Source organism: Neolamprologus brichardi, chromosome 23, assembly GCF_056152115.1.
Source record: "Neolamprologus brichardi isolate AB-2024 chromosome 23, ASM5615211v1, whole genome shotgun sequence".
NCBI classification, from domain to species: Eukaryota; Metazoa; Chordata; class Actinopteri; order Cichliformes; family Cichlidae; genus Neolamprologus; species Neolamprologus brichardi.
Genome location: NC_142125.1, coordinates 42,456,556 through 42,583,971, shown reverse-complemented (window position 1 = coordinate 42,583,971; position 127,416 = coordinate 42,456,556). Strand labels below are relative to the sequence as shown.

At 41.4% G+C, this 127,416-nt stretch overlaps 2 protein-coding genes across 2 annotated transcripts; both read right to left on the bottom strand.

The window, feature by feature from the left end:
- Positions 1-19,207: 19,207 nt before the first annotated feature.
- Positions 19,208-90,498, bottom strand: LOC118455093 (muscarinic acetylcholine receptor M4-like). Its single transcript, XM_087836067.1, has 7 exons — positions 89,997-90,498; positions 51,245-51,843; positions 48,364-48,518; positions 47,783-47,978; positions 47,597-47,686; positions 29,251-29,517; positions 19,208-27,838 (listed from the first exon to the last, which is right to left on the bottom strand). Exons 1-7 carry the CDS (start codon positions 90,049-90,051, stop codon positions 27,593-27,595), a joined length of 1,608 nt encoding a protein of 535 aa, XP_087692193.1. The 5' UTR covers positions 90,052-90,498; the 3' UTR covers positions 19,208-27,592.
- On the bottom strand, positions 58,477-60,212 carry LOC148096508 (uncharacterized). Its single transcript, XM_087836240.1, has one exon. It carries the CDS (start codon positions 60,210-60,212, stop codon positions 59,517-59,519), a length of 696 nt encoding a protein of 231 aa, XP_087692366.1. The 3' UTR covers positions 58,477-59,516.
- Positions 90,499-127,416: the final 36,918 nt, after the last annotated feature.

Here is a 127,416-nt window from a genome sequence, read left to right as displayed (position 1 = left end):
GCTGATAATTGGTAGAGACTGGAGAGGAGCTCTGGAGGGGATTTTAAGAGAAGACTTCTGGCACTGAGGGCAGCTTTTACAGAACAGTGTCACATCCGAGCGCACTCCAGGCCAATGAAAATATTTTCTAATGCGGGCCATGGTTTTGTGCTTTCCCAAGTGGCCAGCCCATGGAATGGAGTGTCCCAAGGAGAGCACCACCTTCTGGACTACTCTAGGCACCACCAACTGCAATGCTGAACCCTGCTGACGATACAAAATGCCATCTTTCAGCAGAAACTCCACCTTGCTGTTCAAATCTTGCTTCGTTCCTTGGTTCCTCTCTGCAGCTTTCTGGAACAGAGATGTTAGAGATGGATCGTCATGTTGCATTTCAATAATATTAACAGGGATTTCAAAACCCAAAGGTAACTCAGGCTCTGTGCTAGGAGCTACTCGAACAGCAGTATGTAGAAACTTCTCTTGCCTTCTCTGTCCACGTGACTTACGAGACTTCCCGGGTGCAGTCTCTATGTCCGCATCATAGAAGGGCAAGGCACAGAGTGGGTGTAAGGGCTCCTCTTTCTTCTTAGCTTGAGCTCTTGTTACTGCAACATTGCATGTATGACTAGGATTCAGCAAGTCAAACAACACAGGCAGATCTCGACCCAGCACTACTGGAAATGGCAGATTCTCTGCAACACCAATATTTAGAATATACGTTTGTCCCTGTACCTTGATGTACAGATCTGCTGTCGGATATGACCTCTCATCTCCATGAATGCAGCGAACAGGGATTGTCTCCACATTATTAACTTTATTTGCAGGAACAAAGTCTCGGTGCACAAGAGTCTGAGTACTTCCTGAGTCAACCAGGGCCTTTAATGGTTTCCCATCAACCTCAACTAAGGTCATTTTGAAACCATTCTCAAACTCCACCTTAGGCTCCACACTTTGTCGGGGCACAAAACACATCTGAGTTATTTTTGTAGAATTCTTCGGGCACATAGGTTTTGTATGGCCCTCCATCCCACACAAATAACAAATCACAGTCTTAGGTGGGGGTCTTGACGGCATATTGACAGGCTGGCTCTTTGGATGTTTACTCACCCCTGCTTTCTGGTAGTGAGGGACAGATTTTGGAATATCTCTCATTTTCCATGCTGTGTGGCTCCATGGCTGTCCTTTTCTCCGTGCTGCCACAAACACATCAGCCAGCTCTGCAGCCGCCACTGCAGAGTTTGGATTGCGTTCTTTAATCCATATCTGTAACTCAGGAGACAGCATTCTCAAGTATTGCTCTAAAATTAATATTTCACCAACCTCATGCACCGTTTTTCCTTTTGGCTTTATCCATTTCTCATATAACTCTTTCAATCTTGCATATAGTTCCTTTGGATTCTCATCAGATTTTACCTCCAGCGAACGGAATCTCAGTCTATATGTCTCAGGATTAATGTCATATTTTTGAAGAATAGCTGCTTTAACTTTGTCATAGTCTAGAGAGTCATCCATATCCATATGAACATACGCACCTCTTGCTTTGCCAGTGAGTAAAGGAATCAGATGAAAAACCCAGTCCATTTTTTTCCACCGGCAAACTACAGCCATGCGTTCAAATGTTGTTAAAAAATGTTCAATATCATCCTCCTCTGTCAATTTTTCCAGCCTGGGTTCATAAAAGCGAGACTGACCTGATTGAGGATGTATTTGCTCATTACTGGAGCCAGCACCAGGAGGATCCTCCTCTTCAAAGGACTCTACCTCTGGTTGTTCAGGTTCCTCCATTTGAGGCTCAGAGACCTCCATCTGAGGCTCAGGGACCGGGGAGGTACGAGCTTGCACTTCTACCTGCAACAGCTGAAACTGATGTTGTAGTGCTCTAAAGCGCTGTTCCTGGCGGGTGAACTCCTCCCTTCTTCTTTCTTCCTGGGCCTCCTGCTGACCCATATGAGAACGAAGGATGGAAATCAGTTCTGACATTGTCGGCTCCTTACCTTGGCTCTCAGTACTATCCACCCCTCCAGAGGCTCCATTTTCCTCTTCTCCTTCTACTTGCTCTACCACTCCAACTGGCTGGTTTTGACAATCTCCTTTTGCTCCTCTGCCACTCCTTCCCATTCTGTGCATGGCTTGATAAGTGAAGAGGGGGAAAAAATGAGAAAAAAAAATCCTGTGCCTTCAACTGCTGATCCCACTCCTGACACCACTTGTGATGGACCGAGCAGTGAAGGAAAAATAAGGCACAGGTTGACGTCCAAAAAAATGATTTTTTATTTAACCCAAAAGAACATAATTAGTTAAATCATGACAAAAGAATCAAAATCTTGGGCCCATAAAAGAGGTCAAAATAACAAAACTCTACTCAAAGTACTGATAACTCAAACAAACTGACCTAACTTAACAAGACAAAGGGGAAACTTAAATAGTGGCTGATCAGCCCACAAAAACAGAAAAGGGGTAAAATACACAAAACCTAACTAAACCAAACATAATAAACTCCAATTCCCCCCCATGGTCCCGAATTATGGCATGAACCAATTTGTATTGTTCCTTTAAAACTCGCTCCGCCCCTTTTCCACCTCTTGGCTCCTCAATCAAGGGACTGGAGCAGCTGCAACTAAGGTAACTTGGAAAACAAAAGATTAATCATACATAACAGTGTAAACTAAAATGTGCGCACTTATTTTAGAATACAGTGTCATGTGGATATGTGAATTAACTTTAAACAAAAACCAGTTATTTATTATCCTGTAAACTAATACCTATATTTAAAGAAAGACAAATGTGAATGTTATGTTACTTATAAGCCTCTACAGACATGGTGGGTATTACCACTGTGGGGCTGTAGTTGCAGCCATCACAGGGTGAAAGGACATCCCTTGTGGTGCTACTGATCACCTTGTAAGACGCACAGTGTTGAAGATGCACATCTTGTGGTTTCTCCATCAGGTATTCAATAAAACAGGACATGAGAGAGCCATCCACTTGCATCGCTGTCAGCTTTTCATCCAGGGGGTCAGCCTTGCCAGATCTGGCCTGGGTCGGAGCTGATCTACGATGACCCTTTCCACAGTCTTTACTTGGGGCAATCGTGGCTCAAGAGTTGGCAGTTTGTCTTGTAATCGGAAGGTTGTCGGTTCGAGCCCAGCTCCGACAGTCTCAGTCGTTGTGTCCTTGGGCAAGACACTTCACCCGTTGCCCACTGGTGGTGGCCAGAGGGCCCGGTGGCGCCAGTGTCCGGCAGCCTCGCCTCTGTCAGTGCGCCCCAGGGCAGCTGTGTGTGAATGTGTGTGTGGATGACTGAATGTAGTGCAGAGCGCTTTGGGGTCCTTAGGGACTAATTAAAAGTGCTATACAGTTACAGGCCATTTACAATGTGGGAAGTCAGTGCAATAGGTCTGTAATCGTGGAAGCCACTGGAACAAAGCACCTTTGGTACAGGAATGAGGCATGAGGTCTTCCACGGCATTGAGACAGTTTATTATCAGACCTACCAGGTGTGGGGTTAGCAGAGCGAGGAACATAGACAGTCACCAAGACCACATGGGTAAATTCATTGGGCAAATAATACAGCTCCAACAGTTCACAGTTCAATATCTTTGATAGAGATGTGAGCAGGTTTACACCACTGGTTGTTAAGAACGGCAAGCTGCACTCCTTTCTGCTTACTACTCATTGAGCTCTCTTTCATCAAGTTTTCTGAGCAGGTTTGTTTATACCTCATCATTTCAACTGCTGTAGCAAAATAATTTTTTTTACAGCAGTTGAACAATGGTGGAGTCGCTGTAGCTCAGGTGGTATAGCAGGTCACCTACTAATCGGAAGGTTGATGGTTCTGCTCAGAGTCTGCGTGCAAAATATCCTCGGGCAAGATATTAACTCCAAGCTGCTCTCCGATGCATCCATCAAAGTATGACTGTGTGTGAATATCAGATAGAAAGAACATAGAAAAAAGTGCTTGTGCCAGTTGGTGAATGTAAAGTACTTTTAGTGCTCAGAGTAAAAAAAGCACTATAAAGGAACCAGTCCATTTATCATTGACCAAATATGAGATAAACCATTTCTAATATCAGCATGGAACTGTGAACGGGATATACCTCTGTGTTACGGTGCAGTAGCATACACTCCACCTCCTAATTCAATTCAGTTTTATTCACAAAGCGCCAAATCACAACACTTGCCTAAAGGGCCTCAGTGGATCTTACCGCCTGGATCACCTCAGATGTCTGGGGCTCAGACTAGGATAGTAAAGAAACCTATTTGAAAATTGTTGACTTACTTCCTTGTGTTCTTACACACACACACACTGCACCTGCTAAGTGAACTTGTACATAACCTATTGAACTTTTATTCTGCCTGGCATTCTTGAGTCTGTTCTGAAAAACCTTACAGAAGGTTTAATAGTGTAATTAGAGGCTTGTGAAAAGTAGAACACTGTGCAGTCAGCACAAAAATAAACATTTGTTCTGAAATCTCGACCAAGATTGTTAGTATGGAAAATAAACAGAAGTGGTCCTAGAAATGGTTTCAAAGCTTAAAGTTCATTCTGCACAACAGATCATTTTGAAGGCATCCAACAGCTTTTGTTTTTTGACAACACTACTCAGACAAGTCTTTGTTTAAATATTGTGTGATCCAGCCTTTGGCCACTTAAGTAGTGTTGCAGAGCATACATAAAACCGCTCATCGCTTACAAGCCTGCTGTGTCTATTTTTGTTGTTTTTATTTTTGGAGGCTCACTGAAGGTCACTACATGTTGTGAGTTGATAGGATATCTTAAAGTCCAAGGTTAAGGTGGCCATCAGGAGCTAATCTATCCTAATAGGCTACATAACTAACTTTGAAAAGCATGAAACAAATTGGATGGATGTCACCTCCTCATACTTTGTCAAGAAAATAAAATGGTTAAGGTCCAACAATAAGCTATTGTTATTATTATTATTCCTATTATTATTATGGGGCTACTTTCCTTTATAAATAGTTCTGTTGCCACTAATACCAAATAATGAAGTTCTCTGCTGAGAGTGATAATAGCAAAGATAAGGCGGGGCCAAGTGGAGCACAAGACTGTAGAGATGACAATCAGGGTGCCATGTTTTATTTGCACAGCACATTTTACACAGCCCTACATTACTACAGAAGGTAAATGATCAAATAATAGTTTAGAATTTCTGTGACAATAATAGATAATAGTATCTATGACCATCTTATCTTATATCTCTGCTGTGACTTTCTGACTTTTTTGTGCTATTCTGTACAGATGAATTTGATGGTGATAGAAGGGGGAAATAGTAAGGGACACAGACTGTGAGCAGTGAAACAAAAGCAGCCCAGCAGAAGATCCCTGAGCAACAGACAGATGTTAGTTATACTGAGGAGACTATGGAACTTGTCAACAATAAAAGTTACAGGAAAGTGAGAATGAAGTGTTATTTCATTTATCTCACAAATAAAGTGGGCTTTATAAAACCCCCACACTGAAAGTTGGCTCACTGTAGCTCTGTTTTCACTTGCCACTTTCCAGAACTAATAATCTGGTCATGGGGCTGTAAATGTTTGAAACAAGAGTCAATCCAAAAAAATAATAATAATTAAATAAAAAGGTTCTACCAAATTAGGCAAGAAGAATCATGAAATAAAATAATTAACTTTCAAAATAAAGATATTTAAAGATCAGGATATGCCAGATTAAAGTTTAGGAGCTTTATGCACCTCTGACACTTTCACTGGATTAGAAATAAACTAATGATTTATCACAGAATGATCAGTAGGCAGCATGGATAATTCTTATGAATAGGGATGCAACGATACCAATTTTTTCAAACCGATACGATACCGATACTTGGATCTGAGTACTTGCCGATACCGAGTACAAAAACCGATACTTCTACCACACACACAAATGCAATGAATTAGAAGACAGGTTTTATTTTATTCTCTGCCGATAAAAAAATAATATCTTAATAAAAATGACCACAAAAAAATTTCAAGTGAAAAATAAGCACTTCTCTTAAATTATTGCAGAGTCTCCACATTGTAATTTAACAAAATATCACTGAACTATTTTCATCGCTTTTCCAAAACCCGAGTTAAAGTTGGCTGTTCCACACTGCTGACATTTTGTTTAGCCTAGCTACAGCAGCCTCCAGTTTCTCTTTTTTATCTGGAGCTGCCAGTCTCACTCGTCTAACCCTGTGCCTGTTTAGCGCGGGATGTCCCCCTAGTGGCCAATCTAAAAAACTACAACAAAAATGACAATCCACCCTCTGATTAATGAAATAAGTTAGTATCGGTTCGTGGTATCGGTTAACTTTTACGAGTTAACCGATACCACATTTTACAGTATCGGTCCCGATACCCGATACCAGTATCGGTATCGGTGCATCCCTACTTATGAATAGTATTAAAAGCTTTAAAAGAAACTGGTGCAACGTAACGCTTGTTAAAAAAAAACAACACTATCTGGTTCATGAGAAATTTCTTGATAATGCATTGGTTTTATGTTAAGCAAAGGATTTAATAGCCTTCCGAAATAATTTAAAAATAAGAATGATAATTTTATTAACATTGTTTGACGTTTTGGTAAAGAAAATATCAGCTGACATGAGCCTTGCTCTCCTTTGGCCCATGCTGTATTATCTTCATTGCATGCAGTCAGGAGTGAACTATGTCAAAGGTCAATCAAGGGTCTCTGTTAGTACATGACTTAATAATTGATCAACAAATCAATTTACTCTGCCTTACAGAAACCTGGTTGCAGCAGGATGATTATGTTAGTTTAAATGAATCAACACCCCCGAGTCATTCTAACTACCAGAAACCTCGAAGCACAGGCCGAGGGGGAGGTGTGGCAGCAATTTTTCACACCAGCCTATTAATCAACCAAAGACCCAGACAGACTTTTAATTCAGTTGAAAGCCTGATGCTTAACCTCGTCCACCCCAGCTGTAAAACTCAGAAACCAGTCTTATTGAGTTACGTGGTGAGGTATTGGCTGCGTCGTAAGAAAGCTCTGAACCCCAGCTGATAATATAATGAAAATTAAATTCTGAAACAACTCCTACTATGATACCACTCGATGTTGGGAGCACTCTAACTAAACTGGAAAAGATTTAAAGTAAATGTGGGACGAAATATGGCATCCAGTCAAAAAAAGTGTATTGTGCAGTTGCGCCTAGCAACTGTCGCTATTGGAGAAGCTAGCTCTGCCAGACCTGTTAACCAAGAAGAAGGTCGGAAGAAGCGATATAGAGGGCCTGTTTGCTGAGATTGCTAAGATCGGAGTGACGCTGAACGGGGTTGCAGCTGATGTGACGTTGATTAAAAACTGACACTACAGAACTTAAAAATTCTGTAGCTGCAATCCAAACGAGGCGGACAGAAGCTGAAAGTCGTATCTCAGAGGACCAGGTCTTGGCTAAAGATAATGCCAAGCTAATTAACAAAGTTTATCAACTATGTGCCCAGATTGATGATCAAGAAAACAGGGCTTGTCGAAAGAACCTTAGACTGGTCGGATTAAAAGAAGGAAGACAGGCCGGCGCGATCTATCTGATTATGTACAGAAGATACTCTCAGGTGGTTTGGGACTGACTGGAGGTGAATATGAGATCGAACGATGGGTGGAGGCGGGACTGAAACGCCTGACTGAGCTTGGGGGATCACACCAGTGGAGCATAGTGACTGGGCTACGCCCGTGGTGCCTGTCAACAAGAAAGATGGCTCAGTGAGACTCTGTGGCGATTTCAAGGTCACTCTCAATTCACAGCTCTGTGTGGATAAGTACCCACTTCCACGCATCGAGGACCTGTTTGCTTCTCTAGCAGGGGGTCAGCATTCAGTAAGCTGGACTTAGCAAATGCCTATCTACAGATGGAGGTAGAAGAGGAGTCTAAGAAGCTGCTGACTGTTTCGACTCAAAAAGGGCTGTTCTGTTTCATTCATTTACCTTTTGGAGTGGCGTCGTCACCTGCGTTGTTTCAGAAGGCTATGGATTAAGCGTTTCTCAGCCTGCCATACAACCATTGTTATCTGGATGACATCCTCGTCTGTGGTCCTGACAAACAGACAACCCTTGAGGCAGTTTTGAGCAGGCTGGAGTATGGCCTGCATTTCAAACAGAAGAAGTGCCTGTTCTTCCAGGAGTCAGTGGAATACCTGGGCCACATTATTGATGTGGCAGGGTTACACAAATCACCAGAAAAGGTGCGTGCTGTTATGGAAGCTCCAGCACCAGCTGATGTCAGCCAGTTACATTCTTTTCTGGGAATGCTCAACTATTTTGGACCTTTCATACTTGATTTAGCTACGGTCCTGAAGCTGCTGAATGAGCTGCTCAGTAAAGAGAAGACATGGCAGTGGACATTAGCCTGTGAGTCAGCTTTCCAGAAAGCTAAAGAACGTCTGGCCTCACCAGAAATACTCACCCACTACAATTCTGAACTGCTCACTCTCTGCTTGCCGTGTGACGCTTCACCATATGGAGTTGGAGCCCTGCTCTCACGTCATGTCTGATGGCCAAGAACGGCTAATTGCTTATGCTTCACGGACTCTCAGCAAAGCAGAATGAAACTATGCTCAGATCGAGAGGGAGGGGTTGGTGATAATTTTTGGAGTGTGCAAGTTTCACCAGTATCTCCACTGTCACGGTCCTCAGTCTGTGGACTCAGTGTTTTTCTGTTTGTATTAGTTATCCTTGATTTCATGATGTGTTTTGATTCTCTTGGTTTTGATTTCTGTCTCTAGTAGTCCTAGCTCCTTAGTTCTGTTAGGACAAGGACAAGTGGATGCATAGTGTCATACTGGAAAAGACTGGGCCAGTGTCATACAAGGTGAATGTGGGAGCACAAGGAGTGTGGAAACATCATGTGGATCAGATGCTGAGCCAGTATCTCAGCAGGTTGCAGTGGATCCTCCGACAAGCTCTCAAATGTCACCAGTCCACAGTGGTAGTGACACCATGCTTCACCCTTGTACATCCCCACAGAAAGAGACTGTTGAACAAGTTCTGGGAATACCTCCAGAAACACCCCAGTCTGTTAAACCACCACCGTCTGACTGCACACAGGTTACAGAGGAGACGTTACCCAGTGAGAGTCACTAAGCTGCCCACTCGTTATCGTGATGGGTGAGTATATTGAAGTAGTTCTGTGAGAATGTTGGGTTCAGAGACATTATTCTCAATTTAATACAGAAAGCAACATGAGTTCCGGTTTTCATGAATGTTGTAAAAACCAAAAAAGAAGAAGAAAGAATAAGAAAAATAAAGAAAAAAAAGTAACACTTTAGTTAAGGGAAATGTTTCTGTGCATGGTGCCACAGTCGCATAGCTTAGTGGGGAGGAGATGTTACCAAAATATATGGTGTGCTATACAAGCTATCGCCAGTAGTGGGCACCACGCCCCGTTATATGTGTGTGTGTAATTTCTGTGTTATGTTAATAAAGAGAAGAAGTCGAAATATAAACAAACTACCGTGTGTATCAGTCTGACTATAAGCCCTAATTAGTGTGCCGACACCATAGGAGGGAATATAACAGAAATACATTTAAATTACTCTTTGTAAGAATTTTTTTTTCTCTGAAGATTTTCTCAGGGTCTGCGATTACGTCAAATCGAAATGATAGATTACACTATTGTGCAACAACACTCAGTCCAAAAACATAGATTGAGACGTCATACAGGTCAGCAGATTGGTGCCCGAAGGGAGTTTGTTGTGATCGATGAGAGTCACTTTGGTCACAAACGAAAGGTACATTTTTGTGGCTGTAATTTTATATTACATCTGTACATTTATCAACCTTTCATAGTATCTTTTAGTCATTTGTGTTCTTATTTTTTGTTTCTGCATCAGTAGGGGAGAGGAAGATAAAACATCGAGGGAAAACAAGACCTACCTTGGAACTTTTGGAGAAAAGATCTTGAAGACATCTTGTTCCTGTGATTACCCTTCATGTCTGGATTGGTTCCTCAGTGATAAGTGATGAATGGCGGGTCTATCGTGCACAAATTTAGGGTATGAACACCATACTGTTAACCACAGCAGGTGGCATGTTGACCATCGTACAGGTGCCCATACCCAACATCTGGAGAGAGCCTGGAGGCCTTACAAGGAGCAAATCTGGAGAGTTGGGGTAACAGACTATTCTTGTAAAAAATTATAGTAAATCTAGTAAAAATTCTAGTACTAGTCAAATCACCTTACAGTTATTGAGTGGAACGAGTGGCTCGCAAAAAAGCACAATAATGGTACATTGGGGAGACTGATATATGACATTTCCAAAAAATACAGATAATTATAAAAGTTAATGTTGCTACTGCTATTTTTTTCACCTTTTTTGAAAATGTTATTTGAACACTTCATGTAAAGAGCTACAGGTCATATAGTTTGCATCCAGCCGTGTTCTGTATTAGTTCAAATATTGGCTGATAGTTTATGACACTGTTTTCATTTTTGTATTTGTGTGACCAATTTGTAAGCATTGTTCTGATGTTTTTGTGATTGGCATCTTTAAAATACAGTGCGTTCTGGATCTACCCTGTGTGTTGTCATTTGTTTTTTGTTACAATATATTTTAGAAACTTTCACATCTATAAATAGGTTGTAAGGTAGGTAGCGAATGGTTTGTAACTTCATAAAGTTTATCAAGGTATTTATGAGTATTTATACATAATCTATCGAAAAAAAAGATTTGGCAGCCTTTAAGTGACAGTTATAAATGTATTGTAAGACATCTGTTAAGATATAGCAGCTGACTGATGTAACCCTGATATTCAGTATTTATAAAAAATCTAGTATGAAACTAGTTTGTGTGGTACATGTAGAGTTTATAGTATTATATAGGGTATGTTAACCATCTACTTACCTTTTACCAATGATTTTGTATACCATTGAACATCTTGAAATGACTGGTTTGTAACTGATGCAGAGTAGCATTTATAAATGATTAATCAATGAGTTTTAGAAAATGAAAACATGATTAATAAAAAATGTTGTACATTAGCTTAATCATCATGAATAAAGTGTTTATAGCAGTGCTTGTAAACTATTAACTGATTATGAGAAACACTTTGTAGATACTGTACAGATAATTAAGTAATCATTAACTAATGCTTAGTAGTGTGCACTTATTATAAAGTGTTACCTGTTGGGGCTTTATAAGAAAGCCAGAACATCTTACTACTCATCACTGATTGACGGCTGACAAACAGTCAGAGCTCTGTTGAGCCAACCATTCCTTCAACGTTAACTAGTAATGACTTCATGAACTTCTTCACAAATAAAATTCTAACCATTAGAGAAAAAATTACTCAAAATCATCTCTTTTTCTCCAATTGATCTTTCTGAGTTAACTTCAATAATTACTTCCTCCAAACCATCACTGTGTCTTTTATTTACAATGTGGCACCAAGTGAGAATATAGTTAAATTAAGACTTCAGAAGTTATTCGTCATGTTGAATGACCAGCGGATAAACTCTCAGGTTGGTAATAAATGTATTACATGTATAAGAACAAGCGTCATGTTAACAAATGATAGCCGTACAGTAACTTTTATGCTTATTGTAGCTGTTAGCTAAAAACGCTAATTTAGCGTAGTTTGCCCTGAATTCAGCTTTGACAAACAAATTTGATCGACTCTTTCTAGTAGAATTCCAAAGTTGTCATCTTGGACCCTCTCAGAATACCCCCTCTGTATGCTTGCAGAGACCCCTACAGTAGGGAAACATGCAAAACAGTGTCCAAACCTTTGTGTTTTAGCTTTATTTATGTCTGTATTTATGTCAAAGCTGAATCCAGGGCAAACTACGCTAAATTAGCGTTTTCAGCTAACAGCTAATATAAGCATAAAAGTTATGGCTACCACCTCCACCTCCTCCCCCTCTATCTGAACCGGCAGTGGACCTGCTCTGGACCTCCCGAAGTCCACAACCAGTTCCTTGGTCTTTGAGGTGTTGAGTTGCAGGTGGTTTGTGTGACTCCATGTGACGAAGTTCCTCACCAGACTTCTGTACTCCTCTTCCTGATTATCCCAGATACACCCCATAATGGCCGTGTCATCTGCAAACCTATGAATGTGGCATAATTCAGAGTTGTAGCAGAAGTCAGAGGTGTACAGGGTGAAGAGAAGAGGAGACAGCACAGTTCCCTGTGGTGCTCCTGTGCTGCTGACCACAGTGTCTGACGTGATGTCCTTCAGCCTGACGTACTGTGACCTGTCGGTGAGGTAGTCGGAGATCCAAGCGACCAGGCAGGGGTCCACCTCCATCCTGTTTAGTTTTTCCTGAAGCAGACAGGGCCGATGGTATTAAAGGCACCGAAAAAGTCAAGAAACAGGATCCTGACTGTGCTCATTACTATGAGCATGAGCTGGCACACCAGAGACTAGGATCTGGATATGAAACAATCTTAGTAATAAAAGATGAGCAATCTAGAGCATTCAGATAATAAGGAGATTCATTTATGTTTTATAATTTAGAGATTTATTTTAGTCATTATATACCTCAGATTCATCTACCAACAAGTCTGAGGTAGAATTCGTTTTAATGAAAAGTCCCTCTGTGGATGTTGACTTGGGTACTAAGTTGGAATGAGACCTCTCAAACACAGAAATAACATCAGTAATCAGAGACATGCACAGTGGAAAATTGCTGCTTTCAGGCAGAATTTTTCAAAATATTTTCAGGTCTACTCTTTCTTTTGTTGCTGTCTGTGTTTGTAAAATCGCCCACTGCAAAAATGATTCCCTCATCTGTTATTTCTCCGTTGCCTAAAAAGGATACGGACCCTCTTGAATGCCCTGTTTCTCTTCTGAACACAGATGTCAAAATCCTTGCAAAGGTGTTGGCACGTCATCTAGAAACGGTGGCTCTCCTGACCAAACACTTTTCATAAAAAGCTGTTACTTGTTTTCCACTATTAGGCCTCTCTTTAACATATTATACAACCTACCCCCATCCACTGGTGTGAACTGTGAGTGGCACTTTTACTCTAACCTGAAAAAGCGTTTGATCGGGTAGAGTGGGACTGCGTATTAAGTACGTATTTAAGTTTGATCCGAAATTTGAAATCCTAAATTATTTCCAACTACAATGGAGTATGAGACAGGGATTTATTTGCCATTGCAATTGAGCCACTTGCAATAGACAGCTCCGTTATTAAAGGAAGCATGCAGATCACATGTTGTTTTATATCAGACCCTTGTGTGAGCGCCCCGAAATTGTTGATTATTCTTTTGAAATTTGGAGAAATATCGGGTTATAAAGTTAATATTCAGAAAAGTGAGTGAATGCCCATCTCTGCATACGAAGGACATATTGTATCTAACCTTTTCAAGATTAGCCATGGAAAATGAAAATATGTAGGTACAAGGGTAGCTTTATAAGGCCAATTATCAGCATCTGCTGTCAAGGCTAAAGCAAGATTTGGATCACTGGAATGGAATTTATTGAGCTTTATTTATTACTGTTTAATGCCCAGCATCAAATTGTATAGGTCACATGTTTGTAGTGAATGTCCTCTGAAGACTAATTGTTCACGAGCTGAGAAACACAGGCCTACATCTCGATTTTTCAAAAAGCATATTCAAATATTAACAACAATCATCTGAAATAAAAAAGTGCTGATGACCTTGCATCTGTTCAACTTGCCTATTTATACACATGGTCATGATAAGATAAGATGACTCTGTATTGTAATTGCCAGGGTTTTAATAGTTTTGCAATTTTCATTAGTTTTTATTTTTATTTAGTTTTGACTTCAGATTTTCAATTTTATATCAGTTTTAATTAGTTTTTACCAATTGTTTGCTAGTTTAGTTTAGTTTTTATTTTTTTGAAAATCCTTAGTTTCAGTTTAGTTTTGATTAGTTTCAGTTATAGTTTTAGTCGTGTTTGCAATAATTAAGTGTAACAAAATCCCAGTTTCATCATATCAGTCATTCTGCTTATCCTTGGGTATGTTGCTATTCCAGCTACCATACTGCACCCTGGACAGGTCGCCTGTCTGTCGCAGGGCTAACACGCAGAGACAGACAACTCACATTCCCACCTATGGGTTCTTTACATAAATAAATAAAGGCAGATGAACAACCATTGATACCAGGCAACTATAAAACGTATATCTTGGCCCCAATGAGACGATTAACTCTCGCAGCACCGGGTGTTCGTACTTTTGGTTCAAGTGAATTGATAAACTTTTTGAAGGTAATTGACTCACACAGTTGTGTAGATATCCCCGTCCTGTTGTCTCATCACGCTGCCTTGCCTGGGGTTAGCTTCTGTTTTCTGGGGATGAGGGTTGAGTGTGCTCCCTTACCTTCTCAAGCTAAGCTAGGTTAGCCTTCTTGTGTGAGCTTTTCAAGTGCACTTTAAGGTTTGTGGGATTTTTTTTCCCTTTAGAAATGTCCCTCATAATTTGTCTGTTTCCACTACAAGACACTTGCTTTATCCAAAACACAGTCATATTCAAAGTAATCCCAAATTGGACTCTGGCTCCCGACTTTTCCTGACATGATTCTGCGCGTGGACGGAGCAGCAACACAGACGACTCGACTAACGTGCTGCCACCTGCTGGCATAATGAGACACAGCAAGAAAAAAATCTGGAAACTAAACTTCATTTTCACCCTTGACTCTTGTATGACACGCACACATCAATGAAAACTAAACACATTTTTGCTATAAATTCAGTTAATTTTAGTTAGTTTTGTGAACACTCATTCCAGTTTTAGTTAGTTTTCCTTTTTTTGTTTTTATTTTTATTTCCATTAACGAAAATGTTTTTTCACTTCTAGTTTTTGTTATTTCGTTAGTTTTCGTTAACGATAATAACCTTGGTAATTGCACAGTCATACCTAGTATACCAGTGAAATGAATGGAATGGTCCCCTGTCCATAGTCGTCACTGCTTTCCTTACTAACGCATTAAATGAGTTATTAACAGCTTTTTCAAACTTCAGTACATCACACATTTTGACCAAGGATGGTTAGCAAGAGGAAACTCATGTGTTTCAATTGGTTTACTTGCTAATGCTATGACAGCTGTCTGGTATGACAGAGAGAGAGAGATCGCTTTTATTTTGGTACGTTTTAATTAATGTTGGTTTTGGATGATGTAACACCACTTCCCTGATGTATATACACAACCAGAAAATACCATGGCACAGTTTTAACCTATAGCTACCCTTGAAATGGAGCTGAAGTGGAGCTGACCACGTGGTACCTAATGCACTCAATGGCAGTGCAAGTGTAGCAGTTCAGGGTTTTTGGCTAAAAAGGCTTTGTTTGTGGTTTTTCCCTGAATGGTGTATCCCTCCTTTCCCCCTCAGGTGACACTCCTGTCTCTTTGGTGTCAGTGCACAGCTGGCTCCATGCAGCAAAAAGGAAAAGCTGGGGAGAAGTACTGCCCAGCCCCAGTGAGTCTTCTCTGGATCTTAAGTTTCTCTTTATGATGAAAAGTATTTATTTATATAGTTTTACATTTTGTAATTGTGATGTTTTTCTACAGTTTTGCTTCTTTCCGCCTGAGGATTTACTGTCAACTTTGGTGATGGCTTTGATGAACCTAAGAGCTTAGCTGTCTCTGCTTCATAACGTTTTAATAAAATCCTCTTTTATTTTGTTTGCTTTTTTCAATCCACAGCCCGGATTCATTTTTGATAAATCATGGTTTAGATTGAAAAAACAAACAAACAAACAAACAAAGCTTTTTCAGTATTGTTAAGATCTTTTGTTGGGGCGTTCTCCGCCGATATAAATGTTGTCATCAGTGGTTGAGTGACAGGCTTTCTTTGTTTTCTTTTGTTTTTTGTGACACTGCAATTATTCTGTGAGACACAACACTAATATACTAGATCACACCTGTCATCTTTCAAGGCATTGACATAAAAGAAAGATAATACGAGTCGACTTTTCGTGACTGTCATAACTTGTAGGGTCTACCTTACAATAAAAAGTAACTTGAGGTGATTGTTGTTGTTATTTAGTGCTGCAAAAATAAAATGGTGAAAACATTTACATACAACTAAAGCCTCAGGGAGGACGTTTTAAAATCAGCCATTAAACAGTAGCAATAAGTCCAACAGTAAGATGATGTTCCACTGCTTATATTGCTCTCATTTCTAGACCAATGAGCACATCAGAAGCCCATATGCATCAGTTTTCTCCTTAGTATTAGTGTCTGTGACCACTAAATAAAATCATCTTTGTTTTATACTTTTGTTGTCCATAAACACAAGAAGTAGCAGAAAAATAAAAGCCGTACAGTTTCAGTGTGTCCCCGAATGTTTACATGCTTTATGATGATCTGTAAATGTTAAATGACTTTATGGGTAACAATCAACTTTATGTCCACTGGATTCACTGTTTTCCTTCTGTTAACAACCTGCTCCTCCCGATCTAGGTCAGCTCTCATGTTCTGATCTCTGTGCTCCATTTCATTGAAATCAGCACTGGAATAAATTATGTGTGCAGTTTTATATGTGTGTTGCCATGGCTACAGTTTGACGTTGGCATTTTAGTGCCAGTGGGAGGGGCTAGTGCTTGTCTCCATCCTAGATGCTTGCTTAAAATGGAGGAAAGAAAATTGCATTAAAATATCACATTGCCGTTTACGCATGTAGGAAAAATGACACGTTTGTAACATCTTTGTTTTCTCTGTCTCTGATTTCTTTTTCGTCATTACAGCATATAAGTTGTTTTTCTCAGCGCAGTAATGCAGGATTTTGCAGGATTTTGCAGGATTTTGCACAACTAGTTTGGATCAGTGATTTTCCATTGTTCAATAAGAAATGACATTATGATTGCATCAGTGTTTTTAGTCAGACAACGTTTGCAAATGTTCTTTGACTAATGTTCTTCCACCTGTGTGTGTGTGTGTGCCTGTTTAGACATCTTTGTGGGGACCACAAAAAATTGGAAGTTTACTATTCCCATGGGGATCAAAAGGTCCCCACAAGTCTGAAGGCAATTTTAAGACTCAAAATTTAGTTTTAGTGTCAGGTTGACAGTTGGGTTATGGTAATGGTTAGGCATACATTTTTGATGGTTAGGGTAAAAGTAAGCGACTAGGAAAAGCATTATGTCAATGAGATGTCCCCACAAGGATATGAATACACACCTGTGTGTGTGTGTGTGTGTGTGTGTGTGTGTGTGTGTGTTTTCTAGTCTGGAGGAACACTTGAAACAAACAAACAAACTGCACACACCTCACACACAAACTGATGGATTCCACTTTTCTCTCTTTTTCCTTCTCACAACGAGCTTCACCTCAGACACATAAGACAAGCTTTTCCACACCAAATGTTTATTTGCATTACAGTTCTGTATCAGCACAAATTCTTTTCCACATATATTACAGTACATTAAAAAAAAATCAATCCCAACTGTGTTTTTTGCCCAATGTTACTCGACTGCTTTGAAAATGATATGGCTGTTTAAATAGAGTTGTACATGAAAAAGCAGTAAGAGAAATTACACACAGCCATAAAGCATTGTGCAGACAAAGGTTTTCCCATCACCACTAGAAACCAAGGTAACCAAAGTACTGTACATACATGTTCAATGTGCCATTACATTATGAAGTGCTTTCATGTTCAGGAACACATACTTACCTGGTACCAATTACAAAAGGAAATACATTTCTATAGGTTCAAAGGATTTCAAAAACCAAAAAGGCAAAAGTAGGTCACTGTAGCAGTGCAAGAACGCAAAACGTTTACACGTAAAAACATCCAGATTAACAGATGGAAGTAGCACGAGAACATGATGAGACTAGCCAACCATGGTGACAGTCTGTCCTTCTCTACTGTAAAAGCTGGTTGCTTGATTGTCTCTTGAATCTCAGGCAAAGAGGTGAAGTGAAAAATCAGAGAGAACCAACTACCTGACGCAGCACAATCTTTCAAAAAGATGTTTCTGTATCTGGTTTAAGCTCACCGGGAGAAAAACGTCATTACTGGAAACACAGTGTGACTCATGGTCAGTCCCATCGTCCCTTTAAGAGTCATTATGTTAACAGTGTTTTTGGGAACACAGTTTAGCTGCAGACATAGACGATATAAACGATGGACATGGCATCAACATCTCAGCTTCCTGGCTGTAAATACTTTCATGATGACATCATCATGGGTTCCAGGTGACAGTGAAAAACACAAGAAACTCCGCTGGTAAATTATGTTCAGAGACTCACAAGACTGTGAGCATCACAGTCAAACACAGCCCTCGCCCATCATGTCCAGTTTCAACACGCCAGCATCAGTGTTGCCACATCCATCTTTTATACTGTTTGTAGACTGAAAGCATGTACAGTACATACACAGATGGTTACCAGCACAAAGGAAACATCATACTAAGAGTTTGCACCTTGGTGTTTACTTTGCTTTGGCGTTTATATTACATGCCCAGCTAAAAACGTAACACTGGCTGTCTCAATGCAGGTGTGTATTTATTCATGTATCTATTTTTATTACATTAAAAAACAAATGTATTTGTTGATCTTCAAAATGATCGAATGTCTGCTGTCACTTAACTGATGCCACAGAGTAGAAGTTTTATAGCATTAATTTAACAGAGATAGGACAACAATTCACAATGCCCATATAGATTACATAGGTACATGCTCTGTACATTAGGAGCTAAATACAATTAATATATTTTAACATTAAGATCATGTCTCTTTGGAATGATTCAGTATGTGAGTACGTTGTGTATTTACAGCAATGCACTGTTTTATTGTAGTCACCTTTTACTACGTTTGTATTATATAGTACATTTATATGTTATTTGTATGTATATATGTAGATCTCTGAAATGTGTGAATTTAAACAAAGTATTACATGAAGTTGTTTAGCCTTCAGGTAGTTGTAGTTACATTGTACAGGATTGTTCGTGAAGTGTAAAACAGAGAATATGATCTTTAACTGTCACGGCACAATTTTTCTGTCTTGTTTGGGAAAAAATGCTTTTGGTGAATTTTTTTAATTCAGAGGAAAGAAACAGTCACTACACAAGAACTCAGTCATGAAGTTAAACTTGGACATCTGAGACAGGCCACACGGGGCTACTACCTGAGTCTTTCTTTGGCTATTTATTGGCTAATGGCTGATAAACTAAAGTCATTACAAAGCATTTGACTGCAGATCAGATCAGATGGACAGCTAAGGTGAAAGTACAGACAGCACGAACTGTGAACACACACAAAGTTCCTTTTATCCTCACTGTGGTTACCTCATTTCTTTATATGGGGTAAACTGTTTTCACAAATGCAACTCTGAACTGTCCTGGACACTAAACAGCTTCTCTGATTGGTTCATATATATATATATTTATTAGGGGTGCAACAATACTTGTATCGATATTGAACCGTTCGATACAGTGCTTTCGGTTCGGTACGCATATGTATCGAACAATACAACATTTTTAATTTATTTTATCAACTTTTCTTCTGACGATGCTGTCTGTGTTGAGCGCTCAGTGGATCTGCGCTCGACAGTGCAGCCTAGGTGGAGTAGTTGAACGCAGATTCACTGAGCGCAGCGCAAGCTAGCAAGACAGAAGCTAAGCTCGTTGCAACATGGCAAATTGAACCTCCCCCACCCTCATTCAGATCTGGCGTTTGGAACTATTTTGGTTTTCATGTGACGTATGACCCTGAAGGTAAGCGCGTCATGGACTAAAGTAAAACAGTATGTTGGATGTGCCAGCAATGCTCAATTACATTGGTGGGAACTAGTGCGTTAGCGCAGTTAGCTCGTTAACGTGTTGGCCGTCCAGCCCCACGCACGGGGCGATCCGCGGTAGCTCGTTAACGGAGATTTGCCGTGTTGTGGCGTTAACGTCATTTCAGATTAACGCTGACAGCACTAGTGGGAACACAACGAATATGACTGCACATTTACTCCGACATCATCCTCGTGCAAAGACAAGTGGAAGCAGACAAAAACAACAAGCACGCATGCTACAAACTTTACCCGAGTCATTTAGACAGCTGTTAGCACATGATTCTCCTTATGGGGACCTGATATGTTTAATATGCTGCTGAGAATATAGCCCAGAAGAAGCGTATAGTATAGCTTTTATTTTGGAAAGAGACATTTCTGTGTAATAAACTCTCTTTTCCAAAGATGAGTGATTTCTCCACCAGATAGATTTATTTTATTACTTTGTTGTTTCAGCAACATTAAATTTAAAAACTGTACTTTTGAGTTAAAATATATATTTATAATTTTAATAAATGACAAATTAAAAAAGCATGAACATTTTTTTTGTATCGAAAAAATATCGAACTGTGAATTTTGTGTATCGTTGCACCACTAATATATATATATATGGATAGATAGATAGATATATATTGCAGTCACCTGGATGGAGAAATGGAGAAATACCTGACAGGAGATATAGGAGATGGCATAAACAGGGTAAATATGATTAAAGACAAATGGCTGAGTTGTATTTTTGAGTTGTATTTATGGCCACAACAAAAGCATTTCACTAAATAAGGTCAATGTTTGGCACTATTATAGCCTAGTTTTGTCATTTAGGTTGTCATAAAGGATGCTCAGTGAAGCAGTCAGGCTTTCAGTATAACTCCACTGTAGATATGTCAGATAACCACCCTCAGTCCTTTATGCCAGTACTTTCTGCAGGTGAGTTGTCCTTGCCAACTATTTGAATAATTATCTTTTCGGCGTTCTCTCTCCCTGCTCCGCTTCTGTGTCAGAACTCTTATGTTTTCATAACATATAAAATACAGACTCTATGCAGTCCAGTGAAAATCAAAGTACACCGTTACTGCTACTGTATGAATTAACACTGGTGCTAAACGTAGCTCTACAAGCTATTGAATCATTGTGGGTGTACTTAGGTTTGCATACAGCTGCATAGATTTATGACTGCACATTGTATCGCCAATTTGCTGAAGAGTGGATTAAAAAAACACCCCCAGAGGCCAAGATTTATTAAAGGGCAAAATGTCATGAAGCTCCAAGCATGGCGAAAGAGTTCTGCACGTGATCTACTAACAATATGATCATTTATAAACACAAAAGCAGCCGTGTCATTCACCATAAAGTGAAGCACAAACAACGAATAACAAACAAATAAAAAACAACACAGCTGATGAAGAAATGGGTAATACAACTGCCAATGAAGTAATACTCTTTAAGAGCAGGTTTTATGCTAGTGTTTCGCTGTGGGAACAGCATGCCCGTTCAGAGAGGCACCTGCAGGAAATCATTATTTGATATAAGGGGAAGTCTTCTGTTAGAAATCGCAGGGGATTGTGTGGCCTGTGTGTTATACCTAACCTGTACAATGCATAGAAAAACACAACGTATTTATTTACTGTCACATCCTGTCCCGTCCCCCCCCCTGTGCCCGGAGAAGCTGATGATAGACACAAAGCAAGTCTGAAGACAGTTTGTTATATCTATAAAATCATGTTCATGAACACAGAAAGTTGTGCTTTGATTTATGAAAGCAAAAACGTACAAAGCAGAAGACTGTGGGGGTGTAAATAAATCTAATTCAATTTCTTATTCTTTCTTCATGCTTTTGTATAGTGCCAGTTAACAACAACAGTTGTCTCAACGCGCTGTACAACAATAGTCCACCAATTAAAAAATCTGTCATGAGCATGCACAAGTAGGAAGGAAAACCTCCATTTTAACAGGAAGAGACCACTGGCAGAAACAAGGGCAGGGAGAAGGAACCATGTACTGGAGGATTGGAGAGGAGAGGAGAGAGACAAATGCATCAGAAGTGAGTGGAGAAGAAATGCCTGGTGTGTCATGGGAGCCTGAAACTAAAGCCATTCTTGAGGAATGGTGGATGATCTGCTGATCTTAGCTGGTTCCACAGGAAAGCGGCCTGAAAACTGAAGGCTCTGCCTCCCATTCTACTTTTAGAAACTTTAGAAGCTACAAGTAAATCGTCAGTCTGAGAGCAAAGTGCTCTCTGGGGATAATATATCTGCTTCCTCTTCCTGTACTGAGAAAACACAGCATTGCTTTCCACTTTTATGCTGATGACTGTCAGATCTATGTCCCTCTAAAGAAAAAATGCAGATACTTCACACAGCCATTACTTCAGTGTCTCGATGACATTAAGGCTTCGTTGTCTGTTAACTGTTAAATTCAATGATAAAAAGACCGAGGTGATGGTTTTTGGTAGCCCCACTGAGACCCCCAATGTGTATGTAGATTCCCTGGCCCAGTATGTTAAGCCAGCTGTCACAAACCTGGGGGTCAAAGTGGACTGTGATCTGAAGTTTGATAATCAGATTTAGGCAGTGGTGAAATCTAGCTGCTTTCAGCTCAGGCAGTTGCAAAAATAAAGCCAATTCTTTCACGGTAGCACTTTGAGACAGTGATCCACGCCTTTGTTAGACTCAGCTGGATTACTGTAATGCACTTTATATTGGGGTCAGCACATCGTATATTAGTCATCTACAGAGGGTGCAAAGTGCCGCAGCTCGTCTTTTAACTGGCACTCAAATGTTTGAGCACATTTCCCCTGTTTTAGCTTCACTTCACTGGCTGCCCATTTCTTTTAGGATTCATTTTAAAATTCTTTGATTTACTTTTAAAGCCCTCCATGGCCTCGCCCCATCGTATCTCTCTGAGCTGCTACAGCCTCATACACCCACCCGCTCTCTCAGGTCAGCTGATAAGCTGCTCGTGCATGTACCCAGGACTTAGAGGAGATCGTGCTTTTGCTGTAGCAGCTCCAAAACTGTGGAACGAGCTTCCTTTAGAGACGGGCCTCTTCTTTACCTGTTTTTAAGTCACTCTTGAAAACCCACCTCTTTACCCTGACCTTTGGCACCACGTGAGATGTTGGTTTTTATTTTTTAGTTTGATTTTTTAGTTGTTTTTAGTTAATTCGATGCTGTTTTATCTTGTTGTCTTTTTGTTAATATAGGGCTGTTTTAAATTTGATGTATTATGTGTTTTATTTATTTATCTTTGCTGTTTTCTCGTATTCTGTTGTTTTTAACTCATTTTCTGTACAGCACTTTGGTCCTGTGCTGGCTATGTTAAAGTGCTTTATAAATAAAATTGGATTGGAATATGACTCAGTTGAGTCAAGCTAATTATTCAAGCTAATTCACTGTCTGTAAGGAGGATTTCTAAATTTAAATACTGTATTTAAAATAAAGAGAAGCCAACACGGGAGAAAACACAACACTATTTACCATTTAAATGAACTGTGTTGATTTAAGGACAAATCTAAGCCCTGCAGAACACCGGCCCTTGAGGCCTGGAGGCTTCCCCTCCCTGAACCTGCCTTTGGCCTGGAGCACATTTTACTGGCAAAACCTGATATCAACCATACACAACAGAAATTTACTGGATACAAAAGATAATAAAAGTATCAACCACTTGTACAAGAAGGAGCAAAGCAAGGGCAACCGTTAACTTATAAAAGGCAAATGTACACTTTAGCCTCGTGTATGGTGGCAAAGCAAACTTGTTGTGACCTAACGTTTACAAAGCTGCACCTTGATTCAAAGTGATAGCACTTTTTTTTACTGTATATCAAATTATACCCAGTTTGCAAACACTATCTTTCTGGTCTTTTATTTTCAGATAGTTGATAGAGGTCTTTGGGATTTCATTATGTGTACTGTGGGTGCTCCTGTTGACTGATGTTCACTGAGTTTTCTCAACCAGAACTTACTGGTTGATGACTATATAACAATTTTTGGTGCTATTGAATGGCTTCTGTGGTGACCATGCTGAGGCTACGATGGGCATTTGGCATGCAGACTGGAGCAGACTGGGATCAAACCACTTTACTACTTGTGGAGTTTGATATGAGAAAGCAGAGTCCCTCTTTGTCCCCGGGTCATTAATGCTTTGTCATGATTTTCTTTTTATCCCCATATGAGCCATTTTTCTTGTTTCCCTTTATCACCACTAGGGGGTTGTATTTCATTTTATGTACTGGTTATGGTTATTTAAGGTGAAGGGCAGTGTTGGGAGGGTTACTTTTAAAATGTATCCCATTTGTCATAAGTTACTCAAGGAGAGTAACGTATTCTGAATACTTTGGATTACTTACAGTAATCTAATGTCAGTTGGTCTAATGTCTGACAGGTTCCTGAGCTAAGCTAAGCTGACACAGCCACATTATAAAAAGACACCCAAGTCCTTCTGAGCCAACAAGGATTTCATGCAGCTGCCTGAGCAGTCATTGATTTCTCAGATGGGATAAAGACATTTGAATCAGGCCGAGTCTTACAAACCTAAACCTAAAAATCCCTCTTCATTTTTGAAAACTCACTAACAAACACCTTTAAGACTCACAAGTAAAACCCACTGTGAAATATCACAAACACATAAGTGTTACTACATTAAATAGAGTTAAAATGTATCCTAATACTGTGGTGATAAATGGCAGAGGTAACATCCTTTCTTTTGATGAATTGTTGTGCTTCAGCCTGTGTTTCTTATTTTGTCTCCAGCATGAGAATTAGGGTTGGGAGACCAGGACTAAATCAGGGAATGAGTCCCTCTGTTCTCCTCCTATCATGCCCTACTTTTCTTCCACAAGCTCAGGATTGCTTTCCCTAATACTCTTTTCCCCGTTTCTACCAGTCTCTCATTTTCATTTCCTCATATCCATGTCATATGTCTCTTCTCTCTCCTCTCTCAACCTGCACTCCTTTTTATCTCTCCTACACTGTTATTTCAGCCATCTGCACATTGCACTGCCTTGTTTTACCTCTGTGTGTGTGAATGGGTGAATGACTGAATGTAGTGTAAAACACTTTGGGGTCCTTAGGGACTAAGTAAAGCGCTATACAAATGTAGGCCATTTATCATTCACCTCTCAGTCGAACTGCTAAGCTGGCAAGATTTTTAGAAATTCACAAATAGTTCTGTGAAGTGTTCATTCCTAAGAAGCTGTATGTGATGACTTGTAGACACAAGACAAATCTGCAAAGCTGCAGGTCAATGTGAAGCTTTTTGCTCCATAATATGGAAAATCATTAGGGGTTCTCACAGAACAAATCCTCAATCTGAACAAACTAACTGAAATAAAGTGAATAAAATGTCTAAGGACATGACCAGGTAAAGTGGTGATTCTAATCTGGCCATGGGTGTAGATACAAGTACATGTACACTGGAGAGGACTAATGTCAATTAGTCTTCTGACTGGCAGACTGAAGCTGTAGCCAAGGTGCTGCAGCGAGAGTACTGACAGGGACTGGAAAGAAAGAGTGAAGTTCTCTTTATTGGCTCCATGATAAATCCAGAGCACTTCGCTCTCAGACTGTTGACTAACTTGTTGTTCCTGGATAAAGGAAGTATTGGAGGCAGAGCCTTCAGTTTTCAGGCCCCTCTTCTGTGGAACCAGCTTCCAGTTTGGATTCAGGAGACAGACACTATCTCTACTTTCAAGATTAGGCTTAAGACTTTATCCATATCTACGGTGAAGAATGCACCATTATTTTTATCTCAGATACACGAACTGAAATCAGCTGATCATAGCGGGATCAGTAGGCAGGCAGACTAACCATTCCAAGGAATTGGACTACTAGGAACCTATTCTTGATTCCCATCCCTAGCAGTCGATCATCACGTCTCAGAAATGTAGCAGGAGAAGGAGGAAGTCTGTAGTGTTGCAGAATGTGGCATGGTGGAATAACTGAGCGAATCTCCCACTAAACATTGGGTTGGCATGTTTGTTATTTTAATAATTGCATGCTTTGGTGTTTTTGTTTTGTGTGAGATGTGGGCCACACCCGTGTAGGAGTGGTGATTCTACTCTAGTCCAGCTGCAAGCTATTTGGAGTTGAGTACAGGGAGCCGTTGATAAAGCAGAGAGAAAACAGGAAGGAGGAGTTGTTTTTTTGTAGGACACAGTTGCAGCAGGGAAGCCAGTTGACACTGAAGACTCCAGTATGAGAAGTGCACATTTTAAAGGAAAATAGTTTTAACCTGGTCTGGAAGATTTTGCTTTTTAAATAGCAAATGGGGTGATATGATATACTACCTTATCACCCTATTAGAGCACTTCGCTCCCGCTCTGCAGGCCTACTTGTTGTTCCTAGCGTATTTAAAAGTAGAATGGGAGGCAGAGCCTTCAGTTTTCAGGCCCCTCTTCTGTGGAACCAGCTTCCAGTTTGGATTCAGGAGACAGACACTATCTCTACTTTCAAGATTAGGCTTCAAACTTTCCTTTTTGCTAAAGCATATAGTTAGGGCTGGACCAGGTGACCCTGAATCCTCCCTTAGTTATGCTGCTGGGGGATTCCCATGATGCACTGGGAGTTTCTACTTCACTCACCCGTATCATTCACTATGTGTTTACTCTGTCACTCTATATTTAATCATCAGTTATTATTACTCTGTCTCTCTTTCACAGCACGCCACTGTCACATAGCTCCAGCTGGCAGATGGCCGTCCCCTCCTGAGCCTCGTTCTGATGGAGGTTTATTCCTGTTTATTCAAGGAAGTTTTTCCTTCTCGCTGTTGCAAAGTGCTCGGTCACAGAGGGTCATCTGATTGTCTAGATTTCTCTGTATTATCATAGAGTTTACTTTACCTTCCAATATAAAGCACCTTGAGGTGATTGTTGCTGTCATTTGGTGCTATATAAACAAAGCTGCATTGAATTGCATCATTGTTTAGTATTAAATTATCAGTGTGAGTCTGGAAGCTATTTCTGGATTCCAGTAGTTTATTGAGCAGACATCTTTCATATCTGAACGACGTCTGGTGTTTTGGTGCATCTTAGTTTAAGCAGGTTGGTATGTTAAGTAAAACTCTGTTTTATGCTGTATGAACAAACTGTTGTTGCTAATCTCCTGTTGCCTCCATTTAAAAGGCACCGTCCAATGAATCTCTGGTATTCATTTGTTTAATCAGTCTTGGTTACTGGCAATAATAACAGTATGTCTTCCTACCTATTCTTCTTTTCTCCATCCATCTGATATTTTGTGTTGTTGTGACTGTTGCTGTGTAACATCCCAGACTGATAGCAGAGTTAATAACACAGCCAGTAGCCAACTGCTCGTGCCATGTCAGGGACTCAGAACTGACAGTAGGTTGAGCTCAAACTCTAGAGAATAGAGTCTAGTTTAACATTGCTTTCTTAGATATGTTAATGCATCAAGAGATCCACCCGTCTATTTATACATCTAGCTATACATACATACATACATACATACATACATACATATGCACATAAACACAGCACATATCAGGCAAAGCCACTTTCTCGGCCACGTTCTCATGCATCACCACACAGATCCAATCACTGACCTCTCCTTTTATAGCATCTACATCTTCATTTGAAATTAATTTCTGTGTTAGTGAAACCAAATTTCTACTCACAGTGCAATTTTGGGTAGCTTGACAGGTAAAAGAATAAAAGAATCTCTGGTTTACACTCACGCTTTGCTTGGACTGTATGAATAGGGAGCACTCATTCATTTGTAGAATAAATACATTTGCTAATCGACTCCAAGTTTCCGGTCTCTTCAGAAGGCACCCATCACCCAGTTCTGCTATTCTTCATTCAGCTCCTTCATTTTTCTTTCACGCAACTTCTTGAAATGATTTACAGCTTTGCCTTCCATCCTATCTCAAATCTCCTCCTTCTATCTTATCTCGTTCCAATATTTTTATATTGGCATAGCAACAGGTTCTTGAAAGTCTTTTTAAATGTGGCATTGCACAGTGCATAACAAGCTGGGTTGATAGTAGAGTTGACATAACACAGCCAGTAGCCAATTGCCCACACTGTATCAGGGACACAGGACTGGCAGAAGGTTGAGATCAACACCATCACATTATACGGTGTCCATGTGATGATGAAAGCCAGCAGGATGGCAAAGATAGTCTTGGTTACCTATAAATGATGGAAGAAAGGAGAGATGAAGAATAAATAAACGTCCAAAAAGTCCAAAGATAGATAATCTGTGAACTCTGTCAGCTCTTTGTTTCTCACACGCTGCAGTGAGATGACCGTCACATAACTCACAGAAGAGCTGACCATGTTAACTATGCATAATATGTATTATGTAAAAAATGACAGTGCCAAACCTTTTAGTTTGAGCTACGTTAAAAACATATCCAAACGTGCTAAATTGCTCTGCACCCCAATTAATATTTGCACACACAGGAAAACAGCCGCTCAATTTCAGCTTGAGATAAAACATATCTGCTCTCTGTGTCTCGGGTAATCTCAAGGGTGAGACAGCATTAAAGCAACTTAAAGCTGAGATCCCAAAAGGTTGATTCTGTTCATCTGGACGTAGCGTTTCCAGTGAAAATGCTACGTCCAGATGAACAGAATCAACCTTTTGGGATTTCCTTACCTGGATGATTGAGCGTGCACCAGGACATTAAAGCTGAGATAATAATGACATCTGCTTAACAACTCTTCCTATGACTGTTAGAACCACTGACTTACATACACTGGGTTTTAGCTTGAAACAAAGTGAGTGAGGGTCTTCCTGTCATATTTTATTTATTCTCCAAGACTTCTATTCTTTATGGAGCCCCTCAGGGGCAAAGGTTTTGCGAGATCTCGCAAAACAAACTCGGGATCTTGCAAATTAGCCGCATTCTTCAGCCTTCGACCTCCCGTTAGCTCGAAGCTAACGGGAGGTCGAGACCTATTACAGCCGGGAGGAACACCGCTTTCCCGGCACATCGTGCCTTGACCTCCCGGTCGGCTTCGAACCGGCGTCTGAAGAATGCGGCTAAAACTTTTGCGAGATCTCACAAAAGTTTTGCAAGATCCCAAGTTTGTTTTGCGAGATCCAAAAAAAAAAAAAAAAAAAAAAAAAAAAAAATCCGAGATTCCAAGTTTGTTTTGCGAGATCTCGCAAAACAAACTTGGAATCTCGCAAAAGTTTTGCAACATCTCGCAAAACAAACTCGGGATCTCGCAAAAGTTTTGCGACATCTCGCAAAACAAACTCGGGATCTTGCAAATTAGCTGCATTCTCCCTCTGCCTCCCGTTAGCTCGAAGCTAACGGGAGGTCGAGACCTATTACAGCCAGGAGGAACACCGCTTTCCCGGCACATCATGCCTCGACCTCCCGGTCGGCTTCGAACCGGCGTCCGAAGAATGCGGCTAAAACTTTTGCGAGATCTTGCAAAAGTCCGTCTTAACTTTTTTTTCTCCCATGTCCCCTGCGGGGCTCCGTAATTCTTTGCTTGTGCAGAGGCTGAGTCCGATACTCAAAGCTAAATAACGAGTTCCTCTATTATTTCCATTATATGTCTTAAACTTATGTCGTGTATTAACCTACTTTCTTTTCTCTGGCAGCCATCTGTCTTTTCCTTCTCACTTGGCTTCTAGCAATGCTTGCAAATTTTCTTGCCACAGTCCGAGGACGGCTGATTGGGATTGAATGCCTCTCGGCTCCGTCTACAGGTGGAACGATCTCTAAAGCTGTGATGCATTCATCCCCAGACTGCTTTGTCACAATCTTTATCTTGGACCACCTTGAAGAGGGATTCATCTTGTGGATGGCAGAATTGGTTGTTGTCGGTACCGGAGTGGGGTTTTCTAGCACCTGTAACAAAATAGAGTACTGTTAGGACATTTCATAGCAGGTTTGACCTGTGACTTGCACAGTATCCTGTCTTCCTCCCCTTAACCCCAACCAGTTGAGGCAAATGGCTTCCCCTCCCTGAACCTGCCTTTGGTGGAGATTTCCTTCTGTTAAAAGGGAGTTATTCAATATTTAAATGTTGATTGTATTATGTAAGGTTCCCCGGCAGCTGCAGCCCAACAATGATAATAGTCCAGTGTCACCTGATAGATGCCAAAACAAAAAGCTACATCAAAAAGTAACGTTTTAAAATTTAAAAATGAACTGTTTCACCCATATTCATAAGGAAAGCAATATAATAACAACCACAACTTGAAACAAAAGTTCAAAGTCCTGGCAAAATCAGTACAATTCCAGTTAACGCAGTTCATTAATAAGAGGAAAAAAAGAAATCCACTCCAGATTTGGGGAATGACCTGTCCATTCCAGTCTAGCTCACACAACAAAAAATACTCCACTCCGGGTTTTCCAATGAATCCTGTGACTTTTCATGACATGGTGTCAGAAGTAGTCAATAGGGATAGGAATCGGTAAGAATTTAGCGATTCCCATTCCATTATCAATATAACTTGATTTGATTCCTTATCGATTCTTATTGGCTCCACTTTGAGAGTCACCACCATGTCTAAGCAGCATATCAGGACATTACATTCATGCAAAGTAATTACATGCTGTGTGGTCTAATGCGTGTGCATTTTAGAGGTATTTCCCCTCTTTTTTGTGTTCAGTGTCGGGGTCATTACTTAAAAGTAAAGTAAAAAAGTTATTACCCATATTACACAGAACACTTTTCCTAAAAGTAACGCAGTATTTTATTGCATATTGTCTTTGAATGTCTTTGAATAAAGACATTCATTATTTTACTCATTACGTTACCTTCATGTTACTCTGCAAAATGATCTTTAAAACACTGTCTCATAATGGCCATTTAACAATATAAAGCTACAGCCCCACACACCAACACAAATCCCTATTCCAGTGAGGACACGTGTCATCTTTGTCTTAGTATTTATGAAAACAAAGCTGACAACACAAAGCAAAGATGAAAACCAGCGCAAGCAATCATTGCAGTGATTCTACCGTAGAAACATGAACAGGTAGAAATAGAAGCTGCAGCCTGACTGCTCATCAGTTTGTTACAGGCTGGCTTCACCACAAACGATGGCTCACTTTACCACTCTATAAGAGCAATGTCAGCATTTACTGAGCTTTAACATCACTCTGGGGTTCTTGGCTACCTTAGCGTTAGCATGCTGTTTTGCAAAGAGCCGAAGTTGTGTTAACATTATAACGCAGTTGTTTATGTCCTGGAGCAGTCGTCACGTTGCCATCTCACTCTCCATCCCTTTGTGCATTAATGATAAAAGTAATGTCCATATCTATGGTGAAGAATGCACCATTATTTTTACTTCCGACACACGAACTGAAATCAGTTGATCTTAGTGAGAGGGCAAGAACCGATAAGCGGGATCAGTAGGCAGGCAGACTAACCATTCCAAGGAACTGGACTACTAGGAACCTATTCTTGATTCCCATCCCCAGCAGTCGATCATCACGTCTCAGAAATGTAGCAGGAGAAGGAGGAAGTCTGTAGTGTTGTAGAATATGGCATGGTGGAATAACTGAGAGAATCCCCCACTAAACATTGGGTTGGCATTTTTGTCATTTTAATAATTGCATGCTTTGGTGTTTTTGTTTTGTGTGAGATGTGGGCCACACCCGTGTAGGAGTAGTGATTCTACTCTAGTCCAGCTGCAAGCTATTTGGAGTTGAGTACAGGGAGCCGTTGATTGGTAATGATTTGAGCCCTTCTCTATAAAGGAGAGAGAAAACAGGAAGTTGTTTTTTTGTAGGACACAGTTGCAGCAGGGAAGCCAGTTGACACTGAAGACTCCAGTATGAGAAGTGCACATTTTAAAGGAAAATAGTTTTAACTTGGCCTAGAAGATTTTGCTTTTTAAATAGCAAATGGGGTGATATGATATAGTACCATATCACCCTATTGGAGCACTTCACTCTCACACTGCAGGCCTACTTGTTGTTCTTAGAGTATTTAACCCTTTAAGACCTACCATAGAACCAAATGCGCCAGAGCTTACTTTATATTTTTACATGCTGTAGTGCCATTTTTGAGAGAATTTCAAGTTGCTATACATTAATACAACTGTTATAGCCCAATTTTTAACAATGTGTATGCATTAAGTCCATAGTAACTACATAAATTGCAAAAAATTGAGATACAAAAAAATTGAAAATTGTTTTTGTTTTGTTTTTTTTTACATATATTTCTACTTAGAGATATTTAAAAGGTTTATCCCTCAGAACTTTAAATACAAAAAAGTTGCAAAAAATCGTTTCCAACCACAGGAAATTTATTTTGAGTGTCTTCATAGTTTTATTTTTCAGATACACCAATTTTTATATACTGCAGGAAAAACGAAAAACAATCCTATGATGCAAATTTGCAAAGAAAACAGCATGTGCATCAAAATAAACTATTTAAAGCAGTGAAATTTGAGTTCTAAGCATCCTAGAAACTATTCAGAGAAGCATAAACTCAAACATGACTTTTAAAAACACCAGTATAGGCTTACAAGGCCTACAAGTGAAAGAACTACATTTTCCGCGAAAATGACGTCACTTCCGGTTTCGGGCAGGTAATGGCGGACATGCGATAGTTCGCCCTGACGTCTGTTTCAGTGTTATGTGTTATGAAGAGCTGATTGGATCGGCAAAGTGTGTTTCTGGAATATTATGCTTTTGTTCCTGCAAGCACTTTTTATGCAATTTTTGCAAAGCTATATGTGGAAAGAAACCGTGACCGAGGACAAGCTGATGGCATAAGATGTAAGTACAACTTCTCTGGTTTCATATGCAAAAAAAATCATTGCGCTAGCTCAGGTGGTTCTGGTTCTACGGGGATTTAAAAATAGTTAAGCAAAACGGAGCATGGCCGCTCTGACCGGCTTTAAAGGGTTAAAAGTAGAGATGGACCGATCCGATATTACGTATCGGTATCGGTCCGATACTGACCTAAATTACTGGATCGGATATTGGAGAGAAATAAAAAATGTAATCCGATCCATTAAATATCAAAAAAGCACCTCACAAAACTTGCGACATGGCGTAACTCGGCTCATAACCGTAGCACGTCGGAGCAGTGTGGTCACGTGATAGAGCGGCTGTGTGTATTTGTAGCCTAGCTAGCAAACATTTCATCTCCGAGGAAGTTATCTCAGAGAGAAGTAAAGCAAGTGTGTAAGTTCATCTCTGAATGTTTGTAAAGCATTCCCGCGTTAAGCTTAACAACCAATATATGGAGCGACTGCCTCTCTCTCTCTCTCTCTCTCCTGTTGCTACTTCAATCGTGAAACTGCTTAATGATCAGCTGATCGGCTTTTCTGTCGTGAGTCCGTCTCTCTTGTTTGTTTTTGGCCCACTTTGCACCAGAAAGAGGAAACCAGCGGCTGAACAACAGCAGCACTATTAAGCTTGATAAGCTGTTGTTAGAATTTATTTAATATTACTTTCTACACCAGGATCTTTTTCTATGCAGCTGACGGCTGGTAACTGTGCAGGGGCGGATCTAGCAAAGTTTAGCCAGGGGGGCCGATAGGGCATGAACAGGCAAAAGGGGGCACAAAGACATACTTTTCTTTCTTATTCTCATTTAAAATATCTAGCTTTTAATTATTTAATAATTATCTGAATCTTACACCCAAAGTTTTAATCTGATGTAAAATGTATAGAAGTCCATTACTGTATATAGTAACTGTTAAGTCTAATATACCCTAGTACGTTTTAGTAGTAGTACTTTTTCCTTTGGGAAGGTACCATCTGTGCAGTCTGCAATTCTGTTGAAGAAAGATGTTGAATCTATTTAATTATTCTTGAAAAATAATTTTTTTCTGTGAATTTTTTTCCCCCTGCATCAAATTAAAGTTGATTACATTGATTAAGCATCACGAGGAAGAGGGGGGTTCCCTATTTTCTTTTGCTGGGAGTTTACAACCCTATTAGTTAGGTTGCTTAATATTTCTGCTAAGTACTCTTTAAAATACCAGAATAGGGAGGATGGGGTAGGTTTAACTTTATTAGATTGATCAGTGTTGCTGATCTATGAAATATTTTGGGTGCAGTGTGTTTTTTTTTACATACAGGTATAACAGAATAGCTTTAGTGTTGTTTTTTAACTTGAGTATGAACTTATACAAAAAGCAGCAAGATATTAAAAAAAAAGTTTTACTGATTAAAAAACACACTATATCGGATTCATATCAGTATCGGCAGATATCCAAATTTATGATATCGGTATCGGTATCGGACATAAAAAAGTGGTATCGTGCCATCTCTAGTTAAAAGTAGAATGGGAGGCAGAGCCTTCAGTTTTCAGGCCCCTCTTCTGTGGAACCAGCTTCCAGTTTGGATTCGGGAGACAGACACTATCTCTACTTTCAAGATTAGGCTTCAAACTTTCCTTTTTGCTAAAGCATATAGTTAGGGCTGGACCAGGTGACCCTGAATCCTCCCTTAGTTATGCTGCAATAGGTGTAGGCTGCCGGGGATTCCCATGATGCATTGAGTTTTTCCTTTCCAGTCACCTTTCTCACTCACTATGTATTAACAGACCTCTCTGCATTGAATCATATCTGTTATTAACCTCTGTCTCTCTTCCACAGCATGTCTTTATCCTGTCTTCCTTCTCTCACCCCAACCAATCACAGCAGATGGCCCCGCCCCTCCCTGAGCCTGGTTCTGCCGGAGGTTTCTTCCTGTTAAAAGGGAGTTTTTCCTTCCCACTGTCGCCAAAGTGCTTGCTCATACGGCGTCATATGATTGTTGGGTTTTTCTCTGTATCTATTGTACAATATAAAGCACCTTGAGGTGACTTTTGTTGTGATTTGGCACTATATAAATAAAATTGAATTGAATTGAATTGAATTGAATTTCTGGACTTTTCTGAATGCATTGAAGAGAATGGAAATCTCTACATTGAAGTTTACCAGAAGCCCACACACCAGGACCAATACCTACTCTTTGCCTCCCACAAGATGCATGGAGAGAAGTTCAGACACCAACTAAGGAGGATCAGAAGGACAAATGAAACAATATTGTCATCCCCTATGTAGCAGGTTTGTTAGAGAAACTCTGCTTCTCCAAGCATGACATCCCAGTGTACTTCAGACCCAGCCACACACTGAGACAAAAACTGGTTCAACCTCTACACTGGAGAAGCCAAACAGCCACTTCATAAATGCAAGGCACAACATAGAAGAGCCACCTCGACGGGACAAGACTCTGCTGTCCATCTGCATCTAACGTAAAAGGTCACTCTTTCGAGGATACCAATGTTCACATTTTGGACAGAGAAGACAGATGGTTTGGAAGGGAGTGAAAGAAGCCATCTATCTCTCCTGCCCTTAACTTCCCTGCTTAGCTTCTTATGTCCTTGTCTTGTCTTGTGTTTTTACTTTTCCCTGGAACACTCTCTCACAGTCTGTTCTCTAAAACCTAAAAGAGGAATTATGGATTGGATCAACTGGTCCCTAAATGCAATTGACACCCCTTAATGAGAAGTCTGGGCTTGGGTGAGCCTGAGTGCTGAAGATATCTACCTATTCGGAACCATGGTAACAGGGTTCTGGCTGATCGGAGCTGGCTTGGCCCTGACTTATCGAAGAATTAAGAAAGCAGAACCGGCTGTTCAAACCCCCACAAGGCTGCCCGCTGGGATTGGAACGATGGGAGAGGCGTGAGTTTCTCAAAATGGGCTCATTGAGTCAGCACGGATAAGATCTTGGAGAGGCTACGGCTGCTGTGAACACTCAGAATAAGATCTCTGACTGCAGACCGGATACATCTCGGAAGGGCTAGCTCGGAATAACATCTCTGGGCGCAAATTGGATGACATCTCGGGGAGGCACACTGCCGTGAGTTCTCAGAATCGGCTCCTTGAGCACAAGAAATGACAACATCACAGAACGCAAGTATGGCGAAGCTCGCGGCTCTCCAACAGGAGATTGAGAGACCAGTGTTGGACTGTAGAACTGCTTTGAAATTCATATGAACTGTTCGCACTAAAGTAAAAAGCACCATCACTTCATGCGGATACCCTTTGGCGCCAGCTGCAAGGCCGGAGCTGAACAACAACACCCTGATAACGACTGTGTTGAGTCTGTTCCTTCCCATTCCATGCAAGGCCACCTGGGTTGGCTGGAAGACTGTTTACTTAGCCTGGCAGGGCGAAGGACACTGTCTCAGCTGAACTCTTGACACACATACACTGGTATGCACACACTGATCCCCCCCCCCCCCCCCCCCTCCCTTTCCAAATGCCTTCAATGCTTGTGCCCTACCGGGGAAGATGGCAGTTGACTGGACCAGCGCAGACATAACCCTAATTTCCTTCGGCATTAATAAAGTATTCTGATTCTGATTCTATATCCACTGTAAACGACCATCTTTGAACAGAGGGAATAGCTTACGACACCAACTGTCTGCCATCTATAATCCAGTTTTGAGATCCCAGACGCCTTAATGCCCACTCACACCCTGGACTATTTGCCCTCGCTAAATCACATGAAACCCCGAAACCCTGGCTGATTGTGACCTACACCTGTTTTCGCACCTTGGCTCGTGTGATTAGGTAGAGGATCATTAAGGGGTCCATGTTCTCTTAGGGACACTCCCAATAGGACTTCAATCTGGGACTCTCCACCAATTACTCTTAGAAATGAAGAAGCTTCTCAGATGAGAGGTGAAATCTCTTCAAGGAAACTCAAAGAAGTCCAGACGCTTTTCTTTCCAAGCTCCTTAGACTACGACGACCTGGATGACTGAGAATCTTCACAGACATATATTTTCAATCCTTGATGCCTCCAGTGGGTTTTGGCAAATACTGCTCAATGTTAAGAGCAGGAAGCTAACGCCATTCATCACGCTAGTGAGTCGCTTCTGCTTTTAAAGATTGCCCTTTGGGATGACGTCTGCTCCAGAAATATTCCAACGGCAGATTAGCACCCTTCTCAAGGGTTATGCCGGTACTGTGGTGGTAATGAATGACATCTTAGTGTTTGGAAAGGAAAAAGCAGAACATGATCACAACCGTAAGGCAGTGCTGCAGACCATCAGGCATTCTGGGCTGAAATTAATCCAAGATAAGTCCAAGATTGGAAAATCCAAGATCAAATGTTAAAGACACGTCATTGCGAAAGATGGTATCAAAACTCATCCAGAAAAACTGTGTCACTGAAATGCCCCGCCCCTCAAATGTCTCTGAGCTTCGTCAGATGATATGAATGATAAACTGTCCGGGAAAATTCCTCCCAGACTTCTTCACCGCCATGCACCAAAGCTACAATTTGCTCAAAGTAGTTGTGGATTATTACTCACGCGACATCTTGATTGCACCTCCATTACAAGCCAGCAATGATTGACTGCTTGAAAAGCCTGTTTGTGTGCCATTGTCTGTGATGAGCTCAAACGCTATCCCCAACCTCACATATTATCTCAGCAAAAACTGTTCAGTAAGACGTACAACATTGGTCACACAACTTCCAGTCCCCATTATATGCAAGCTAATGGTGCAACAGACAGAGGCATTGCTATGGGGAGGAGGATTCTTCGGCAGCAGGACCCCAACTGGCTCTCATACGCTACCGCGCCACGCCCATCACAGCAACTGGCCTACGTCCTGCATAACTAATGAGTGGCTGACAAATAAGGACAACAGTTCTCGTTCTAGCACAGCAGCTGCAACCTCATTATATTCATTACACTAAGGTACAACAAAAGGATCTACAGGCGAAAGGAAATCATTGTATCTTCTACAACAGATGCCATTCTACACATCACTTGTCAGAGCTACGCCCTGGTCAACTTGTGAAACTGGATGGTTAGAAGGGTTAAAAGACACCTGCAAAAAACATTGCCAAAGCTCCATAGCCTGGATCATACTTTGTACAGAGGGTTTGCTCACTTGCAGAAACTGGAGACAGGAGGTCTCACTGTCTCTCAATCAGACTCCAGAGTCTCGGGCCTGTTTGGTGTTTCACCCGACACCCTGCCTGCAAGGGTCCACCTGTATTGGAGGCCCTGCCAACCAGCTGTGAGAGAACCTTGGACAGAGAAATCAGCTTGCTATGGGGAAACAGCTTTACCCTTTAGGTGTGTGGAAGTATAGAAAATGCTTTATTTAGAGTTAATGGGGAAATTGTGGTCAATTTTGATTTGTTTGGTATTCATGCTTGGATAATTGGAAAATATATGTGTACTGTTGATCACATTTTGACCACATGTTAATTTGTGGCCCCTGTTCCAGGCTTGGCACACAGTCTGGAAGACTGAGGAGACAAACTGAATCCCACGATTGGACAAGATGTATTTAGGCAGGCCCCAGCAAGTGAAGATTTCTCTCACTAGAATCTGGGAAATCATTCAGGCATCTCAGGAAGTGGAAGCGCTGCTGGACTTTTTTGGTGATGGAGGTGGTGTTGGTGGTCCAGGTGAGGTCGTTTGAGATGTGAACTCCCAAGAACTTGATGCTGTTAACAGTATTTAACCACCTTTCTGAGAATACGCTCTTCTTTTGGGATACGGACTCCTTCTGACATTTCTTTGGAGGTGGAGGAACACCAAAGTAATTGCTTAAAGGAGCTTCTTCGACATCTTTAAGAGTTCTAAAAAAATGTCTGTCCTCCTCCAGAAAATCTTATGTACGCAAACGCGTGCTGCAACTTCTTATCGCGCATGTGCACCTGCGGACCACTTATGTGCACCCCTGTGTATAGAGTTTGCAGGATGCAAAGCGACCTTCAATAACAACTACTTCCGCTGCTAATAAGAAATGACATAATTCGACCTGTGGCTTTGAATAAAAAAATTAAATAACAAAATTGCCGTGCTGAGTAGAGAATTTCTTGCCTTCTTAATGAGGTTGGGACCATCAGTTGTGCAGAAGTCAGGTTGGTGCACGGCTGACAGGCCTATTAGACAACTGTTAGAATTCATATTATGACAAGAACCAATCAGCTAAGTAAAGAGAAACAACAGCCCATCAATACTTTAAGAACTGAAGGTCAGTCAGTCTGGAAAATTGCAAAACTTTGAATGTGTCCCCGAGTGCAGGAGGAGGTGTAAGGGTGTGGGGGTGCTTTGGTGGTGACGCTGTTGGGGAGTTATTTAAAACTGAAGACACACTGAACCAGCATGGCTACTACAGCATCCTGCAGCGACATGCATCCCATCTGTTTGCGTTTAGTTGGACCATCATTTATTTTTTCAAACAGCACAATGATGCCAAACACACCTCCAGGCTGTGTAAGGGCTATTTGACCAAGAAGGAGAGTGATGGAGTGCTGCACCAGACAGCCTGGCCTCCACAGTCACCTGACCTAAACCCAAAGGAGATGGTTTGGGATGAGATGGACCACAGAGTGATGGCAAAAGGGCCAACAAATGCTCAGCATCTCTGAACTCCTTCAAAACTGTTGGAAAAATATTTCCAACTCGATAAGCAAGTGTCTGCTGTAGTGAGATCTAGCTTCCACCAACTGCGCCTTATCTCTAAGGCTAAGCATTATGTTCCGCATGAGGACCTGGAGAAGCTTATTCACGCTTTTGTGACCTCCAGGTTGGATTATTGTAACTCCTTGTACTACGGTCTTCCCTCTTCTCTTCTTCTTAGACTGCAAACAGTCCAAAATGCAGCAGCCCGCCTCTTGACTGGTACCAGGAAATTTTGCCCTATTACTCCTGTTCTAGCTGGCTTGCATTGGCTGCCCATAAAGTACCGTTTTCAATTTCAAATATTACTCCTTACACTCAAAACTATTAATAAATTAGCGCCAAGTTATCTTAGTGAACTTCTCAAACCACATACTCCTGCTAGAACACTCAGATCTGCCACTCAGCTACTTCTGACCCAGATCTCGGCTGAAGTCTCGGGGTGACCGTGCGTTTGCTCTGGCTGCCCCGGTACTGTGGAATAACCTTCCTCTCGACCTCCGCGCATCTGATTCCATTACACTGTTCAAATCATGACTAAAAACCCACTTATTCAATCTTGCCTTTCCCTCTAGTTAATATTTCTTTTATGATTTTATATCATGCACTTTTATGCTCATTTAAATTCTTGTTTGCTCTGTACCTGTTGCTTTCCTGTGTATCAGTGACAGTTACCTGCTTGCATACTTAGTACTTGCTTTGGTCCTATTTCTATTATCCTCCTCCTATTCTCTATCTTACTTGTTAAGCACCTTGGCATACCCTTGGTTTTTAAGTGTGCTTTATAAATAAAGTTTATTATTATTATTATTATTATTATTATTATCAGCAAGAATGCCAAGAGTTAAGAAAGCAGTAATGAAAGCAGAGGGTGGATATTTATGACGCGCCTTGAGGCGACTTTTGTTGTGATTTGGCGCTATATAAATAAAATTGAATTTTGAAGATTCTGACATTTAAAAAAAAAAACAACACGTTTTATTTCACAATTTTTGTTCACTACATAATTCTATATGTGTTCATTCATAATTTTGATGCCTTCAATGAGAATCTACAATGTAAACATTCATTAAAATAAAAATAAATAAAAATAAAAATAAATAAAAATAAATGAGAAGGTGTGTCCAAACCTTTGACTGGTTTTGTATACAAAAATCAATAATCAAGTGTTATTGATGAACACATTTCCTAGTGTGTTTCAGATTGTCCATAAAAACACTTGATGCCCAAGAACAGATGTCAACACGTCCTATTTAAATAAATATAAATATAAAGTATCAAGAGTAATGTGTTCATAGTGTCATTTTCACTTAGCCTCCATCTCACCCTTCTGCTCTCATACTCTTGCCCATTTCCTGGTTGACTCCATGTACTTAAACGACATCACTACTTCTGCTCCACTGTTATACCTCCCGCTCCTTCACACACATGTATTCTGTCTTTCATTCCTCAATATACCTGCTGTGAATCCTTTCCAGTTCTTTCTAGCCAACCGCCTACACTGCATGACAAAATGCAATGCAGGCAACTGGCTAGAATGTGGTCCCAGAAAGTACAGGGTAATTATGGTGTTACACGGTGAAATATTGTTTGTTTTTCTGAAAATTCACCATGAAATAACCCAGTAAAATGACTTACGCTGCACTTAAATTTACTTACAGTCTAATTTTTTAATTGTTTCCTGTAAAAAAAGAAAAAACATGAAATTGCACATAATTACAGAGTACATGTGCCTTAGTCACAGCTCTTACAGTGAAACATTTCACTGTTTTGCAGGTGCTGCAGGTGACTCCATAATATGACCGGCACCCCAGAAGGTACAGGGTACTTACAGTGGATTTGTTTCACTGTTTGCTGCAAAAACCTGACTTGTTGCTCACAATTACAGACATAGTTGCACCTTGTTGCCCTTACATTGCATGTAATTAAAGGGTACATGCACCCTGGAAAATACAGGGTGTTTACAGTCTCATTGTTTACTTGTTTCCTTCTTCATGAGACAATCTGTGTATTTTTAAATATTATTGAGTGACCTCCTAAGTTTACATTGATTAAAATTACCATGAAAACTTGGCGGCGCCTGGTGCGATGCATTAAAAACGTTGCATCGTCTCCAGTATGGTCCGAGTGGCAGCTTCCGCATTGGTCCTTGGCCCTGGGCCAGTTACACAACAGTAACAATGCACTGTGAAAATTCTCTTAGTAAGTGAAGCAAACGCAGGGAGAGTGAAAAGTTCAACATCAGGAGAGAACAGGGATTTCTTCACCACCTTGTTACTCAACTAATTCTCATTACTCTAAAGACAGAGACCCCTGCCGAGGGCAGAAGTTCTCCAAAACCACTGATTTCCAAGTGTAAGTCCCGCTGCTGGAGCCAAGTCTCCTCAGAGTGATGAGGCAGGCATTTCTGTACTCAACAATGCCACCTTTATTACGTAAAGCCTCTGTTGCACTTCTCATCTGCCCCTCTGATTTAGTTCTCCAGCACTTGTTAACCATGGAAAAATTACATCAAAGGATTTTGCTGAGTAAGGGTCCCTGAGCTGCATGTTGCTGACATCAGGGTCCTGAAAGAACAAAAGGGACTCTCGACTGTATCGAAGAATAGTCGAGAGTCCAGATGTCCAAGACTGACAGAGGAAAATTAAAAACTAAAATGAGCCATAGTGACTCAACATCGACAGTCGTGAAACAAATGACTAACAAACATACACACTGCTGCTGCTGTATGACGCCATTGTCCAGTGCCACGTAGTAACCCTTGGCTTGGCTTTAAACATTTAGAGTGAGCACTGAAGAGTCAGAGGACACAGCCAATGTTTGGTACTGTCATGAAATCAATATCCTTAGTATCCTTATTTTCTTATTATATTGTTTTATGTACTTTAATAATGAAGGCTTGTAGAGCAAGGCCACTTTTGACTCACAAACTAAGTGCTCAGCCAGACTAAAAAACAGGAAGTTTTAGTGCACAGGCATATTAATAGATAAAGACACAAAAAAGGAACTTTCCATATAAGCAAGGTTTGAAACTGTGTGACGTCTGAAGTACAGAAATAATATAAGACACACGTTGAGCTAAAAATGTTAGAGCTCTTGCAACTGGCGTTTGGGCTGTGCAGGGGTCTCTCTCTTCCAGAAGATGATTGAATAAAAGAAATATAAATGTTTTAACACACTATGAGTCGGTTTTCTCTGTTCGATCACGGGGACAAAAGAATCGGGGTTAATAGTACCACGAGCACAGCTTTTTGCAACCAACCTGCACCAACTGTGCACTTGTTTTGACATCTTCTTCTGGTTTTCCAAATAAGTGAAGACTTATCCTGGCAACTATCAGGAAATTAAGAAATTAATTACTTATTATTAATTAATTACTTATAATATTAAAATGTATTAAAGACATTGCACCACCCATGTTCTCATCCTGTGTAAACTGCCCTTTAATGCAGCAGTCACAATGACTATGTTACTAAAATATTATCTTCCAACAGTTCTGACACATCGTTCAACTGCACAGACTTTTTCCACCATTAAAGGAGGACAATTATCTGTCATAGTATAATACAATGACATAATATCATACAGTGGGTAAAGTAAGTATTGAAGTATTGAGCACATAACCAATTAGTAAATACATTTCTAAAGGTGTTTTTGGCATCAATTTCTCACCAGATGTTGGTAACAACCGATTCAATCGATACATGCAAAGAAATCAAACCATCCATATCCCAAAGTTAATTTATGTGTAATACTGCAAAATGACACCCGGGAAAATGTATTGAGCACATGAAGAAAAGAAGGCACAAAAAGGATGAAAAGTCATTAAACCAGGTAAAAATCTGTCAATAATTAGAAAGTAATCCTGCCACTTATTGCAAATTAAGATTAGCTGGCTCAGTCAGTGATGGCCTATAAAAATGTGTCTCATTACAAAGGTGACAGAAAAGAAAAATTTCACGATGCTCACAAATTTCAGAAGCTCTTTCAAGACATTTGCAAGCTTATCGTTAAAACGTTTTAACCCCAACGGGACCCGACATGACTCCGTGGGTGTTTTTGCCTTTTTTATTTTGGCACAATCAGTTTTTACTGTAGCACAACGGTGCTCTCCTCTCTCTGGCTGCTCCTGGAATAGAGAAGGCTGTGACAAACCAGCCCCCCTGATACCACACCCTGAATCTGCTGCTCCCCTCCTCCACCAACCACACCCCACCACAAACATATTTATGGCATTGGTTACAGAAGAATTTCTAAAGTACCATTTCTAAGGTACTACTGAAGGTACCCGTGAGTACTAGTGGGGCCATAGTCCTGAAGTGTAAAGAACATTTCATCAAAAACTGACCACAAAGTTTTGGACAGAGGAGTAAAAAGAATGATCAGAAAACTTGTCCAAGAGCCAAGCACCACTTGTGGAGAGCTATGAAAAGACCTGGAATCAGCAGGTATGACTGTTTCAGAGAAAACAATAAGCAGCCACGGCCTTTATGCATGCCAAACACTCAACACTTCATTGCTGGAAAAACCCCCAAGTTGAAGCGTGTTTGAAGTTTGCAGAACATTTTGACAAGCCTGTGAAATACTGGTAGATTTCTTTGCATGTATGGATTATTTGGATGGGTTTTTACTGATATCTTGAGAGAATTTGATGACAATAGTATCTTTAAGAAATTAACTTCATGCATAAGTTCAATTAGGAAGCTCTGTAATCACACAACTGTCTGCTTCCCAGGTATTTGGTGGCTCATCTAAACTCACATCCACTCTCCCAGACTGTCAAGCTCATTGTGACATCACTGGTCTATCTATCTGCCCACCTTTTTGAGGCCTATCAGCCTTCACTCCACTCTACTTTAAATCTCATCAAATCTCATTGCTCATCTGTCCTTGCACACAGCTTCATGCAGAGTAACATGCATTCATGTTCATCCAAGCCTCCATCTTCATCTCCAGTCCGCACCTGGGTCCATATCTCTCCATATACGGTCTGCTACACAGACTGTGACAGACAGGACTTATACTAACTCATAATAAAATGGATAATCAAACACACGGTGATTGAAAAGGAGAGAGAGGGAGAAATGCTCAGTGCATCATGGGAAGTCTATTGCAGCATAACTGAGGGTCACCTGGTCCAGCCCTAACTATATGCTTTATCAAAAAGTAATGTTTTGAGCCTAATCTTAAGAGTAGAGAGGACGTCTGTCTCCAGACTTCCAGCTGGTGGCTGCTTCCACAGAAGAGTCTCTGAGTCTAACAGACACACTGATGTTTGGAGGAAGTAATTACTGAAGTTATCTCAAAAAGATCAATTGGAGAAAAAGTCTCTAGATGAATATCGATGGTACTGAAAGTATTGGACATAATGGTTATGTCATGGTCCCGTGTCTCTCCGGCCGGCTCACGTTGGGCTTCGGTGTTGTTTTTGTTTTTCTCCCTCCCTCTCGCTCTCCCTCTCTTTCCCTCATTGTCCTCTGTCTGCCTGGGCGGAGCTAATTACTGGGCTCCTGCTTTTGGCCTACGCGCCTGCGTTGATGGTCCGCACCTGCCACTGATTAGTTCCTGTTTTCCCAGGCCAGCTATTTAAGGTTGTGGCTCAGAGCAGCTCATCGCTGGAACGTTGAACGCCCGGTGTTCATGAAGCCCCAGCTAGTCTACAAGTTGTCTTTGTAATTGCTTCTGTGCAGGTTCCCTGGACCTGTTCCCGTTTCCTTCCCTGGATCGCCGTGTGGCTGTATGGACTAGAGTGTGAGAGCAGAAGGCGTGAGTGGCAGAAGAGGAGTGAGTGCAGACTGAGGAGAGTGTCACAGAGGACAGAGTGGACGAGCTATCACTGAAGATTCGTGTGTTTGGATTTCCTTCCCCCCCTGGAGCTCGGATCCCCGCCTGTCACTTGTAAATTTATTATACAAAAGACAGGCTAAGATTATAAGATTATAATAAATTTGTGAAGTAATTCATGAAGTCATTACTTCATGTCATCAAGGTTAAAGTTCTTCTTCCATACGAGACTCACTCATCCATGTCTCACAGGCCTTGCTTTGTGTTTTGTTGTGCAGTCCTGTTGGAACAGGATGGGGTCATTACTAAACTGCTCCCACACAATTGCTTAAGAACTCCTTTCACTAGAACTAAGAGGCCGAGTCCAAGTACTTAGAAACGGTGCTTGCTGTCAGACAAGCACAGTTCCCCGGTCAACTGCCAAACCCAGACTCGTCCACTGGACAGAGAAGCATGATTCATCACTGCAGAGAACACGTCTGCGCTGCTCTAGAGTCCAGTGGAGACGTACGTTACACAACTGCACTCAATGCTTTGCAGTGTGCCTGGTGACGTAAGGCTTAGATGCAACTCCACGCAGCTCTGTACACCAGGGGTCGACAACCTTTCTGTTGATGAGTGCCATGTTTCCTCAGAAGTCAATGTGCCATGTCAACCATTGCATTGACAATAAATGTGATAATGCTCAACAGTTTCAGACTATAATGAACAACTTAACAGCAAAGGAACTTTAAAAGAGAAAATGCAAAAGCTGTTTAAGGTCTCATCACAACAATGTTTGAAAAAATAAACTGGGGCAATGTGACATGTTTGTTAATACAGAGACACACATGTTAATGTGATCCTGGTCTCCCACTCAGAGACACAGGTCTGCGAGTGTCCAGCATTCAGACCTGAGGACTCATGTGAGAGAAAACCTGCTCACACAGACATGTAGAGCCAAACACTGTCAATAAGGCCTCTGCAATGTTCTGAAGACAGTTAAACTTGTCAGGTAGTGACGTCCAGCAGGTGAAAATGCAGCTCCATGAACACACACGGCTGTGGATTCCAGCTGTGTTGGTTGTTCATTTGGATGTATCCGTGTATTTCCGTGGTGCTGATGCTGCGCTGAGCGGAAAGCTCCTGAAGCTTTTGAAGAGTCGGAATGTGGAAATTTCAACATCGCTTGAAAAAACTGCCAACAACGTCCTTCTCACTGGTAGGCTAAGTGATTTTTAGCCAATTACAAGTTGAATCTGGGAGTTGGGGTTGTTAGCTAAGAGACCGGCATTATGCTAATTTGCAATGTGCACTGGTGGCTTGGCCTTAGATACTTGCCTTTTAATGCACCCTCTCAAATTAATTCACTGCGTGTTGTGCCATCAGTTAACCCTTCGCGTGCCAGTTGTGTCATGAGTGCCCAGGGTTGCCGACCCCTACTCTACGCACTGTTCTTGAGATAATCTGAAGGTCTACAGGGACTGACTCTGCAGAAAACTGCCAACCTCTATGCACTATGCACCTAAGCATCCGCTCTCTGATTTTACATGACCTACAACTTGCTGTTCTTCTCAATGCCTTCTTGTCACGTCCGGTGTGGCAGACGTGTGGAATAGGAGATAGGACCCAAAAGGCTCTGGTGCAGATGAGTATTTATTTACAAAAGAAAATACAACAGCAATGGCGCGGGTGAAGGTGTAACAGAAAACCTAAACTGGGCAAACTAACAAAACAAACCAGAAACGTAGATGCAGGGAGGTTCGGGGAAATACATACGGAGAGACCGAGGGGAAACAACACAGACGAACCAGCACGAGGACGAGGTAACACACCCTATAAATACACAGGCAGGAATCAGGGGATGGGAAACAGAAGGGGAACACACCTGGAAGACATCACAGCTGACGAGGCAGGGGAAACGTAAACAGAACACACTGACATAAGACACAGACTTTCACAATAAAACAGGAACTTACACATGAAAGGACACAAACTAAGAAACGTGGACTAGATACAGAACACACGGGCAGAACAGAGTAAACACTAAACAGGAAGAACAAAACCAACAATCACACAAATAGAAAACACAAAACGCTGGGTCAAAAGGACCCAGGACCATGACACTTCCACTTTGTGATAATGGGGGTGGCTGTAGCTCAGGTGGTAGAGCAAGTCACCTACTAACTGGAAGGTGTCAGGATTTGTGTGTGGATGCGAAGAAGTGACCCAAACGCAGGACTCGTGGATAGTGATGAACAGAAGATGAATGAACACTGACTGGCTGGATAACTGAGAGCACACACGGGAAAGATGACATCAATGACACGAGGTGAACAGAAGGAAACTGAAGACTTAAATACTCTGAGTGATGACGACGATTGGAGACCAGTGAGTACACAGCTGAAAAAAGTGCTTGTGCGAATGGGTGAATGAGGCACTTTGAGTGCTCAGAGTAGAAAAGCGCTTTATAAGAACCAGTCCATTTACCATAATTTTACCATAATAATACCACTAAAAGTCAACTGTGGAATATTTAGTAGTGAGGAAATTTCGTGACCAGGCACAGGTGGCATCCCATAATGGTAGCATGCTGGAATTCACCGAGCTCCACCGAGCTCCAATCAAGGCTATGATTGGAACAATTCAATGGTTTGGATAAGTCAGTGAATACTGTTGGCAATGATAGCAAAGCTGTTCAGTCTTTTCACTTAATTTCTCTATGGAAATATGTATTTAAATGAAAGCAGTTGTATACATTGTAGACACAGACCTCAGATGTTATTTGGTTGTTGGAATTGTCCTTTGGTTCTCTGGGGGGAATAAAAGCTGTGGAGGAATCATTGGAGCTCTCTTTTTCTTCCTAGATCGATCAGACAGATAAACACAGCCATGAAGTTTTCAACTGCTTACATGTTGAAGCCATAAGCACTCGCTTCAAAGATTTAGTAGATGGTACCTGTGCGAGTCTCGGCTGTGCCAGAGGCTGAGGCTCAGCAGCTTTGGATTCATCCACTTTTCCATTCTTCACAGCATCCAGTGCAGTGGTGGTCGAGTCCAGACTGAGTTTTGGAGTTGAGTGGGGACTGGCATGAGGACTGGTCTCATTGTTGTTGTTCTGCTTCAACAGGTGGCTGTTCATCAGGCAGGGAGTTCTGGGAAAACGACACGTACAGTAACTGTTGTATTAAACAGGAATTTAAGAATGAATTGGTTCAAAATCTATATAAATGTGATAAACATGATACATAGATAAGTTTGACATAAATGTCTACCACTTTGTCTACATTATAAAATCCAGAATGCTTCATTATAGATGTATTTATTGTTAATACCCTCGGTTTATTTTCCATGTTCTAGATACTATCAAATTTTAGTTAAGAGCAGTTATATATATAAAAAAAACCAATGATACTAGCAACCTGCAAAATTTATTTAAAAAAAAACTTTCTCCATCTTGTGGCTTGCATTTTTGTTGCTCGTCTGAAAGTAATTTGCGAGATATGCAAATGAAATAATTAGATTCCTTTGATGTCTTACTTCATTCCCTTCTTGTCTTTCTTCTCCGGTTTGTGTTTGGAGACCCTGCTCCTTGAGGCCAGGGAGATATGGATGTATAGCACTGTCATGATAATGACAGGGAGATAAAATGCTGCTATTGCTGTTCCAAATGTCACTGCAGGATTAGAGAGGAACTGCAGGAAGGAAAGAAAGGAAAACTGTTACATAAAGCAAGTTTCTTTTAATGTACGGTCAATATTTTACTACATTTACAGATACAATATACATCATGATACCAGAACTTTGATTATTGTTGTGTTTGTAAACTCACAAAATTAGTTATAGCGACTCCATTAAAGTTAATCACAGGTAAACATTTAAGAGCTGAGGGAAAAACCACGTTAGTGTAACAATAAGAATCCTACTTGAGGTTGACTGAAAACAGATAACACTGTTTATAAACTCCAGACCAACATCATTCTACGTTATGGACGCTACCCCTGCCAGCTGGGGGTATTTTTACTCCCTCTCGACTACTTCCAGGTATCTGAGCTTTTATTACATTGATTCCCGATTACTGAAAGAGAACTTCATGAGCAGGACTTTTGTGGTTTGCATTATTAATGACAAATAGATGAAAATCTGTGAGGCCTCACATTTTAAACTAACAATTACTAAAGATTTTATTCAGAATAATGAAAGACCATTCAATAATAACCTTTACAAAACCTTGCAGTCATCAGAATGAAAGAGCACTCATGCATTACACTGAAGTTACTGATGGTTACAGCTTCCAAAGACAAGTAGGAATCTGACTTTAGGGAACTGAATTTATCTTTCCAGGATCTTACTGGTTTCTCTAATTGCTGTAGTTTGTTCTTCTTCTGTTGTCCTCAGTAACTCGGGTCCACATCATAATTCTGGACTAGCCATTTAATTATGTTTATCTAATCATTTTCAAGGACATTTTAACCCATTTTGCAATGTGACAGCATGTATTTAACAGCTGGTTTAAAATGTTGAAGCAACAGCTTCTGAGTAACAGTGTTCACCTGACAGTAAAGTTGTTGTTGGAAAGTTCTATTAAGTTATCGGGCTTTCAAAAGAATCATTGATTTCTTTTCTTTTCCCAGGGTAGAATATCATACAGCATGCATCTTTAATGACTTTTAAAACACCAGAAGTGTTTCAGAAGAGGCTCAAAAGAGATATCAAATAGGATAAAACTATACATGCAAATATACTTAAATATTTTAAGAAGTGGTGCAGAAGGTTCTGGCTTTTAACTTAAAAAGTTCAAGGCCTGGTGACGTCTCGTTAGTGATCATGATTGTCTTCAACTACTAGTTTCTCTTTTTTGACAGCACTCGTTGGACTAAACAGTACTGCCAATAAAGAGAAAGTCCAAAAACTACATGAAGATCTAAGAACTGTTCATTTAAACCAGTTGGGAAGGCCTTTCTGAGACATTTCTGAACAAATGCAAATTCCAAGATACATTCAAACAACATGTATACAACACTGGTCAAAAGGTTCAGAACACTCCAATGTTTCCAGTTATTTATTGCAATTCGAGTCACTCGAGTCCAATGAATAGCTTGAAATGGTATAAAGATAACTGTGAAGTGCAAGAGGTTAAAAAAGGTAAGGTTACACAGAATTAGCCAAAAAGGCCTTTTTAGGGAACTCAAAATGTATTTAAAGCTGTTCTGCAGATATGGAGGTTGATCGAGTCTTGAAAGCTGGTGCTACTAATTCCTGAAGGTGATCCAACTTTTCTGGATTGGGTAGTAGGATTTTTGTATTGTTTAGAAATGTTTTTAAAGCCCGGTTTTATCTCACTCTGAACTGGAGATTGCTATACATGCATTTATTTCGTCACGCTTGGATTATTGTAATTCGCTGTTTATGTGTCTAAGCAAAGGTTCTCTGGATCGTCTGCAGGTTGTGCAAAACGCTGCAGCGAGGCTTTTGACAAAATCCTCCACGTAATCACATGTGACACCGTTGTTACACTGGCTTCCTGTTAAATTTAGAGTTGATCTTAAGATCCTGGTCTTGACCTACAGAGCTGTGCACAGACTGGCACCAGCCTACATCTTTGATCTGCTACAGCCCGATGACCCCAGCAGGTCTTTGAGGTCATCTGATCAGGGCTTACTTGCTATAAAAAATACTAAGAGGAGGACTGAAGGTGACAGAGCTTTTGCCACTGTGGCCCTGAGACTGTGGACTCTCTCCCCCAACATTAAGAACTGTGGACTCAGTAGCTGTTTTTAAAAAACAACTCAAAACTCACCTTTTTAAAACTGCTTTTGATTAATTTTATGCCTGTTTTATTTTCTCTTTTTAAATCTTTTTATAACTTGTAATCTTATGTGCAGCACTTTGTGATTCTGTCTTGAAAGGTGCTATATAAATAAAAATTTATTTATTTATTTAAACAATACCGATCAGGCATTCAAACCAAAGAACTTGTCACCAGCTGTTATACTCTACAGATCTGTATTTTAGTGGGTTGTTAGCCACTTTCAGTTTGTTCAGTGAGATAATGTTATTGTTCTAGTTTATCAGTTTGCATCTTAACCTTTTTATTACCAAAAACTAGAAAAGCTATCAAGACTGCCAAAATGACATCTCTGGCAGTCGCAGCTGAATCCAGAGTAGGCTAACAGCACACAGTGGACAGCAGGACACTTCTACTGTTACTAATAACAAAATTAAGTTAATTATAATGATTCAATGGAGCCTTTCTGTTTGAGTAAACCAAATGGCTTACTCGAACAGAAAGAGTGAAAAACAAAGTCGATTTCTCAGTAACTTTGTAGACTGTGTTTGTTTACATTGCACTTCCTCATTCCCTGCTGTATCTGATCAATAGGATTTTATACACAACACTGTACATAGATTTTTTTGGTACCTGAATATAACACTCTCCAGGCGGCACCGTTCTCTGTCCAACGATGAACTGCCAGAACAAGATGGCAGGAGCCCATAAGATGAACGACAGGATCCAAGCCGCTGCGATCATTAATCCTGCCATCTTCGTTGTCCTTCTTGCCGGATACGTAAGGGGTTTGGTCACACAGAAATATCGATCGAAGCTGATAATTAACAGATTCATCACAGAGGCGTTCGACACAACATAATCTAAAGCTAGCCACAAGTCACAGACCACCGGCCCAAGTGGCCAGTAGCCAACAATAATGTAGACTGTGTACAAATTCATACTGAAAACACCGATGATCAAGTCAGCGCATGCTAATGAAAACAGGAAGTAGTTATTGACAGTTTGTAGGTGACGGTTTACTTTGATGGAGAGCATGACTAAAATATTTCCTGTAACAGTCACAAAGCTCAACGATCCTGTAACCATAGCAATAAAAAACATCTCCAAAGCTTTGTATGGACTTCCTGTTCCCACTCCGCTCTCAACAGCAGAACAAGATGTCGAATCATTGGTGGATATGTTGCAGGATGTGTTGGAGAACAGGTCAGTCGTTTGGTTGAGCAATGAGCCTAAAAGAAGAGAAAAACAAGAGGATCGATTGAGAGAAATATGCACTGTGCTGCTGTAAGGTAACAACAACATAAGGTGATTTTTTTAAATGTGGGAGACGTATTTAAACACCCACTACAGCAGCTGGGTTTGTGACAGATCAAAATAGAGAAGAAGGCTTTGCTTTCTAAACAGAGACAGTAAGAACATTTAGCTTGAAAGAGGAAAAAGTAACAAGATGATGACATCAGGGTAGACAGCTACATATAAAAACATTTACAGATATTTGAATTTAAAGAACTTGTTAGTTGTAAACTTATTAGCTTCTCAATCTAATTATCCAGTATGTTCTGTCACACACACACACGTGTGCACACATCTGTATCTTGTGTATTTTTTTTTGATACTTTTTATTTATTTAGCAACATTTTTATGCAGAAAACAACAAACAAAAAAGACAAAATATTATGAGGTCATGGGAAGATAATATATGCCCGTGTATACAGCTGCACATCCACACATACATATATCAATACTTTGGTATTGCAAGTTCTATGCATTAACCCTTTAAGACCTACCATAGAACCAAGTCCGCCAGAGCTTATATTATATGTTTACATGCTGTGGAGCCATTTTTGGGAGCATTTCAAGTTGCTATACATCAATACAACCATTACAGCCTCAATTTTACTAATATGTCTGCATTAACTGCATAGTAATTACATAAATTGCAAAAAAGTGCAATAAACTACAAAAACATTGAAAATCGTTTTTGTTTTTTTAACATATATTTCTAGTTAGAGAAATTTAAGAGGCTTATCCCTCAAAACTGTAAATACAAAAAAGTTGCACAAAATAGTTTCCCACCACAGGAAATTTATTTTGAGTGTCTTCATAGTTTTATTTTTGAAATACACCAATTTTTATACACTGCAGTAAAAACTAAAATAAATATTATAATGCAAATTTGCAAAAAAGCAGCATATGCATCAAAATAAACTATTTCCAGCAGTGCAATATGAGTCCTAAGCATCCCAGAAACCACACAGAAAGTCATAAAGTCAAACATAACTTTTAAAAACACCAGTATAGGCTCATGAGGCCTTGATGGTAAAAAACTACATTTCCGCAAAATGACGTCACTTCCGGTTTTGGGCAGGTCATGGCGGACATGCGATAGTTCACGCTGATGGACGTAGGAAGTGTTACGAACAGCTGATCGGATCGGCAAAGCGTGTTTCTGGAATATTATGTTTTTGTTGCTGCAAGTGCTTTTTATGCAGTTTTTGCAAAACTATATGTGGAAGGAAACTGTGACCGAGGACAAGCTGATGGCATAAGATGTAAGTACAACTCCTCCGGTTTCATATGCAAAAAAAATTATTGTGCTAGCTCACGTGGTTGCAGAGCTACCGGGATTTAAAAATAGTTAAGCAAAATGGAGCGTGCCAGATCTGACCGGTTTTAAAGGGTTAAAGAGTGCTGCCACAATTTGTAAAGCCCAGCCATTTTCTCCAACGTCTCCTCCCCAAGTCTCCCTGGAGTCGCAGGTGAAGGTCATACATTCCATCAATTTGATGTCTTCCACTATAGAGGTAAAAAGTATTATAGTGGGAGGGTCTTTACAAAGCCAGCGTTTTGTTATAGCCTTCTTCGCAGATGCCAAGAAAATTCTCAGGAGATAAACATCGTCTGTAACTAAATCTTCTGCAAAATATCCCAGATACAATGATGCGAATGTACAAGTCACATTGAATCCCAGTACCTTTGTGATTATTTTTGCAACTTCCGTCCAGAAGGGTCGTATGGATGGGCAGGACCAGAATATGTGTCCATGATCTGCCATGACTTCCCCACAGTTTCTCCAACAAAGCGCAGGTGTAGCACTGAATTTAGACTTTTGTTTAGGTGTTATGAAAAAGCATATAATGTTCTTCCAACAAAAGTCCCGCCACATGTTGGAGTTAGTTGTGGTAAACTGTGTTTCCCAAATCCGTGTCCACCCATCTTCTGTAATCTCAATGTCCATTTCTTTTTCCCATTTCTGTTTTATGTAAATTGTTGAGTCCCTTTTGAGTTTAGTTATACATTTGTACAGTTTACTTATCAGGGCTTTGCTACTCCCAGAGTCATAAGTGTCAATGAAGATGTTAACAATCGAGAAGTCACAGCTGTTTATTCTTTTGCCAATATAGTCACGGAATTGCAAGTATTGGAAAAAGTCTTGTTTCTCAAGGCCGTAAGTCTTGCATAAGGTATCAAAAGCCATAATTTTAGATTTTACGATAACTGAACACACAGCAGTGATTCCATGCCACACCCACTGTCTAAATCTACTGTTGTGGGAGGCAGGTACAAAATCAGGGTCGTACGCTGGCCACCTCAGAAGTTTTATCTCTTCCTGAAGTTGTGCCTGCTTGACCACCCCCCTCCATATTTTTAATGTAAAATTGACCCATTGGCTGGTTGTCATTGCGATGTATTTTTTTTAATGTTTTTTTCTTACAAGTGCAGCAGTTGATGACCCTTTGTGTTTTTGTTCTTATTGCATCTCTTTTATTTTTGCAGGATTTGTTTTTTTCTTTCCCCTGCTGGTCACCGTTGTCATTGCTGTGTTTCACATGTTTTGAGTAATTACTTGGGCCGTTTCTCCCATTCTTCTTTACAAGCTCCATCAGGTTGGATGGGGAGTGTTGGTGAACAACCCTTTTCTAATCTCTCCAGAGATAATAAATTGAGTTCACATCTGCGCTCTGGCTGGGCCACTGAAAGTCCTCTGTTATCTTGTGATTAGGGTCGTTGTCCTGTTGGAACATGAACCTTCTCCCCAGTTCAAGGTCCAGAATGCTCTTGAGTAGGTTATTATCAAGGATGTGTCTGTTCATCTTTCCCTCAACCCTGGCTAGTCATTCGCCACATCATTGTAGGGATGGGCACCACTGTCAACAAGCACCCTCTGTACATCTATGACTGCACACCAGCCCACCCAACCAGCTTCATTGTCAAACATGCCTAACATCTCATCTCACTCATGTCTGCAGTTCCTCTGTGACCTAAGCAAGAATAACCTGGACCAGAGGCTGCTGCTGTCCTTCTATCGCTCCTCAGTGGAGAGCATGCTCTCCCAGTGTGTTTGGGTGACTACTGAGACAGGAAAGCTCCACAGAGGGTAATTAACACTGCCCAAAAAAATCATTGTCTGCCGTCAGGTCAATCAGACTCACAAACAGCTTCTTTCCCTGGGCCATTCGGACTGTTAACAAACACTAACCTGCCACACCCCTTCCCTCCCCAATCTGACCCATGATCTGAGTAACCGCCGTTACTCAGGCCACACCCACTGACTCTATTCGGCTCTATACTTTCACACACTTTGCAACCTCTTCTCTAGTGTGTGTCCGTTCATCATGTGCCTTTCTTTTATTTTTGTATATATTTCTCCTGGCTGTTATTTATTCCTGTCTACTATTTATATTTTATTCCAGCACAGTTGGTGTGGAGCAACCTCAATGTCATTGAACATGTACAATGACAATAAAGGGCTATTCTATTCTATTCTATTCTATTCTATTCTATTTTGCTAAGTGGCGTTTTATACCTGAAATTAATTAAAAGTTTTCAGAATTACTTTTTTGTCTTCTCTTTAGACATTAAACATTGTGTCCCACAGAAAGAAAGCAACACTGAAAGTGCTGCCCAGTTTTGTCCAGGAAGATAAAACACACAGTTATTCATGAAGCCACAATTCTTTAAAAAAAAATCATTTATATGGGTTTGGGTTGCAGGGACAGCAGCAGTCTTAGCAGCTTATCTGGGTGAACATCGAGATGTTCCCAAGCCACTCCAGAGATATAATCTCTTCCCTAGTCTGCCCTGGACCTCCTTCCATTTGCACACCCAGGAGGTGCATTATTCAGAGGTATCCGAGTCAGATCATGGAACCACCTCAACCGCCTCCTTTCAATGTGGAGGAACAGCAGTTCTACTCCAAGTCCTTCTTGAATGACCGAACTCCTCAACCTATCTCTAAGTTAGCGCCCAGCCACTCATATCATGCCTGCGACCCGATTCTACCCAGAGCTCATGTAAGGGTAGGAATGTAGTAGTAGTAGTAGTAGTAGTATCTTTATTTCAGACATATACAAACAAACAAAAAAAAAACAATATATACACAAGTACACATACTTGCATTTACTCTGTGTACACACACGTATGTGCTCAGATAAAACAAAGAAAATAAAATAAAAAAATATATAAAAATAAAAATAAATAAATAAATAAATCAAACAGAGTCTCAATTACATGAAATGACAATTATTAGGTCTGAAATGGAGTAGGAAGAAGTATAACATACTTATTAATCCCTACCCCATGCTTAACGTTCTATTGAATCCCACTATTCACCTAATTCCCATCATCACTTACCCCACACAATAAACAAGGAGAACATGTATAAACATAGCTACAGTGATAGATATAATTTAGATACAATTTAGCATAGTTATATATACAATGGGTGATCAACTTTATCAGTTTCATATTCTTCCAAAATCAGTTTTCGAAACATCTTTATAAACTGACTAATGCTTGAACATTGCTGTAGGTCCACAGTAAAACTGTTCCACAGTTTTACCCCATAAATAGTAACACAAAAGGTTTTAACCTGTGTCCGTGCTTTAAGAGTCTTCAGATTGAATTTTCCCCTCAATGCATAGTCCCCGTCTCTGTCAAAAAACACCCTCTGTACATTTCCTGGTAACATATTGTATCTGGCTTTGTACATAATTTTTGCAGTTTTATATTTTATAAGATCCATAAACTTCAGAATTTTTAATTTCAAGAACATGATGTTAGTGTGGTCTCTAAATCCTGCTTTAGTAATAATCCTGATTGCTTTTTTCTGAGTTTTACATAGTGGTTGAAGTGAAGTTTTGTATGTATTTCCCCAGATTTCCACACAGTATTCTAAATATGGCAATATAAGTGAACAGTAAAGTACCCGGAGTGATTTGGAAGGCAAAAAATGTTTAACTTTACTCAGTACAGAGATGCTTCTTGACAGTTTAGCTTGTATATGCTTTATTTGAGGTTTCCAGCAGATTTTGTTATCTATTATCACACCCAGAAATTTTGTTTCAGAAACTTGCTCTACTTCAACATTGTTTATTAACAATTTTGCTCCGGCATCTTTTTTACAATTTCCAAATAACATAAATGTAGTTTTTTTCAAATTTAGTGATAACTTGTTTCTGTCAAACCATGTTTTTAGTTTAATCATTTCTTGTGTGATAATTTCCAAAAGCTGCTGTGAATTCTCTCCAGCACAAAAAATATTTGTATCATCTGCAAATAAAATAAACTGCAATATATCAGATGTTTTACATATATCATTGATATAGAGGATAAACAGCTTTGGTCCCAATACTGACCCCTGTGGAACTCCGCAAACAATGTCCAGACACTCTGATTGATATTCACCAATCTTCACAAATTGTTGCCTGTCTCTCAAATAACTTCTGACCCACTCTAGCACCACTCCTCTAATACCATAGTACTCCAGTTTATGAAGTAATATTTCATGGTTAATTGTGTCAAAAGCTTTTTTTAGATCAATGAAAACACTAACTGTGCATTGTCTTTGAGCTATATTGTTGGTGATATTTTCAATTAGTTCCATTAATGCCATAGATGTTGATCTATTTGGTCTGAAACCATACTGACTGTCCATTATTATTTTGTGTTTATCTATAAATTTGTCAAGTCTATTAATGAAAACTTTTTCCAGTATTTTTTGAAAATTGTGAAAGTAGAGAAACAGGCCTGTAATTTGTGAATTGGTGTCTATCTCCATTTTTAAACAGTGGTATTACTTTAGCTGTTTTCATTTGTGTTGGGAATGCACCAGTTTGTAGAGACAAATTGCAAATGTGTGTTAAGGGTTTGGAGATGCCACTGATCACTTTCTTAACAATTTCCATGTCAATGTCATCAGAGTCTGTAGAATTTTTTGTTTGTGATTTCCCAACAATATCAATGATTTCCTTTTCTTCTACCACCGTTAAAAACATTGAAAAGGATTACAGTCAATTTGATTTTAGTTTCTTTCTCTGCAGAATCTGTTAAATCAGGAATTGTATCAGCCAAATCTGGCCCAACACTTACAAAGAATTTATTGAACTCATTAACCACATCACTCATGTTACTAATATTTCTATCATTGTTAACGAAATACGAAGGATAATTTGACTGCCTAGAACCATTTTTAATGATGGTATTTAATGTTTTCCAAATCCCTTTAATATTATTTTTATTCATATTTAATAATTTCTCATAATATTCCTTTTTACATGACCTCAAAATACTAGTTAATTTATTTTTATATTTCTTGTATTTATTTTCAGCTTCTGTACTTCTGTTTGTTATAAATTCTCTATATAAGGTATTTTTCTTTTTACATGCATTTTGTAATCCTTTTGTGATCCATGGGCACGCAACATATTTTTGATTTTTACTATATTTTTTTACTGGGCAACAGCTATCATATAACAGTTTAAATTTTCCTAAAAAAATCTCATATGCTTTATCAATATTTTTTTCCTTATACAGCATCTCCCATTCTTGCTTAAGTAAATCACTTTTAAATGCATTTATGGACTCCTCTGTTCTCACTCGTTTGTATTTTGTTGTATTTTCCTGTTTGGCCTTCCTGTAATTGCTGTTATACACTACAAAAACAGGTAGATGATCACTGATGTCATTAATTAGGAGACCACTTATAGATCTGTTTTCTATTTCATTAGTAAATATATTGTCTATTAAGGTTGCCGACTGTGCTGTAATCCTGCTGGGTTTAGTAATCACTGGACAGAGTCCCATGCTATACATTGTATTAATAAACTCATCTGTCATACTATGTTTGTTTGGATTTAATAGGTCTATGTTGAAGTCCCCACAAATGAACATAACTTTTTGATTTGTCCTAATAAATGTTTTATCTACCCACTCCTTAAATATTTCAATATTAGAACCTGGTGTTCTATATATACAACTTACAATGACATTTTTCTTTTTTTCCATACTAATTTCTATTGTTACACACTCTAATATGTTATCCACCACCACCGTCATTTTTTCCACCACCCTGTATTTTAAATTTTTATCCACAAACAAAGCCACACCCCCACCATTCTTATTCTTTCTGTTCATAACATTTAATTCATATCCGTCTATTTCAAAGTCCACTCCTTTCTCCATATTAATCCACGTCTCAGATACTGCAATCACACTGAATGGATGTGCAAATTTGCTTAAGTATTCTCTTATTTTGTGAAAATTGGCATATAAACTTCTACTATTAAAGTGGATTATGGACATTTTGCAGTCAGCCTTGACAGTTTTATTGAATTGATCTTCAGTATAATAGCAGCTGATGTTTCTGATGTTAAAAAAGTTCAATTCTGGATCAATGTCCTGCTCTGTAAAGTGTGTATTGTATTCCATGTTTTGTGGTGCATTTAACTCCAGATTCTCATAATTAGCAATCCTCTGTGATAGCAGTGTATAATTCCCAGATGTTAAATTAGTTGATTGTTCCATGATTTAATATGTTGTGCTTTAGCTTCCGTTGTTATCTTCTGTTACCTGCTTTGATGAATGTTGATTGTTTGTTCAGCTCCTTGCATTTGTAGTCATGTTAATATTTTTCCAGATCCTGGATGCGTTTGATGACCAGCACTTTGGCTTCCTCCGGTGTACCGTTGAGTTTAATAAATATTTTACAGTTTGCAGTCCATGTATTTTGAATTTTACCCAGTTTCTTTAGGTGTCGTGCCTTCTTAGCCATGTCAGCGTTGTATTTAGTTAGATGGTCATTCATGTAGACGTTCGATCCCTTTAGTTTTCTCCCCTGCTTCAGCAGTGCATTCTTGTTTTTCCTGTTTACAAATCTTATGATGACAGCTGGTTTATCACTAGCGTTTCTCCTGGGCAAAGGGTGGCATGCCTCGATGTTATTACAGTCCAGGTCGATCCCTTTTGACTGCAAGAAACCAGCTACCTGTTGCTCTGCAGAGCTAACATCCAGTTCTCCATGGTCCTCTTTGCTGTCAGCAGTCACAGCCCGAGCATATGACCGGGGTTTTATGTGTAGCCCTGTGATGATCACATCGTTCATTCTGGTGTATTGCTCCAGGTCCGCGACCCTGCTTTCCAGATAGACAATCCGTTTCTCCTTCTCCGCATTCTGATTGCGAAGCGACTTTATCTCCTCGACAATGTCCAGGATATATTTCTGCTGTAGCTTGATAGCTGATGTTTCTTCAGTTAAAAAGTCCAGTGACTTTTTGATGTCCTCAATTTCCTCAGCGGACGGCGTTCTCTTAGGCCCCATTTAGTTTGTTGTCTCGCTCGCTCCGTTTCCGTGTGAGTGTAACAGTAACTCTGATGTAGACTGACCAGTAAATCCACAGCTTCACTTTTATGCTCAGCTCTCTCAGCTGAGCAAGTTCCCACCTCATGAAGCCAACAGAACCACATCATCTGTAAAAAGCAAAGATAAAATCCTGGGAGACCCTCCACCACTTGGCTACCACAACAGATTGGCACAGCATATGCATCAGTGCAAGTGCCCCCCCAATCCACCTGTCAATCTTGTGTCTCCCTTGTGAACAAGACTCTTGAACACCTCCACTTAGGGCAGTACTTATACCTGACCCGGAGTGGGCACGCCACCCTTTACCGGCTGAGAGCCACCACTTTGCTACGCCCAGCAATTCTGTCCTTAAAAATTATGAACTAAATTGGTGACAAAGGGCGGCCATAGTGCGACCCAACGATGGGTGCTGACTTAATGTCAACAATACCAACCAAGTCTCTGCTACCGTTGTACAGGAACTGAATGGCCCGTATCAAAATATACAAAAGCACCACCCACAGGAATCCCCCAGGGACCCGGTTCTTCTCCACAAAACTACAAAAAACTGTTTGAGCAAACCCCCACCCACCCTGAGCCAATCAACATGTTTGTGCTCACTGCTGATATTTCCGTCATATTAAATAATTTTTTGCTTTTTGAGAACAATTTGAGAGCCACTGCACCAATCCTGATTCTGAATGCACTGATGAGGTGGTCAGCTGTATCAGATGCTGCAGTCAGGTCTAAAAAGAATAATGAGTACTAAAAACAACACTACTGCACATTATTTGCATCTGCACTTATTAAAAGTCTACAGTCAGAATGAAATTATAAAGCAAGTTGTTGCCTTTCGTGTTAATAGACTTTTTTTATAGCACTTTTCAACTCAAGCATCTCACTTTTACACAACTACCTAGTTTTCCTTCTGTGCCTAAGTGCTTTCTGTCTAACATTCACACTGCGATTGGATGCAACTTAGGTTTCAGTATCAAGTCAAGCTGATCTAGAAAGTCTTACAAATCAGATAATCTCAGTACGACCCAGTGTGAATCCTATTGGTAAATCTCATACAGGGTGTGCTATTTACGCTGTTTCAGCCTGCATACAGATGCTGTTCCCTCAGCAGGCTGTTTTTGCCAACCACCCTCCTTTCATGCTAATCATGCTGTTTCTGACTTAATTTTTTTCTGTTATCATGGATGCAGACTGTGTTCTGTGAGAGAGTCTGCCATCCTATCCCCGCATTAAGCTTTCCATGTATGCCTGCAGAAAGGGAGGGGGGAGGTCTCTGAGGCAAGCTGACAAAGGGAATACACAGCTCAGACGCTACAGTCAAATAATGTGTGTGGACAGAGCAGATTGTTGTTTGGTGAATTCATGTTCAATTTGGCATTGTTGTTTAAAATAAATAATATATTAACATGTATATGAGTTGTATGTTAGCGGCTAAGCTAGCTAACAAATTAACAGTACAGAGTGAAGCTACATGACTGGAAATCTAAGAAGTGAACATGTGTGTGAGTTCAGCTCTGTGCTCCTCACGGGGAGAACATCGACAGCATGATCTCATCACAGACTACATTTCACTTCTGTGTGGACAACACTGTTGAAGGTAGAGTGTTTCTCCAATAACAAGCCCTGGATAAACCCTGAAATAAATGCACTCCACAAGGAAAATAAGAGAGCTTTTAGATCAGGAAATAAGGAGGAGGAACTGAGAAGGAAGAAAACATCTACAGGAAGACGACGGAGGACCAACTGCTGCAGAATAACATCAGTGGGATTTGGAAGAGGCAGAAAATAATTTTAGGTCACAAAGCAGCCAAACACAGGGCTGTGTCTCTGACAGGCTGGTCGGCTGTACTGGGGCCCTGCACCTGTTCCTGTTCACCCTCCTCACTGCAGACTTCTCCATCAACTACAAAGGCTGCTATCTACAAACGACCTGATGACCCTGTCATAGTTGGCTTCATCACAGGTGAGGACGACTCAGAGTACTGATGAACCATCTCTTGATCATCACGGGGAACCCATCACATTGAGATAGTAGACTCTTAGAAGTACCCGGGTGTTCACCTGACCAATGAAGTGACTGGAGTCACAACATGGATGCTCGTTACAAGAAGGGTCAGAGCAGACTCTACCTGCTGATGAGACTGACATCTTTTGGAGAGTTGGGATGTGCTCCTAAAGACCTTTTTTGACTCTGTGGTGTCGTCAGCCATCGTTTATGGCAGCGGTCCTCGGACCGTTTGGTAACGGGCCGCGAGAGTTGAGGCTCAGGTGTGAAATGTACAGTTTTCAGGGTTTTTATTGGTTTTCAGCGTTATTTTGTTATCGTTTTTATCGTTTACTCGGTTTTCCTGAGTCTTTTCACGTGTGTTATGAATAAATTTTCTTTTTTTCGGTACCGGTACTACTTTTATTTTGTTGTATTTATCCGCGACACCTTAAAGGACGGTCCGTGAAAATATTGTCGGGCATAAACCGATCCGTGGCGCCTAAAAGGTTGGAGACCGCTGACTTATGGCATTGTCTGTTGGAACAGCAGATTATCTACAGGTGAGGGGAAGCGGTTGGATAAGCTCATCAAAAAGGCCATCTCTGCTCTAGGATGCCCCCTCAACCCAGTGCAGGTGGTAGAAGACAGAAGAGCTATATTTGAAGAAGAAAAATAATGTCCCTCTTGGACAACGTCTCCCATGGGATTCATGCAGTGACAGACTGCTGAACTAGATGCACAAAGAGGCATGATCATATAGCAGCTGTTAGACTTTATAACCATCACTGCTTCCAACACACACAAAAGGTTGTTTACATCCCACATTGTAAATATATAATCCTATTTATTTTGATATTTGCACATATAGTGCCGCAGAGCTGTGCACCGTTCTCCTCTTTTTTACATGTCTGCTCCTAATCTCATTGTACATGTGTATAGTGACAATAAAAAACATTCTATTCTATTCGATTCAATTCTGTTCTATCCCTGCTCTTATTTGCAGTTTTTCAATTTTCTTTAAATAGTCTGTCTTTGTTGTTTTTAAGCACAAATATTCAACACTTTTTGTACATTTTTTTTTTTTTAAGTATCCTACTCAGATGCAAATTTGAGTCTGAGCGTGGCATTTTTATTACTGTACAGTATCTTTCTTGCTTTTTCCCTTATGTTGTAAGTTTGCCCTGTACAGTCTCTTATTTCTTGTTTTTTATTTTATAATCTTCACTTTTGTGTGAATCTGCATGCTTGATATGCCTGTCACTTTGCTGCTGGAACATGTGAATTTCACCAAAAAGGATATTTCTATTGTGTTCTATGCACACAAAAGAACAAAATAATCTTGAAATGTGCACAACAGGCTGATGAGAGGTGTTACGAATGATTTCATCACCATCTCACACACATATATACATAAACAGCATTCCTGCTCCAGACAGAAAGCTGCTGCAACACAGGCGCACACATATGCATTCCACTCGTAGCAACTATCTGAATTCTTTTTGTATCAATACTGAAATATTCATCTAAAGGAATTTATATTAAATTATACAAGCACAGCTGTTCAGCTGTTTTATTCCTTATGTGCCTACAGCAGCTGCTGTATTTGACAGGAAATCTAAATATACTCCATAACACTGCGTAACATTGTTTCAGGTTGACTTTTTAAAAGTTGTTATGGACAGTCTATGCACAGCTGTACAGAGTACAAGCTTTGATCATTCTTTTACTCAAACAAGGACAACACTGTCAAACTTTTCTCATTTTAATTGAACGTGCAAATTAAAAGTTGCATCTTTCAATGGCAATGACGCCTGCAGTGTGGTGACCTTCTGAAGCCAAGTACTTCCATGGCTGGTAAACCATTTAATGTCTTCTCTATGCTTCATGTAAATGTTTCATGTGGTTCTACATATAATGACTTTTGCAGGCCTCTCACATAAATGCTATTAGTATACATGAAACAAACAGGGGTAAAAGACAACCAGAATAGTCCAGAATGGTGTCCCAACACCTTCAATTACTGGAGACAGTTTAAATTAATTTTGTGAGCAGGACCACACATCCTTCTAGTTCTTTGTCTGTAGATGTTCTCTTGCACTTGAAACTGTTTGTTCTCCCATCGACAACTAATCCTTGAAGAATCCTACTTACCCTTTTAATATGCTCACCATTGTCCCTCAGACCATCTGGCGAAGAACTCCACAGCCTATTTTCATCTCTTTCATGCTGTACATGAAACCTAACAAAACGTCTGACCAACATGCCCAGGATGCAGCAGAGCGGCAGAACACCATATCCTGACACATTCTCACTGCCTGAGAACATCTTGTTGCGTTGCTTGGTCTTGTTTCTCCTGATGCGACGCCACTGACATGTTATAACTTGTCATAAGACAAGGCTGCAGAGTGGTTGGAGAGGTTATACCCTGGTGGAAAAGCAACACCATTCAAATCGCTCTTGAGCAAACTGGCAACCCGCTATCTCTCTCCTCGTTTTCTTCTTTACAAAATACATCAACACACATTCCCAGCACCGGAAGGCCAATTTCTTTCTCTTCAGTCCCTTCTTTATAGAATTCCTCAACTAATATTCACCCCAGCTCAGGATACTTCACAACCCAAATGCTGCACATCCACTCTCAGGTTGGTTGGTGGTTCGATCCCAGGCTCCTCAAGTCTGCATGCCCATATCCTTGGGCAAGATACTAACCCCAAGTTGCTCTCTGATACATCCATCGGAGTGTGAATGTGTATGAATGTTAGATTGGGTGAATGAATTAGTTGTATAAAGCGCTCCGAGTGCTCAGATAGAGTAGAAAAGCGCTATATAAGAACCAGTCCATTTATTTTGACAGTCATGTTTTCAGTTTTCCTTCCTTCCCGTCTTCTTATGTCAGATTAGTCCCAGTTGTGTTTCCTTCCTGTTTCCCATTTCCTCGTGTTGTTTTTCTTAGTCTGTTGTCATTATATATCCCATGTGCTCTTATGTGCTCTGTGTTTCTTGTGTCCCTGGTAACGTCTATCTCCCTGTTATCTAGTCTCTTATTTCATAGTTTTCCGGTTTCCAGTCTAGGTTTAGTTTCCTTTGTTGGTTTTGTTTGTTTTCTGCTAATAAAGTTTTTGAGTTTACGTCTCTGTATACGAGTCCTGCATTTGGGTCCTTTATCCTGCCTGCCACAGCACTAAACATGACAATGATAAATACCATCCCTTGGAAATGTTGCACTGTTTTCCTCTCCTATAAACTTTGCAATAAATTGCTTTACTCTCTCGTCCTCAGCAGTTGTACTGTCATCAGTTTCAAAAGAAACATGAGGCCGCCTTCATAATCCATCTGCATCCTGATTTCTTTTACCGGCTCTGTACTGTATGTTGAAATTGAAATTCGACAAAGCAGCAAGCCATCGATGTCCAGTTGCGTCAAGTTTAGCAGACGTTAACATGCAGGTCAGTGGGTTATTGTCAGTGATGGTGAAGTCAGCTCCATACAAATAATTAGCAAACTTGTCCGTAATCGCCCACTACAGTGCAAGAAATTCAAGTTTGTGAGTGGGGTACCTTCTTTCACAGTTAGACAGGCCTCTGCTGGCATAGCCGATGACTATTTACCGACTATCTTCTTCCTGGTATAGGGCTGCACGAAGTCCATGTGAAGTAGCATCAGTGTGTAAAATGTAGGGTTTTCTGGGGTCAGCAAACCCAAGCACTGGTGCAGATGTCAACTTCTCAATGAGGGTCTTGAAAGCTTCCTCACATGAGGGAGTCCATTTCTCATTAAAAGGGCGGTTCAAGTCGCTGTTTGATGGTGATTTGTGGTGTTTCAGCTTCCTGGCAGGAACATAACCAGCTGTCAGATCATTCAATGGCCTTGCAATTTTAGAATAATCTTTGACAAACCTGCGATAATAACCGGTGAAGCCTAAAAATGACTTCAGTTCTGACAGGTTTGTGGGGCTGGGCCATGTAGTGAGTGCAGAGATTTTATCAGGATCGGTCTCCACTCCCTGTTCTGAGATAATGTGTCCTAAATACCTCACTGACTTTTCAAAAAAGTGACATTTTTCAGGTGAAAGTTTGAGACCAAATTCTTTCAGTCTGTTTAGAACTCGCAGGAGCCTTTCTTCATGTTCCTCCAAAGTATTGGAGAACACTATAAGATCATCAAGAAAGACCAGTACTTCCTTGAGGTTCATGGAGCCGATGCATTTCTCCATAACTCTTTGAAAAGTGCTTGGAGCATTAGTGACTCCTTGGGGCATCTTGTTGAATTCCCAAAACCCAATGGGTGTGACGACAGCTGTCTTGTGCTTATCCTCTTCTTCAACCTCGACCTGGTAATATCCAGACTTTAAATCCATAACAGAAAACCATTTGGATCTTGACAGAGCTGTAAATGCCTCTTCTATATTGGGCAAGACATAAGCATCTTTGATTGTCTGGTTGTTCAACTTTCTGTAATCCACACATAGGCGGATTTGCCCATTTTTCTTTTTCACAACTACAATTGGTGAAGCAAATGGACTCTCGGACTCTCTAATAATGTTGCTGTCGCACAGCTGCTCCAAATGAAGGCGGACAGCTTCATAATCAGAGGGACGAATGGGTCGTGGCCTTTGTTTGAAGAGTGTTGGATCAGAGAGCTGAATCTTATGTTTCACCACTGTGGTGTGGCCATAATCAAGTTCACCCCTAGCAAAAACATCAGACATGGAATTTAGCTTCTCGGCGATCCTGTCTTTCCACTCATTTGACAGGGGTGAGTCACCAAAATCGAACTGGATTTTGTCACTTTGTGGGTGGTGTAACACTGAGCATGTTTCTGCTCTGAACTTCCAGTTCGATTCCTACATTCAAACCTTGCAGGAGAAACTGAGAGTGGGACAGATATCTCTGCCAAAGGTCGGTGAGCTGGCAGAATGATATCATGCGTTGTCTCATTTTTTAGGAGAATGGGAACTTTGAAGGATGTCGGCCGTGGCTTTGACATTACATAGCTGGAAAATATCAAGCCACCTGGTAGGCTGGACTGGCTGCGGGGCTCGACTTGAAGAGTGGATCCGGGGCCTGCACAGACATTTTTGACACGTCCATTTAAGGCTTCTGACCAGCTGGAATTACTATGTTGGTTTTACATTGTGACTTGACTGTCCCCACAAAACTATCAGTTGTTGTTTTACTCCTGTAGATAGCATGCAGATGTCTAATGAGAGGGGCATAAATACAATGCTCAGGAATGGTCATTTGCTCATTGAAGTCCTCATACAAGACGTCGAGGGCATTTGTACCAGTGAGGACTGGAATCTCTGAATTTGCTCTATTATCTGGGACAATTAGGGCTAGAACAGTTACAACTTTATCCTTCCCTGTGAAACTCTGTGGGAAAGTGATGTCAACTTCCCCAAGATATGGGACAATTTGGCCTGCAGCACCTTCAACCTCTAACAGATCATCTAATGGCAAAAGAAGATGAGAAGGTAAGTGGGTCAACTGAAATGATTTAGAAATTGTGGTAACCTGAGACCCTGAGTCAATGAGGCAACTATGTGGTAGTTCCCCAATCTTAACCTCTGCAAGAGACCTTGATCTGACTAGTCCATTTGGAAGGTGATTCAGAATGGATTCAACATGTCGTCGTTTACTTTGACATCTCTGTTCTGACTTGGGACTCTTGTGAATGTTCTTGGTTCCCATATGTCCCATTACCGGAACCTGCTCCAGTTTAAAGCTTGACCTTGGGGTGGCTGTAGCTCAGGTGGCAGAGCAGGTCAGCCACTAATCAGAAGGTCGGTGGTTCGATCCCAGGCTGCCTCTTGCCAAAAATCCTTGGGCAAGATACTAACCCTATGTTTGCCTACTGGTGGTGGTCAGAGGGCCCGGTGGCTACAATGTCATTCACTCATTCACACACTGGTGAATGAATGTAGTGTAAAGCGCTTTGGGGTCCTTAGGGACTAAGTAAAGCGCTATACAAATGCAGGCCATTTACCATTTGACCTTGCTGCTGGGCTTTCCATTCTTCCTGTCTGGCTTTTTAGTTCTTTGTACTTTTGATCAGCCACAGCCTTGTTTTGTTTTTTGCAGTTCCTGGCTATGTGACCGTCTTCACCGCACCTAAAACAGAACCAAGCCATAGGCTCAGCTCTCACTGGGGTTTGTGGTAGAACTTGGAGTCTCAACCACAGGTGCGGGTGGCTCTTGTGTTTTTTCCATTGCTATAACTTGTCGCTTTCTTTGCTGTTTAGGTGGTTTTGTTGTCAGTTCCAGCTGCAGTTCTGCAACCTGCTTCTTTAGACTCTCAGTTTCAGAGATATAGGCCTGCAATACACTTGCACTTGAGTCAGTGTGATGTGGGAAGTCAGGAACAGAATGCATGTGCACAATAGGTTTTGTCTTACTAGACACAAAATGACGTTGCATCCTGTCCAGTTTAGAAGCCCTTCTGTCTTCCTCAGTCCTCAGCTCTAGCAGAATCTCTGCAAACTCAGGCATGGTCTTTTTTTTAGTTTCAGTTGCAGAACCAAGTTATGGTCCCAACAACCCCGTTTGAACTGCTTTAGCAAATGTTGACTTGCATCTGCTTGAATCACACCCTTCCTGCCTACAGCAGTGTTAAGGAGAGCTTGCAGCCTCTGTAGATAATCAGATGCTTTCTCGTCTGGATTTTGATTTGTGTTCAGGAACCTGGCAAATATCTCCTCACCATCCCCCATAAGACCATATGCAGAATCTAGCAGCTTGACATATTCTCGTGGATGTGCTGAATAACCAAGTTGCTTCACAAGACTCTCTAGTATTTTCCTCCGTTGAATGTCAACTGGAGTGCCATCACTGAACATGTAAACACCATGTTTCGAAATCCACTTCTCTACAAGGCTGAGATTTAGCTGAATGGGTGACTGGCTGGGATGTAAGGGGCCGTCTGTGGTCATACTTCAGCTTTGCTGTCTTTATCAAGGGTGTAGTACTGTGGTCAGAATAACCGTCAACGTCAGTTTCATCACTTGAGTCAGTCAAAACAGGGTCTGACTCAGGAGTATGACGCAGTTCTGACCTTTCAATGCGACTAGCCTGCCATTTTACATTCTTGTTGGTCACATCTCAAGGGGAAATTCTGACTCGTTATCACCCATCTGAGTCAAACTCAGCAATAACAGTTTCCCCACACTCTGGTTGTGCATTTGGGACCATCAGAATCCTTGTTACCACCCCATACTTCTCCAAGGAAGCAATAATATCAGCATCAGAATCTAGACTAGTAACTCCAGTAATACTGATGGACCGATTAACATCCACCCCGTAGTTCTATACCAAATCCATCTCTTTTCAATGTTGTCTTAATTGAAAGCTTATCACAATAATCACACAATCCCAAAATTAACTAAAGTGTGCAGAATCCTGTAATTTCAATGTTAGCTGTACCTTTTCGTGGCTGGCTCACCACAAAAAGGTACTATGTAACACAGCGGTCCCCAACCTTTTTTGCGCCACGGACCGATTTATGCCCGACAATATTTTCACGGACCGGCCTTTAAGGTGTCGCGGATAAATACAACAAAATAAAACTAGTACCGGTACCGAAAAACAGAAGATTTATTCATAACACACGTGAAAAGACCCAGGAAAGCCGAGTTAACGATAAAAACGATAACAAAATAACGCTGAAAACCGATAAAAACCCTGAAAATCATACATTTCACACCTGAGCCTCAACTCTTGCGGCCCGGTACCAAACATATCACGGACCGGTACCGGTCCGAGGCCCGGGGGTTGGGGACCTCTGATGTAACACACGATACTTTACCACTACAGAATGTAGAGAAAGTTAGGATCTTGGGCTTATGGTCTCTAGGAATTGGCTAAGGAGCGAAAGACACACAGCTAAAAGAACAGTTGACGATTATTTAAACAAAACCATAAACAGTCATTCAACAGTTCACAACAGTTCCAGTCCATATTTGTCAGTCCGTGTATTCAGTTTCATAGTCCAGACTTCAGAGTTCAGGATTCTTTTCAGTCTTTTCAGTTCAGGTGTGCGAAGTGTGTGTGTAGTGTGTTAATGTTAGTAGTACTACCCGGGTAGTGTATTGTTTTGAGATCTCATGAGCTTATCTGTCAAGAAGTAACACAATTGTCACTTCTAAGTAGGCTGGAAACCTTCCTGCATCAACCGGAAATGAACAGAAACCACAAAAACAGAGGTACATCAGCATCAACAAAAAGTGTCCGCGTTTCCCAACAAGCGGAAAAGTAAAATCCAATTTCGTGTCTTCACTCATAACCTTTTTTAAATAAGGATTAAAGAAAAAGTTTCGGTGAGTAGCTCTGACTAGCATACGTAGCCTTAGCGTTGTTCTCCTTCTCTACATCAACTCAAGTTCACAAGCACTAAACAATCTCATAGTGCCACCTACTGACATTCTTTGGGAACAGCAGTTCATTTTCATGAGGCAAATTTTAGGTGGGTTGCAAACACAAACTGTTAAAATCCTTGAAGTGCAGGCTGACAAGGCAGCGATCAGTGGTTTAAATAATTTAAAATCCTTACTCTTATCCAAGTCCATCCTTCTTGAAAAAAAAAATCAGAAAACAGTTTTATTAACGCAGTTTAATGTCCACCTGGTCCTCACTCAGTTTTTAATTCAAATTTGCTATTGTTGTTTTCCTCAGATTTTGGGCTTAGTTCAGATAAAATAATTACTGTAGCTGATAAATCCCACAACCGTCAACATGTTGATGTCATCAGAGCTGCGCCGAAACATGTCCCAGTCTGTGTCATCCAGTGTATCCTGCAGCGCAGCCACTGAGTGGTCCATCCAGCGTGCGACTTCCCTCCTGATTGGTGCTTGCTGCTTTAACCTTTGTTTGTAAGCAGGCATAAGGAAGATGGCGGCATGGTCCAATTTTCCAAATGCCGGCAGAGGCTGAGTCTTGTAGCAGTCCTTGAACGGAGTGTAGCAGTGGTCTAATGTCCTAGTGCCCCTGGTGGGGCAGGTGATGTCCTGGTGAAGGTTGTGTATTGTCCGTTTAAGATTTACTCTGTTAAAATCTCCCATAACAATGAGTGCGGCGTGCTGGTGAAGTGCTTGTTGCTGTGTGAGAGCCTCATGTAGCTCACATAAGGCAGTGTCTGAGTCCACGTGAGGCGGAATACAAACAGTGCAGGCAATGACCGCAGTGCAGGGAGATAGAAAGGGCGACATTTAACGATCAAAAGTTCTAGATTGGGTGAGCAAGAGCGTGAGAGTGGAGAAATTTTGTGCTGTCGTACCATCTGTTGTTCACCATCAAACACGCTCCACCACCTCTTTTCCAACTCCGTTGTCCTGTCCATACGGTAAACCAAAAAGAACCCCGCCAGCTGCACGGCGTGGTCTGGTATCGCTGGGTTCAGCCAAGTCTCGGTGAAGCAGAGGAGGTTGCAGTCCCGAATGTCTCTCTGGAATGTAATTCTGGCTCTGAGGTCATCAAGCTTGTTCTCGATGGATTGAACATTGGCTAGCAGGATACTGGGCATGGGTGCACGGTGTGCGCTAGCCCGTAGCCTATTCCTGATGCCGGCTCATTTCCCTCGAGGCTGTCGCTTAGCGTCGCATCCTTTGTTCTCTCTCAGGATCTCCCTTGGCCCGGTTGGGTCCAGAGGTAAGCAGGATGAAATGTATGTATGTTGTGCACCAATATAAACCAGAGTGTCTCTACTGTTGCAAATGTGTGTTTTCCATGATGCCCGTGCAATATTAAGGCAGATTGAGCAGAAAGTAATGAAAATCAGCAAAAAGTGGAAAAGCTGGGTCAGAGCATCCAGCACGGCAGCCGACCTCACTCCGGCGCCATCTTTGTTGTCATCTGAACGTTTCCCAACCAGAAGCTATGGGTGGATAGAAACATCCACGACACTCTGAGATCGCGCACCGCTGCCTACAATGAAGGGCTCCGGTAATATGGACCTATACAAGGCTGCGTCTTGTACGGGGAAAAACTGGAGTCACAGCTACGACAGTGCGACTCTAGGAGCCTGTGGAAGGGACTGTGGACAATAACGGACTACAAACAACCAGCTTCTTCAATGATGAATGCCGACGCTTCACTGGCTGTTGAGCTTAACATGTTTTATGCTAGCTTAGACGCTGCAGCAATTAAAACAAGAAATGGCACCAGCGAAGACAACGCCTTCATCCTCACAGAGCATGCCATGAGGAAAGCTTTCAGGAGGGTGAACACGAGGAAGGCACCTAACCAGATGCAATCCCTGGCCGGGTCCTGAGAGCCTGCGCTGACCAGCTAGCTCCGGTGTTCATGGAGATCTTCAACCTCTCCCTGGCCCAAGCTGTGGTTCCCACGTGCTTCAAAGAGTTCAACAACAGCCCGCTTGCCACAATGATTACCGCCCAGTAGCACTGACTTCAATTGTGATGAAGTGATTTGAAAGACTGTGAAGAGATCACATCATTTCTTCACTTCCTGCCAACATCGACCCACTTCAGTTTGGACTAATCGCTCCACAGATGACGCCATAGCTCACCTGCTCCACACATCCCTGAGTCACCTGGACACTGGCAGAGGGAATTATGTTAGGATGCTGTTCGTGGACTATAGTTCAGCATTCAACACAATAATTCCCTCTAAGTTTTTCACCAAGTTGAAGGATCTAGGACTCAGCTCATCACTGTGTCAGTGGATCCTCAACTTCCTCACAGACAGACTCCAATCAGTGAGGGTGAGGAAGTCTCCCCCTCCATCTCACTCAGCACTGGAGTGCCCCAGGGCTGTGTTTTAAGCCCCCTGCTGTACTCACTGTACACTAGAGCAGGGCGATATGACCAAAAATATTTATCACGATATACATTTGAAAATTTGCGATAACGATATAACTGACGATATAATTGACACTAGAAAAAATACTTTACAACTCCACAACTTTATTAGTGCAAAAAACCCATCAATGTATTTTCACTTAAACAAGCAGCTGTTTTTTATGTGCATTAAAGTTATATAAAAATGTAACAGAGCAAATTCTTTGCTGACAGTTTAACCAAAAGGCATTTCCAGTGGAAACTGGCCGACATATCCTCAGCATAACCATGTATAATATCCACAAAACTTAAAAAGAGGTTATACACACACAATACGGTAACATTATGTTGAAGCACAGTACGTATCACTCCGCGAGGCTCTGCCTACGATAGCCGTAATGCTCCGACAATCCATCAAGCGGTGCGGCTTCGTAGCTTAGCAAAGTCGTACTGAAACGTTTGACAGATTTTCGAGCGCCGTCTACGACATAAAATCGTTTCGAGGTCAGTAAACACAACCAGAGTTCATACATAAGGCACACGGGATTATAAGGGGCTCTGTCGACTTTCAGAAAAATCAAAGGATTGATTTTAAGTGTGCCGTATTTTCCAAAAAGCACGGTAATAACGACGGCCCGCTAGCATGCGCTACCAAAAATAGTGCTTTGTTGTGTATCTGACGGACGAAAGCTAAACCAGTTCCACACCAGTGAAGCTGCAACATTTTTACAAACCAGTTCTGATTCATCCGTTTCATTCAACGATCCGCTTTCGCCCTTCTCGTTCTCCGTCGTCGCCATGCTTTTTCCGCCATGTGCGTATGTAAACAAAGGTACTGCGCATGCGTGTTTTACCCATATTCTATCGCCATATTTCATTTTCTTATCGTTGCCCAACATTACACCGGTATTACCGTGAACTGTATGATATTGACACTTATGACTGTGTAGCCACATCGCCTCCATTGTCAAGTTTGCTGACGACACTGGGAAGCGCTTGCGCTCCCTTAAGGCCAAAACAGAGAGAATGGGGAGGAGCTTCTTCCCCCAGGCTATTGGGGCCCTGAACCAGGTGTAGGACTGGACTCTTTCACACACATCACCACACGCACTCTGGTTTTTCTTTTTGCACACTTCTTATAATTTATCATTTCTTTTTATTAATCATTTCTTACGTAAACTGTTATTTGAACATTTTTACTGTAAATTTCTAAGTTAAAATCTGTAAATTTTTGTAGTAATCTGTAAATCTGTAAATCTTACCGTCAATTCTTACTGTCATTTAATGGCATTGCACAGCAATCAGCATTTCACCTCATGTCACACTCTGTATGGTTGTGTGTGTGACAAATAAAATTTGAATTTGAATGTGATTTTAACATTCATCTAGAATAACGACTGAAATGCTGAAAACAATTAGACTCAGCTGGCTTTTGTTAAAATGGAAAGGAGGCGACTCCTTGAATTAATCATACGCTAGGTCTTGTTTTGACATGTGGCATAAGACAATGAGCATTTCACAGTATTTCACAAAAACCTTCTTTTGTCAAATCATTTCTTAATAACATTTAGACTACACACAACTGGATAATTGATGTCATTACAGTAGACGTCTTTCTGAAAGGGCTGTAAGTTTAAGGAAATAATTCCTCTACTGTTGTCATGTGCCAAAACTATGCCGAGCAGCCGCTTAAACTTTACGCACACAGAGGTGTATTATCTTGTTAATACTGTTGCATACTCACTACAAACAAAGCTGGACGCTGTGGCAAATCACAGATGGTTGACTCCCTGGTATAATTCAAACATATGTGCCTTTAAAGCAGATATATTCTCCAAAGTGCTAATTAAACAAACATGTAGGACAGCCTTTTTTCACATGTGTAATATTGGTAAAGTGACACTGAACTAATGCATTTATTACACCTTGGAGTACTCTAATTCATTGTTATCAGGATGCTCTCAAATTTCCTTTAACAGCCTTCAGTTGATCCAAATGCTGCAGCGAGAGTCCTGACAGGGACAGTAAAGAAAGATTTGTGTGTCATCATTAATAACTGCTAAACTCAGCCCCTCTCCCAGAGTGTGTTTTTGCTTTTAAAAGACATTTCAAAAAACAAAAAAAAATCATTATACATGCTATATTTCTCAACAGTACTTCAATCCAAATATGACCTAGTGTGTGGAGGCTGGGGGAAACACATGTGAAACCAATCCAGTTTATGTGCTACGGAGGTGTCATAGTGTCTGGGTCTGTGACTCGTGGTTTTGAGTTTTTGTTATGGACTCATGAGCCTTTCTTCTTGCTATATGAAGTTATTTAAGTTGTAGTTTCGAGCTTAGTATTTCATAGTGCCTCTGAGTTATGTTATCTGTATTTCTAGTTTATGGTTTCTTGTGTGATTATGTTAGTTCTTTTTCATTGTGTTTTGTCATCAGCATCAGGTCCTTGCTTTGTTCTGTCAAGTTCATCTTAGTCCTGACCTGTTACGTCCCATTTTATTGTGATGGTCCCCCATCCCATCAGCTGTGTTCCCTGGTGTTTCCAATCTCCAAACTTAACTCAATTATTGTCTCACACCAAGAAGCTGATTCTGTTCTAACACTTTATCTTTGATCAATGGTGCTGATCAATGGCTACTGATCACAGAGTTGGGGAATGACTGCAATCACAATGTTGTAAGATAGTGAAAGAAACTTTTCTCCCACTGAAAATGCTACATGCAGATGAACGGAAACAACATTTTGGGATTTACTTACCTGGATGATTGAGCATGCATCAAGACAATTATTGTCTCAAATTTTCCCTGCTGTTTGCTACTTTCTCCCACTTGCTGTATGTCTCATGTGTTTCTTGGGAGATTTTTGTGCATTCCTAGTTTTTGCCTGGTCAGAGTTGTTTTGTATTATGTATTTTCTTTTCTTTACTGTAACAATAGAGCTACTTTTTAGTTTATCCTTTGTTCCTGAGTCCTGCATTTGGGTCTTACTCTGCCTCCACTACTGTCCCTGAGAAGAAGAAAGCTGTAAGAAATCTAAATGGATCAGATTATTATGGACAAACTAATGAATTATTCATTTAACTTAATGCCTTAACCTCCTAGGACCTGCGTCCACATATGTGGACATCACATTTTGGGTTATTTAGACCAAAATACTCAATTTTGCTCTACAAGGGCATACTGCTTGTGTTCTATCAAAATTTTAAACGAATATCCTCATATGTGGCTCTGATTTTTCATAAAAACAAAAATAAGGTAAAAAAAAATCTGGTAATTCTTTGTTTTTACATTCATCGGGCCCCAATCAGCCCAAATATCAAAGAGAAATTAAAAATGCATGTCGTGGAAGAGTTCGGGTCTTAGGAGATTAAAAATAACAATTTAATTGAGCTTCACACTAAACTAATATTGCATAAATCAGCAATTTAAAAATAAAATAAGTTCACATTGAATTTAATTCTGTCTAGTGAATCTTTATTTGTTTAGTCATAAAAACTTTTTGTTGTTTTGACATCAATCAAACATGAAACTTCGGGAATAAAGTATTTATCTTAACTTCTTTTTGTTTCCCAGAATCTGTTTTTGGACTGAATCATCAGTTCAGACTCCAGTACAAGAACCAACATGGATTTCTGCAACCACATTCAACTCTCCATCACTTGACTGAAAGCATTCTACTGATGTAGTAAAACTCAAGTACAGAACTAAAGTACATTTACTTGAGTGATGTCATCATGTCAGATTTTGAGGTACGTGTATAATTATTTCCTGCTTTTTCCTGCTTTTTTAAAAATAGGCCACTACATAACTTACATAAATATAACCCACTAAACACTGGATGTTGGACAGATGCTCAGATTATGTCTATATTGGCTCCATGACCAATTCTTGACATCTATACGATGTCCACACTAGGTCCACAGTTTAAATGTCCAACACTGACCAAACTTGGACATCCATATGAAGTGCAATATTTGAACATTGAACTGGGTAATTTTGTGGATGTCATGTGGACGTCTATGACAGGTGTAGGAAATTTACATGAATTATAAATGTAATATTTTTTTATTTAAAAATATCAAACATTTTTATTTATTAAAATTTGTTGTATGTGTGTATTTAGTAAGTTTAAAAGACCATTTGCATGATATATATGGTTTATTTTTACAAGTATCCTGTCTAATTGTGAAGATGAAGTGAATGTGGCTATGATCAGTAGCTGGACTGGGAGAAGTTGCCACTTTGGTTCAGGGTGCCTCTTACTCTGTACAAGGGTGAATCCAGGGTCGGTGACTATCACACAAGCTGATAACTCTCAGAAACCTGTCCTCTGATTCAGTTGTAGCTTTGGGTCTGCCAGACCCAAAATATAAAACCTTTGACTGGTAGTGTATCTTGAAGTAAAAATTGTGCATAGTCAAGAATACATGATGAAGTCCACCCCTCCTTACAACGACCAGGTTCTGTGTCTGACCTCTGCTGATGTGAGGAAAACTCTTTGCAGAGTTAACCCACGGAAAGCTGGTGGTCCAGATAACATCCCTGGAAGAGTGCTCAGAGAATCTGCAGACCAGCTGACAGATGTGCTCACTGACATCTTCAACCTCTCCCTGAGCACTGCTGTCGTCCCAATGTGCCTCAAGGCCACCACCATTGTTTCTGTGCCAAAGTCCCCAGTGTCCTGCCTCAGTGACTACCGTCCCGTTGCACTCACACCCATCATGATGAAGCTTCAAGAGGCTCATCATGAGGCACATTAAGACCCTGCTGCCACCCACACTGGACCCACTGCAGTTCACCTATCACCCCAACCAGTCAACAGACGACGCCATCGCCACCACCTTACATCTCGTCCTCACCCACCTGGACAATAAAGACACATATGTACGAATGCAGTTCATAGACTTCAGTTCAGCATTCAACACAATCATTCCTCAGCACCTGATTGGAAAACTCAGCCTGCTGGGCCTGAACACCTCCCTCTGCAACTGGATCCTGGACTTTCTGACGGAGAGAGCTCAGACAGTCCGGATCGGTAACAGCATCTCCAACACCACCACACTGAGCACTGGAGCACCTCGGACAATGTGGAACGTGGACAAAACAAAAGAGATGATTGTTGACTTCAGGAGAGCACAGAGAGATCATTGCCCACTTAACATCAATGGATCCTCTGTGGAGGTCGTCAAGAGCACCAAATTCCTTGGTGTCTACCTCTCCTGGTCCCTGAACACCAGCTCCATAACCAAGAAGGCTCAGCAGCATCTCTACTTCCTGCTGAAGCTGAGGAAAGCCCAGCTGCTATCATCCATTCTCACCACCTTCTACAGAGAGACTATCGAGAGCGTCTTGAGCAGCTGCATCACTGTCTGGTAACTGCATCCTATCAGATCGCAGTACCCTACAAAGGATAGTGAGAAAAGCTGAGAAGACCATTGGGGCTCCTGTCCTCTCCATCACGGACACTTACAGCATCGGCTCCATCCGCAAAGCCACCAGCATTGTTAAAGATCCCACACACCCCTCATACACACTCTTCACCCTGCTGCCTTCTGGAAAAAGTACCAGAGCATCCGGGCCAATCACAATACTCAGTATTTGTCTTGTCTTGTATATTTTTTCAATTTTTTGCACATTGCACTTTACGTAGTCCTGTGTTTGTCCGTTACATGTCATATGTAGCACCAGGGTCTCGCAGCAACGCTGTCTCATTTCACTCTGTACTGCATCACTGTACAAGGTTAAAATGACAATAAAAAGCCACTTGACTTGACTCGACTTGTTTATAGTTTCAATTAACCAAAATTGAGGGAGAGAGCTGGGGGCAGCTGTCTGTCAGGAGTGGCTAGTGTCATCGTAATATCTTGAAAACTGGTTGTACATTAATTAAACTAATGCTGTACATTCATGTTAGTTTATCAAACTAACATTTGTGGCATTAACAAGGAATTACAGCAAAAGTGCTCAGTCCTTAAATCCACCGTGCACAGATACTATGGAAAGAACTGCCCACTCTTTTAATGAAGTGTCTTGTGGTATGTGGAAGTTGGGGATCATCACTTTGTCTATTTTGGGCCTCAGGACTCATTTATTATCGTTGCACCCTGAAATGCAAAATGTTGATGCTTCTCAGGGTGAGGCAGGAGATCAATGCAGGGGATGGAACCCAGTCAACTTGGAGCAGGGACCAACAGTAGGACCACGGACTCATCACCAGTTGGTTTTCATAGATGTTGCCCCAATTGGTATCCACAAGGGCTGTGAGATCCATAACAATTGCGATAGATTAGATTTATGTTAACATCATGGGAAGTCTAGGCTCTGGATTTAACAGCAAGCCAATAAAGCCAATATAGGAGAAATCTGCAGGTGAACAGCAAGACCAGTATCCAACAAGACTGTTTGTTTGCCAAAGCCATGACTTGAGTATGTGGAGCTTGTTCATGCTGAATTGCTGCACTGAGTCATTTTGCATTTGCTTTCAGGCTTGAGCAGCATATTTACATTTTTAATTATTAAACAAATGTTTTGATTTCAGCAATCCAATCCAGTATGACATCATAGACACAAAAAATAGTTTTCATGAATATGTTTAACATCTATTGGGAATAAATACATAAAAACGTGCTTGTATGAACTGGTGAATGTTTTATAGCACTAGCAGTGTAGAAAAGCGGTGTCTAAGAACCAGTCCACAGATGATCGTGGCTCATTTCCTTTCCCGTGGGCAGACTTGGCTGGGGAATGGAGGTTAGTGGTGGCGTGTGGTCAGCGACCCTCCAGAGGAGAGGTGGTGCAGTGGGTTCAGGGAGCGGTGCCAGGGAGGCTGGCAGGGCAGCTGGGAGCAATTTACTAATCACATGGAGAGGGGAGCTAACTGGAGACAAGGCAGCTGGAAAGCTGCAGGAGCTCACGAGTAGATGTCAGCATTGTCAATAAATGACCACTGCATATTATCTAATGCAGCATTTCTAAACAGCTATGATAACATTTCCTACATGCATGACTGTGTTTATTGGAAAATCAGCAGATCAAACATGATGCTCAGAGCATTGTAGTTTATTTAGTCATATCTGATGCTGTTTTTACTTTTTTTTAAAACCACATTGACCAATACTCATGTCGTGGTTACAATATCTGACACTAGATGAATTTATTAGCATTACAAAGGTTTAGCTGGTTATGATGACTAGAAGAATGAAGAGAAACCTTCCTGTAAGTATTGATCTTCCATTTAAACCATAATTTGCCACAGCAATTATACCAGAATAAAATTAATGCTTTTAAAATCTTTATGTTGTGATTAACATCAGTCCTCTCAATCCCAAGTTGTAATGGAACATAATGGAATGAGTGTTGTTTGGTTTTGTCAAATACAAAGGGCTTTTACACAGATACACTGAAACTGGTGTTATCTGCATCCCATCCAGGATGTAGATCTGATCCAGTTCTGGAGAAAAAGCCTCTTTGTTCTGTCTCTATCAGTGTTGCCTCTCCTACATAATTATGTACTACACATTATTTTACACCAACTGATGTTCAGACATCTCTAATCTGGAAAACATTTAATCGCATTAGAATGTGTTTGTCTTTGTAGAAGACGTGTCAGGTAACAAAGAAGCTCGGTAAAAAAAACTGTACAGTGCTTTTTCAAAGCACAAACAGTAAAAACAGATTTCTGCCATATCATTACTGTTTCAGTGAGCTGCCATACTATGTGTAAAGTACTGTACATTACACAACATCAACACATATTAGCAAATAGTTTTGAATTTAAACAGAAAAAGAAGGCAAGATTAAGCAGATATTACATATTAGTAAATCTGAAACACTGTTCTGGGCCCTTTGCACAAATCCTCATCGGCTTGATGCCAAAACCCTGTCCTCTAATTCCACTATCACTCATTTTGATAGCAGCTTACTGGGAATGTACCAGTAATAATATCTGCAGTTAAAAAACACTCATTCAGACACAAATGCACAGCCTGATGCACATGTATAATCAAAAGGCTGTAAAAAGTAGACCATTACAAAACAGAAGTGGTGTCGTTGCTGTTCACAATCTGACAAAAAATAAATAAATAAATAAATATTTCCAGTACTTATTTATCATAAATACTTGAAGTAATATCAGTAATATCATGCAGTGACAGTAGGGTCAGTGTGGTTAGGTTAATTGGAAAATCACAGTTGTGAATGCTTGTCTGTGTCTATGTGTTGGCCCTCTGACCGACTGGCGGCCTGTCCAGGGTGTACGCTGCCTCTCGCCCTAAGACAGCTGGGATAGGCTCATGCCCCCCCCCCCCCCCCCCCCCCCCCCCCCGAGAAGGATAAGCGGGGGGTGGATGGAATTGTAAACTTCTTGGCCTATAATCTGTCAGATCTTCTCTCTCAGCCCTCGGTATTTCTCTAGCTTCTTGTGTTCATTTCCTTGATGTTGGTATAGCCACATCTATCACTACGGATGTCTTCTTCTGCTTGTCCATCACTACTATGTCCGGTTTGTTGGCCATCACCAGTTTGTCTCTTTGTATCTGAAAGTCCCACAGATCTTAGCTCAGTTCTGTCTCCAGGTTTGTCCAGTCACTGGTAGGATTCTCGATGTCAGCCATTTCTTCTATCTGATGGTGGTCCTGGAGCCTGTTGCTCCCAATAGTTCCTCTCTTTGTTCCTCTTCTTTCTCGGGTTTCTGCTGCCAGATGTATTGACTAAGCACATGATCAGTTGGCCATCTGGCTCATGAATGCTTGTTGTCTTATCCTGGACAGTGGATCTGACACTCACTGCTCCTCGACCTCCTTTCTTTCGCTTGGCGTACAATCTCAGGATGCTGGACTTACCCTCCATAAATACTATATATATATCTGTGACTTTTGTTTTTACACCGAGAAACATTGTAAATGACTTTTTGATAGGCAATCGCTTTTTGGCACATTAGCAGGAGGAAAATAGCAGAGTGGTCTACAGCTTTTGAGAAGTGGAGATATGGAAATGACTTTTATTATATCACAAAAGGACAAAAGCATGACCCATATGGAAAAGATATATATAAATCTTATAAAGTTTGTATCTGTCTTGTATGAAACTTGTATGAAAAGTATACAAGAGTGAAAAAACATATAAGATCCCTTGAAAAATTATATAATGAAACGTGTATGTTTTGGATACTTACTAACAAAATATATGAAAGTAATGAGAAAGTGGCCACTTTCATGAGTGAATCATATATGTTTTTACTATTTCTTTTCCATATGGTAAGGTGCAAACTGTGTCCATGACAGAAACTTCAGTGTGCTACTTATACAGCTTCTGCACAGATAGCTTTGCTACCACAAAGCTAGCCAAGAACCCAGAGTGATGTATGAAAGCTGAGTGCCAACCCAAGCCCAGCAGCCGTACTCAACAGGTATAAAGGCAGCAACGAGCAGTCAAGCTTGCAGTGTTGTCACCTCCATTTCTACTTGTAAATATTTTTTAATAGTAGAATCACCATAATGTTGGTCTATTAGTCTAATTGGGCTGGTTTTCAGTTTTGGTTTGTGTTGCTGATTTTGTGCTCATATGTAAAACCTAAAAGAAATATTGTACTTGTGTAGGGATTTGTTTCAGTGTGCGCGACTGTAAACCAACATTTATACTGTTAATTGGTAATTATGTCATATTATGAAGCAATGAAAAAGTAATTTAATAAATAGAGTAATAGATTCCTTTCTTTGGCAAGTAGTACATAATGAACTGCATTACCATTAAGAAAAGTCACAAGTAATATGTACTTCTGAATTTTGCGAACATTTTCCTGAAAAGAAGCTCATTGGAAATCCTCAAGTGACTGATTTAAGAATAACAGCTGAGGGTAGACGTCAGGTGAAAACAAAGTACATCTTCCTTCTTAGGTCTAAACTGCACCAGCCAAGCTGATCCCAGACACTGAAGACAATGTTTATGGACTCATCAGAGAGCTATTAGTCCAACTCCAAAGCCAATGTGATCACAGGATATCACACTATATTGTTCCTCGTTACAGTACTGATGCTTTGTGGTCAGCAAGACCAAGAGCAAAAGGCTTTCAGGTTTACAAATGTGTCAACTTTCTAGAAACCCTTAAAATGTTGTGAAGAAAGAGGAAGACAAAGAGAAATGTTCTACTGTTCTGTTACATTTTCAGTCTTAATTGATTTAATCACATGCTCTAAATGGAGGCAAGATCTTGCTACACTTGGACACCACTTAGAACCACTCCATAAATCTGTGAGAGGATGACTGGTTTTTGGTGTGTATGTACATTTTCTCCTTTTGGAGACAGAAATTTAAGCAAAATTTAAGAGATAGTAACAGGAAAGCAAAGAGAAGGAACTGGATGTAGAGGACCCAGCCGTGCAGATCGCTACATTCTGTTTTTAAATGCATCTATAAGCATTTAGGTTGCTTGCTACACAAGCAGGAAAGGAATTTGAAATCTAGGGACCAAACAAAGGAAACACAGGTATGATTGTTGTATAATGCCGGGATAAACTTTGTACCTGGGCCGTTTAATTTTGATGTCTATCTATCTATAGCAGGTAAGGAGGGTGTGTGCAGACAGGTGAATGGAAAAGAATGGAAAACTGAGGACATCTGGTGGGTGGACAAGGTGAGACAAGATGTACGGGGCAAAATAAAAGACAAAAGCAGGTCTCATGACTGAGAGAGTAAAGATTCTGCAAGTATTTTCTACATGTAATTTGCTAAAATTGCATATTTATGTTTTGCACATTGAAATATTTATACATTCACAAAAATACATCTTTTTTTGACTGTGTCTTGATGCATGCTCAATCATCCAGGTATCTAAATTCCAAAATATTGATTCTGTTTATCTGGATGTAGCGTTTCCAGTGGGAGAAAGTCCATTGCTCATTCAGTGGGCTATTTGTCATTGTGCAAATGTGCTGTTTGTAAAGTTGAGGAAACCTGCAGTCGGCTGAGACTGAAGAAGACTCAGCTGACTGCAGGATGGAGGAGATGGCATCAGCACATGCCATTGGCGTGAGGTTGCTGTGTCTCCCAGTAACGTCTCAAGAGCATCGAGGAGATTGTAGGAGAGCTGACAGCAATGCAAACTCATTAACCATCTAACATATTCAGCATGACTGGTTTGGTGTTGGGTCAGTGATGGTCTGGGGAGGCACATCCATTGAGGGACGTACAAAACTCTGTAGGCTAGGCAACGACACCCTGACTAAGGGAACGCAGGACAAGCTGCACCAGCATGGGGTCTCACAGTATGTCCAAGATGCATAATAATACCTGGAGGATGAAGGAATTGATACCACTGACCAGCCCCACACTAGTCTCGCCTAAATCCAATAGAACAGCTTTGGGACATGTTTCAGTCCATCTGACCCCCCCAGCTTACAACTCAGATGATCCAGGAGCTCAGTGATGCCCTGGTCCAGATCTGGGAGACCCCCAGCACACAATCGACACCTGATTGTCTCATTAGTAGAATGCCCCGACTGGGCATGCATACAAGTACGTTGCAAACTTCTGAGTAGTTGGTATCAATGTCTAAATGTAGCATTTTGAATTGCTGCAAGGAAATTCAAAATGAATGAGCTTGCCTCATCATTTTCACTTCATTATTTGGGGTGTCTTTGAATTCAGTCGTCTCTAGGCTGATAATTTTCATTTCTGTCAATCAATGTGGCCTCTTCTTACTTCTGTTTGTGTTGAATTCCCTCCTGAAGTATTTTATTACATTCATTAAACTGACTATGAGTTGCTGTAAGCTGTTTTGACTGGTTAAGGGGTATAATTCTGCATATTGCTGCATTTCATCATAAAAATGATAATATATCCCTTACATATAATGACATTTATTGTTATTCATGTGGTGCTTTGTAATTGTATTCAGTGCCATATCCCCTACAGTGGGTTAATTTCCCCACACTCACTTCCAGCTCTGGTAGATAACGCTGGTAAACTAATTTAATAGAAGTAGAGTGATTTCAGCTTTTATGATAAATCTTCCCACATTCCAATTTTTAGAGAGCTTCTCACATAAACATTAGCAATGATCTAGTAGACCTATACGCATCTTTTCTCAGTTAGTTTGTGTTGTTTAGTCAAAGGATCAGTATCACTGCTCACTGACCAGTTTTAGGAGATGAGATCAATCTTTTATACCCAAGAATAAATTTGGAAATACATGCTATGACATTTTAGATGATCTTCATAAAACAAACAAACCCCAATATATTGAAATAAATACACAAATGAAAAGAACAACAAAACAAGGGATCGAGTTAATTGTAATATGTAAAGAAAGCTTTGATGCTGATTTACTAAAGGAGGAGAAAAGTGCCTCGGACACATTTATTAAGATCGTGTAGCTCATGTAAGCTTATCTAGCTTCTCATGTGGAATTACAGATCTTAGATTACTGGTATATTTCTTCCCATGAACTCGATTCTGTTCATCTGGACGTTCAGCAGGAGAAACGTTTCATCATCCAGGTGACTTCTTCAGTCTCAGCTGACTGCAGCAGTCGTCCTTCTTCCCTCCTGGATCACCTGGACCTTTCTTCCCAGCTTTGACAAACATTCAGCTTAGATAACCACATTTCCTCAGGGCCTGTTTGATGTGATTTTCTGGCTGCTGTGTCTGTGGGGATGGTGTTCGCTCTGTGTTGCAGTGCCCTGATGACACCCATCAGCTGCTCCCGTCGATGATGAGAGTCAAACCTTAATTACTGATCCACATGCGTCGGCTAACAGTACACATCAACTTTTAAATGTCCCCCATTACTGATGGAAATCTCATGGAAATCTGGGGTTGCTGTTATGGTTTTAATTCAAAGGCCTGTATTTTCAGATCATTTATTACATTAAACTATAACGGCTGTTTTCACACTAACTTTTAGTTCTTCAAAAGTACACTTTACTGCTTTCATTTATCACAAATTGTGTTTTCTTTTACCTGATTATACAGGATACTAAATCTGAGTTGTTTCTATTTCTTTAGCTTCTCACAGTTGCCTCAAGGCCTCGGCTTTATTTACTAAAGAAATGTCATTTTAGCTCGATTACAAAGGCCGTTAGTAATCAGACTTCTGTCACTGCTGTGTGTGGCTAAGAACCCCCAACGTCAGGCAGGGCGTTGCCACGAAGCTCATATTTCAGGTAATTTCCCAAAAGCACACATTACACTTATTGTCTCACTTTTTTTTTTTAATTTCAACATATTTTATTATGTAACATGTATTTACATAATACATGTTACATAATATGTGTGAAAAGTGTTTGCTCCTTCCTGATCTCCTAGTGTTTTCCATATTTATCAAATCTACATGTTTCAGATCATCAAACACATTTTAATATTAGACAAAGATAATCTAAGTAAATACAAACCAACCTGGTCCTGTGTGGAAAAGTAACTACCCCTATTGTTAAATCATGATTTTACTTTGATTTGCCACATTGTTTGGAAATCTGAGTTCAGTTTCACTAAACACACTCAGGCCTGACGACTGGCAGACCTGTTGAATCAAGAAATCCCTTAAATAGAACCAGTCTGACAGAATGAAGCAGTGAGAGCCCCACTGGCTCTCTCGCTGAACCACGGTCAGAGCCATTATCCACAAACGGCGAAAACATGGAACAGTGGTGAACCTTCCCAGGAGCGACCAGCCAACCAAAAATAACTCTATGAGCACATCGATGAGGAGGTCACAGAAGAACCCAAGAACAACATTAAAGAACCGCAGGCTTCACATCTCAGTAAAGGTCAGAATTCACGACTCAACAATAAGAAAGAGACCGGGTAAAACGGCTACTATGGAACAGCTTAAAGAGAAAACCATCGCTGACCAAAAAGGACACAAAGGTCACATCTCACATTTGCAAAAAAAAAACTCAATGATCCCCAAGACTTTTGGGGAAATCTTCTATAGACTGGTGAGACAAAAGCTGAACTTTCTGGAAGGTTTGAGTCCCATTACATCTGGCATAACTCTAACAGCATTTCAGAAAAGAAAAATCGTACCAACATTAAAAGATGGTGGTTGTAGTGTGATGGCCTGGGGCTGTTTTGCTACGTCAGGACCTGAAAGAGTTTTTGTGGTAAAGGGAAACATGAATTCTGCTGCCTCCTAGGGGTGGGGGAAAAATGGATACTGTGTAGTATGGTGATATTTTGTTTGCTAATAATGTATGGATACAGGGACAGCAGAAATCGATACTTTGTTACAAAAAAGGTTTTTGTGGAATGGAACATGCTCTGACGTCCAAATGTGTTTAACTTTTTTATTGCAGCAATAAACATGACAGTTTACTTATTTTAATTTAAGACATGTTTTATTTGAATTAAGTTTAAAACTTTTTTATTTAATGTAAAATTATATTTTGTTTTAATTTACTTTCAAATTCTTCAGTTGCTGAAGGGGCTGCATAGTTTTCATAAACTGCATAGTTCAGAATAGCTATAATTGTACCAGATGGTTGATTCAGTTAAGTTGGACTAGACTGTAATACAAACCGTTCAGTTTGTCAACAATAAAACTGAAATGAGAGAAAGACTGAGTGTGAGACTTTGATATTAGAGAAAATGAATATTGATAAAGTTTACCTTTATGTACAGAATCTGAATATCGCAAAATATTTTTAAAAATTGCAATAATATCGTGCGTTAAGTATTGTGATAATATCGTATTGTGGGATGTATGGTGATTCCCACCTCTACTGCCTCCCAAAACCTCCTGAAGGAGAATGTTCAGCCATCAGTTGAAATGCATTTGGGTTCTGCAGCAGGACAATGATCTGAAATACACCAACACCACCACCTCTGGATGTCTTAATGCACGGTCGATCATCCAGGTGAGGAAATCACAAAAAGCAGCGTCTTCAGTGGGAGAAACATTTTGTTACTCATCCAGGTGACTTGGTTGGAGAAACCTGCAGTCAGCTGAGACTGACGAAGTGACGAAATGTTTCTCCCACTGAAAACGTCCACATGGACAGAATCAACGTTTTGGGGTCCACCTGTTGGCGTTTCCTAGTCCTGACCTGAATCGGACTTATCCCTCCACCGTGTTGTAAAGAACTCATTGCCAGTTACTGCAAACACTTCATTGTGGCTGTTGCTGCTAAGGGTGGCCCAACTACTTATTAGGTTTGGGGGGCAATCACTTTTTCACACAGGGCCATGTGGGTTGGATCGTTTCCCCCTGATCATAAACACCTTTTAGAAACTGCATTTTGTGTTGACTTGTGTTATCTTTGTCTAATATTTACATTTGTTTGTTGGTCTGAAATATATAAATACATGTCAAATTATACAAATATACAAATAAATAGGAAATCAGGAAGGGTGCAAACAATAAACACAGTGGTGTGAAAAGACCACGCTGTATTTATTTGTTCAGTTTTTCTTTAGCACGCATGCTTGTCAATATGTAACAGTACTCAGCTTTATCCAAGGAGGTGAGACTTTGTGTTTTCTACAGTGTATCTGAAGATGTTGTGAATTGTAACACTGGTAACGTTTTCCCTCACTGCATAATAACCTATCAGAACAACAAAGGTCTTTTCACACTAATTCATATAACTACAAACGCATAAAAACAAAAGCTTTCTTCGTTAATCGCTTAAGCAGCAGACACATCAAAGCCATAAACATTGTGTACCACTGCTGAAAGACACAAAGACTTTTCTCCAGTTTACGCACATTGTCTCTGCTTACGTAGAACCTTAAGTAGGTCATAAAAGCAGTTTATTTTACACAAAATGTTTACAGTCACGAGCAACCTGGGCTTTAGTATCTTGCCCAAGGGCAACTGGCACTAGGAGATACCAGGAAGCAAACAGCCAACCCTGCAACAGATAACCTGCTTCTGTTATATGAGCCACAGCCACCTTTGTGCATGGCTACATGTACACATACACAGACATATTCTAGTTAGTTTTATCTACATGTCAAATACAATGCACATGCATATAAGCAGAACAAAGACTCCCCCCTCTGTACAGTGTAAATAGGACAGATCGGGAAAGAGAGAAGATCTGAGAAGCAAAAAGAAGGAGATCAGATAACTTACTGATGGGGGGAAGTTGATGGGATAAATAGGAATAAATGGTGAGGAGAGGGGTTGTTACATCGACCCCCTGATGTTTTTATCAGGAGCTAAAAGCTAAAATCATCTTATTATATTTATATTAGAACTCGTTTTGCATTTGAAATGCTGTTCTGTACATATAATATAATATATGGCAGTATAAGCACTCAGGAAATAGTGCTTATGGATATGACCCTGATAACAGCATTTCATTAAATCTAACCTCCCACCTGCCCCCCAAGGATGTTCATGTGAATATTAAATCACTTACCTGCTGATCAAAGCATATTTTATTAGTTGAGTGGGCATATTACTGATAATAGACAAATATGAAAGCGTAAATACAGCTTTTATTTATTTACTGCAGTTCAGGCGCACAGTGTGTCCATATAACAGTGTGTGTATGTTAGTCCTGGAATTTTGTAATGTTATATTAATTATTCAAATGTTTTCATTGTTGTTCATTCATAAATCAAAAAAACAGACTTGTCATTGTTCATTAATTCACTGACTTGTGTTTTTGATTCGTATTTTTCTTAACATTTACCAAAGGGCTGTATTATTGTTATATGTCTTACCATATAAAGCGCCCTGTTGTCATTTGGCGCTGTATAAATAAAACAGAATAATTTAACGGGTCTGGCTGCTACTGTCGGCTTTTGCGTATCTGTATAAAATCCATTTAAATTATGCCCAAGGCGTCCTTAAACTCACTTCACCACCGTTTCAGGGAGGCATAAACCGCTGTGACAATATTTCTTTACAAATCAATGGACTGCACAACTGATGACATTTATATGGAAGACCTGTAAAGTCATTTAACATCACACGCAAGTGAACATACTCAAAGCAGAAAAATATTCCCAAAAATCACTCACCATTGATGTTCCAGAGAGGCTGAAGCCCTCCAACTCCGTTACTGTCGTTACTCATGATTCATGGCGCTGAACCCACAACAGCCAAGACGACACTTTTCTCTCCCTTCTTTTCTCTTTTTGCTCTCGTCCACGTTGTTTTTCTTTCTCCAAGTTTTCTACCCACTGTCACCCTTGCGTAGCCCTTCTAAGATGTTATCCTCCGCTCCGCTTTTCCGTCAAGCGCACTCACAGTTCACATTATGTTCCTCCTGCTTCTGTTGTTTTCTCTTTAACCAGTTTTCAGAGTGTAGTTTCCCTCCCTGGATGCTTTTTATAATAATAATAATAATAATAATAATAATAATAATAATAATAATAATAATAATAATAATAATAAATTAACAGCTGTTATAGGCTTAACACCTATCCATATCCCAGGCTTCGCTCATTGATCGGAAATCCAAAACGTGCCCGCTCAGCTTCAGCGACACGGTTCTCGTTCTCGCGCGCACCGCACGTTCGTTCTCTCACAGCCTGTAAAGAAGGAGCGCGAGGAAGGAAGAGAGACGGGGAAAAGACTTGTGATGTCATGTCCTTCAGCCAATCCCGGTAAATAACTTGGCATTGAACGTTGACTCACAGTGCTGTTGTACCAAAATGTTAGTTTAGGGATGCTAATAAGTCACTCCTGAGAATTAGCAGGTTGATATTAATACTTTAATTTAAAAACATGAAGTTCAGCTCAGTGCATTTTTTTTTTTTTCTAAATTTGTGGTTAAGTTTGCAAAACCTGGAGATGGGAAAGCAGAGAAAGGAGAGCTGTGATAAGAGCAGAAAGGAGCGGGGAAATGCATTTTCGTGCATTCAGCGAACTAAAGAGTTTAGAAATGAGGCTGTCTATCACCAGCAAGTAAAAACCAAATGCTATGTTATCAGTATTTGCAAGAAATACTGCTTCAAGCCATAAACTACCATAAACCCTCTACTATATGAACCAGCTGTCTTTGTTTCACTCATTTGAAATGAAATAGGTCCTTCAAAGGAGCCCCAGCTGATGTTAAGCTGTCACTGTCAGCACAGCAAGTAGCTTTAATTGTGACAGAAAAAAGAAACACACATAACCTACTGTTGTTGAAATAAATTAATAACTAAAATATTAGACAACAAAACAACATGTGGCCCAAAAGTGGCCTCTTTCTCTGCTCCATCACCTTTTTCTGAGCAGTTCTGAGCATCTCAGCTGAACAACTGAGGTGGGCTGCTAATCAGAGTGGAAATAAGAAAAATAATGACGACCAAGCTTTGCAGCTTGATGAACTAGCAGCTCATGGAAATGACATTGTTATATCACTCTGGTAAGCCAAGTTAGCACATTAGAGCATATTCTATTAATAAAATGTTAGATCCCTTCCAGCTACAGGATATTAATGTTTTAAAGACAGACACTGCAAATGATGACACGTACCTTCCACGAACCAGCAAATGCTGGAGAAAGCACTGAGATGATGTCATTAAGAGGTTAGACTGAGAGGCTGATGTCTCAAAATGCAGAGGGCAGTTATGTGATAAAGGGAAAAATACAAAGAAACAAAAACAAAACAACACTGCTCATGCTGTGCAGCACCCACAGCCTGAAGGTAATTATTGCACATGTTCCAAAATTACAGAGCAGTGTTTGAGTCTCTTTGCGGTGCTTATTTAAGTCTTATATATAAATATATACACTGCCAGTCAAAAGGTTTGGACACACCTCCTCATTTAAAGGTTTTTCTTTATTTTCATGACTGTTTACACAGTTATGCTCTGCTCAGTAAACAAAAAAGTGTGAAGCAACTCAAAACATGTTTTATATTTTAGATTCTTCAATATAGCCACCCTTTGCTATTTGTACACTTTGGCATTCTCTCCATGAACTTCATCCCACATACCAGATCAGGCCCACACAATGTGCTTACACATGGCCCACATTCCGGAAAGAATGACGGCCCTTTGGTGGCCCAGATCTGGTTTGCCAGAGATGGCCCACACACGGGCCAGTTGCATACACACTGGTGGTGCTGTGCTGGCCCAGAACAGTTTCAACACTGGCCCCAGATGCCAGCCTAATGTGTACCTTAATGAAGCCATGCAATAACGAAATGTGCGGAACATAATAGAGCAACAATAGCATGACAGAACCCTGTTCAGACAGTGAATGGACTGATTCTTACTTTTGTACTCTCCCTGGTTAATCAAAGTTTTCTATACAACATGCCACACACACACTTCCTCGAAGCTGAGTGCTTCCTAACAACATTCAAACACATTCACACTCTCGACATGCAGACTGGAGGAGCCAGGAATCAAACCACTAACCTTCCAATCATTTGGTGACCTACTCTACCTCCTGAGCTACAGCCACCCACTGGCAAAGAGGAGTAAACCCTTACTAGGGTTTGGATAAAATGTATGTTTCCATATTTAAGTCACAGCTCAAAACACATCTGTTTAATTCAATTCAATTCAATTCAATTTTATTTATATAGCGCCAAATCACAACAAATGTCGCCTCAAGGCGCTTCATAGATACAGAGAAAAGCCCAACAATCATATGGCCCCCTATGAGCAAGCACTTTGGCGACAGTGGGAAGGAAAAACTCCCTTTTAACAGGAAGAAACCTCCGGCAGAACCAGGCTCAGGGAGGGGCGGCCATCTGCTGTGATTGGTTGGGGTGAGAGAAGGAAGACAGGATAAAGACATGCTGTGGAAGAGAGACAGAGATTAATAACAGATATAATTCAATACAGAGAGGTCTGTTAACACATAGTGAGTGAGAAAGGTGACTGGAAAGGAAAAACTCAATGCATCATGTAAACGTAAATTTAGTAAAATCATAATTCACGTCGGCAGTAATGACACCCGGTTACGCCAATCGGAGGTCACTAAAATCAATATTGAATCGGTGTGCAACTTTGCCAAAACAATGTGGGACTCTGTAGTTTTCTCTGGTCCCCTCCCCAATCAGACCAGGAGTGACATGTTTAGCCGCATGTTCTCCTTAAATTGCTGGCTGTCTGAGTGGTGTCCCAGAAACGATGTGGGCTTCATAGATAATTGGCAAACCTTCTGGAGGAAACCTGGTCTTGTTAGGAGAGATGGCATCCATCCCACTTTGGATGGAGCAGCTCTCATTTCTAGAAATATCGACAAATTTATTAAACCCCTCAAAATATGACTATCCAGAGTTGGGACCAGGAAGCAGAGTTGCAGTCTTACACGCCTCTCTGCAGCTTCTCTCCTCCTGCTACCCCCCCAAAAACCCATCTCCATAGAGACTGTGTCTGCTTCCAAAAAGACAAAAAACAAACTAAAAACCAGCAACAAACAACTTAAACATTTACAAAGAAAGAACAATACAGTATCCACATCTGAACCAAAGAGTAAAACAGTGAAATGTGGATTATTAAATATTAGGTCTCTCTCCTCCAAGTCTCTGTTAGTACATGACTTAATAATTGATCAACAAATTGATTTACTCTGCCTTACAGAAACCTGGTTGCAGCAGGATGATTATGTTAGTTTAAATGAATCAACACCCCCGAGTCATTCTAACTACCAGAAATCTCGAAGCACAGGTCGAGGGGGCGGTGTGGCAGCAATTTTTCACACCAGTCTATTAATTAATGAAAGACCAAGACAGACTTTTAATTCATTTGAAAGCCTGATGCTTAACATTGTCCACCCCAGCTGTGAAACTCAGAAACCAGTCTTACTTGTTATCATCTATCGTCCACCTGGGCCTTACACAGAGTTTCTGTCTGATTTCTCAGACTTTATATCTAATTTAGTTCTGAGCTCAGATAAAATAATTATTGTGGGTGATTTTAACATCCATGTTGATGCTAAAAATGACAGCCTCAACATGGCATTTAATCTGTTGTTAGACTCAATTGGCTTCTCTCAAACTGTAAAAGAACCCACCCACCACTTTAATCACACTCTAGATCTTGTTTTAACATATGGCATAGAAACTGAACATTTAACAGTGTTTCCTGAAAACCCTCTCCTGTCTGATCATTTCTTGATAACATTTACATTTACAATAATTGATTACGCAGCAGTGGAGAGTGGACTTTATCAAAGTAGATGTCTTTCTGAAAGCGCTGTAACTAAGTTTAAGAATATAATCGACCCGCTGTTATCATCGTCAATGCCCTGTACCAACACAGAGCAGAGCAGCTATCTGAACGCTACCCCAACAAAGGTCGATTATCTTGTTAATAATTTCACCTCCTCACTACGTACGACTCTGGATACTGTAGCTCCAGTGAAAACTAAGGTCTCTAATCAGAAGTACCTGACCCCGTGGTATAATTCTCAAACACGTACCCTAAAGCAGATGACTCGTAATCTGGAGAGGAAATGGCATGTCACAAATTTAGAGGATCATCATTTAGCCTGGAGAAATAGTTTGTTGCTTTATAAGAAAGCCCTCCGCAAAGCCAGAACAGCTTACTACTCATCACTGATTGAAGAAAATAAGAACAACCCCAGGTTTCTCTTCAGCACTGTAGCCAGGCTGACAAAAAGTCAGAGCTCTTTTGAGCCAACCATCCCTTTAACGTTAACTAGTGATGACTTCATGAACTTCTTCACAAATAAAATTTTTATCATTAGAGAAAAAATTACCAATAATCATCCCACAGATGTAATATTATCTACAGTTGCTCTTAGTACCATTGATGTTAAGTTAGACTCTTTTTCTCCAATCGATCTTTCTGAGTTAACTTCAATAATTACTTCCTCCAAACCATCAACGTGTCTTTTAGACCCCATTCCTACAAAACTGCTCAAAGAAGTCCTGCCATTGATTAATTCTTCGATCTTATATATGATCAACCTATCTCTAATAATCGGCTATGTACCACAGGCCTTCAAGCTGGCTGTAGTTAAACCTTTACTCAAAAAGCCATCTCTAGACCCAGCAGTCTTAGCTAATTATAGGCCAATCTCCAACCTTCCTTTCATATCAAAAATCCTTGAAAGAGTAGTTGTCAAACAGCTAACAGATCATCTGCAGAGGAATGGTTTATTTGAAGAGTTTCAGTCAGGTTTCAGAGCTCATCACAGCACAGAAACAGCTTTAGTGAAGGTTACAAATGATCTTCTTATGGCCTCTGACAGTGGACTCATCTCTGTGCTTGTCCTTCTTGACCTTAGTGCAGCATTCGATACTGTTGACCATAATATCCTATTAGAGCGATTAGAACATGCTGTAGGTATTACAGGTATTGCACTGCAGTGGTTTGTATCATATCTATCTAATAGACTCCAATTTGTGCATGTAAATGGAGAGTCCTCTTCACACACTGAGGTTAATTATGGAGTTCCACAGGGTTCAGTGCTAGGACCAATTCTGTTTACATTATACATGCTTCCCCTAGGCAGCATCATTAGAAGACATAGCATACATTTTCACTGCTATGCAGATGACACCCAGCTCTATCTGTCCATGAAGCCAGATAACACACACCAATTAGTTAAACTGCAGGAATGTCTTAAAGACATAAAGACCTGGATGGCCACTAACTTTCTGCTTCTTAACTCAGATAAAACTGAGGTCATTGTACTCGGCGCTGAAAAGCTTAGAAATATGGTATCTAACCAGATTCTTACTCTGGATGGCATTACCTTGGCCTCCAGTAACACTGTGAGGAACCTTGGAGTCATTTTTGATCAGGATATGTCCTTGGTAATGGACTGATTCTTATATAGCGCTTTTCTACTCTCCCGGAGTACTCAAAGCGCTCTATACAACATGCCACATTCACCCAGTCACACCCATTCTCACAAGCACTTTATCTATACTTAGTGCTTTTTCTAACTACATTCACACACATTCATACTCCGATGGACGCATCGGAGAGCAACTTGGGGTTAGTATCTTGCCCAAGGATACTTGGCATGCAGACTGGAGGAGCCTGGGATCGAACCTCCAACCTTCCGATCAGTAGGTGACCTGCTCTACCTCCTGAGCTACAGCCACCCCTTCAACGCACATATTAAACAAATATGTAAGACTGCGTTCTTCCATTTGCGCAACATCTCTAAAATTAGAAATATCCTGTCTCAGAGTGACGCTGAAAAACTAGTTCATGCATTTATTACTTCCAGGCTGGACTACTGCAATTCATTATTATCAGGATGTCCAAAAAACTCACTGAAAAGCCTTCAGCTAATCCAAAATGCTGCAGCAAGAGTACTGACAGGGACTAGAAAGAGAGAGCATATTTCTCCTGTTTTGGCTTCCCTTCATTGGCTTCCTGTTAAATCCAGAATTGAATTCAAAATCCTGCTCCTCACATACAAGGTCTTAAATAATCAGGCCCCATCTTATCTTAATGACCTTGTAGTACCATATTACCCTATTAGAGCACTTCGCTCCCGCTCTGCAGGCCTACTTGTTGTTCCTAGAGTATTTAAAAGTAGAATGGGAGGCAGAGCCTTCAGTTTTCAGGCCCCTCTTCTGTGGAACCAGCTTCCAGTTTGGATTCGGGAGACAGACACTATCTCTACTTTTAAGATTAGGCTTCAAACTTTCCTTTTTGCTAAAGCATATAGTTAGGGCTGGACCAGGTGACCCTGAATCCTCCCTTAGTTATGCTGCAATAGATGTAGGCTGCCGGGGGATTCCCATGATGCATTGAGTTTTTCCTTTCCAGTCACCTTTCTCACTCACTATGTGTTAATAGACCTCTCTGTATTGAATCATATCTGTTATTAATCTCTGTCTCTCTTCCACAGCATGTCTTTTATCCTGTCTTCCTTCTCTCACCCCAACCGGTCGCAGCAGATGGCCGCCCCTCCCTGAGCCTGGTTCTGCCGGAGGTTTCTTCCTGTTAAAAGGGAGTTTTTCCTTCCCACTGTCGCCAAAGTGCTTGCTCATAGGGGGTCATATGATTGTTGGGCTTTTCTCTGTATCTATGAAGCGCCTTGAGGCGACATTTGTTGTGATTTGGCACTATATAAATAAAATTGAATTGAATTGAATTGAATTGAATTGAATTGAATCCCCCGGCAGCCTACATCTATTGCAGCATAACTAAGGGAGGATTCAGGGTCACCTGGTCCAGCCCTAACTATATGCTTTAGCAAAAAGGAAAGTTTGAAGCCTAATCTTAAAAGTAGAGATAGTGTCTGTCTCCCGAATCCAAACTGGAAGCTGGTTCCACAGAAGAGGGGCCTGAAAACTGAAGGCTCTGCCTCCCATTCTACTTTTAAATACTCTAGGAACAACAAGTAGGCCTGCAGAGCGGGAGCGAAGTGCTCTAATAGGGTAATATGGTACTACAAGGTCATTAAGATAAGATGGGGCCTGATTATTTAAGACCTTGTATGTGAGGAGCAGGATTTTGAATTCAATTCTGGATTTAACAGGAAGCCAATGAAGGGAAGCCAAAACAGGAGAAATATGCTCTCTCTTTCTAGTCCCTGTCAGTACTCTTGCTGCAGCATTTTGGATTAACTGAAGGCTTTTCAGTGAGTTTTTTGGACATCCTGATAATAATGAATTGCAGTAGTCCAGCCTGGAAGTAATAAATGCATGAACTAGTTTTTCAGCGTCACTCTGAGACAGGATATTTCTAATTTTAGAGATGATGCGCAAATGGAAGAACGCAGTCTTACATATTTGTTTAATATGTGCGTTGAAGGACATATCCTGGTCAAAAATGACTCCAAGGTTCCTCACAGTGTTACTGGAGGCCAAGGTAATGCCATCCAGAGTAAGAATCTGGTTAGATACCATATTTCTAAGCTTTTCAGCGCCGAGTACAATGACCTCAGTTTTATCTGAGTTAAGAAGCAGAAAGTTAGTGGCCATCCAAGTCTTTATGTCTTTAAGACATTCCTGCAGTTTAACTAATTGGTGTGTGTTATCTGGCTTCATGGACAGATAGAGCTGGGTGTCATCTGCATAGCAGTGTAAATGTATGCTATGTCTTCTAATGATGCTGCCTAGGGGAAGCATGTATAATGTAAACAGAATTGGTCCTAGCACTGAACCCTGTGGAACTCCATAATTAACCTCAGTGTGTGAAGAGGACTCTCCATTTACATGCACAAATTGGAGTCTATTAGATAGATATGATACAAACCACTGCAGTGCAATACCTGTAATACCTACAGCATGTTCTAATCGCTCTAATAGGATATTATGGTCAACAGTATCGAATGCTGCACTAAGGTCAAGAAGGACAAGCACAGAGATGAGTCCACTGTCAGAGGCCATAAGAAGATCATTTGTAACCTTCACTAAAGCTGTTTCTGTGCTGTGATGAGCTCTGAAACCTGACTGAAACTCTTCAAATAAACCATTCCTCTGCAGATGATCTGTTAGCTGTTTGACAACTACTCTTTCAAGGATTTTTGATATGAAAGGAAGGTTGGAGATTGGCCTATAATTAGCTAAGACTGCTGGGTCTAGAGATGGCTTTTTGAGTAAAGGTTTAACTGCAGCCACCTTGAAGACCTGTGGTACATAGCCGATTATTAGAGATAGGTTGATCATATATAAGATCGAAGAATTAATCAATGGCAGGACTTCTTTGAGCAGTTTTGTAGGAATGGGGTCTAAAAGACACGTTGATGGTTTGGAGGAAGTAATTATTGAAGTTAACTCAGAAAGATCGATTGGAGAAAAAGAGTCTAACTTAACATCAATGGAACTAAGAGTAGCTGTAGATAATATTACATCTGTGGGATGATTATTGGTAATTTTTTCTCTAATGATAAAAATTTTATTTGTGAAGAAGTTCATGAAGTCATCACTAGTTAACGTTAAAGGGATGGTTGGCTCAAAAGAGCTCTGACTTTTTGTCAGCCTGGCTACAGTGCTGAAGAGAAACCTGGGGTTGTTCTTATTTTCTTCAATCAGTGATGAGTAGTAAGCTGTTCTGGCTTTGCGGAGGGCTTTCTTATAAAGCAACAAACTATTTCTCCAGGCTAAATGATGATCCTCTAAATTTGTGACACGCCATTTCCTCTCCAGATTACGAGTCATCTGCTTTAGGGTACGTGTTTGAGAATTATACCACGGGGTCAGGTACTTCTGATTAGAGACCTTAGTTTTCACTGGAGCTACAGTATCCAGAGTCGTACGTAGTGAGGAGGTGAAATTATTAACAAGATAATCGACCTTTGTTGGGGTAGCGTTCAGATAGCTGCTCTGCTCTGTGTTGGTACAGGGCATTGACGATGATAACAGTGGCTGGATTATATTCTTAAACTTAGTTACAGCGCTTTCAGAAAGACATCTACTTTGATAAAGTCCACTCTCCACTGCTGCGTAATCAATTATTGTAAATGTAAATGTTATCAAGAAATGATCAGACAGGAGAGGGTTTTCAGGAAACACTGTTAAATGTTCAGTTTCTATGCCATATGTTAAAACAAGATCTAGAGTGTGATTAAAGTGGCGGGTGGGTTCTTTTACATTTTGAGAGAAGCCAATTGAGTCTAACAACAGATTAAATGCCATGTTGAGGCTGTCATTTTTAGCATCAACATGGATGTTAAAATCACCCACAATAATTATTTTATCTGAGCTCAGAACTAAATCAGATAAAAAGTCTGAGAAATCAGACAGAAACTCTGTGTAAGGCCCAGGTGGACTATAGATGATAACAAGTAAGACTGGTTTCTGAGTTTCACAGCTGGGGTGGACAATGTTAAGCATCAGGCTTTCAAATGAATTAAAAGTCTGTCTTGGTCTTTCATTAATTAATAGACTGGTGTGAAAAATTGCTGCCACACCGCCCCCTCGACCTGTGCTTCGAGATTTCTGGTAGTTAGAATGACTCGGGGGTGTTGATTCATTTAAACTAACATAATCATCCTGCTGCAACCAGGTTTCTGTAAGGCAGAGTAAATCAATTTGTTGATCAATTATTAAGTCATGTACTAACAGAGACTTGGAGGAGAGAGACCTAATATTTAATAATCCACATTTCACTGTTTTACTCTTTGGTTCAGATGTGGATACTGTATTGTTCTTTCTTTGTAAATGTTTAAGTTGTTTGTTGCTGGTTTTTAGTTTGTTTTTTGTCTTTTTGGAAGCAGACACAGTCTCTATGGAGATGGGTTTTTGGGGGGGTAGCAGGAGGAGAGAAGCTGCAGAGAGGCGTGTAAGACTGCAACTCTGCTTCCTGGTCCCAACTCTGGATAGTCATATTTTGAGGGGTTTAATAAATTTGTCGATATTTCTAGAAATGAGAGCTGCTCCATCCAAAGTGGGATGGATGCCGTCTCTCCTAACAAGACCAGGTTTCCTCCAGAAGGTTTGCCAATTATCTATGAAGCCCACATCGTTTCTGGGACACCACTCAGACAGCCAGCAATTTAAGGAGAACATGCGGCTAAACACGTCACTCCTGGTCTGATTGGGGAGGGGACCAGAGAAAACTACAGAGTCCGACATTGTTTTGGCAAAGTTGCACACCGATTCAATATTGATTTTAGTGACCTCCGATTGGCGTAACCGGGTGTCATTACTGCCGACGTGAATTATGATTTTACTAAATTTACGTTTACCCTTAGCCAGCAGTTTTAAATTTCCTTTAATGTCGCCTGCTCTGGCCCCTGGAAGACAATTGACTATGGTTGCCGGTGTCTCTAGCTTCACATGTCTGAGAACAAAATCACCAATTACCAGAGTTTGACCCCCAGCGGGTGTGTCACCGAGTGGGGAAAAACGGTTAGACAAATGAACGGGTTGGTGGTGTACCTGGGGCTTCTGTTTAGGACTATGCTTCCTCCTCACCGTTACCCAGCCGTCTTTCCGCAGCTGCTTGGGATTTGCCGGGGAACAGCTAGCGGGGCCTACGCTATCTTCGGCTGCACCAGCTACAGGGGCCTGGCTAGCAAAGGGTGAGAGAAGGGTGCAAAGCCGAGTCTCCAGTTCAGTAATCCTGGCCTCCAGAGCTGCAAATATGCTACATTTGTTACAGATATCCTTACTGCTAAAGGAGGCAGAGGAGTAACTAAACATCTGACACAATGAGCAAGAAAGTGCAGAAAGGACAGGTGAAGTAGCCATGGTGCTAACGGGTCGGCTACGAGCTAAGCTAGCGAAACAGTACAGAGACAGTGAGTGAATACTATAAATTAGGTAGTGAGTACACAGAAAGTGTGCTTCGGATGAAGCACGTGAAGATTATACTGTGAAAAAAGAATGTATTTAAAAGTTGTTAATTAAACTGCTAAGCAAATAAGCTACTCAGAAACACCACTGTGTTTGAGCAGGAACAGGAAGCGATACTATACCACAGAGCGAGCGAGCGATAAACTGGTTTATTTGCTTTAGTGCTGATTTTATCTGTTGTCAAGCTCTGTTTTGCAATTTTAACTTATTTTATGTATTTTATGACTATTGTTCCTTTTATTAATTTTGCTCTGTGTAAGGTGACCTTGGGTTTCTGAAAGGCGCCCTCAAATAAAATGCATTATTATTATTATTATTATTATTATTATTATTATTATTATTATTATTATTATTATTATTATTATTATTATACCACAATCAGGCCAGATGTAACATGCCATCACATAAGCAGTGCCATCTACGCCAGGCCTGGCCCATATCTGGATTACATACCACTTACCACTTGGGGTGGCTGTAGCTTAGGTGGTAGAGCAGGTCATCTACTGATCGGAAGGTTGGTGGTTCGATTCCTGGCTTCCCCTAGTCTGCATGCCAAATATCCTTGGGCAAGATATTAACCCCAAATTGCTCTCCGATGCATCCATCGGAGTATGAATGTGTGTGAATGTTACTTAGAAAGCACTTAGATCAATGTGCTTGTGCGAATGGGTGAATGCACAAGTTGTGTAAAGCGCTTTGAGTGCTCAGAAGAGTAGAAAAGCGCTATATAAGAACCAGTCCATTTACCATTTACCATTACCATGTCAGAAGTCAGCCAGCAGTGCCGGCGTGACATCAGATCCAGGCCAGACCCGTCAGCTATGTGGGATGAGGTCATTACCTGAAATGTTTTTCCAACAGTCTTGAAGGAGTTCCCGAAGATGCTGAGCACTTGTTGGTCCTTTTGCCTTCACTCTGCAGTCCATCTCATCCCAAACCACTGGGTCAGGTGACTGTGGAAGCTAGGCCATCTGGCACAGCACTCCATCACTCTCCTGGTGTTGAAAATTAAATGATGATCAAGCACAAACCAGATGTGATGGCATGTTGCTGCAGGATGCTGTGGTAGCCGTGCTGGTTCAGTGTACCTTCAAGTTTGAAATCACATCTCCTCCTCCATGCTTCATGGTGGGAACCATACATGTAGAGACCATGCGTTGACCTTTTCTGCGTCGCACAAAGACACTGCAGGTGGAACCAGAGATCTCAAATTTGGACTCACAGACCAAAGCACAGATTTCCATTGGTCTAATGGTCATTCCTTTGTTTCTTGGCCCAAAAAATCTCTTCTGCTGGTTGCTTTTCCTTTGTCCTGGTTTCTTAACAGCTCTTTGGCCATAAAGGCCTGATTCACACAGTCTCATCTGTCTCCACTGAGCGAGCTCACCTGTGATGTGAAAAGTATTTCATCATGATTCTCACTGAGCCAAGGGTTTGCAGCACTGTCAAAAGGCAAAAGCTACTTTCAGGGATCTATAATATAAGACATATTTAGAGTTATTCATCAATTTTCTCTTTGCTACATAATTCCATATATCTCGTTTCATATATTAAATGTCTTCAGTTTGTATCTACAATGTAGAAGGTCGTAAAAAATTAAGAAGAACCATTAAATCATTAAATTAAGAACCATTAAATCAGAAGATGCGTCCAAACTTTTGACTGGTAGTGTATATAATTACATGATCAACAATGAGATGAGAGACGTTTTGTCATGGCTGGGGCAGCAGACGTGTGGTGGAGTTAAATGAGGACCCAAGATGCAGGAAACGGCTAGATGCAGGAGAGTGTTTGTTTACGGGTGAAATATAAACAGAAACATGGGTGGCGAGGACTGCACAAAGACACAACCCTAAACTGGGAAAAACGAATAAACCTGGAGCACGAGATGAGAACAGACAGACACGGAGTAATACCAACTAACGCTGAGTAACACAGAGTAATGCAGACACACACTATAAATACACACGAGGTAATGAGGGGATGACACACAGGAGGGGAGCACAGCTGAACCACAAGACGAGACACAAACCTTCAAAGTAAAACAGGAAACACACAAACTTGGGGACATGAACAGAACACAGAGGAAAGACACAGGTAGGGATGATAAAACACTAAACACCAAATTCAACCCTAAGAACTAATAAAAAATCAGAATTAGCACAAAACACAAGCTGAAACCAAAAGGAAACACAAAACGCTGCGACCCAGGACCATGACACTTTTAAGAGGCCTAAAAAAGGAGATAATATCATGAAAATCCTTCTAACTGTGGTCATTCAGTACAACATGTGTCTGCCCAGATCCCAGAAGAGGGAATTAATGTGGTCTAGCATGACATAAGACATGCTCTGAATTTCATCCAGAAAAAACAGCATCTTTCATCAGCCCAAAGGGATGATAGAGATATAAGAGTTGAAGACGACACTTCCCTTTCTGCCACATAAATCTGAAAACCAAATCACCAATTTCAGTATGAGTCTAAAAATGCAGACTTTCCCCTGGTGGTAACAGACACTGATCAGTTCAAGAGAGATATTCTCCTCCCTCTTGTGAACTCAGTACAGACATTAGGGAATGCTCAGTTTGATGGAGTAATTTCACACACTGTTGGGGATTAAATATGGAAGTGGGGATATGAAGCAGGCTCTCACCACTTAAAGATGGGCACAATATTTGGTGATGTGGATATTAAGGAGCATTTGACCAAAGTACAGCACTGTGTCTGTGAAGGAAACCACTGGTCTGTGTGGTCTTAGTTTTTTCTACAGCAGCAATTTAGCTGAACTGTCTCCCAACCTCAGCTCTGACGTGTGACTCAAAGCAAAAGCTCAGAAATGCATCTGAGGTCAGGAGCATCTATCACCTCTTACCAGATTTATTAGATATTATTATTATTATAATTATATAAAATATATATTATATTATAATATAATTATTATATATTATAATATAATATATAATAATTATATTATAATATAATAATATAATATAATTATTATATATTTTATTATAATATTTTATTATAATATATTATATATATATATATATATATATATATATATATATATATATATATATATATATATATATATATAATTATTATTATTATATATATTATATATTATAATATTGAGTTTATGCTGAGTAAAATGTTATTTATTTTACTCAGCATGTGTAACCCGCCTAATTTCTTTCCCTCAGCATTTTGACATGTCCCATTCTTCTTTCGGGTAGTCAGTGAACTGTCCATGGTGCTGAAGATACTGTTTATAGGCAATGACAATTACTTTCACTTACTTTAAATTTCAAAACACGGACAAACCATCAGAACACCAAAGTAGGAAAAACACAAGGCTTCCCCTCATTCTATTCCAAAAACAGCTTTATTTTAGTCAAGACAGTTGGTGTCATTTGTTTGTTATCCTTTCCTTTCCCTTTTTTATTGGGGTCGGGTGCATATTACCTCTTTAAACAGTCCCCCAAACGCTTAAGGTCATTACTGGCAGTAGTAGTCTCTAATGGTGCACCAACAGCCACGACCCAGATCACAGAGGAACCTCAGATTTGGGGAGTTTAGTCAGCTAGCCAATCTGCAAGTGTCCGGTGTTCTCCTGTGAACAGTAATGCAGCTCTCAGATATAGCTGTATGCAGTCGTCTATATGGATATCGACATGTTGGATACTGCTGTACATGGTTAGAAGATGTGTGCTTGCTGGTAGTTAGAATAGAATAGAATAGAATAGAATAGAATAGAATAGAATAGAATAGAATAGAATAATCCTTTAATTGTCCCACAAGGGGAAATTTGGTTGTAACAGCAGCCAGAAAGACACATATACAACAAACAGTATACAGGACAGAAACATACACAATTTTTCTTACATATTTACATTAAGGACAATGGTTACTATAAACAGAGAGTACTGTACAGTTATTAAATTAAATAAAATAACTACAGATAAGAGGCAAACCAGGTTGTAGTGTGAATCGGTTGATTAACTTATTGCAGTTACAGCATTGATGTAAACATCTGTGTTTGTTGGGAGCAGTTCAGATTGTACAGTCTGACAGCTGCAGGGAGGAAGGACCTGCAGAAACGCTCCTTCATGCATCGAGGATGCAGCAGTCTGTCACTGAAGCAGCTCTGCAGCAACATCTACATGCATGGGGTGGGAGACTCTGTCCATCAGAGATGTTATTTTGGCCAGAGTCCTTCTGTCTCCCACCACCTGCACTGGGTCCAGGGTGCATCCCAGAACAGAGCTGGTCTTCCTGATGAGTTTATCCAACCTCTTCCTCTCAGCTGCCGATAAACTGCTGCTCCAACATACCACACTGTAAAAAATGACAGATGCCACCACAGAGTCATAGAAGGTCTTTAAAAGCGCTCCCTGGACTCCAAATGACCTCAGCCGCCTCAGCAGGTAGAGTCTGCTCTGACCCTTCCTGTAAACAGCATCATTGTTGTGGCTCCAGTTTATTATTCAGGTGAACACCCAGGTACCTATAAGAGTCCACTATCTCAATGTCCACTCCCTGGATGTTCACCGGTGTCAGTGTGGTGGGTCTGAGTCTCCGGAAGTCCACCCCCAACTCCTTCGTTTTCCCGGCGTTGATCAGCAGGTGGTTCTGCTGACACCAGTCCACAAAGTCCAGAGTCCACCGTCTGTACTCTGAGTCGTCCTCACCTGTGATGAGGCCGACTATGGCAGAGTCGTCAGAGAACTGTAACTCGGCGCTGAAAAGCTTAGAAATATGGTATCTAACCAGATTCTTACTCTGGATGGCATTACCTTGGCCTCCAGTAACACTGTGAGGAACCTTGGAGTCATTTTTGACCAGGATATGTCCTTCAACGCACATATTAAACAAATATGTAAGACTGCGTTCTTCCATTTGCGCAACATCTCTAAAATTAGAAATATCCTGTCTCAGAGTGATGCTGAAAAACTAGTTCATGCATTTATTACTTCCAGGCTGGACGACTGTAATTCATTATTATCAGGATGTCCAAAAAACTCACTGAAAAGCCTTCAGCTAATCCAAAATGCTGCAGCAAGAGTACTGACAGGGACTAGAAAGAGAGAGCAGATTTCTCCTGTTTTGGCTTCCCCTCATTGGCTTCCTGTTAAATCCAGAATTGAATTCAAAATCCTGCTCCTCACATACAAGGTCTTAAATAATCAGGCCCCATCTTATCTTAATGACCTTGTAGCACCATATCACCCTATTAGAGCACTTCGCTCTCGCTCTGCAGGCCTACTTGTTGTTCCTAGAGTATTTAAAAGTAGAATGGGAGGCAGAGCCTTCAGTTTTCAGGCCCCTCTTCTGTGGAACCAGCTTCCAGTTTGGATTCGGGAGACAGACACTATCTCTACTTTCAAGATTAGGCTTCAAACTTTCCTTTTTGCTAAAGCATATAGTTAGGGCTGGACCAGGTGACCCTGAATCCTCCCTTAGTTATGCTGCAATAGATGTAGGCTGCCGGGGGATTCCCATGATGCATTGAGTTTTTCCTTTCCAGTCACCTTTCTCACTCACTATGTGTTAACAGACCTCTCTGTATTGAATCATATCTGTTATTAATCTCTGTCTCTCTTCCACAGCATGTCTTTATCCTGTCTTCCTTCTCTCACCCCAACCGGTCGCAGCAGATGGCCGCCCCTCCCTGAGCCTGGTTCTGCCGGAGGTTTCTTCCTGTTAAAAGGGAGTTTTTCCTTCCCACTGTCGCCAAAGTGCTTGCTCATAGGGGGTCATATGATTGTTGGGCTTTTCTCTGTATCTATGAAGCGCCTTGAGGCGACATTTGTTGTGATTTGGTGCTATATAAATAAAGGAGAAAAAAAGAAAAAAAAAAAAGAACTGTAGGTGGCAGCGTGGGGAGTTGATGGAGACGTCTGCAGTGTAGAGAGTGAAGAGGAACGCCAGCACAGTTCCCTGTGGGGCCCCGTACTGCAGACCAGCGTGTCAGAGACACAGCCCTGTGACCTCACATACTGTGGATGTTCCAGTATCCACTGGGACATGTGGTGGTCCACTCCTGATAGCTCCAGCTTGTCTCTCAGAAGTCGTGGCTGGATGGTGTTGAAAGCACTGGAGAAATCAAAGAACATGATCCTCACAGTGCTTCCAGGCTTCTCCAGGTGAGTCAGAGCTCGGTGCAGGAGGTAGATGATGGCGTCCTCCACCCCAATGCCAGGCTGGTAAGCAAACTGCAGCAGATCCAATGAAGACCTCACCAGGGTGCGCAGATGGTTTAGAATCAACCTGATGAAATGTCAGGGCTACCGGCCTGTAGCTGCTGAGGTCCTTGGGATGGGAGGTCTTTGGTACCACACAGGAGGTCTTCCACAGCTGTGGTACTTTCCCCAGTGACAGGCTGAGGTTGAACAGATATCCTAGGATGCCACACAGTTCATCTGCGCAGCACCTCAGGAGCCTGGAGCTGACGCCATCTGGACCTGCAGCCTTCCGCACCTTGATCGTGCGAAGCTCATTCCTCACTTGAAGTGCTGAGATGGAGAGAGGGGGTTTTGGGGGAGGGGGGTGTATGTTGGAGTCCACAGAAGCTGGGGGGGGGGGGGTTGGGGGGGTGATGACTGGGAGCTGAGAGGTGTGAAGCTGAGATGTGTGAAGTCCTGAGATGAAGGACAGGCAGTCCCTGAAGATGAAGGAGATTGCAGCAGGGGGATATTAAAGAGAAAAAAGAAAAAACTGGCTGTAGCTCAGAGCAGCGCCAGAAGTTATAAAGTTATGAACCATGATTTCATGTATGAACATGAAATAGACTTCGATTTAAAGGAGGACTATATTATCAGGTCATTAATCATGGAAATTACTGTTGGTGGAATAAAAATACAGCTGGTGGATCATTACAAATGGCAGCTGCCTCTCTCTGAGCCTGTGTTTGGTATTTTCTGTGTATGAGTAGTGTGTTTGTAGGGGGAGGCTGGACACCCACTACAAACACAGCTGTTTTGAACTTGAACTTGTCTCAAAACTTGCTAGTTTTGAAATGCGTTCAAGTTAAAAACAATGTTCTCTGATGGTTGCCATGCCAAAGAAAAACTAACCAGAATCTGTGTTGATTTGAAAGAGTTTAGCCGTGTCCAAATTCATGGGCTGCATCCTCCTGAGGATCCGGCCTTCGCGGTCTACGTGGGCTGGATCCTCAGAAGGTCGGGTAGGACGGTCTAGCCTTCTGATTAGCGTCACCGCTGTCTCGGTGGAGTTTAATAAACTCAGCCGTCTGCTCCTTGCTGTCTAAAATATAACAGGACACTGGAGTAAATTCTCGACCGTCTCACACTTCTGTTTAATCGGTTTTCTGTTTGATGTTTATTCAGCTGTGTGAAAACCAAGGAGGAACCCACCCGGGGATTCATAAAGTTTTATTTTATCTAATCTAATAACTTTAATCTCAGCCAAACCGATTTACTCACGAACAAACAAAACACTGAAAAAAGCCCAACAATAACATTTTTAGGTTGTCTAAGTGACTTATATATCACGTTTAATCTGAGTAGTGAAAGACTGCGGTGATCTGAAATGAGGTGCCGGGAGTTGTGCCGTTCTTGGCAGCTTCAGTGACCCTCGAGCTCCCGGCGAGCTATCGAGCTGGTGGGTAGCAGACGTCGGAGCACTTTTGCAAATATGCGATATCTTGATAAACCAAGCAGATATTTGAGGTTTACTCAGCTACTTTCTCGCCTGAAAATATGTTAAAAGTTTATTTTGTGACCCAGAAAGATTAATATGAGTAATTTTAAAATTTAGTAGCGGCCCCCATTGTTGGAAACTGGAGCTTGGCTGGGCCGCGCTATGAATTCTGGGATATGGTGGGCCACGAAGGACACACCCGACCCATCCTTCAAATTCGGGGAAAAGGAGGACGCATTTGTCGGCGCGTCGCTGTGACGTAATCGGTCTACAAATGCGACTTTAGGAGGATGCAGCCCATGAATTTGGACACTCCCTTAAATAAGGCAGTAAAAAGAGAAAAGTATGTTTTACCAACCGTTGATGTACGACTCGATCCAGAGAGCGCCAAACTGACTACCTTTATAATCCCATTTGGCAGATACTACTTCAACAGGCTACCATTTGGGATTACCAGTGGCCCAGAAATCTTCCAGCATGAGATGACAGAACTCTTGAAAGGACGTGAAGGATAGCGGTCTACATCGACGATATACTGATATACGCAGACACCCCAGAGCAACATGAGGTGAGACTACAAAAGACAGTGAACGCGTGAAGAAGCAGGGTTAAAATTAAGCGATAAGAAGTTCCTCTTCATTCACTGTCATGGTCCGGGTGAGTGCGGGAACACCCCTCGTGCCGGTGGTTCCACCTCGGGGCGGAGCCACCGCGCCTCCTCGTCATCACCTCACCTGTGGGTAATCAGGCTGCAGGCTTTTTACGACCAGTGTTCTCAAGCACTCACCGTCAGAACGCCTGCTTATTCACGCTGGTGAAGGTTCTTAGTATCTCATAGAAACCAAGTCATAATTATTCTGGTGCTGACATCGCGTTGTGTTTCTCACAGTATCTCCTGGACGCCATCACTCCTACTGTCTCACCGCTGGTCAGCTCGCAGCTCCTCCGCTACTCTACACCTGCCTGCCCCCCCTTTGCATCCCACTTGGCCGCTCGGCCGTGGCACTCACAGCAACAACTCAATTATCTCAGACATTGACATAGTGTAATAAGGCCAGACAAAGCAAAAGTTAAGGCAGTCACAAAAGTAGAAGCACCAAAGAACGATCCTGAGGTGGATCCTGGGAATGATTCGCTACTTGAGCAGATACCTACCAAACCTTTCTGAGGTCATTAAACCTCTCAATGATCTGCTCAAAAGTGATGTGACTTGGATATGGATAACTTCTAAGTAGCATGAGCATGAGAGCGGGCATCTACTACAATGTTCTGTCCACGTTTTGTGACTGATGTGTAGGACATAGTCCTTAATAATCAGTGACCAACGCGTAAGTCGCTGGTAATGATTATACATCCTAGAGAGGAAGAGGGTTATGATCATTTCAAACTTTAACTGGATTAGGACTTGACCCTATACAAACTTCAAAATGCTGCAAGGCCCACAGCAAGTGTCTCTTTCTCAACAGCAGAGTAATCGAGCTGATGTTTATTAAATTTGTGAGAGAAGTAACTCACAATGTCCTGTCTGTGAAGGTTCTCAGTCATCCAGGTCATCGTAGTCAAAGGAGCTTGCAAAGAAAAGCGTCTGGACTTCAAGTTACTTGAAGACGTTTCACCTCTCATCCGAGAGGCTTCTTCAGTTCTAAGGTCAAATGGTGGAGAGTCCCAGATATAACCCTAGTGGGAGTGTCCCCCCACAGAGGGACAAAAGGACCCCCTGATGATCCTCTAATCGCCTGAGCCAAGGTGTGGAACTGGGTGTGGGTCCCAATCAGCCAGAGTTTCGGGTAAGTTCATTGTGAAACCTGGCCCCACCTTATCATGTGAATTCCTGAGGTCAGATGGCCCAGGATGTGAGTGGGCGTTAAGGCGTCTGGGAAGGGATCTCAAAACTGGATTATAGATGGCAGAGAGTTGGTGTCGTAAACCACCGCCTCTGTTCAAAGATGGTCGCTCACAGTGGACATAGATGGCTTCTTTTACTCCTCTTTCAAACCATCTGTCCTCTCTGTCCAAAATGTGAACATTGGCATCCTTGAAAGAGTGTCCTTTATCCTTAAGATGCAGATGGACAGCTGAGTCTTGTCCTGTGGAGGTCGCTCTTCTGTGTTGTGCCATGCGCTTGTGAAGTGGCTGTTTGGTCTCTCCAATGTAGAGGTCTGGGCATTCCTCGCTGCACTGTACGGCATACACCACATTGTTAAGTCTGTGTTTTGGCGTTTTGTCTTTCGGGTGAACCAGTTTTTGTCTGAGTGTGTTGCTGGGTCTGAAGTACACCGGGATGTCATGCTTGGAGAAAACCCTCCTGAGTTTCTCTGATACACCGGCTACATAGGGGATGACAATGTTGTTGCGTCTGTCCTTCTTATCCTCCCTCGCTGGTGTCTGATCTTCTTTTGTTCTGTGCCTCTTTGCTGACTTTAAAAACGCCCATTTAGGATAGCCGCACGTTTTGAGTGCTTCCTTTACATGTGTGTGTTCCTTCTTTTTCCCTTCAGGCTTAGAGGGAACATGTTCTGCCCGGTGGTGTAGGGACCTACACCACCGGGCAGAACATCGTCTGGTTCGCTCCTCGCCATGCCGGCGGTGGCGTTCTCCTCAGGTGAGCGACTCTCTTCCACCTCCGGCCCGCGCCTGATGCCTGCCCCTCTCCTGCGTGACTCTTCAAGTACGTCGCTGGTTGCTCCTGTTCCGGGTGCTGGGTCATCGGCTCCTCTCCAGCCACGGATCCGCAGACTTGGTACCGTTATTTCAAACCTCCGCCCACTCAGCCGCACATCAACCCCGATGACAGCTACTGATCTCACCTTATCTATGGCTTTGATCAACATTCGATCCCTCTCCAATAAGACGTTTCTGCTCAAGGATTTCTTCTCTTCTCATGAACTGGATTTTATGTTCCTGACTGAGACCTGGCTACATGCTGGTGAGACTGTGGCTTTCTCTGAGCTTCTTCCTCCAGGCTGTTGTTTTTTCAACTCTCCCAGGTCTTCTGGTAAAGGTGGAGGCCTTGCCTGTGTTTTTAAATCAGTTTATGACTGTCATCAGATTTCATCTTTCTCCTTTTCCAGCTTTGAACTGCAGCTTTTTAAACTGAACTCATCTACTCCATTACTGTGTGCAGTAGTGTACCGTCCTCCCAAATTCAACAAGGATTTTATCAGTGAGTTTGGGGAATTCTTATCAGGACTTTCAGTAGATTTTGATCATTTTCTTATTGTTGGCGATCTGAATATCCATGTGTGTTGTCCATCTAAACCTCTGGTTAGAGACTTTGTATCACTGCTGGACTCTTTTAACCTGACTCAGTGTGTGTCTGGCTCCACACATGAGAAAGGTCACACACTGGACCTCGTCATGTCTCACGGCCTGAGTATCCACGTCTCTGAAATCTGTGAGAGTGCGTGTATCTCTGATCACCTTCCTGTTCTGTTCTCTGCCACTGCACAATGTTCTGTTGCTGCAGTTAAAGCTCCTTCACGCCGCCACCGGATCATCAATACCCATGTACCATCCCACTTCTCTGCTGCTTTCAACAACTCTGAGCTCTCCACGGTGGACTGGATTGACTCCCTGTGTGCAGAAGATTTAATTGCTCTTTTTAACTCAACATGCACTTCTATTCTGGACTCCATCGCTCCCCTAAAATCACTCCGTCCCAAAGCTCACACTGAACCCTGGATCACAGACTCTGTTCGTGCTCTCAGGCGCTCCTGCAGGTGTGCTGAGAGAAAGTGGAAAAAGGACAAGCTGCAAATCTCCTTCAATATCCTGAGAGACTCTTTTTTAACTTATCAGAAAGCTGCTAAAGAGGCTAAGTCCTCCTACATATCTAACCTGGTCAGCAGTAATGTCCATAAACCTCAGACTCTGTTTCGTGTTTTAAACTCCATTGTTGATCCTCATACGTCCACTCACCTCACACCTTCTGCCACCCACTGCAATGACTTTTTATATTTTTTTGTTAACAAGATTTCCTCCCTGCAGTCTGTCATTCCACCTCCACCTTTCAATCCCTGTGTTTCTCCCTCATGCCAATCTGCCTTTAACCAGTTTGAGCTAATCTCTCTTTCTCAGCTGCATGAAACAGTCTGCATGGTCAAGTCTACCAACTGTTCCACTGACGCTATCCCCTCTCGTCTTCTGAAGCAGGTCCTGGACTCAGTTGGACCTGTCCTTCTGGTCCTGATCAATCCCTGTCTCAGCTCTGGTTGTTTCCCAACACTTTTTAAGCATGCTGTTGTTCAACCTCTCCTCAAAAAGCCTAACCTGGACCCATCTATACTCTCTAACTATAGGCCCATCTCCAATCTGCCCTTTCTGTCCAAAGTACTGGAGCGAGTTGTCCTCAGGCAGCTCCAGTCATTTTTAGACAACAACAGTCTCTATGAGAAGTTTCAGTCTGGTTTTAGAGCTCGTCACAGCACTGAAACCGCCTTACTGAGAGTTTTTAATGATCTGCTTTTAACTGTAGACTCTGGTTGTGCTGCTGTCCTAGTAACCTTAGACCTGACAGCAGCCTTTGATACTGTTGATCACACCATACTGTTATCCCGCCTAGAACACTGTGTCGGTTTGAAAGGTACTGTCTTAAAGTTTTTCCAGTCCTACCTGGATAACAGGAGTTTTTCTGTTCACCTCGGTGAACTGTCATCTCCCAGAGCTCCTTTAACTTGTGGTGTACCTCAGGGGTCCATTCTAGGCCCCCTGCTGTTTACTCTGTATCTGCTCCCTCTGGGCGATGTGCTGCACAAACATAATGTGTCCTTCCACACCTTTGCTGATGACATTCAGATCTACCTCCCTCTGAGGTTAGACTGTAAGGACTCTTTGCAGCCGTTATTCTCCTGTCTGTCTGACATTAAGACTTGGATGGCTCTTAACTTCCTACATCTAAATGAAAGTAAAACTGAAGTCATTGTGTTTGGGCTTCCTAAAGACCCCAACCTTTCCTTTGATTTTATGGGACCCCTAACTTCCAAATGTACTTCCTCCATTAAGAGCCTCGGTGTTACTTTTGACAGTGCTTTTAAATTTGATAAACAAATCAGCTCTGTAGTCAAGGGATCTTTTTATCATCTACGGATTTTAGCTAAAGTCAAGTCCTACCTGTGCAGGAACGATCTAGAAAGGGTGGTCCATGCTTTTATTACATCACGGCTGGACTACTGTAACTCCCTTTATGCTGGTTTAGATCGTTCCCGTCTGCATCGCCTCCAACTGGTGCAGAACGCTGCTGCTCGCATGCTGACCGGCTCCAAAAAGAGAGACCACATCACTCCGGTCCTCTGCTCTCTCCACTGGCTCCCAGTTGCTTTTAGGATTGATTTTAAAATTTTACTGCTGGTTTTTAAGGCTCTTAACGGTACTGCACCTCCTTACCTGGCAGAGCTTCTCAGCATTCACTGCCCCAGGAGATCTTTGAGGTCAGCAGACCTGATGCTTTTAGATGTTCCCAGGTACAGATTAAAGACTAGGGGAGAGAGGGCTTTTGCTGTGGCTGCACCCAGACTGTGGAACAGTTTACCTCCTCACATCAGATTCTCCACAAGCCTAGGAACTTTTAAAACTGCTCTTAAAACTCATCTCTTCTCATTGGCTTTTAGCAAGGTTTAACTTACTGTTTTAACTTATTGTTTTTATCAGTGAGGTGTTTTATGTACTTGTGTTTTATTGTATTTTATATTTGTATTTTATTGTACAGCACTTTGGTCAGCCTTGGTTGTTTTTAAATGTGCTTTATAAATAAACTTGACTTGACTTGACTTGACTTGGTTATTCTTCTGGAGAAACACTGCTCCTGCCCCAACTGTGCTGGCATCTACTTAAATTTGAACGGCAAAGAGAAGTAAGGAGCACACAAGACAAGGGTGCAACAAAATATGCTCTCTGAGCTTTCAAAATCTTGTTGGCACTCATCAGACTAAACAACAGCCTTTGAGGGACTGGTTAAGTCGGTGAGAGAGGCAGCAACAGAAGAGAAAGTCTTACAGAACCGCCGGTGATATCCAGCCATTCCAAGGAAAATACGCAGTTCCTTCCTGGTGGTTGGAGGGTTAATTGCATGACAGCAGAGATTTTAGTACCTACAGGATGCACAGTTCAACCTGCAGGCCAAGTTAGAGAACACAGTTAGAGACGGTCCCAAATGTGACTTTGGTAAAAGTAATGTTAAAACTTCTCTCAGGGTAGTTATGTGGGTTAACCAGTCGCTACTATACACAACTATATAGGGCTGTAGCTATCTTTTATTTTTGTAATCAATTAATCGATGGATTATTCCACCGATTAATTGAGTAATCAGTTAACCTCTTGAGTACCAACTCCCCTGATACTGGGGGCAAAGGGTTGGAGATCCAATTTCATCGGCTGTGACGTCGGGTCTGCTATGTAAACATACACATGTGTGGTATCCACAGAAACCTGCAAATCTCCGCTAAAAGCTCATTTAACCATTTCTATGACCATCAATCACAACAAAAACAACAAACAATTAACAGAGCAGTTATCAAAAACAAACAACTGAACCCCTAGTTCACTGCTGTATGTAACCAATACATTTTAAATAATACATTTTCCTAAAGCTGACATCTCACAGATTCAAAAACTACAAGTTTCATCATGCTGCAACTAAAGATCACTGAACCAGCTGCAATAGAAAACAACAAATATTTCATGCTTGATAAACAACAACATGACATTTACACATGCTGTTTTTCCTCTGTGATGGATGAATTGCAAACGTGGGTGAAACGCTCACTTTTGCGTCTCCATGGTGCGAATGGCTACAGAGCCTTAAACAAAGCATTGAGCCAAAATTATTTTTCAAGTATCTTTTATAATCGAATTACTCAAAATACTCGATTATTCATGGCAGCCCAACAACTATATGATCTAAATAAGCTGTGTAGTTAGGGATGTTCCCCAAAGCCTGGTTGAGCAGGTAGCAGGAGCATTACACATGCCAAACAGCAGAACCATGTACTGTAGAGGGTTAGAAAAGCGGAAGTTTCAGATGCTTCTGGAATTAAAGGCACTTGCACTGCTTCAGCATGTCAAGTTTAATAACGCATGTTGCAGATCCAATTTCAATGCTTCTTCAATAAGAGGTAGGGGATATGCACTGAAAGAGTTTACCTTTCAAAAGTCAGTGTAGAATCTTTGGTTTCTATCAAACTTGGTGTGTAGGAGTGATATTATGCTATTATGTCATAATGTGTATCATACATTTGTTTTATCTTTATCCTACCCCCCCTTCTCTAACTCTACAGGCCTGACCAGAGGACAAGAGATGATTGCCATGGTGATGGCAGTGCTGCCAGCAAAAGTGTCATCTCCTTATAGGGAGATGTCCAAAAGGTGCAGGAGTTGAAATAGGAGCCAGAAATGGGGTCTAAAGGCGTTCTTCCAACTGTTAACCAATCATGTTTTTACCAGTGCAATAAAAGTTTTTACCGCCTCGTTGTGGCAGCCTTTGCCTCTGAGCCAGAGAGACTGAAGTCCATGGTGCCATGTATAACAGCACCATGGACATAATCTGAAGTTTTGACCGCTTGATAATAAATTGAGCATATTTTTCCTCACTGTCTTTTCTCATTAAAAAACAAACAAACAAACAAAAAACAGGACAGGAGACATGGTGAACTCCAGGCGCTGGAGCTTAGCACAACAAATCCATTTTTAGCAAGATAGTCAAATTTAACTCATTTCAATTCAACTTTATTTTCATGACTTCAACCTTAGCTGAGACGACCTATAGGCAAGCTGTTTAATTGGCGTAGGGTTAGTCAACACAACATCATGCTTTGTCACAGTGGTTTGAGAAGAGACAACATTAAACAGAGTTGGAAAAGCCAGTATGAGTGCTATGATATCACCATCAGAAGAGTGGGACAGGTACTGAGCTAGTGTTGACAATATCACGCAATTGCCCAGTTGATCACTTTATGAATCAGCACTCTGTAACACCAACCCATCTTCATCAAGAGACATGTAGCCACCTTTCTTGGGCTACAGATTGCACACATGAATGCTCTAGAGAGTTGTATAACTTCAACATGTTGATGTGATGCACCGAGTTGATTGTCTGCAATCTGGAATGAAGTAGTTGGTCTTGCTGTGCTTTTTCTCTACAACATATGGACCAGAGAATTTAACAGGAAGAACTGAGCCAGGCACAGGAAGGAGAAGGAGCACTTTGTCACCTGGCTGGAATGAACGATCAACTGCCTTCCGGTCGAAGTACTCCTTCCTCTTTGTTTGTGAAGTTGCTAGTGCACTTCTACAGTTGGTGCCTTGGTCAGTTTGTACAACGTTAGGCAGACCAAAAATTTAAAACAATCTCACCATATCTCATCATACAACCTTCTGAGCTTTGCCCACTAATTTGCACTGAAGTAAAATAGACCACATGTCTTTTGGCCAGTTCAGAGCAACAGCTATCTTTTCAAAAACAGTAAAATATGAATCTACCTCAAACCTATGAAAGGTAAGTACTAGTGAATGTGTTTGCTGACATCAAAGCATTTTTGCATGAGTTTTGCATTTTTTCAGCTTCTATTTCAAGCCTGTAGATCTGCAGCCAGAGATCATAATCTGAAAGAGTTTCCCCCAAAGGCAGGAGAGGTGTGTTCTAAAAGGAGGAATCATCTGAACCCCAGCACTGTGGAACATTTTGTTTCTGTATAAAATAAAGTACTTAAGTTGCGCGAGCACATTCACTGCCTTCTTCATGTTAACAAGCACATTCAGTGGCCCTTACCTTGTTAAAACTGCAGCCATTTGAAACCAATTATTCACCTGTCAGATGTTGACAAAATTATTTACTCATAAACATTTGACAAGTATTAGATAACAACAGATACAATTTACCTTTGTTTAGTCAAACCAGTGCCACTAGCTTGAGCTGAAAAATCTAAAAACGAGAATCACATAAAGCTAACTACTTTCCTGATTAACACATTTACACAACTTAATGGCTCTATATGAGAAATAATATTCAACAAATCAATGAAACAAACAAAATAAACATTCCTATGGAAAAAACACCTCTCCTCTTGGTTTAACCTGGTGATATCAGACATGACATCATCAGTGCTTTTAAAGTCAGGAGGCCTTTCCCATACCTGACCTACACGAGGACTCAGAAAGAAACAATTTAAGTATGCACAAATGAGTTAAATCTGCAACATAATAAAATGTAAAGTAACATGTGACTGAGTATTTGCTTTAATCTGCTGAATGTTTGCTTTGACTGTAATATAATGCTTACACAAACAAGTGCAGCAATGTTACTATTATTGGCAAATAAATCTGTGAAGGTTCTCAGTCATCCAGGTCATCGTAGTCTAAGGAGCTTGGAAAGAAAAGCCTCTGGACTGTGTGTGTTCCTTTTTTTCTAAGCTAGAAGGGAAAAAGAAGGAACACACACGTAAAGAAAGCTCTGGTCATCCTAATTTGGCCTTCATCAAATCAACAAAGAGACGCAGAAAAGAAGGTCAGACACCAGCTGGAAAGAATCAGAAGGACAAACAGAACAATAGAAAAACTCAGGAGAGTCTTCTCCAAGCACGACATCCCAGTGTACTTCAGACCCAGCCACACACTCAGTAGCGGCGACACGGGCGGTTGCCCGGGGCGGCATCGTGGTGGGGGGCGGCCTCACGGGCATCGGCAAAAAATAATAAAAATTGCTGGTACTCATGCTGCCCCGACATCAACCAGCGCATATTGGGAATGTCACAGGCACCGATCAGTTTTCTATCGCCCATTTGCTGGGAGTAAGGGCACTCTCCGTTTGCGAGGTGCGCCTGCTGCTTGCGGCACAGGGAGGAGAGGGCGGGGCGGCGGGGGATTCACTGGTGGCTGGAGCAGCGTCTAATAACCAACTCGCAAAATAAAACAAAGTAAAAACAAAACAACAAACATGAAAACACCAGACATCATGATACAGACTTATAATTTGCACCGATGTTTTTCCTCGGTGCGCCTGCTCACTGCTGAAGTCAAAGTAAACTTTACTGTCATCTCCGCTACATACAGTCCAGTATATAGGGTTACAGTTGCTCCAAGAAGAAATGGTAAAAATAGTAACAGTAACAGACTAAACTCCAAACATTATGTTACAGATTTTAATGTACAATCCTTAATATGTTTTATGTGTGTTTGTGTGTGTGTGTCGTGAGGGGGGGGGGGCAGAGGGAGTGTTTGCCCAGGGCGCCGAACAGGCTAGGACCGCCACTGCACACACTCAGACAAAACCTGGTTCATCTTTATTGTCACTGCTATGAAGAACAAAGAAACACAGTTTGGCACCTCTCAGTTAGCAGAATGTAGATTTTTACAATGAAATTCCTCTAGAATAAGAGAAAAAAAAGAAAAGAAAAGAAAGAAACCAAAAAACAGACTTAAAGAGTGTCATGACACAGGTTAGGGTTAGGGTTGTGTTGCTTTTGCTCCTCACACCTGAGGGTGGCGTTGTTCGTTCTGTGTTGTTTGTGCTTCTGTAAGTTCAAGGTGGAGGCCGACCATTGGGGCTGGCTATAAACTGGGACCCGTCCAGACCGGCACCCACCTACTTCCTGCTTCCAACAAGCTGTGCGGACAGACATGTATGGTGGTGTGCTGAGAGAACAAGTTCCTGGAATGAGAAGAGCTTGGCTGTGTTGTACGTGTTGTAAATAGTGTAAATAGACCTTTTTTTGTTGATCTGGTAGCTGTAGGGGTGGGAAGCTGTTTTCTTTTAAGACCTTTTTCTCCTATTTGGGTTAGGGAGACAGGTAAGAGGCCTGTTTTCTTTTGGGGTTCTCATTATAGGTAAGGTTTCATTTCTAGAGTGTTTTGTTTGTTGTTTTTGCCCACTATGATGCTTGCTACCTTTTGAGTTTAATAAAATACATGGTTGTTGTAAAACCGTAATCTTGTGGCAATGTTGAATTTTCCTTGGGAGCAGGGAGTGTTTTTTCCTTTTTTTGTTTTTTATGTTGTGCTCCGGTTTCCCCTAGGCCAGTACCTACACAGGGAATTTATGTAATAATGTAGGTATCTACAAAGATGTCTTGATGCATGCTCAATCATCCAGGTAAGTGTGGAGACTGAAGAAGTCACTTGGATGAGTGACAAACGTTTCTCCCAATGAAAACGGTACATCCAGATGAACAGAATCAACCTTTTGGTAGCTATACAGATATGTACATATAAAGGAGCAGGTGCAATATAAGGTGCAATTGTGATAGTGCACGCTGTAAGAGTTAGGACGAGAGGTAAGAATGTTGATTGCATTCTACTAAAGTAAATACGGTTTATAAATACAGTGAAAATGTCCATAAATGTTAACAGTGCAGTTAACCTTCAATCAGGATGGAGGTAGGGCGTGTTTGACAGCCTGTGGGTAGAAGCTTTGTTTTTCTTTTCCTTTTTCTTTTTTCTTTTCCGCCTGTCCCGTTTGGTTCTTTTTCATCAGAATTATTGTCTAAAGGCAAAGAAAGACGCCCAACAGATTTACTTTACCAAATGGACCATCCCGGTATTGGTCTATTTGATTCACCTTTGCTTTTGTTGTTTATTTTATTTTATTTTTGCTTGCTACACACGGGACAGACGTGACTGGGGGAAAGAAAAGGGAGAAAGAAAGAGGGAAAGAAAAACAGCGGGGAAGAGGAATGGGGATAAAGGGCAAAAACCAACAAAACAAACAAAACAAACAGACAAAAAATACATCTATCAATCGCCTGGATCACCTGTTGAGAAAGAAAAAAGAGAAAACAAGCAAAAAAAATAGAGCAATTATAACAGTAAATACTAAATATTAAACATTATTGTGCAACACGTACAGCGCACAGTGTGCTTTGAGGTAGGAGCCAAAAAGGGTGTAGTTTGTGTGTGTGAGCACCCGTGTGTACACCTGTGAGCATGGACGCGCTTGTTTTTAAAAGGTTCCTTCATGTAATGATCTGCTAGAGGGTGTGGGGGGGCCACAGCCCCGTCCACCAGGGCATGAAGCAGGTATGGAGGAGATCAAAACTCCAGACATCCAGAGGCCCCCAGAACACAAGAGACCAAGGAAGACCAACAGAGGGGCAGCCGTGCCACTGTCCCAGAAAGAGCTGAGGAGAGTCCCAGATGAGGGGTCACTCAGCAGCCGCGGAGCAGAAGCCAGGGGGGGTTGCAGTGACGTGCCCGTGAGCTCCGCCGGCAGCCAGCTGTGCCAGAGTGACCGAGCCCCAGGCCGAGAGGCCGGGGGCACCCCACCCTCCGAAGGGGCCCAAGTGAGCCCCAGGCTCCAGGCCCCGACAAGCAGCCGCCAGGAGTGAGCCGGTGGGTACCTGGACGCCCACCCCGGACACAAAGACCCACCAACGCACCGATGTCTGAGGGCGTCTGCCACTGGCAGGGGGAGTGGTGGGGGGAGATAGGCCTCCATACCTTGGAGGACCTGAGATGTCCCCAGAGAGGTGGCATCTGATACCCAACCTGACATATAGACACAGACATACAGGCACACACAGATACAAACATCCATTCCCACCCTCATGCTCTCATATGCAAATACTCAACACTCAGCCAACGTGGAGACAGACATAGAGAGACGCTGTACACACAATCACACTCCCCAAGCGTACTCTAAGCTCCGGGTCTAGGTACCCTTGCCCCTGGAGGGGGAAACTGCACCCAGACCCAGGTGGTGTTACCCTTTTTCCCTGCGGTGGGGAGAAGCAGACCGCCCCGACTCCACAGCAGCATATTCCAGACCCCAGTCGGACAGCCAACTCCTCCTCCTAGCCCCCCCGCTCCAGCAGGCAACAAAGAACGGGGGTGTGAGAAGACTCCTAACCTCCCTCCGCCCGCTCATATGTAGTGTTGATGCATGTGTGTTCTAAGGTGCATTTAAAACCCAGGAGGACATGGAGCTAACTGCCAGAGAGCAGCAGGTAAGCGCATAGCCCCTCCTGATAGCCCTCAGTGTCTACATGTATTTAAAATTGAGAGGTGGGCAACGACGCCAGGGGTGAGGTGTACACCCTGATGGTCTTGTAGCCAGTCCGTGTAGCGTGCCCACCCCCAAGATCCTATATGTATGTGTAATGAGAGTGTGAGTAATGTGAATGTCTAAGTTGTGGGATAAAATTGAGGCAGAAGCAGCCAGAAGGGGACAAAGGGGGGGGGGTACCTCCCCTGCACCCTGGTGGCACATCTGCACCCTAAGGCCCTGCATGGAGGGGGAAGAGGGAGGCAGCTGGAGATGGGGAGGGAAGGAAGGGAGGGGCAGCTCCCCTGCTGACCCCAGTAGGCACCCCCATATTCTGCAACCCACCAGGGCAAGGGGGCCCAGACCCATCCGGACCGGGGCCCAGTTCAGCAGCGCCGCCCGGCCCCACAGAGCCCGGGAAAGCCCACCCGACCCCATCTCAGAGAAAACTGCACCCACCCCGTCATCCACTCATCTTCCAGACTAGACAAGACAATAGACGCCCAGGCTGAGATCTTCCTCCACCTCTCCTGTATCTCCCCCTCCTGCAGAGTGAGTACCTGAAGAGAGGAGACCTCCTGCAAGATGTAACAGCCTCCCCCACCAGTTGAAGAGCCCCTCAGGTGGCTCGATGCACTGGTGCCCCCATACACCCACCTGCCCACAACCCCGGCGACACACCAACCAGGACCCTGACCTAAGAGCCAACTGAGCCCTTAACAGGCCATGACCGCAACCCCGGGTTGAGCCCTCCAAGGAAGATTTAAGTAGTAAATTTAGACACGTGAGGTTGTGTTTGGGAGCTGACACAGTCTCTGTGGAGATGGGTTTTTGGGGGGTAACAGGAGGAGAGAAGCTGCAGAGAGGCGTGTAAGACTGCAACTCTGCTTCCTGGTCCCAACTCTGGATACTCATATTTTGGGGGGTTTAATAAATTTGTCCATATTTGTAGAAATGAGAGCTGCTCCATCCAAAGTGGGATGGATGCCGTCTCTCCTAACAAGACCAGGTTTCCTCCAGAAGGTTTGCCAATTATCTATGAAGCCCACATCATTTCTGGGACACCACTCAGACAGCCAGCAATTTAAGGAGAACATGCGGCTAAACATGTCACGCCTGGTCTGGCTCAGAGGGATGAATTTGAGGTTGAAGAAACTTGGCTGTTGTGTACTGAATCACCCCCATTAGAAATACACTCACTGGATCTTGAAAGAACTTCCCCTATCCTGTTGAACCATTCTGGTCTACTCTACCTTGAGCTTCTTCTAATATCCGCTCACTCACCAGTAAGAGTCCTTTTCTCTTGCTTGACTAAGACCAGGCAGCAACTTAATGATTTTGCACAGCTAAGTTGAGCTGTTACTCCTGGGTTTGTTTACATCTGTAAGCCCCATGTATCTGGTTGAATGGTGGTCTCGTGGCAATTTAAAATGAGAAATGGAAAATATCACAGAGTATGGTTCATTTGAGTCCATTATCTTATACATCAGTAGGCCCTAACCCCACTATACTTGCTACAATGTGTCGCCCACCCAAGCTAAATAAAGACTATGAGGGATTTCTCATCAGGTCTTGGTAGCTTTGGTCTACAGCAATTTATTCATTTTGCCAACGTACTCCAAAGGCCCTATTCTTGATATTATCTGTTGTTCTGGTGCTACTCCTTCAACCTTCCCATATCTGATCTCAAGCTGGTATCTTTTGATGTCGATTTAATATCATCTAAGTCAAATTATTTCCCCTCTGTTTCATATCACAACATAACTCCCGTCTCCGGTGGAATTGACAGACAATTTATCGGCTCTATGAACTGGTGTCTTACTACAATAATGACTACACAGTCTTCTGGTAACTTTTGCTCCACTGAACACTCAGACTGTGTCTTTCATTTACTCTGTTCCTTGGTCTACTTTAAACTGCATTCTTCAGTCACTTGACAGTTTTCCACCCCGGCTTCACTGGACTGGACTTTTTTAATAGTAAGATCAGTAATATCTACTAACAGCTGGCTCTGGCACCTGCAGCGCTGTGCTCTGAAGCCCATTTCACTTCAGTAGTTGGGATAGTTACAAAGCTTTCTTCTTGCAGCACATGCACCGTCCTGTGTGAAAGGGTCTTTAGGTCCCCTTCTATTTATTATTTATCTTTTACCCTTTGATCACATATTTAGGAAATTTGGCATACATGATCATTCTTATGCTAGTAATACCCAGCTCTGTCTGTTCACTGAGCCTAATTAGGCTCTCCCACCACCTTCTCTCACTCACTGCCTACGTGAGATTAAATCATGGCTGTCTGCTAAACTTCTTAAATTAATAAACACGGACAAAACAGAGATTCTTCTGCTAGAAACTAAAATCATTATAGACAAAAGTGAAAAATTCTCACTGCGCACTTACAATCTTCAAACGTCTCCTTCCAGGTTAATAATTCAGGTGTTGTTTTTTAAGCTCCTTAAATTTTGGAGCACATCAATATTATTACTGTCTGCACATTTCCACTTACGTAATAGTTGGCTGTGCCCCTTACAGCTAACAGTACTGCTCGTACATGCTCTGGTTATAACCCGTATCTCCTCTGTCTTTGTATGCAGATTTCTTCACAGACTTCAGCTGGTCTAAAATGCAGTCGCTTGTGTCATTAACAGAAACACTTCTAGTACTCCTGTCCTTCAACAGCCTCACTGGCTTCCTTTAAAACATTATTCTGCTTCTTCCTTTCAAGTCTCTTCATAATCTTGCAGCTCCATGGCTCTGTTTTTTTGCACATCTTTAAAGCCGTTCTCAAAACACATCTTTTCTGTTTAGTTTATGATGTATTGATTGTTAATTCGATGGCGTCTTCACACTGTTATTTTCTCTATGCTATGATTTTTGTTTATCTGCTTGTAAGGTGTCCTTGAGTTTCTTGAAAGGCGCCTATGAATAAAATGTTGTGTCTACATGGGGAACTCTTCACTATCATTCGCCTGCACTCAAAAACCAAGGTCAGGGCGGTCCTCATCCACGAATTGCTGTTGCAAACTGCACAACACTGATGTCACACAGAGAAGCTGGTTTGCAGCAGATACATGCGAATTATACTTCTGCCACGTTGAAGGCATTAGAGCTCCAAACCCACAAACCTCCTCATGCCAGAGGAGACGAGGCTCCACGAGTAAAATTAAGACTGTGTTGGTCTCTGCTTGTAAGCTCTCTGTGAGCTGGCTAAGAGACTTTAAGTGTTTCTGAGATGGTTTTGTGCTCCTGGACGGTATTATAATAAAGAAATGAACTGTGTGTCTGGTTCGCTGAACTTAAAGACTGTTTTTGAAGGCTAAGACACCTCAGTGTGAGTCTAGTCGACGTGCTTGTGAACAATGTATGTTACCAAAATGTTCTTGTGTATGAAAGACTCTTAGGTTTGAGGATAAGCCGTCTTTGTCACCAGTTTGTTACGCTCATTCTCAACCATCTCCTTGTGAGCCATTGCTGACCTGATACCTTTTAACGGACTCAACTTTTGCTCACTGTGAGACAAAGCCAGCTTGTTGATCCATGCACTGCTTGTGGTCATTCTCTCTGTGTGCAGGCCTTTGCAATAAGTGTTTGTATCCCAGCCTGCACCTTAAAAACTGATTATGCTACAGGACCAAAATGTCCCAGCTTACTGTGTGTCTATATGCCTCTAATGGCACTATTTATGCACCACAGCCTGCACTCCCAACAACTGTTGCTCTTGAGGCCCCTTTTCAGTGATTTGCATCCTGAGGACTGTTTTGCTCACAGCCTGTGACTTCAAAGACTGTTGCCAGTGTCCACCCCTGAGCTTATTACTCAACCTGTTCCAGGTCCCCAGGATAGACTGGCTAGAGCCCAGCTAGTCCTCTGTCCCTATTCCCAGGGCAGCTTGGGTCCAGCTTTTCCCAGCAACCATTTCAGTTCCCGGAGTAAGGTTGGATGGGGCCCACCTGGTCCCTGTTCCAGTTCTCAGAGCAGCTAGGTCTCCGCTGCTCAGCTGCACCTGTTCCTATTCCCAGGGAGAGAGTGGCCAGTCTTCCTTATCAGCCTCAGCTATCAGTGGATGCAGCTAAGTGTCCTACACATCCACAGTCGCAGCACCCAAAGGAGCTTCAGCACCCTGTGTCTGGTCCTGTTTCATCCCAGCTAGAGGTCTTCATTTAGTTCTGCCTGAGACTCCTCCTGGGTCCAATCCTTCCTTGCCTCACACAGCATACATGACAGTTTGGCCCAGGATCTCTGCCCTAGACAACGTACCTCACCTACCTAACTCTGGCGATTCTCGTACTCTGTCTGAGAATGAGAATCGCCAAAGCTGTAACCATCACGCCAAGACTGAACAAACCCGTGTAGAGCAAGAGCTAGCTGACTTAAGACACCAAGCAGGAACAAGGCTATGGCATACATGGACAAGGGAGAGAATAGGGGACTGTTAGAATGCCTCAGTTACAGGGGTTATGAAGAGGATGTGGGAACTATGGGTTCTTTGACACCCAACTTGGTGACACCCAACCCCATGGTGGTTAAAAAAGACCAAGTTAAGATCTTGTGGGACTTCCAGACAAACTCGCAGTGGCTAACAAACCGAACAATGCTTGCTGGTTGGCAAACAGTGGAAGAAGGCCTTAGAGATAGATCTATACCAAGTTATAACAACATCAGGAAGAAGAGAAGCTGGAGAAAACAACCACCACCACTCATTCATGTACGTATCTAATCAGACAGTCAAATGGTAACAACTTACACATGATAAAGATGACGTGATGAAGCAGTGACTGTGAATGTGACAAGCTGTTGGTGTAAGACAGGCTGGCCTCAGAAAATCTGAAACTGCTGATCCACAGGGACACACAGACACCCCCGGGGTTTACAAAGAATGGTAAACAAAAGAGAAAATAGGCCGTGAGCGTCAGTTCTGATGGAAATGCATTCTTGATGCTGGATTTAGAGAAGAATGAGTTTGAGCTGATAGGAAGGCAACGATAACAGAATCAACCACTCATTACAACCAAGGCATGCAAAGAGAGTATCTATGAATACATATTGAACCTTGAGGCAGATAGACTACAGCAGCAGAAGACCAAACTGGGTGCCACTCCTGTTAGCTATGAAACGGGAATTGAGTCTGCAATTAGCACAGGCTCAACAAAACTGGACAACAGAAGATATGAAAATCCCCGGATGGTCTAGTGATGAGTCTGGAGTATTTTCTGAAGTAATAATTTGCTTTAACCTCCAAGGACCTGGCATCCACATATGTGGACATCACATTTTGGGTTGTCTAGACCAACATACTAAATTTTGCTCTGCAAGGGCCTGAAATCCACTTACGAGGACATTATGCTGCCTCTGTTTTATCAAAATTTAAAACGAATGTCTTCATATGTGGCTCTCATTTTTCTTAGAAACAAAAATCAGGTAAAAAAAATCTGGTGATTCTTTGTTTTTACATTCATCAGGTCCCAATTAGACCAAATATCAAAGAGAAATTAAAAATGCTGCTGTGGAAGAGTTCGGGTCTTAGGAGTAGGGATGCAATGATAGCAATTTTTTCAAACCGATGCGATACCGATACTTGGATCTGAGTACTTGCCGATACTGAGTACAAAAACCGATACTTCTACCACACACA

What these genes read in the sequence shown, in the direction of transcription:
- LOC118455093 (XM_087836067.1), bottom strand. Translation starts at nt 90,051, where the DNA reads ATGAGTAACGACAGTAACGGAGTTGGAGGGCTTCAGCCTCTCTGGAAC. An exon ending in ACAACCAAATAACATCTGAG is followed by an intron (nt 29,518 to 47,596) that starts GTCTGTGTCTAC and finishes ATTTTGTTACAG; the next exon opens with GTGCTAGAAAACCCCACTCC. An exon ending in TGGCTGCCAGAGAAAAGAAA is followed by an intron (nt 27,839 to 29,250) that starts GTAGGTTAATAC and finishes CATCATTTATAG; the next exon opens with GTAACCAAGACTATCTTTGC.
- LOC148096508 (XM_087836240.1), bottom strand. Translation starts at nt 60,212, where the DNA reads ATGGGGCCTAAGAGAACGCCGTCCGCTGAGGAAATTGAGGACATCAAA.